The sequence below is a fragment of the Cetorhinus maximus genome, chromosome 12 (assembly GCF_964194155.1).
Source record: "Cetorhinus maximus chromosome 12, sCetMax3.hap1.1, whole genome shotgun sequence".
NCBI lineage: Eukaryota > Metazoa > Chordata > Chondrichthyes > Lamniformes > Cetorhinidae > Cetorhinus > Cetorhinus maximus.
The window spans coordinates 115,343,984-115,488,162 of NC_135890.1; the positions used below are offsets into that span (position 1 = coordinate 115,343,984).

At 42.8% G+C, this 144,179-nt stretch overlaps 2 protein-coding genes across 2 annotated transcripts; one reads left to right on the plus strand and one right to left on the minus strand.

Annotated features, from left to right (window-relative positions):
* Window positions 1-38,158: 38,158 nt before the first annotated feature.
* On the plus strand, window positions 38,159-67,073 carry ydjc (YdjC chitooligosaccharide deacetylase homolog). The gene is made up of 5 exons (XM_078554464.1): window positions 38,159-38,333; window positions 45,033-45,192; window positions 56,245-56,344; window positions 59,209-59,386; window positions 65,673-67,073. Exons 1-5 carry the CDS (start codon window positions 38,170-38,172, stop codon window positions 66,016-66,018), a joined length of 948 nt encoding a protein of 315 aa, XP_078410590.1. The 5' UTR covers window positions 38,159-38,169; the 3' UTR covers window positions 66,019-67,073.
* A 2,611-nt stretch (window positions 67,074-69,684) lies between these two features.
* ube2l3b (ubiquitin-conjugating enzyme E2L 3b) lies at window positions 69,685-112,603 on the minus strand. The gene is made up of 4 exons (XM_078554465.1): window positions 112,499-112,603; window positions 102,327-102,422; window positions 79,372-79,558; window positions 69,685-71,907 (listed from the first exon to the last, which is right to left on the minus strand). The coding sequence occupies exons 1-4, from the start codon at window positions 112,523-112,525 to the stop codon at window positions 71,753-71,755; spliced, it is 465 nt and encodes a 154-aa protein (XP_078410591.1). The 5' UTR covers window positions 112,526-112,603; the 3' UTR covers window positions 69,685-71,752.
* Window positions 112,604-144,179: the final 31,576 nt, after the last annotated feature.

The following is a 144,179-nucleotide window of genomic DNA, read 5'->3' on the forward strand; positions in this document are numbered from 1 at the left end:
CTGTCTTCATTATTTTCACAGCCTCTAGCCTTATCTGCTACCGCACTCTTAAGTTTGTACACTTTGTCCCTTCCTGCCACACTCATTGTGTGTGTAGCCCTTATTGCTACCTTGCTTTCTTGCCTTGCCCTCTCTCTTTATTTTATCACATCTTCCCTCAACACCACTATTTGATTTACTGCCCTCTCTACTGCCCTAGTTATAGGACTCACCAGGACACTGGTCCCAGCACAGTTCAGGTGAAGACCAAAACGACACAGCACCCACTTTCCCCACTGCCAGTGTCCCATGAATCAAAATCCATTTCTCTCACACCAATCTTTGAGCCATGCATTTAACCCTTTAATCCTATTTACCCTACTCCAATTTGCTCATGGGTCAGGTAATAATCCAGAGATTATTGCCTTTGAGATTCTACTTTTCAATTTTGGCCACTAGCTGCTCGTACTCTCTAAGCAGAACCTCTTTCCTAGTCCTGCCTATGTCACTGGTACCTGCATAGACCATGACAGCTGGATCCTCTCCCTCCCATTGCAAGTTCCTCTCCAGCCCAGAGAAGATGTCCCAAATCCTGGCACTGGGCAGGCAACACGACCTTCTGGACTTTCGCTCTTTGCTGCAAAGAACTGTGTCCATCCCCCTCACTATACTGTCCCCTACTACCACTAATTTCCTATTAATTCTCCCCACTTGAATGGCCTCCTGTGCCATGGCAAGTTTGCACATCCACCCTGTGGCACCTGCTTTCGTCCATACAGGCTGGAAGAATCTCAAAACTGTCGGATAGTTGCAAGGGGTGAGGCTCTTCCACTTCTACTTTCTCAATCCCCATAGCTGCCTCACTCGCAGCCACACCCTCCTGTCCCTGACCATAGATCAAATCAGATGACCCTATCCTAAGGAGCATGACCGCCTCCTAGAACAAAGTGCCCAGCTAACTTTCCCCCTTCCTGATGAGTCTGCAGCTCGGCCTCCAGCTCAGTGACTCTGAGCCAAAGTTCCTCCAGCCGCAGACATGTTTGCCTTGGATCACACAGGTGACCACAAGCTCCCACGTTCTGCAGCTGCTCTGACATCGAAATAGTGTTTAATTAATTAATTATTTTACTGACTAAATTTTAATTAATATCTCTAGTCCTGCCTGTGCTTATATTCTTATTATTTCAATAAATGTTCTACTTACCCCGATTGAAATTCCCTGGTTAAGATAATTAGGAAATACTCACCAGCCAAGCTAATAAGCTTTACAGCTACGAGTAAACCTTACTACTACTAATAAAGCTTTACAATTGCTAAAAATTATATGCGTTTTGAAAGATAAATGAGAAAAATACTCAGCAACCAATCAACTGCAACAAAAACAACTGTTTTCCTGTTAGGCCACACTTTGATGTTTTTCAAAACGCTGTCAGTCTGTACTGGAGCCATGGATTGGATAGCTCTTTTAGATGCCGCTGTCTGTCTCCGGGTCCTTCTCTCCTGCTCTTTTAGATGCCGCTGTCTGTCTCAGAGTCTTCCTCTCTCTCGCTCTTTTAGGTGCTGCTTTCCACCCCCCCCCCCCGCAAAATATACTTTATTCTTAAAATATATGAAAAGTACATTACAAAACATTTCAACTTGAAAATTGCAGAAAATGCAGTAAAATTCAATTTGTCTCCACACAGCATGTTCCACTCTTGAGGTGCCTTAGTACAATTGTAATGCTTTTGATATTTACAATATACATTCCTTTTGTCAGGCATACAGCCAAGTGGTTCAACACAGTTCATAGCCCCTCTTGTAGTATGGCTGAAAGGCCTTAGACAGCAAACTTTCCCCAGTGTGCCTCTGCGGCAGCTGCCCCAAAGCTTTAGTGCCTTCCTCAGCATGTAGTCCTGGACCATGGAATGTGCCAGTCTGCGACACTTGGTCGAGGACAACTCTTTGCACTGCAAGTTTCGCTGAGTTGATGGTCCTCTGGCCGCAGTTGATGTTTTTCTTAGTGTGCGTCCCTGGGAACAGCCCGTAGAGCACAGAGTCCTGCCTCACAGAGCAGCTCAGGGTGAACTTGACAAAAGCCACTGCATCTCTCTCCAGACCTTCTTCACAAAGGCACATTCCAGAAGGAGTCTCTTCTCCACCATAGCCGCTGCAAGGGCAAAGTGCGGAGCGGGTGAGGCTCCCCGAGTGTAGGAAGGATCTGACGGGGAATGCCTTTCTCACCACTAGCCAAGCTATGACTTGGTGCTTGTTTGAAAGTTCTGGCAATGAGCCATTCTACCCAATGACTTTGACAGTCTGCTATCCAAGAGGATCCACCATCTCCTTTACCCGCAGGGCCTTTGGGTCATTATGTGCAGACCACTGCCTGATGCATTTATGGTCAAAGGCATTCTTCTGCATAAACTTTTCCACAAAGGGTACGGTATGGTCCAACTGCTTGGAGCATTCCACGGCCACATGGCCAGACCTATTCTTTGGAACCGGTAGAATGTCATAACTTCGTGTTTGCGTTCCAAAGGTCTATGCACAGCTTGATGTAGCCACACATAAAGGTGAGCCATCAGGATGAGGGTGATGTTGGGTACAGTTTTTCCCCTTTATCTAGAGGTTTGTACATCTCGTCCCTGTGAACGCGGTCCATTTTCGACCTCCAGATAACACAGAAGGTGGCTCGAGTGATCACCACGGTGCAGGAATGAGGAATGGACCAGACACATTGGTACAGCAACACCAAGAGCAGCTCACACCTGATGACCAGGTTCTTACCCACAATGGAGAGGGTTCATCACTCCCACATGCCCAATTTTTGTTTTACCATAGCTATATGCTCCTTCCAGTTTTAGCACACACCCCAGCCCCTCTGAACCATATCCCCATTACCTTCAGATAGTCTGACCTAATGAATGATCAGTTAGCCCAGCTCCCAAAGAACATGGCCTCACTCTTGCCATAATTTATCTTGGCTCCCAGGTCCAGTTTGAACTGGTCCCAGATGCTCATCAGTCTGCACACTGACAGCGGATCTGAGCAGAAGACGGCGATGTCGTCCATGTACAGGGAGACGTTGACCTGGACGCTTCAACTGCCTGGGATTGTCACCCCTCTTATGCCCGCATCCTTTGGACTCAGCAAAAGGTTCTATACAACAGACAAACAGGACAGGGGAATGAGGACAGCCCTCCCTGACTCCAGATTTGATTGGAAAGCTTTCCGATTCCCATCCATTGAGTGAAACTGTGCTACTGATGTTTGAGTAGAGCAGTTGGATCCAATTGTGGATTCCCTCCCCAGACCCCAATTTGGAGAGCACACCCACAGGTGCGCAAATTATGTCAAAGGCCTTCTCCTGGTCCAGGCTGATGAGCCAGGTGCCAACCCTGTCCTGCACATGGGCAATCCTATCCCCAAGTAGCAGGAAACTCTCAGATATCTTCCTCCCAGGTATAGTGCAGGTCTGGTCAGCGTGGATCACCAACTCCAGAGCAAACTTGACCCAATTGGCAATGATCTCTGACAGAATTTTGTCATCCACATTCAGCAGTGAGATGGGCTGCCAATTTTAAATTTTTTCCCTTTCCCCCTTCTGCTGGTGGATGAGGGCGATGACGCCTTTCCTCATGGACTCTGACATGCAGCCAGCCAGAAGCATGCTCCATACACTTCCAGCAGCTCTGGGCCGATCCAGTCCCACAGAGCCGATTACAACTCAGCGGGTAAGCCATCGCATCCAGGAGTTTTACTCTTCTCAAAAGACTCAAGGGCCTTAGTCAGCTCATCCAGAGTTAGCAATTTGTCCAGTCTTCTGCGTATTGTCATCTAAGACCTCCGTGATAGAAAGATAGGAAGGATTGGGAGACCATGCTGTCTGTGGGCTTCATGTCATACAATTCAGCATAAAAGGATTTGCTGATCCTCAAAATTTCAGACTGCGATGCCATTACCGAGCCATCTTCTTCCTTCAGGCTGTTGAACTCAGAGCTCTCCCTCTATGTACAGAGCAGACACTGGATTGGAGGATGGTGTTGGAGGCCTCTGAGGCAAAGGGCGAACCTCGCTAGCTAGCTCTTTACCTCTTGGAGATCCTCCTTGACATTGACTCCAGCCACAGCAGATTCTGCATGCTTTTCTGGAGTCAGGACATTTCCCTCTGTTCCTTTCTAGCCTTTGAAGCACCTTTGATATTCGTCTTGTTCACTTCCCACCAGAGCATCAGGGACTCAAAGAGGGGCTTCAAGTTTCTCCAACCTTTGTAATTCCTTTTGAGTTCCTCGATGTTTGCTGGGGTCAGCAAACTCACGTTCAGCTTCCATGTCCCCTGCCAACCCTCTGGTCTTCTTGTAAGTGACAGTTGGCCGGGGAGGGCAGTGGTCAGGAAAGAAGACCGGCTTGACGAATGCTGCAACATTCGTCAAGGTCACATCAAAGTATCCAGCGCTGGGGAAGTCCTGCAGAGAGTAGATATCCGCAGCTTCGAATCTACAGGATTCCAAAAGAAGGATGTGTTTACTTCCTTTGCTGTCTTTACCGCCACCCTAATGGTGTTTCGTACCCCCTGGTTTGGGACTGTACTGGTTGTAGCCATCGCCTCTGTAAGTTCCCTATGTTAGGCAATGAGGCCTTGCCAAAGGAGAACAAACAACCAGAAGAGCTTCCAATATCAAAGGAGGGAAGCGCAGAGCCTTTGCTGAATCCCCCACCGACAATTAAATGAAACTCACAAAAAAACCACAAACGTACACATGTCCACCAGGGACAACCCTGATCACTGTCTCTCCCCTGCCCGGATGACCAGCCTGGATATCACTCGCAGCAGGAGGAGGTGCTGAGGGATGGCCAGTCGCTCGCTGTTCTGAGCTGGGAGGGACGGGTTAATTAACCGGAGTATATGTCACATGTTCCAATGCCTCTAGTTGCAGTTGTATTCTAAATGGTACTTGCATTTTTAAATACAATGTTGCAATGTATTAGCTGAAGCCTTTTCCCGCTAGGAAATTGATGCTCAGTTTAGTTTTCCATTAAGTGTGCTCTGCTCACCATTTTTATGCTGTGCTTTCCGGGCACGTATCATGCATTTGGTTCAGGGACACAATCAGGGTGAATAATTTGCGTTTGCAGCATCTCATTGGACTGCCACAATATTCAGCCTGTGACACATGCATTTAAATCTTTCCACTAAACACTGCACCATTACACTGGTGCAAGTCAGGCAGGACACAAACCTAATGTAATCCATTGTACAGAAAATGCTGCAGTTTGACCTATATACATACAGTTGCTTTAACAGCCACTTTCCCCATGTACAGTTAAAACAAATCTAACTGAAACTTGACAGCTTCCCCATTCACATATCTGTCAGTCACTGCGTTCACAACTCACTGACCACCTGCTTCTGCCTGAAATAACGGTGCATTTAACATGCTGTAAGCAGCAACTTTGTAACCGACAGTGATGGTAATTGTATATTTACACAATTTTCCTCATTTAAACGACTGACCGATTTAAGGATGGACAGTTTAAGTGGTGGGAACTGTATTTACAAATCACTCACAAAATCGGTTTAGGATGCCAGTGATTTTGTTCTTCCTTTCCCTAAACCTCGTATTCCAAACTTTTATATAAGAAAAATTAATCTGCCCTGTCCAGCTAGATGGATTTGTGGGGTATTTGTTTATTCTTCCATTCTTCCACCCCCAAAATCATTTACTTTTAAAGTTAGTTGGATGATTCTTTCTCCTCTTATTTCCAACAGTGGGCTCATCATTTCCTGATTCTGTCGTTGCAACAGGCAGTTCCTATCATTTGTTTTTCAATGACTATCGCTGAAAAATGGATGTGGTCAAAGCTGGCTTGACTGGCTGTACATTTAAAGGTTCTCCCCTCAGCATCAAAGTATGTCATAAACATCCCTCAGGTTCTAAGACAATCATCAATCTCCCTGTAACAAAGAAATGATATTTTCATTTACTTGGTTAAACGCTATGAAAATCTAGAAAAATTTAATCTTTTAATCTATGTAGTTTGTGGGGGGTTTTTTTCCCACTGTTCTCACTTCACCATCGCACCCAGCTCTCACGTGGCTTGGTGGACTGCAATTTTCAGATTATAATACCAGAGGAAACGTGAAACCAGAATACCCCAGAATTTATCAATATGATCTGTAGAATTTTAAATCTACAAAATACAGCAAAAAAAGTTTCCATTTTAAAAATTTTCAGACCAGACCTCCAACCATCTAACTTGTGTGAAGAAAGCAAACAGAACATCAGTGAGCTTTTTTTCTGTTGCATTCGAAATGGCTCCATCAGCTGCATTTCTCAGTTTTATCTCAGAATTCCAACGTAACCAGGAAAATTGAAGATAGAGATAAAGAGTGGCAAGTACCTGCATCATTATTCAAGTTCAGGAGGGAGGCCCTAATGAAAAGAGCTGAACATATAAGCAGAATCTTTCAAAGACACCAACTAGTGTTGAAGTGATCTTTTCTATAGAAGGCCATTCTTTACAGACATTTCTTGGTCTCCAGTATAAAAGTCACAACCACACAAGATGAATGGTAAAGAGCTGCAAGCCCTATATTATACGGGAATATTTATGCAAGGGTATAATGTGCAAACAGTACAAACAGCACCATGTAGATGCAATGTGTAATGTACATGCCGTTTATTTACCGGGAATTAGTCAAAAAGCAAACACCTCTTCTCTGTTGCTGGGCGGGTCTTTTATAAGCTTTCATCCAAATAGAGATATGCATCCTTCCACCATCATCTCAGTACATGATTCACTTAAAAGTAACCCATCCCATATGTTCACACTGTAATATTTATGTTGTCGTTCTTATTAAAAGTAAAGTGAATAGTGGTGCATTGGTTTATCAAGGCATCCACAAGAGTCTTTCAGCATATTTGTTCTGGAATTGGCCACAAAAGAATCATGGAGAAAAGTCAGTGATCCTAGAATCTGGATAAAAATTATTAGTGGCTGAATTAAAACAGAAAATGCTGGAAATACTCAGCAGGCCAGGTAGGCTTGCTGGAGAGAGAAAAATAGAGTTAACATTTCAGGTCAATGACCTTTTCATCAGAATTCAGAGTAGGGGGCCAGAGGGAGGGGTCCAAGTGAAATGAGAATTCTAAGATGAGGAAGTGACTCCTGTGCAGGCTGGGGGGCAGGACTCCTGGCTAAAGAGGTGGCCATGAAGGTGAAGGTGACAGGAGGAGAGCTCAGCCTTATACACAACTTGTAATCGATTGCAGCTTGGGTGTAAGAGGTTAAAGCGGAGGCCTTTGCTGAGGACAGATCAGTCAGGATCAGAGAGGAGAAGGATCAGAAGGTATCGTGAATATACAACGGCAAGGGGTGAGATCGGAAAACAGGATGGAATCAGAGGAAAATGAAGGGGAAGAAGAAGAATCCAGAGGGGCATTGGTGTCCACGAGCTATTGAAGCTCACAGCCCTTGAACTCTCAAAGAAAGAAAATAAGTGTTTTGTTAAAGCACGGCATGAGGCACAGGTTGAAATGCACAGCAAACCAGGACAGCTTTGAGATAGTGAGTCAGTCCTGCTGAAGAGAGAAGAGGTCAAGAACATACATGCGCATCTCAGGGCGCAGAGAGAGCAGTGGTTCCAGGACCACCGGGTGTCTTGGAAATATCCGTGATCATGGGTGAATCCTAAACATGAAGGGTGGAATTTCAATTGGAGACAGGATTGTCAGAGGTGTGGTTGTGAAAGCAAGTTTTGGTAGGCACCTAATCAAACACCAGAAGAGAAATGGAAAGCAATGAAACTCTTTCAAGTTATCAACAGTCACAGATTGCAACTCTGTCGAGTACAATCACAGTTCTTGGTTTTCCAGGAGTGGGACATGAACCCACAACCCTCTGATTCAAAGGTGAGGGTGCTATGAACTGAGCCACAGCTGACACCTCTGGAAAGCAATGAAGGTGAACAAGGTCAAAGGGACAAATGGAAATCCCCTTGGAGAGAAGAGAGGAACTCCTTCACAGCTGGCATCCCGGAAGAGAGGTGACTGTGAATTAAACACCAGTACCAACAAAAAATACTGTCGATGCTGGAAATCTGAAATTAAAAAAACAGAAAATGTTGGAAATGCTCCGCAGGACAGCAGCACTTGTTGAGAGAGGAGCAGAGTTAATGCTTCAGGGCAATGACCTCTCATCGGAACTGGAGGACGCTAGAGATGGAACAGATGCTGGAGGGAGTGATGCACATCTGATAACTTCACCGTGACTGCCTGCACAACGCCAATGTGTGTGTAGAGAGTTTGGCTTCCGTTTCATTGGGTAGGAGTCACCCCTGAAACGTTTAAGAGGGGGCATCAAAAACAAAACAAAAAGCTCAGTTTGAAGACTCTATTGGAAGGAGTACAACTGGCTAAAGCTCCCTGTGCTCATTATTGTGACATGGAGCTTTATGCCCGCGTGTGTGTGTGTGTGGTTTTTTAAAAAAAACCATAAAAGAAAGCGGAAACACGATTTTACGCTTTGACGCAACTTGCGTCTAAATTTCCCTTATCCATTTTTTGCGCCAGTTTTTTTTTTTAACCGATTTTAGCCGAATCGCGCTGATTAAAAAAACCAGGGCAAAAAAAAAACCCCCCAAGCAATAATCAACTCTCAAACCTGGGCATTCATGCAGTTGCCTTATTTCATTCCCTGCTTTAGAGGGCGCAGGTACATGAAAAGCAAGATTGCAGCCTAGCCTAGCCTTGTCTAGCCTTTGCCTTTCCGTTCGGAAGTAGCCTGCCAGGATGGTCAGCCATTGAATCTTCACTATGGGTAAGAGACCTTCTGATACAGGGCTGGGTGCGGCAGCGAGAGGGCGGCCTGTTGGCTGGAAGTGTGACTCCGGCACGGTCTTTAGACCTAAAGCATTGTCCCTGGTACCCAGAGGTTCCCAGAGGTTCGAAAGTGACTCCCGCCGATGATGTTGAAACACATTCTATGAATCATCTTGGGGGGGCTGGGATTGCGGTGGATCGGACTCCTGGACGGGAATCTGACCTGGCGTTATCCCCCAACACGGATGTGGGTGTTTTTATAGTGCAATACGTGTTAATGTGTCTCTAAAGGACGTAACATCGTCCTGAGCGGGCGGCATTTAACTGGCAAGACGTATTTAAAGGAGCAGAGACTGTTCGAGTCTTTTTTTGGCCGATGTAAGTATCAGTCAGGTTCTTGTTTCTTTCCCCCCACCCCCCACCCCACCCAAGTCCGGTCCACAGCAACCCGAGCATCAAGATCAGCATTTTTGGACCCGACCAGGTAACACCAGGATTGTGTTTAAAATGTTACAATGACTTCCCTTTAAGTAAGGTAACTTGAGCAATGTGCAGTGCCGGCGGTAAGTTCGGACTAGAACTGACAATGGGGCAACTAACGGCGTTAAAACTTTCTCAGGACTGAGTCAGCTCCTTGGTGCACCAGCGCAATCCCCTTCGGCTGTTGAAATGTTGTTTCAGAAGGCTTATTAGCTTGTGCGATAGAAAAAAAATGCCCCAGGAAAGCAACGTGGCTATTTTATGTGTGGATTTGTGTGTGTCTGTGTGTGTGTGTGTGTGTGTGGATCTTTATCCCACCGGCTCAAATTCCTTTTTTTTTAAAAAAAAGGACAAATGGGAAAAATGTCCTTTTTTTAAACAAAAAAGCCAAAATGAACAAATGAATTGTGGGCAACCATGGTTTTGAATGAGATGTGATACCATTGGTGGTTTTGTTAATTATCACAGAAATTAACATGATCCTCCCTCTCTTTGACAAGAGGAAGAATCTGCCGGTGCAGGTGTATGGTAAGACTTCAGGAAACCTTAAAACCCATTGCATATACCTGTAATGGTCACATTTTCTAGTCTGCAGTTAACACTGACAACCAGCGAAAATACATCTACTCGAGTTGATTATTTTTTTATGAAGAATAAAGACCTTAAGAATAAAGGCCGTTAATGAGTTTTCATTTCTGTTGGAGTAGGGAGGAAGCAGTGTCCTTGGTTCAAAAAAGAAATTTGGATGCTCCAAACATAGAAACATAGAAAATAGGAGTGGGAGTAGGTCATTCAGCCCTTCGAGCCTGCTCCGCCATTCAATATGATCATGGCTGATCCTCTATCTCAAAGCCGTACTCCAGCGCTCTCCCCATATCTCTTGATGCCTTTAGAGTCCAGAAATCTTATCTATTTCCTTCTTAAATATATTAAGTGACGTGGCCTCCACAGCCTTTGGTGGTAGAGAATTCGGCAGGTTCACCACCCTCTGAGTGAAGAAGTTTCTCCTTATCTCAGTCCTAAATGGTCGACCCCATATCCTGAGACTGTGACCCCTTGTTCTAGACCCCCCCCCCCACCCAGCCAGAGAAGACATCATCCCTGCATCCAGTCTGTCCAGCCCTGCCAGAATTTTATGTGTTTCAATAAGATCTCCTCTCATTCTTCTAAACTCCAGTGAATGCAGGCCTCGTCAGCCCAATCTCTCCTCATACTACAATCCTGCCATTCCAGTAATCAGTCTGGCGAACCTTCCCCTATGGCAAGTGTACCCTTTCTGGTGGGGCGGCAACACAGGAGTTGGCAAGGGTATATAGCTAATTATGGTTTTCTAATGTTGGCTAAAAATAAAATACACTCTATGTCAAATTGAGGACTAAGTTCTGCAATAGGATGTGTACCTTGTGATTGTCCCTTATTACGTCCAAGCTAAATCGATACATATATGTTATTATTTGTCGTGGTTTTTATAAAGGCACCAATCACTCATGAGTGATTGGGTAAACATGTAGGTTCATTTATTGAGACTTCCAAAGAAGTATAACTATTTACAATACATATTTGTGTTTAGTTACCATTATATAAGTGTATCGGACCAGTGAATCTGAGTCTCTAAAGCATAGAGGTAATCAGCTGGTATGCCCAGATCTTGTAATGGTAACTTTTCCTGGAGGTTTCTTTAACTGGTCACAGTGATCTGCGGGATTGTCACTCTAGGATGTTATTAGGGGTTGCATTTGGGAATTGGCCCTCTGCGATAGGACTGTACTTAGGAGCTGGAATGGATCTGAGTCGTCCTCTGTTATGTCTCACCGTTTGATCTTTGTGTGTAATGACTTCATAGGACCTTGTTTCTGAACAAACTCTTGTCACCTCGGCTGGTTGCTACGTACCTTCTGTGGGACCCTAGATGTGACTTGTCCCAACTGTAAACTTGGCAATTCTGTACCTGCATTTTTATCGTGCACGTTGGTCATCTTTTGCAGTCTCAAAAGTTGTTCTCTAGTTTCTGATAGAGTAGAATGGGTGAGAGTAAGTAAATTAGTGTGCACTAGTCTGCCAAAATGAGCTCTGCTGGTGATGGAATAGTTGCACTTAAAGGTGTCGCTTTCAGATGCAACATTGCAATGTGTAGATCTTGCTTGGTCTGTCTACATTTGAGAATTGGGGATTTCACCATGTTGAATCATTCATTCAGCTAGGCCGTTAGATCTAGCATAATGAGGAAAAGTAGTGGTGCGATCTTATTCCACTTCTCTCACATATCCTGAAATGGATCACCAATAAATTGCGAACCGTTATCCATAATGATCTCTCTAGGCACTCCAAATAAACTGAAAAAAGCACTGGAGTGTCTTCAACAGTTGTGCTTGACGTATTGTGCAATTGTCGAACAATGGGATACTTGGTAAAGTAGTCAACAATGAAGTCAGTGTCATGGATATGAAAGAGGTCAGATGCGATTTTGGACCAAGAATGGGTAGGAACTTCATGTGAAATCAGTGGTTCTTTGTGATCACTTGGCACATGCTCTTGACATGCTTTGCACTTCTTGACAATGACTTCAGTGTCATTGATCACACCTGGCCAGTAGACTGTTTCTCTAGTGAGTCTTCTTGTTCAACCTATGCCCATGTGCAAGTGATGACGTTGTTGAAGAATATCAGGTTGCATGGATTCCAGTATGATAACCTGCCTGCCTTTAAAAATGAGAACCCGGGAGATGCCTAATTCATCCTTTTAAAGTCAAAATAGTCTCACGTATTTGTGGACATGCTGAATTGAATCAGGCCATCCTTCAATGATGGTTTTCCACAGTTTTGGCAGTGTGGAATCTTTCGCTGCTTATTACTGTAGTTGTTGAGAGTTTCACAGTAGTAGGTTTCATCATGGCCTTCCTTGTCTGTGGATACATGTCTTTTAGAATTCGCAAGGGTAGTATGTTGGCACTTGCCCCTGTGTCAGGGAGAATGTAAATCTCTAAGGTAAATGAATAGGATTTGGGGTGTGTGGGGGTTCGGAAGTCAGATGGGAGTGCGGAGGGGTTGAACATCGGTGGACAGTGGTGGGGATCCGAGATCGGAGGAGGGTGGGGATTCGGACATTGGGGGGGCTGTTGGACACAGGGTGGGGGGGTTGCAGTGGTGGTGGTGCAGGGTCAGGGGTGGTTGGACAGCGGGGCGGGGGGGCAGCAGAACATCAGCCGGGGGGGGTAGTGTCGGAGGTCGGATGGGAGGGCGGGTCAGGAGGGGTGTAGGGTCTGCGGGGTTGGGGGGGGGAAGAGGTGAGTGTCCGGTTGGGTTGGAGTGGGTCAGGATGGCGGGCTGTGGAGGCATTGGGTTGGGCCTGTGGAGGGTGGGGGTCGAGTTGGGTCGGGGGGAATTCCATGGGGAGTCATGAGGGGGTGGGAAATACCATGTCAGGTGGGCTAGTCGGGGGTGTGGAGGGAGTCCCCTGGAGGGTTCAGGGGTTTGGAGGGAGTCCCGTGGGGGTACTGGTCTTATATTGGCACAGTGGATTGTAAATGCTGAGGTGCTCAAATCCCAGAGGGAAACTTGAGACAGCAGCCACAACTCTTTTTTTTCAGTTTGTATTTTTATCTTGAGATGCGTGCCTTGAACTCAGTAGTAATAAGTCCACCGATTCTTAGAGGTTTTTAAATGTTTAATAAATTAAACATTTATTAATAAAATAAATGATTTAAGCACATAGGTCTACAAATTACTACTATGATAACTCTTATCTCCCCTAATCAGTCTAACCCCCAGTTACACCGCTGTTAAGGCAACAGTAAAACAATAAAGGTTTCAACAGACTCAGGCAAAGCACACAATATCCCGGACAGTGATATAAAATGAATTCTCTTAACTTCAGTTCCTGGAAACAGCAGCTTGGTACATAGAGGCTGGAGGCTTTTCATACTTGTTAGATCTTAGAATGCCTTCCTTCCTTACACATAACCTCATCTCCTCTATAGATGTTTCTCCCTTTTTAATGTAAATCCCATTGTCCCAATACGTCTCTGCAACTTTTCCCATAATATAAATCTTTCATAGCACTCCTATTACCAGTAATCTTTGGGAAAAATAAACACACTGTTTGGCTTAGCCTCTGTTGGCACTGTGTAACACCTTGCCATTTCTTTGAAATTCAGTACTTGGGTTTATCTTAAAAATACAAATGTTCTTCACCCCTTCCATTCTAAAACTTCAGCCATGTTTACGCATATGACATTTCAAACCTAGTTTCCCTTCTGATACATCAAAGCACACAGACTAGGGGCAGAATTTTCTGCCTGCCGGGTGAGCGGGCCCGACCCAATCTCTGGCGGGCGGGGAGCCGATCCCCACTGGAGAAACAGGCCCCGCCGCCATTTTATGTGGGCAGGCCTTAATTGGCGTGTGACGTCCACCGGGAAACGCTATGCGCTCCCTCTGTGGGCGGGGGGAGGGGGGATTCCCCAAAAGCGAGAGTGTGCTCTTAAGCGCATGCACACGAAACAGCGCACATCTCCCTGAGGCTAAGTGCTGCCTCAGGGAGATCGCTTACACTTTGAAAAATATTAAAAATAGAAAAAAAATCCTTAACATGTCCCCCTCATGTGACAATGTTCATAAATTACACTAAAACTTTATTAAACTGTTTAAATCCCTACATGAAACCTCATCCCGCCGGTGGATGAGGTTTCATGTTTTCTCTATTTGCCGCTGGGGCTCCTGGCCTGTCCGCCAGCCTTAAAGTTGGACGGGCAGGTCCTTTAATTGTTACAATGATCCTGTCAACGGCCTCAATTGGCCATTGACAGGTCTGCGGGTGCGCAGCTGATTTTGCTGCGCCCCCGCCTTCCTGAAAATTTAAATGGGGCGGGATGACATCGGGGGTTCCGCCCAACATCATCCCGCATCATTTTACGTGTCGGCGAGCAGGCCCCACCCCCTGCTCACTGACGGCAAAATTCTGCCCTAGTTGTCTGCAATTCTATTAAAACCCACACACACCTATACACAGAAACTCATCTAAATCCTACAATTAACTGATCTTTACAATAATATTATGAAAATTTTTATATTTTCATGACAGGTCTGTAGTTACCCAGAAGTTAGAAGAGGTTTTAATTCTTCTAACTTTTTCTGAGTCCTATTTGTGTCACACAACCAGAAGCATCCGCTCACGTTTTCGGATGGTTCCCAGAGCAGGGCAATTGCCCAGAGCGATTTTGCACTTCTGGGCAAAACCTGTGCAAACGCTTAGCTTTGAAGGTTTGAGAAGGGTTCCCCAGCGCATCTTTGGGTTACCCCCTAAATCCGACGCTGGGGAGCTCAGAAGTTACAGCCCCATATTTTTGGGGATCCTTTAGCTCTTCTGCTGTTAATCCTGACATGTTCAGCCTGTGTATACCTTCATTCTCAATTGCTAGGCAAATTTTAAGGCTTACTTCTCTGGTTCAGACACCATCAGTACGCTGTTTAAACATTTTGAATTTGGATGTTAGGACAGCTGCATCTCAATTTAAACTGAGGAATTTTGTGGACATTCTGAAAATATCCCTTTAATCTTCCTCCTTGTTTTATTCAATTTATCGTTCAGCAATGATCCTGAAGCCACCTATTATAATCACATTATTCTCTGACCTTATTTTTTGTGCGATGGTCGTGTCTATTTTTGGTTGTTTGACTCTTCCTCGCTCGCTATCAACTCAGCCAATATGTTGGTCACTTGCCTTTGCAACTGAGCTAACCCGGTGCTAATCCTCTTGCTGCGCTGTCCCACTCCCTGAACCGACAGGCTATGCACTGCACTCTCCCCACAAGGGATCCATCTGCTTACCAGGTCATTATTTGAGCACTATCTTCAAAGCTTTTCTACGCAGTCAGCATGCTGCATTCTCAACATTCTCTGATGCTCCAACTCCGTTGCGGTCTGACCAAAACGTCGAGAGTCATCTCATGCGATGTAGCACGATCTACATCTGTAAACCATGTTGTACCTGTACTTAATCTTGCTGCCAGGCTGAGTCGTTTACATGGAACTGCTGCTGCACACCATGTCGTGGTTTTATAATGATATAAAGGTGCCAGTCACTCAAGGGATTGGATAAGCATGTTATGGGTTCATTTACTGAGACTAGGCACAGATATACATGGGTATAAAGCTTTGACTAGGAGGGCTGTATGTACCATGTGCTCTGCTCAAAAGCAAAAATGAAGCTAAAACTGGATTTCATGACACACTTCCTTCCTAGTGATGTCATGCTGCAATCCCTTAAAGGCATATTACAACATTATTCGTAAAGAGTTAGGAACTAATGGTTATATGAATGTACATCTGGACTGCCCTGCAGTCAGGTGCTGAGCAACAATGCAGTCACACATGGGGAAATGTAAGAAATACTCAATGAAGCTCCAGAATTTTATGTATGATTATTTCAAACTTCTGAGAACCAGAAGACATAACATAGTGGCAGTGGTTGTCCTGTGAGTAAGATTCAAACATTTTAAATGGACTTAACGCTGAATTGGGTTGAGCAAAAAGTCAACCCAAATTAGTGCCAGCGAGAGATAAAAACGTAGTGAATCATGGGAAAATGAAATGGCAGCTGCTGCAGCAATGAATACACAGCTACAGCGTATAACAAATTGGGAACTCGATGGTGCAGATGCATTCGAGAAGGTTAAACAAAATGGCGGAATGACATTCAATAGCTTTTAAAAGGCACTAGCGAAGAGGAAAAAGTCGGCTACGTCTTTTGTGGGCAGGAGAGAAAGGGTTAAATTTGTTTGATAGCTGGGAGATGAGCGAAGATAAAAAAAAACAGACACAAATTCAGTACACAACTCCAGCCAAAGTCAAATCATTGGGTCCGCTGACATGAATTTCAAAGCCTTAGGTAGGAATCAGGTGAGCTTGCTGATGATTTCTTAACAAGGTTGGAAAATGCAGCCAGAAAATGTAAGTTTAAGGAAACAGATGAAAGGCTGAAGGCCAGCTCATTTGGGGTTCTGCACACCCTGAAGTACAAAAAGACTTGATTGGAAAGGACAAGCTCACAATATCACAGGCTATAGACACTGCCAGAGCACATGAAGCCACGGATGAACATATGAAGACGCTGACTACCCAAACAGCTTGCTTTCAGTTAAGTCAAGAGAAAGGCAGCAAGGTTGATGCAATGAAGTAGCGACACAGGAGGAAATGCCCCACATATGGATCAAACTGCAGAGCTTGTGGCAAGCCCAATCACTGGGGAAAGATGAGCAGAACAAAGAAAGAAAATAGTAAAGGAGTTATCAGAGACAGAGCAGCAGGATGAATGCAAAAAAAAATAAACCAAAACCTCCATTCCCTGGAAGATGACGACAAGTTTGAGAACACAATAAGTATAGGAACCAAGTAAAAACAGAACACTGAAGAAGAGTCATACGGGCTCGAAACATTAACTCTGCTTCTCTCTCCTCAGACGCTGCCAGACCTGCTGAGTTTTCCCACCATTTTCTGTTTTTATTTCAGATTTCCAGCATCTGCAGTGTTTTGCTTTTATCTTTAGGTATAGGAGCCATACTGCATGGATGTGACAGTTCAGAAAAAAAGAAATTCACACAACCGTTCAAATCAGGAACAGGGTGAGGAACAAGCTCACAGCAATAAGTTTGAAGCTGAGGCTCGATACCAGGGCATAGAACAACATCATCCCTGCCCACAACATCTTTCCTGAAAGTTTGAAAAAAAGCAATTGCCCAAGGAAAGATGCTCTGAAATCGAGCAATGTCATGCTAATGGCATAGGGGGAACTGATATGTGACAGTTGGGGAACAGCTCAAATCAAAGGGACACCCAAAGGAAAAGATGTTAACTGTATGTTCTGTACCACTGAAGCAGATGGTCCTGCTATCCTGGGGTTAAACAGTTGTGAAGAGCTGCAGCTTATCTCAACAAAGCATGAGGTGTAGGTCGTGTGACACAAGGTTGAAAAGCGCCTCCGAGCAGAAGCAAGGAAGATCTGATACAAACGTACCCAGAGTGTTTTGATGAGACGATTGGTGCTTTGAAGATTTGAGTATCGCATCGCTATTGATCCAGCGACGAAACCGGTGATTTATCTCCCATGTAAAGTACCAATAGAGCTAAAAGGAAAGCTTGAAAGCAAGTTCCAAGGGTTGGAATAAAAGGAAGTGATTGCCAGGGTCACAGAGCCTACAGATTGGGTAAATTCCATCATTACAAGAGATAACATGCAAAGTCAGACGCAGCCAGATATTGAAATTCTCTGGGCAGATATTCAAAGAACTCTTGACAGAAAAGGAAAGAGAACTAATTCATAAAGTTCAGGCAACTAAAGAAGATAATTTCCAAAAAAATATAGCACTCCAAGATGAAAAGTTAGAACTGGAGAATAAAGTTGGTGATCTAGAAAGACTGAAGGCTGAGCAGAACATAACATGGCAAACTGAAAAGGAGCACGTGGAAGAGAAACTGCAAGCTGTACAGTTAACAGAGGAGGCTGCCAATGTCTTATTAATTGCATTAAGGCCCAATGACAATCACTTTGTTAAATGGCAGAATACATTGTAAAGGTTTTAATGGCAATTACATGTTCAACAATGCCATTGCCTTAATAAGGTGATGGGTATTGGCCCATAATATGTGGGACAGCTGTAACACTGAGGGGAGGAACCAGGAGAGCCTCTTGCTTTATTTTGCTGTCTTGGGAATAAACCTGTTTGAGATACAGGCTAGTTTTGATTCCTTCTTTCTCAGCATATAATTATTGGAATTAGTGGGAGATCCTGGGTCTTGGGTCAAAACTTCAACAGAACATGCTTTAAATAGAAAAACTTGAAAAGGGAAAAAGTGCTGAGTTCAGACAGCAAATTAGTGAACTGCAGATGCAGCTTAACAATGTGTCACAGTTGCCCCATGACAAACTGCAAGGAATGCTGCAGAGTTTAAAAGAGGAAATATGAAATGCAAGGAGCCAAGCTAAGTGGGCACAGCAGGAAGCTGAACATCTGATGGAAGATAGGCACATTGTGGTTGGAAGAGAAACATATGCTACTGAATCATAATGCAGAGCTTGAGGACAAGTACTGCTAGGCCAAAGAATGTCTGTAGCATGCTGCTTTGGCTCAAAAGAGGTACAACATTTACCACCTAAGCGATACGGTGAATAATTTTTTTTTGAGAAACGTAAACAAGTAAAACAGATTCTAAAGATGTTCAGTTTAATTATAAAACCAAATGGTGTTTATCTTTAATGTCTAACTAATGATTGGACCGGTTATGTTGATATGAAGGAATTTTTTTCTTAAAAGAAAGAGGGACGTTATTATTTGTAAAGAGTTAGGAATTAATTGTTACGTGAATGCGGCAACCCCTCTGGATGTACATTTATTGCTGCACTGCGGTCAGGTGCCAAGCGACAATGTATCAGTCCACCAGCCACATGGAGAGCTGTAAGAAATGCACTCAATGATGCGCCAGCATTCTGAATCCAAAAGTGTGATTATTCCTAACTTCTGAAAACCAGAAGACGTAACATTGATCCCGATGATATTGTCAACTCAACTCAGTGGGCAGCGCCTGGTGGGGGCGGTGGTGCAGGGTGCACCTTGGTACAAAACACGAGGAACTGGGGAGGGTGTCCCAGGCTCGGTATTGAGTTTGTCCAGCCTGAGCAGCCAGAGGCAGAGCTTCAGACCTGGAAGACCAGCCTTTTAAAAAAAGAATATGAACTATAAAGCTAACCATTTTATTTATTTTTTTTTGAAAGCCCCGTCTTTAAGGTCATTTTCACTGAGTTGCTGCACTGTCGCTTCCGGCCATCCTTCAGCCAGCTTCGTGGTTCTGATTGACTTTTTTTAAAACCAGTCAACCCCAAAGCTGTCGGACTGTTGGACTGAGAGCGGAACAATGATTGGAGGAGCGGCAAACGTAGGAGAGCTGCTCCTTCAATGGCAAAGATTTCATGGGCTCTTGGATTGTGCAGGGTGGGTTCTGCCAGGACCACCCAGCTCCTGACCTCGCTATAGCCATAGCCTAAACGTGGACAAAAGAGCTGAACTCAAGAAGTGAGGTGAGAGTGACTGACCTTCACGTCAAGGCAGCATTTTGTTTTGACCAGGATGGGAGGAGTGCGCAGTTGATCTAGCCCCACTACTCCACAATAGATTAAAAGTTTACTTTATGCATCAACGTGACCAATTGTTTACTTTCACTACTGGTATTCTGGTACCCAGAATAAAAGAGACTTTAACCAGGCTTCTTTCAATAAACAATAAACTTATTAGTTTATTATAAAACCAGTCTTGCCAAATAGAAAGGCAAAGCTTATCAACATATAGTATGGAATATGAAATTATACTAATTACTCTTTCAAAACACCCCAAGTCTCTCTCTCTCTCTCTCACACTCTCTCACACACACACAAAATAAGCAATGAAATAAAAATAGAAATGGAGGAATTCGTCCAAAGGTTAAAAGTCAATGGTTCAAAGGCAAAGGGTAGATGATGGAGTTATTGAAATGGTGTCCGGGTTATGAAGTTGGTCTCTCGGCACTGATCCATGAAAAAAATCACTGACTCTGGCACTGCTTTCCAAGCGGACTCATGGAATACTCAAAAGCACTCTATTCCAGCATGTAGAGCATCCTCAGGAGCAGCTTATGTTCACATCTGGCTGTGGACTGGTTCTGGACTGCAAAAGGCTGCTGTCTTCCTTCTCAAACAGTTGATCCTTCTCTTAAAGCAAAACCAAAACCCAGCTTTAAAACTCAGTCTTCCAGGCATGGTTTTTTTTCAGAGCCATAAAACCCATGTGACCTCTTTGTACACAGTTCACCAAGGTCAAGAGGTTTACAGTTTTTTTTTCAGCTGCTTAATTACCCTTTAACCCTTTCTATGAATAGCAATCAGAGTCCTGCATTAACAGTTTCAGGGACACCTTTTAAAACACAAATTCTTCCAGAATGTTCTAAGTCCTTGAAGATGAACCATTTTCTGTGATTAAAGTGTTCCTGACAATTTGACCGAGTGTGGCATCAAGGAGCCCTAGCAAAACCAGAGTCAATGGGAATCAGGGGGAAAACTCTCCACTGGTTGGAGCCATACCTAGCACAAAGGAAGGTGGTTGTTGGAGTTTAATCATCTCTGTCCCAGGGCATCGCTGTAAGAGTTCCTCAGGGTAGTGTCCTCGGCCCAACCATCTTCAGCTACTTCATCAATGGCCTTCCCTCCATTGTAAGGTTAGAAGTAGGGATGTTCGCTAATGATTACATAATGTACAGCACTGTTCACAACAACTCAGCCACTGAAGCAGCCTGTGCCCATATGCAGCAAGACTTGGACAACATTCAGGCTTGGGCTGATCTATCAAGTAATATTTGCATCACACAAGTAACAGGCAATGATCATCTCCAGCAAGAGAGAATCCAACCATCTCCCCTTGACATTCAATGGCATTACCATTACTGAATCCCCCACTATCAACATTGAGACTTACTATTGACCAGAAACTGAACTGGAGCAGCCATATAAATACCGTGGCTACAGGAGCAGGTTAGAGGCTGGGAATTGTGTGGAGAGTAAGTCTCCTCCTGACTCACTAAAGCCTGTCCATTATCTACAAGGCACAAGTCAGGAGTGTGATGGAATACTCTGCACTAGTCTGGATGAGAGCAGCCCTCTTGAATGGCACCCCATCCACCACTTTCAATATCCACTCTCTCACCTCCGATACACAATGGCAGCCTTGTGTACCAGTTACAAGATGTACTTCAGCAACTCACAGCCTCCTTTGGCACCTTCCAAACCCATGACCTCTATCATCTAGAGGGCAAGGGAAGCAGGTGCACGGGAACACCACCACCTGCAAGTTCCCTTCCAAGCCATGGAAATATATCGCCGTTCCTTCACTGTCGCTGGGTCAAAATTCTGGAACTCCCTTCCTAACAGCACTGTGGACTGCACACCACATGGACTGCAGCGGTTCAAGAAGGCAGCTCACCACCATCTTCTCAAGGGCAATTAGGAATGGGCAATAAGAAAGCTGGCCCAGCCAGCAATGCCCATGTGCTGTTAAAGAATTTTTCTTTTTTTTAGAAAACAGCTGGAATCAAAACTAGTCTGCTTAAGGTTTCGATGGAAACAGGAAATTGGATAAATAATCTAGTTTTTAACTTAATTTTATTTTAATGTATTTTTAACATTCTTGATTGACCAGCACCAGGGAGATCCACGTTTCTGTTGCTCACCTAATTATAAATCATTAGGGTTTTCAGCAGCATCAAATTCACAGGCCTGAAAAGTTAGAGGTTTTGCTTTGGCTTTTTTTAGCTCAGATTTATGTAACAGAAAGAGAGCACCGTTCATCTGCACACAGTAGATATTTAACAACTGTGTGTGATTCTTAATGGCCTCTGTTTTTAAGTTGCAGAATTCTAATATGGCCATTTGGCAACTCCTAGCATTTACAAAAGCTTCTGCTCTTCCATATTAGAATGTTAATTTATTTGGGAAAGTTAAAATAACAACAACAAAAAGAGAATGTTGCTGTATTAATCATGGTATTCATTGGAAAGCACCAATGCTTTTAACTGTTGTATTTTTAATCCTTTTTGGCTTTTCTGCCAAGCCATTTCTAAAAATATTACACAAGGGATATGCTTGTTTTGTAGAACCTTGAGTCTGTAGAAAACCCACACGTACTGACCTAATAAGAGAAAAGGCTGAAAAACTATGCAGGTCGGGCAGCCTCTGTGGCGAGAGAAACGGATTTGACATTTTGAGTCCATTATGATTCTTTAGAGAGCTGAGGAGTTCTGAAGAAATCGTATTGGACTCGAAACGTTAACTCTGCTCCTCTCCCCACAAAATGTTGCCAGACCTGAGTTTTTCCAGCACTTTGTGTTTCTGTTTCACCCCTTTGCTTCCTGGCCCTCCTCCCTCCCCTGCTTCAAGGTTGAAGATGCTTTTGCTTTAAAGGAGGGGTGGTTCAATCACCAGTTTCAAAAGCTCTGTGTGTGAACAAGTTAAAATGTATGCACAGATTTGCAGGTGTGAGTGTACTGCTGAGGGCTTTCTTTCGAAGCTCTCATGTTACCTTCCCTTGAAGTTGCTGTTGAATGCAATCTATCTGGGAACCCGATGAGTCGAGACAAGACAAGACTGCGCTTTCAGTGCCCAAGTTAGTCGTTGCTCCAGCTCCTCCGGTCATAGTTCCCCTCTCTCCCAATCTTGCCACTCCTCCAGAGACTGAATCTATGATTGGAAGAGCAGCAAGGGTAGGAGAGAGGGAACCTGCGATTGAAGGAGCTGGAGCAGTTTTCTGATCATTCCCACTGGCCACCACGTAGGAGCCTTTCAGCTGCACTTAATGATTCATAACAACATCCTCTGGAGGCCAAGGAGAAAAAAGCAGGAAATGAAAGAACTGGAGGCACTCTCCATTGGTAACTAGGTTGGAGCGGGCCCATGGGAGCTGTCGCCTGGCCTCATGCCAGGCAGGACTTGGCTGCCGTCTGCATCCACAGCACGAACCACTCCCAGGGAACTGGAATTTGGCCTCTAGTGATACCGAGCGAGGCGAGTGAGGGCTGTGGCAGTATGTCCGGAGAGGGAGGAGGGAGCTCGAGCATCGGCAAGTGAAATGGGACTGTTCTTCCCCCTCTTCTTCCTCCTCCTCTTCCTCCTATACAACTCTCCAGGAACAACGCAAGCTTCGGCGTGGAGACTATGTTTCTTTTCTATACAGAACAGGTAGCCGAATATGTAAAACAAAACCTGAGCAATTTTCCTGCAACCTGGTTGCAAGTATTGAATCTTTCCCCCCTAATTTGAATTTACTGTCATCGTGTACATATGGCGCAATGTACAGAACATGTTAATGAGGCAGTCACCGAAATCAGAGCTATCATCTGCACAGTGTTGTAACTAACTAATGGGATATTTTCCTGTCAAATTAACAACATTGCATGGTGCTGTTAAATTAAAATTTGTACTCTCAGCTTTGTTTAATAATCACGATGGGATCACCTATAGGGCCCACACAAATTGACACTGCACATTGCTGCTATTAATATTAATGACCCATGCTGTGTATATATTTATGTATGTGTGTGTGTGTGTGTGTGTGTATGTATATGTGTATGTGTATACGTGGGTATACATATATATGTATATGTGATTGTTTGGTGACTTTGATTGGTGAATCTTGAAAGTGGAAAAAATAACATGCAGATGGAGGGGGTGGGTAAAAGTGTGGGGAGGGGATACAGGGCCCAGAAACAGCAGAAGGACCGGGGCCCATGATTTCCCTCCCTGGCCCTGTCGGCAGGCGAGCAGTTAGAAATGAGCATGTTGCTTGCGTGCTTAGATGCAGACTGTGCTGTTGAACTGCAGGGGTTTTGTAGTGGAACAGTTCACCAGCCTAAAGCAGGCCAGAACCTTCATTGATGTAATTCAAGTCTACTATAAAGGAATGACTTGCGTTTCTATAGCACCTCTCGTGACCTCAGGACACCCCAAAAGCACTTTATGACTAATAAATACTTTTGACTTGTAGTCACTGTTGCAAGTTAGGAAACATCCCAGCCAATTTGTGCACAGCAAACTCCCCAAGCAGCACTGAAGTAAACGATGAGATTTGTTTGTGGTGTTAGTTGAGGGGTCAGTATTAGCCAGGACACGGGGTAGGAACTCCCCTGCACGCGAAATAATGCCAAGGGCTATTTTGCATCCACCTGAGAAAATAGACAGGGGTTCAATTTGACATTTCATCTGAAAGACAGTATCCTTGACTGTGCACAACTCCCTCAGCGCTACACTGGAGTATCAGCCTGGATTACGTGCTAAAGTTTCTACCCACTGAACCACAGCAGACACTGATCATAGGACCCAACTAGGACTGAAGTAAGGGGACGGGGGCCGGATAGTGGGATGCTCTACATTGAAGCAGGTTTGCAGCTGGTGTCTAAACAAAAGAGACTCTATTGATAAAACTAATACTTTCCTTTCATGGGACCAGCAGGGACAGGAGTGCTCCTCTGAGTCCACTTATATTGCCCATTTTGGACATATTACTGAAGGTGTCATCATATATGAGGGAATCTACATTTTTGTCTGTGTTTTTTGGTTGGAGCCATTGTGTGTTAACTCCCGTGGGAGTGACCTTTGGTTGACTGGCAATTGGTACGTTCTATACCTTTTTAAATGTTACAAGGGTTAATACATTAGATCCTATCTAAGAACAGGGGTCTGACCCTGTTGAGAGGTTCAACAGGTCAGTTATGTACAATGAGCAGAGTGAACAGCAGTCCATGGTGAGCAGTGGTTGCACTGATTAGCCTGGAGTGGAGGAGGCAGTAGAAGGTTGCTAGCTTCATGCTACTGGGGTGATTGGAGCTCAGAGAAGCTTGTGGAGCAGTATCAGCTCAATGAAGTTGAAGTGCAGTTGTCTGCTCCATGAAGTTGCCAGTTCGGGCAAAGGAAAGCCCATGCGCAGTTGGGTTCTGCTCGGAGCAACTGGGAAGCTGGGATCATGTGGTGATTAGATGCTAGGCTGCGGCCTTATGAGTCGAGTGGGACGCAGTCTTGGGAGAAGAGATTGAACAGATGAATGATGAGTAGTCGCTGAGGTATTCTAAGTTTGAGTCCTGTTGCCTGACAAATGACTTGCAGGGCAAAGAAGAAGCAGGAAGGCCTTTTGGCTGAATAGGAGCTCCTGTTGAGGGAAATCATCAACCCCTCATGCAGAAAGCAAGCTTTGAAGAATTTTTGTGACTCACTGACATCTGGGTGGATTGCTGGGGAAATTTAGGATCCTGTCTTGGTTGTTTGTTTAAAATTGTGGCATCTTGTGGTTTTATTCTTAGTAAGTAACTGGGGTTTCAAATTTCATCCACTTTTTTAAAAAAAAAGTTACTGGCCCCTAATTGGGTCATATTGGCCTGGCCTGAGATTGTAACGCTGTCTCCAACCTCCCTTCCACCCCATTAGTGGGCCAGATGAGTTTTTTTTTACAATAATCATTTCAAGGTCCACTACTGAAACTAGCTTTTAAATCCAGATTTTAAATGAACTCAAATTCCACTACCAGCTGCTGTGGTGGGATTTGAACACATGTCCCAGAGAACTTGCCTGGTCCTCTGGTTTTACTGGTCCAATGGCATTAACACTACGCCACTGTCTCACAGGTGTGATTTCTTGCTATTAACATTGGCATTTAAAATCTGCCCCTTTGGTTGAAGAAGTACTTGCATTTATATAGCACCTTTCATGGCCACAGGATGTCCCAAAGTGCTTTTGCAGCCAATGAAGTACTTTTGAAGTGTAGTCTCTGTTTGTAATGTAGGGACTGTTAGAATAACGTGTCCACTTCCTGACACTCTTCCTTTGTAAGTATGTACACAGGCCTTTGAAAGCGATTCCAAAAGATGATAGAAGGGTTCAGAGGCTTTAGCTATAGATTTCTATAATCCTAAGGATGCTGCTGCTTGTTCCTAAATGCTGTGTTTTGTTTGCATATAAATAGACTGCTTAAATGTTTGGTTTGTTTGGACTTTGAGAAGGGGAAGTAAAATCTTTACCTGGAAAACACAATTAGACTAATCAGCTTTTGCAAATCTGAAGGTGACTCATTTATGCTCTTTAATTACTGTTGGGCTATTACATCATCATTCCAGGACTAGGGAAAGTAATTGTTAAAGGAAATTCATTCCCTCTGGTGAAACCGTATTTGAACAGAAATTATGTGGAACCATTTCGTGATACTGGATTATTTTATGGTGTGTGCTGAAATTGTGATAATGTGCTGCTAATCTTTAATTGGTTCCCTTGCTGTCACACACACACCTGCAGTGTTCACAATGGAAAATTCCAGTCTGTCAATTATATATTTCCCGTTGTGCAACGTGACACGTACACTCATTTCTACAGCTCCCCCAAAATGTGGAGATTGAAGCACAGGGATTGTGTGAGCCTGTATGGTATTTTGGGAACTTCGTTAGTGTACCACTTTTCCCAGTTCCGCCCTTCTGTGTCAACATTGAGCGTTCCCATTGGAGTTAGTTGAGGTAATTTATACAATAACACTTCTTTTCTCCAGAACCTCAGCTCTAGTCTCCACCTTCTCGAGGGCAATCGGGGATGCCGGCCCTCCCAGTGACACTCACATGCCAACGAAGGGTTGAATGGTCTACTCCTGCTCCTAAGTCCAATGATCCTATGAAAGAATTATATATATATTAAAAAAAAAGGATCAGAATTATCTTTTCCTGGTTAAGATCTGGACACTGTTAGAAATCATATTCAATCCTTTTTAGCCCTTGTAATAATGTGTTGTCTGCAAAAGCTAATTCATGGTTCACTTATATAGAAGAACCACTTCATGAGGTGGCATGACTCAGTGGGTAGCACACTCACCTCTGTGTGTTAAGTCTCACACCAGAGCTTTGAGCACATAATGTAGCCTGACGTCCAGTGCAGTACCGAGCAAGTGCTGCACTTCCGAGAGATTGGATGAAACGTTAAAACGAGGCCTCAGCTCTTTCAAGGCAAGGTATAAGATCCTGCAGCGCTATTGGAAATAGGTATCGAGGGTTCTCTTGCAATCATGGCCAATATTTATCCCTCAAACGCCATCTAAAACTCATTGATTTGATCAATTGTTTCATTAGTTTGCGGGAGCCTGCAGTGCGCACTTGGGTTGTTGTGTTTCCTACTTTGCAACAGTGGCTTTACTTCACATACTTCATTAGCTGTGAAGTGCTTTTGGACCTCCATGAGATCATTTTAAAGGTAATATACAAATAACGCCTTTATGTTTTAAAAAGAGGTTAAGGGTTGAACCCTCAAATTATAAACCCCTGGGATCCATTCCTCGATTGTGGGATGGAACAAGAGATCCTCTGGAAAGAGCAGGTTGGCGGGTGGTGGGTGTAAGGATAGTGATTTTCCACAGATACTTAAGCCACTAAAGAGCCTCCGAGGTGGGATCCTAATGTGGGATAAAAAACTTCAGCATTGACACAAGATGCCATCCTGGTAAAGAATTTGAAGCTTGCACTGGGAATGCCTAGAGAATCATTTTGGATCCGATTGCCACTTAAATTGATTGCTAGCCTTCATTAAGGGGGCTACACAGCGTTTTGATGACTAGCACGTCACCCAATGCCCTCCCCTAACAGCGACCAGCAGATTGGGTGTAAACAAGTTGGAGGCTTTTGAGCACTAATTAAAGGTTGTCCTTGATGTGATTAAGTTAGTCCTGGGTATCCAAAAGTTGCGCTTCAAGCAAACTCCACATAACTCCTGATCTTAATTGTATTATCAGGGAACTAATGAGGTTTGCAATCATACTTGGCGATTGTAACCCAAACCAGTGCTTTGTCCTGAATTTGTTATACAGACATGAGAAGTTTAAAATGCATAAAACTAATCACTGTAGGGACCCTTAGTGGTAATCAGTAGTTACAAAATGGAATGTTAACATGATTAAGACTATAATTCTTTCGAGTTATCAACAGTCACAGATTGCAACTCTTTCGAGTACAATCACAGTTCTTGGTTTCCGGGAGTGGGACATGAACCCACAACCCTCTGATTCAAAGGCGAGGGTGCTATGAACTGAGCCACAGCTGACACCTCATGATTAAGACTGTAGTTGAACAAAATTCCTTTGAATATTAACACAATTAGAACAATTGAATACGAAGCATAATTCCCACCCTGAGGGTGTATTCTCCTTAGTGAATTCTCATTGATTACTTCTTCATCAAGGTAGCCCATTCTAAATGGATGGCTCATTTCTGCAATTTCTTGATCAAGCTTTTCAAATAACAGAGCATAATGACTACCATGAACACTAAAGGTTTGTACATAGATAAGATTCTGAGCCAAGGATGTTGTCCCGCATCATAAACAGTTTCCCACCATTTGTGCTTAGCTAACTGCTCAATTGCCTTCTTTCTTAATCAATTATTCTCTATCACCTTAATCAAATGTATCTGAGGGGTAGATTCTTCTGTGATGGAGAAAGGTGGTATAGGGTGTCCAAGTTGTGTGACAGTTTTAAGGGCTTCATTTCTGCACAGAGTTCTCTCATTAATTCTGTAATGTTGTAACCCTTATCACCTCATCTTAATAACATTCAAACAACAGATCATAGATGGATTTGGAAGATTCTCCAGCTCTCCCTTCACCAGCATTCATCTTGCGGATAGGTCTTGCTCAGAACTAGTTCTCCCTAGCCTTCAACTGTCCTAATCTAAATTCTATATCCTGCTGACAGTGCAGCATTATAGGCATACAAAGCCTTTTTCTGCTGTTTAACCCTTACTTGTTTCAAGGTCAGTTTCTTATTAAAGCATGTGTCAATGCCTTGATGAGTTAAAATGTTGTCTCACCCACCTGGCCACATTACGCACTTTATGCTAACTGAACATGCCTGAGACCCATCCTTTAGTGCAAATTCATCATGCATGTTAATTACTTCACACGTAATAAATCGCATTTGTGCGCACACGCCAGCATCCCAATATCATGCCACATACGTAATCCAATACCAGTCATTCATTGACTTTCAGGTTGACTTTCAAAAGGCTGTGTCTGGAGATCTCCATCTGTAACTCAGATGCTTTGGGTAGTAGCCAGACTAACATTGCAATTTTCTTAGAAGGCTCAAAGACAAGACCACCAATATCTCCAGGAGAACTCTATCAATTGAAAATTCTTATCTGCACATTCTAACTTTCATTAGAATGCACATGGACGCCAGATTTTAAGCTTCCATTGAATTACGCCCAGGTGATTTATTCCAATTCAACTCAGAAAATGACGTTAGAAAAATTCTCAATGGTGGCTATGATTTTTCTGCCCTAATTCTACCCCCAGTGACTTCCTCCTGTTCTATCTTACACATCCCAATCCATTCTATATCGTTCATGAGTCCTGGAGAAATTTTGCTGTGGTAACGCAATACAGAATTCCTTAAACCAGAAATCAAATATCCTCATTTGATTCCTGGCAATCGCCCATTTTGTTTGTCTGTTCTTTGTTTTAGATCTTTAATATCTCAAAAAATTAATTGTGCCTACCATTTTATAATTTCAAAATTATCCCAAATTCAAATAGAAGCATTGATGGGCTGACAGGTTTATCCTCCTCCAAAAGAAGCTTATGTTTATTCCGAAATCACCTAGACTGAATATTCTTTAAAAAAAAAGAATAAACTTCCGGTAAGTTTTCCTTTACTTGAAATAGCAACTCTCATTGATTCATCTTATCAATTCCAATCTCTGAACCAATTATGCCCAGGTTTAAGCTGTTTGAAGTGGTGCTTTTACCTCTGAGACAAATGTGCTTGTGATCATGTACATATTTCCCATTCAAACACTTAGGCCATTTGTTATCTTCCAAGGCTGAGTGGTTAGGACCGAGTCCGCAGAAGGCAAAGCCTTTAGTCCAAATCGTCACCGTTCTGTTCTTTGATTTCTTGCTGCACCGTCAGTACTCGTGAGGGTCTAAACATCATCCAGTCACATCCGTAAATGCCACTTGTTTTCAAACTTGTAGCTGCATTTTTAATGTAACCCAGGTGATTAAACAACTAGAATCACCTTAAATGTCCCAGGTTCCAATTCATACATTAAACATTTCAAAACAGCAAATTAATGTGTGTGTGTGTGTGTGTGTGTGAATTTTATTTACAGAATTAAAAATTCTCACATTTTGCCATAATAACCAGAATGTTCCCTGGCCACCAATGAAACTTTAGGCTTCACAACCCAACAGGTTAGTTAACCTTAACACTCCCCATTTAACTCAAACCAATACTTATTAACTAATCGCAGCACATAATAGCATGTGCTTTCAAAGAAGAAAAGATAAATGACATCAATTTTTCCCTTGTTTCCTTCTTCAGGCTCCTTACAAGATGACTGTAAATAAAACTAAAGATGAAGTTAACTCCCACTGTTACACAAAATCTGTCAACATTTTCAACTCCAGGGCAGAGCATTCCACCGCTTATGTTGCAACTCTGAATCGTTCAGCTTCTTAAAATTGAGATAAACAGACTCGTGTTCACACTTATATGTCAAAAGTGAACTCGTACATACCATACGTGCAGAGGACTTCAAACATCTTTCCCCTTGCAGACAGCAAAAAATCCCACCAATAATATTCACGTAGAACAACCAACTTAAAACAACATTCAGACAAGGACCACAAAGAGTTAAACAACTTTTGCTTCTGTGCACGGAACAGTAAAACGGACTCCCTCTCAAACTGCAAGGAAAAGGAGTCTTTCGTGTACAAATCAGGAAGTTTCTCTCTTTTAATTTTCTTTTCTTCTTTCTGACATACCTTTGGTATATTATTAACCAGATGCTTTCAAAGCTTCATTATCTTTCTCAGCCTTATCTACCTTTTGCTCCTCGTTAAGGGGAGATGGTGGCGTAGTGATAATGTTGCTGGGCTAGTAACCCAGAGACCCTGGGCTAATGCTCTGGGGACACTGGGTCCAAATCCCACCACGGCAGTTGGTGGAATTTAAATTCAGTTAATAAAGCTAGTCTTAGTGATCATGAAACTATCATTGATTGTCATAAAAAACCCATCTGGTTCACTGATGTCCTTTTAGGGAAGGAAATCTGTCACCCTCACCCAGTCTGGCCTATATGTGATTCTAGACCCACAGCAATGTGGTTGAATCTTAAACTGCCTTCTGAAATGACCGAGCAAGGTCAGTTCAAGGGCAATTAGGGATGGGCAACAAATGCTGGCCTTGCCAGCCCACATCCCATGAAAGAATAAAACAAAAAGTCTGCCCTGGAACAATTCATTTTATATGGCTTTCTGTCCTCTTGTGAGGCAGCCAGCCAGTAAATTAGAGGTCTAAATCCTGTACCTCCTTGCTTCAAATATTCTGTCTCCTTTTTTACATTATCAATCTCCTGATCCTTCTGTCTGATGAACACGTCATCTCTTTGAGCATAATAGTACGCTCCAGATACCAGAAGGTTCTTTGCCTTCTCAACCTTTGTCTTCCCGACGTCACCTGTTTCTGAATAAATGCAGCTACTTCTTGGAAGGGTGTACGCTTGCAATTGGTGAAGCATCCCGCTAATGGCTCCTGTATCCCGAGATCAGGTAGCTTATCTGCTTCCCCCCTGTACGCCGTCACTAAGTCATTGGATACCCCTCTACTGTTCTGAGTTTAATAAATTTAACAACTGGCACTGACACTCCCTTAGGGTTTCCCTTCCTGACATGAATGCCGGCCAAAATGACAAAGCCGACATCCTTCGTTACTAGACCAGTGTCGTCCTGCCGCGGTCACCAAATTGTTCTTTTTTTGGACAGGTTTCGCAGATGAAACTAAAAGGAATGGAGAGGTACTTTAGTTCAGTTCAGGAGAATTTATTAAGTGTTAACATGTAACAAAACTTAACAAACCAGGCAGCAGTTTACAGGTTGCTGCAGGCTTTACTGCCTGTTTTGACTGTAGACGAGTCTAGGACTCGTCACGTGGTCGTCTTCTCTTGCTTGTAGCTTTGTGCTGCTGTGAGGCTGTCCTTTGTGATGGTCTCATTCTCCGCTGTGACAAGGGTTTTTGGCTCGCTCCTTTTATACAGCTTCCAGCACCTGGGTCTCCTTGGTGTGATGTGATTTCTACCTGATATGATCAAATTAGTCCTGGCCCCTTCCACAGATGATAAAATGTTTTCCTTGATGTAGTTGGTCCTAGGTATCCAAAGATTACATTTCAAGCAAAGTCCACATAGCTTCTTGATAATACAATTAAGATCAGGAGTTAACGAGGTTTGTAATCATACTTCAGCAATTGTAACTCAAACCGGTGTTTTGTCCTGAATTCGGTGTACAGACATGAGCAGTTTAAAATGCATAGCTAATCACCGTGAGGACTCTTAGTGATCTCAATATTTACAAAATGCAACGTTAACATGATTAAACATTGACTATAATTCAACATAATCCCTTTGAATATTAACACAATTAGTACAATTAAATACCAAGCATAATTCCCTTACAATGCTGTTATATGATGCCTTTCACAAATTCAATGTCCCAGTACCTTTCAGCCAATGAAGTACTTCCTGAAATGTAGTCACTGTTATAATGTAGGAAATATGGCAGCCAATTTGCGCAGAGCAAGCTCCCACAAACAGCAGTGTGATATTGACCTGATATTTTGTTTTTGTGATGTTGATTTGAGGGATAAATATTGGCCAAGACGCAGGCGATAATTCTCCTGCTCTTTAAAACAGTGCCTTGGGACTTTTCGTGTCCAGGTGAGTGGGAAGATGGGACCTCGATTCACCATCTCATTTAAAAGATGGTACTTGCGACAGTGCAACGCTCCCTCAGTATTGGCAGAGTGTTAGCCTGAGTTATGTGCTCGGGTGTCTGGAATGGGACTTAAATCCACAGCCCTCCCACTCAGTGAGAGTGCTACCCGCTGAGCCACACCTGTTGACAGTCAAGAAAGATTCAATAGAATGGTTGCAACACAGCAAACAAAATGTTGGGAAATAAAGCCTGTGATGTGATTTATAAATTAAAGGAAGGAATATTTAAGTTGCTTCTGGCCTTTCAAGGCAACACCAGAAGCACTGTATTGGAGGGAGTGTAGAGGAAGGCTCACCGACTGATTCTTGAATTTCAAGGACTAAATCATGAGATCTCTGTAGGGGAAAAAGGATTTGCTAGAGACTTACTAATGTTCATGAAGAATTAGGACCCAAGAAATCTCGGTGTAATTTTCTTGGTAACTGGGTGAATGAATTATGAAATGTAAGGATGCGTTTTTTAAATGATTGGATAAGTTCCTGTTGGGAAAGGGGACACAACAGTATTCAGTCTAGAACTTAATGGGATTTTTGAGAGGATAGACCAGTTGGACCAGTGGTCTTCACAAAACATTACCATGTTATTGTGTACGTGTTGCTCTGGACTGCTGGAGGCCATACTACTGCTTATGTTATATTACAGTGTTGCGTAACCCTTGGGTCTGTAGTTGTTCAGCAGCCGGATCCAGGATAAGATTTTCATTGCTGCTAGTCGTACACTATCCTCCAGATGATATACTTAAAGTCCTAGAGTTCTGAAGTGAATGATCAGTTTATGGTAGCGTAAGTGGACTTTTTTTCATAAATGACATTTCATACTGAACGAGTGCTGGTTTCTCTATTCCTGAAGTTAGAGCACTGAATGTCCAAAGGAATGAAGGTTGAGTTGCCCCTAATTCAGTATGTTGTGATTATAGTCAACTTGAGACTGAATGAATGTGAGTCTGAACAGTCAGGTTCTCAGGTTGTGCAACAGATATTTCATTTGGCTGCAGTACTCTGAAGCTTTGTGTAACAATGGGAATGTACACTGGCTGCATCAGTTGAGGATATACTGCTTTGTTCTGTGATTTATGATCACCTACCTACTTAAAACAAAATGTTCTCTAACAAATGATAAAACGCGTGTTTCTAAAATATTATAGACTGGAGGTGAATGATGCCGGAGGTGTAATTATGCAATTTTCCCGTCCTGATGTGGCTGAACCGTTTTAACAAGGAAAATTAACCAACCTCTTTGATTTTTTTTAAATTTATGAACACAACCCTGATAACTATGTAGAATCATAGCATGATTACGGCACAGAAGGAGGTCAATCAGTGTCAGCTCTCGGCAGGAGCAATTTAGCTAGTCTTACTCCTCCACCCTTTCCCCGAAGCTAAGATGTATACCAATTTCCTCAGCACAGTACCCAACAAAACAAAGCTTAATTTGTGATTGATGGTGTTCCATTGTTTTTATGTTGTAATCAGTATCTGTTCACATGTAACAGCCTTTTAATGTCAATGAATAACTTCATACCATCCATTCGTTTTAAAAAACAAGTTATTTAAAAAAAGATAATTTTGTTCCAGAGTGACACTTACTTTCTTTAAAATCTTAGGCAGGTAAAATAAATGTCCCGTTGCAGTTAGTGCAGTGCTAATCTGTGACTGATGACTGCAGAGTGTAATTTTAAAACTTATTATTGTTGTGGGCTGTAAATTTTACAGCCAGAAAGAAATAACATGTGTTTATGTGATGCCTTCACATCCCAGAGTGCATCACAGCTAGTGAATTACCTTTTTGAAGCATGTAGCCAAACACAGTTTCCAATTGGCATACAATGGCAGAGAAATTAATTTGCGTAGAGCCACTTCTAAACTTGTATTGATTTCCTTAGGCGCTATAAGCCACTGCTTGTTTAACCTGCCTGTGCGTGAAGAATCAACATAGTCTGCATAGTGTGACTAGAAGCAATGCTACATGTGCAATTCATCCCCCCACTGTGTCCCACAAAAACTGAGATAAATGACAAGTCAATGAGTTTTTGTTTTGGGTTCAGTTAAGAGATTACTATAGGACACTGGGAGAACTCCCTGCACAAATAGTGCCATTGAATCTCTTACCTGCATGAGCAGGCAAACAGGATCTTGATTTAATACCTCATTGAAAGAGGCCACTTCTGACAATGCTGCACCCTCTCAGTGCTGCACTATTGTGTCACCCTGGATTATGTGCCCCCAGTCCTGCTGTGAAACTTCCACGAGCTTCTGACTCAGTTGAGAATGCTACCTAGAGGTAGTTGCTGCAGAAATTCCTCTTTTACTTTAGTCTAAAAGGTTAAAAGGTGAACTTATTGAGGCCTTGAATTTGATTGAGTAGATGCAGAGAAATCTGCAGGGGGGCTATTACCTTAAGATCAAAGCTAAGCCATTTAAGAGTAAAATTACGAAGCACATTATCACACAAAGGATGGTGGAAATCGATGTCTCAAAGCTTTTGAGGCTCAGGATGGGTTGAAAATGTCAAGACTGAGATTGATAGAATGTTGTTACATAAAGCTTTCAACAGTTAAATGAAATTGAGGTGTAAATCAGCCATGATCTAATTAATTGGAGGAACAGACTGAAGGGATTTAATAGTCTATTTCTGTTACTCTGTGCTGATATTTAGAACTCTTATGAAAGTCAAGAATGATATACAGAGTTATGTAGAAAGAAAGACTTGTGTATTTGGCATAATACATTTGATATGGGAATGCTGGACCTCTGATCAGACTTGCAATAAAATTCTATTATATCAGTAATCTTCATTCCTGGTAAAAGTAGCACTTTAAACGTTCACATTATGTTAGGTCTGAAAGGTGTTGCTCAGTGGGAGGACTATCTATTACTGTAATACCGTAGAGCTTAAGTGCTAAAAGTTGGCTTCAGCTTATTGTGCATCATTAAGATCAGAATGTAGTAGCAGTTTAAACAGAAAGGTGGGACAGTAATTAGAATATTATAGGGTAATGGGTTCAAGCCTCAATCCAGTATTTAAGCTTGGCTGACGCATCCCTACAGTACTGAGGAAGTGTGTTATAGGCAGTCATTTGGATGAGGGTCTAAACCAAAGCCTAATCTGCCCATTCTAGTGGCTCAGGTGGGTGTTGAAAGTTGCTTTTATTATTGACCTTTTAAGTCAAACATGGAGATTTGGCATTGAAGCATGTTGATAGTCTTGTTTCACATTATTGGCTGAATTGTAAAGCCAGTTTTACCTGGTTCAACTTCAAAATCAACCAATGTAAAAATGCCCTAAATGGCACTGAAGACTGCTGCAAGTACCTTAGGCAACAAATCCTTTCTCAGCAATACTATCAAATGATATTCAAATTTAACTGTTGAATCATACTATCTATCCTACACTAGGAGGGAGTGCAGCATAGATTTATTAGAATGATACCTCGACACCCAAGGATTAAGCTACGAGGAGAGGTCAAACAAACTAGGGTTGTATTCCCTGGCATTTAGAATGTTTTAAAGGTATGAAGGGGGAACAGATAGGGTAGATAGGCAAAAGCTATTTCTGCTGGTTGAGCATCTAGGACTAGGGGGCATTGAATGAAAATTAGAGCGAGGCATTTTGGGAGTGAAATTAAGAAACACTTCTCCACACGCACAATGGTAGATGTTTGGAATCCTCTCCCATAAATGGCAATTGCTGCTAGATCAATTGCTGATTTTAAAACTGGGATTGATAGATTTTTTGATAGCCAAAAGTATTAAGGGATATGGGGCAAAGATGGGTATGTGGAGTTAGGTGGCAAATCAGCCATGATCTCATTGAATGGTAGAACAGGTCCAAGGGGCTAAATGGCTTCATCCTGTTCCTGTGTTCTTAATGTCAGAGATTTTTACAGTTAAATTACAAGCTTAGGTGTCTGCAGCTGGTCATGCCTTTAATTTCTGAAACCTCGCACTCTTGTATCCTGAAAGGTTGTACTTGTAAAGGCACCTTCTTATCTGCTGGCTAACGTTTACTCCGGAGGAACACTAGAGACCTTTCCTTCTAACTATAAAGAGCATCTTCACTTGCTATTCCGTTCACTACAGACTACAACTAAATAAAGCCAATGGAGGAGACCGATACCAATTCTGAGGGGTTCAGGGACGGAATCTGGTAGTGGAGAAACATATTTTAAAACTGGTAGGAAGAACTGAGGATGCGTGTTGGCAGGAGAAGTGATGATTAGGGATTATATTTGCATGCCCACAGGAACAAAACTGTGCAGAGATTCAAAGATTAAGGTTTTGAAATGGGTGCTCTGAGAGACAGGTTGGCAAGGATGGTGGTGATGGCTGTGCTGGACTTTATGCAGGATTGGGTAGGGGCCATGGAGTTCTGGATGAATTAGAGTTTGTATCGGGTGGAACTGGATAGATTGGTAAGGAGAGAAATCAAACTTTGAGATGGTGAAGACATGAACCGATTGCTTCAGCCTAATGGTGTGGGCAGTCGTTATTCCTAAAATGGAAGTAAGCAATCTTGGCGATAAACCAGGATTGGGGGTTGAATCTCAGCTTAATATCAAGCAGGACACTGAGCCATCTGTTTTAACCTGGGCAGCCAGAAGAATATCATAAAAATACATTAACCATTCAATCACTATCACTACCAGCTGTCAATGCTGTTCTTTTGACCCAGTTTTTAAAAATATATAGTTTTATTGGAAGTAAAGAATCATAATGATTAAAATTCATATTTTAAATAAAGAAATTTGAACAAAATTTGGTTTACAGAATTAGACAAGGGAGCTGGCTGACTGCCTGCTGCCCCCAGTCTGCCATTTTCAATACTCTCGTTGAATCTTTTGATCTTATTCCTCAGCTTTCCCACCAGATGTCGCCTGCTCTAATAGAAATGGTCTTCTCTGGTTACTGCATGGTAACAAATGGATCACCAACCTGAGCAGATAAACAAAGTTTATACAAACTTGCGTTTGTATAGCACCTCATAACATAGTAAAATGTTAGGTGCTTCACAGAAGTGTAAATAGACAAAATGACACCAACAGAACATAACCAGTCTCTATTCGTGCATATTAACTAAAAACTCAACATTCAAATCCAACTAATTTTATTCAAGTGCAGTGAAGGAACCCTCATGTGAAGCCATGAATTCAAACCAGAAAGCATGCTCCTTATCTAGAAAACAGCTGAAAATAAACCTTCACAAAAGGAATAGTCAAACAAGCCCTTGAAAGTCCCTTTAGAGGAAAATTAAAAACTTTGGCAGCTTATTTAATTATATATATATATATTACTTTAAGTACTAAACAAAGGTATATGGTAGCATTCTTGTGCTCATGTATTTGTTATTTTACAACAGATCAAAATCTCTTGCACCTCCAACTATAATTGCTATTGATCTATATTGCGACACTTAAGGTAACATGATTATCCCTAATTAGCACTTAGTGCTGACTTAAAGGACAGTATGGTGACTGCATTACTGCCTTATGTTAAACTCACACTTTGCTTTCTGCACCTTTTCTCTCTTTAGCCCTGACGCTTAAGAATGCCGCAGCCCAGGGTGAGATTAATAGCGACAGGTGATGATTTTGGATACTGTTTAAGGAGGAATCGAGGTATTATGGAGTGCTTCAATGCGAGAGCAATTTCCAATGCTTCCTTGTTGGTAAATGGTACTGCAGCTAAAGAGGCTGCCGCGTTGGCAACAAGGTGGGTTCACTCTTTCAACACTTTTTTTTTCCTGACTTTTTAAAATTAAAATTACTTTTATGTAAATATGCCCTACAATTCAGTCAAGCAGAAGCAAACTATTCTTTAAAAAAAAAATGGTTGGGTGGAAGTTGGTGAAAGCCACAAAAGGAGAAGAAAAAGCTTGCCTTTATGTAGCGTCTTTCACAGTTTCAGGGTGTCCCAAAGTGTTTTACAGCCAATGAAATATTTTCGAAATGTTGATCATTGTTGTATAGGTAAAACCCAGTGGCCAATTTGCAAGGTGACGCAATGAGAAAAAGGACCAGTTAATTGGTTTTAAGTGATGTTTAAGATTTAAAATTTTGACCAAGATATTGGGAGAACAGCCCTGCCCCTCTTCAGTTAATATCATGAGATCTTTTACAAGAGAACAAACGGGGCCTCAATTTCATCTTCAAGACAGCGGCCAGGATTTTCCAGCCCCCATCACCGGGCGGGCGGGATGGGAAAACTTGGAGAGCCGTTGACTTTAGCCATTGGCCGATAGCCACTGGCTTTCTAAATGTTTCATTGTGTGTAAAGTGCTAGAAGCCATATCTGAAAGATGTGGGGAAATGTGTTTTTTTCACATTTCCCATGGGGAACAGTGGGTTCAGATTGTGATCATGCCAAGCCAACCTCCTCAGCTTCTTTAAGGAAGTGATATCCAAGTGGATTGTGACCTTTATGATATGCTATATTTTGATTTATCAAAGGCTCCACACAGGAGGCCACATGTTAAATCCAAAGTTGTGGAAATTCAGGGTAAATCTTGGGTATGGATAAGAAATTGGTTGATGAGCAAGAAGCAATGAGTACTTATTTGAATTGCACGGAAGTTGAGTGGAGTGCCCCTGGTCTCAGTGTCATTTTTCGATTCAGAAACGCCATACAATGTGATCAGATTTTCAGATGGCCCAAAACTAAGAGCATAATCAGAAGTAGCTCAGAAATGGCTAAGTATGGAGGATGGCAGAACAATGGTAAATGATATTCAAGGCAGACAAGCATAAATTGCTACACAGGAGGGAAAATGGGTGACAGATTTTCACCATCGAGGCTAGAAACTCTGAGTTGGGAAATCTCAACCTGGCAGTCTCCATGGTTTGACCTCCACGTATACAATGTTTGCTGCGGTGGGGTGTGGAGTGACGATTGGTTAGGCCTGCTGTCTCCGGAGGCCGTTCAAAGGCGGTTGCCGAGGCAGGTGAGTGCCGAGGCAGGTGAGTGCCGAGGCAGGTGAGTGCCGAGGCAGGCTAGTTAGAAGGTCCGCCAAGGTTCTGAGTCTAGCCCAATGTTTAAAAGGCTGTTAGGCCCTCTAGCTCTCATCCCGACCCCCTCCACATCTCCATGCCTATATGCACTATGGGTGGACCTCAGGAGCCACGTGGAGATGAAAAAGAATTACATTTCTAACAGTCTGAGAGCTCTCACTCATACATGCTTGATAGAGAAGAAACTCATCCATGAAACCCATTCAAAAATTTTTTAATCCCCTTAAGTGGTCAATCTGTTGTAAAATTAACTTCTATTCACTAACCATATCAAAGACAGCTAATCCTTTAATAGTGTATTAAAAATGTCAATTGGAATGTGAACTCAGCCTTGCCTTGCTGAAATAAAGTGGTTTTTGAGCTTTTGAAATTCAGCCAAGCATTAATAATGGGTTCAGCTGTAATATCAGCCCTTGGGAAATGTTAACAATGAAGTCTATTGAAACTGCATGAACTGATGGCTTTTTTCCCCCTAAACTACGCCAGATGATCTGTCGATCAATGCTCTCTAGCATTGGGTGTCTACTTTTTTACTCTGACAGCTGCAGCCTGGTTTTCTTCATTTTTAAAGGGTTGGGGATTTAAATAACTACAAATAATTACACTTAATAGTCCTTATCCGTCCATCAAGAACATTTACTCCTTCCTGAATTTGTGATTCCGACACTGTGGGTTAAGGCCCTTGGAAAAGCAAAAGTGGGATCTGTTTCAACTCTGCACTAATTTCAAATGGTACTGCTGAATTTGGGTTTCCCGCTTATGTGATTCATGCCCCGCCCCCTGCAGAATAATGGAAGCTACCAGAAATGGGGGTGGGTCTTCAACATCCAGGTCCCGCCCATCATTTTAAAGGCCTCTGGAGGCGGTCCAACACCGCAAAAACCCAGCCCATAGTACATGAATGGCGTTGAAATAACTGTGGGTGAAACTACAAGAAACCTAGGTGTCTTCAGACTTAATAGTCTGCAAATGCAACCTAGGAAAATACAACCAATACAGGTCAGCAATCAATGAAACCAGTGCTAATTTAATCATAGATAAAAACAAAATGCTGGAAACGCTCCACAGGTCAGGCAGCATCTGTGGATAGAGAAACAGAGTTAACATTTCAGCTGGTTGACCTTTCATCAGTCGACCTGAACCGTTAAGGTTCAGCATCTGTTTCTCTCCACAGATGCTGCCTGATCTGCTGAGTGTTTTCCAGCATTTTATGTTCTTATTTCAGATTTCCAGCATCTGCAGTATTTTTGCTTTTATACCATTTTGATCAGCAAGGCTGTTTTTCTGATCTTTATTTTTGCATCTCATGTTGTTCACCTTCAGCTATCAATGCTTTAAGTTAACGTTCATCACTAATAAATTAAACCTTGGAACTGAAAAGGTGATTTCACTCTCTGCCCTGCCCCCATCTTGACCTCAGGATTTGCACTTGACTAAAAATTGTAATTCTTACACTGGAATGTCATTTAATCACAGTGTGTAAAAAAAAAAAAGGCTGATGAGACACTTCAGGGTTTGACTAAACTGTTTCTAAGCTGATCATCTTTACATTTAAAAATGGACATCTAAGAATAATCATGGGATAACTATGAATGAGGAAGGCCAATCTACTCATCTCAGTTCATCTATCCAGAAGATCTCAACGCCAACACAATGTTGAACTACATAGTCAAAACAGTGGAATATAAAGTGGAGCTCCTGATCCAACCTTAAATTGTTCCGGTCAGACTGTGTCCATTTAGGTTGCCAAGGCTTGGATGAGGCATTCTAGCACTAGAGGTAGTGAAGAGAAGAGCTGCAAGTCTGAGTTATGAAGCATGGGTTTACGCTAGTAAAAGGTAAATTTAGGGCTGGTGCCAGGAACAACTGCAATATGCCTCATCCATTTTCCTCCGTGTGGCAGGCTACATTTGTTCTGCCTTGAATTTAATCTGCTATTGTTTTGCCTTCCTGAATATTTTGCCATTCCTGAGCTCCTTCTGATTATGCCCTCCCTCCTAGTTTGGCGTCATTTGCAAATCTGATCACTTTGTATCGTTTTTTTGAATCCAAGTGTGGTCCTGACACTGAGACCTGGGGCACTTCACTCAACTTCCCCTCACTCTGACATAACAATTCTAATCAGTACTCACCCTCCTGTCCATCAACCAATTTCTTATCCAAACCCAAGATTTAGCCTGAAGTGGGCAACATGTGGTACAGATGACGTGAACTGGGATGAGTAGATTGGCCTTCCTCATCCAGTTACCCATGTGATTATAGTTAGAAGTCCATTTTTAACTTCAAAAATGATCAAATTAGAAACATTTTTTTGGTCCAAGCCTAAAGTGTATGTAATCAGTGCTGTATAAGCACTTGTGATTAAACAATATTGTAATGTAAGGATTATCACCTTTCAGTCCTGTACAAATCCAAAAAGAAGTCAGGATGGGGGCAGGGCATTTGACTTATAAAATTTAGTTTAGTCAATGATGAATTTTAGTTTGAAGCCTTAACTGATTTTATTTTTGTCTCCTGTCGTACAGAAAAATAGCCTTGCTGATCAAAATGATTTTAAATAAAATTTGACTATCATGAAAATTGACAACTATTATAGTGCAAGCAAGTTTATTTAGTTAGTTTCTTTATTTGCTTAGCAGAATAATATCCAAGGTCAAAAAAATTGCGTTTTTAAAAGTAAAGACAAATTATAATAGCTTCTCTGAGGACCATCGTCAGGGAAAAACTACTTGACCTTGTCCTCAACAATCTACCTGTTGCATCCACTCAGAACAGTATTGGTAGGATTGACCAATGCCCAGTCCTTGTTGAAAACAAAGTCTTGTCTTCACGATGAGCGTACCATCTACTGTGTTGTGTGGCACTACCACTATGCCAAAGGGGATAAATTTTGAACAGATCTCACAACTCAACATGGGCGTCCATGATGTGCTGCGGGCCATCAGCAGCAGCAGAATTGCTTTCAATCACAATCTGTAACCTTATGGCCCGGCATATTCTTCACTCTGTCATTACTATCAAGCCAGAGGGCCTACCCTTATATGAGGCATGAAGGAGGTCTTACCTGGAGGAGCAGCACCAGGCAGCTTTAAAAATGAGGTGCCAATCTGGTAATACTACAGCACAGAATGACATGCATGCTAAACAGTGGAAGCAGCATGCGTTGGACAGGGCTAAGCGAACCTACGACCAGCAGGTCAGATCAAAGCTCTGCTGTCATGAATGGCGGTGGACAATTAAACAAGTAATAATATAATCAAGCAGAGTCAACATGGCTTTGTGAAAGGGGAATCATGCCTGACAAATTTATTAGAATTCTTTTGAGGAGGTAACAAGCAGGATAGATAAAGGGGAACCAGCAGATGTAATATATTTGGATTTCCAAAAGGTGCTCAATAAGGTACTGCACATAAGGCTACTTAATAAGATAAGAGCCCATGGTGCTGGGGGTATTATATTAGCATGGATAGAGGATTGGCTAACTAATAGAGAGTTGGGATACGGGGGACATTTTCAGGATGGCAACCTGTAACTCGTGGAGTGCCACAGGGATCAGTGCTGGGGCCACAATTATTCACAATAAATATTAATGACTTGAATGAGGGAAATGAATGTATTATCGCCAAGTTTGTGGATGACACAAAAATAGGTGGGAAGGCACAAGGAGTTTACAGAGGGATATAGACAGGTTAAGTGAGTGGACAAAAACTTGGCAGATGCAATATAATGTGGGAAAATGTGAGGTTATGCACTTTGGCAGGAAGAATAGAGGAGCTGAATATTACTTAAATGGAGAAAGACTGGAGAAAGCTACAACACAGAGGGATTTGGGGTCCTCATGCATGAATCACAAAAAGCTAACATACAAGTTCAGCAGATAATAGGAAAGGCAAATGGAATGTTGGCCTTTATTTCAAAGGAAATGGAGTATAAAAATAAGGAAGTCTTGCCAAAACTATACAAGATACTAGTTAGACCACACCTAGAATACTGTGAACAGTTTTGGCCCCCTTATCTAAGGAAAGATGTACTGACATTGGAGGCAGTCCAGAGAAGGTTCACTAGGTTGATCCCGGGTATGGAGGGGTTTTCCTATGAGGAGAGGTTGAGTAAGTTGGGCCTGTACTCATTGGAGTTTAGAAGAATGAGAAGTGACCTTATTGAAACATTAAAGATTCTTAGGGGGCTTGACAGGGTAGATGCTGAGAGGTTGTTTCCCCTTGTAAGAGTCTAGGACCAGAGGGCATAATCTCAGAGTGAGGGGTCACCCATTTAAGACCAAGATGAGGAGGAATTTCTTCTGAGGGTTGTTTGTCTGTGGAATTCTTTACCACAGAGGGCTGTAGAGGCTGAGTCATTCAGCATATTCAAGGCTGAGATAGACAGACAGATTTTTAATCAGTAAGGGAATTGAGTGTTATGGGGAAAAGGCAGGAAAGTGGATTGAGGATTATCAGATCAGCCATGATCTCATTGAATGGCGGAGCAGATTCGATGGGCCAAATGGCCTACTTCTGCTCCTATGTCTTAAGGTCTTAAGTAACGGAAATGGGGGTTCCATGAACATCCCCATCGTCAATGATGGTGGAGCCCAGCAAGTGAGAGTAAGTGACAAGGCTGAAGTGTGCATATCCAGTATCAACTGGATGATCCATCTCAGCCTCTTGCTAAGGTCTTTTAATCACAATTGCTAGTCTGCAGCCAATTCAATTCACTCTGCATCATATCCAATGCCTTTGGCCATTTATTGATATGGTTAAGGCTATAGGCCCTGACAACATTAAATAAAACATACCACCTACTAATCAATGAAAATAATGTGCATTGTTGAAGTTAATCCATTTTTATAATGGAAATAATAAAATGAAAATGCACATGACTGCCTATAATGTACAACCAGAATACCCTGATTCTGGGAATTACAGGACTGACCTGTAATTTTTGTTAAAGCAATGGTGTGGATTGCGTACCAATGTGACAGGAAGACACAAAAACAAATACCTGATAAAATTTGGCATGATATTTGAAATTGGAATAAAGGGCCTCACATTGATTAGTGCACTGAACCAAAATGAATGTGAATGAGCTTAAAATTAAGTGTTGAAGGCAATTTTATTATTTTGAGAGAATGGCCTTAATTTTATGCCCTTCCTGGGAGCAGATAGCAGGAGGGGGGTGGATGGTGGGGGAGGTGGTAAATTTGGATGTCCTGGCGAGGTGGGGATGTTGTGCTCGTCCCCTACCTGCCACCGCTGGAATTTTACCAATGGTGGGTTAGGTGGCGGACCACTCGCCCATCCGTGGACCAATTGAGGCCCTTTAAGTGGCCAATTATTGGCAACTCATGTAATGAAATTGTGCAAGGTTTTCTTAATCTTTAAATATTTCTCCTTCTCTCAAACAGAAACAAAGTTCCTCTTGGTCTTCATGCAAACCTTTCTGAAGGTCTGCCTGTCTGTGAGCAACTCCGAATGGGTTCTTCCCTTGTCAACAAGGATGGCTTTTTCCACGGAAAGATGGGAATTAGGGAAGCACTGAAGAGTGGCCATATCAACCTGTCTGAGGTACACCTTGATAGTGGAAATCTGTTGCGACTACTGGTAGTACTGAGCTTTCATAACTGGGTAACTTAATATATGAACTCAGTGCAGAATGCCACAGTAATTAAACGTATAATCATTTCTCTAAACCTTCAGGAGTGATGACACAACCAGAAACATGGAATGCAATGACGATAAGACATTAGACTTGTCCATAAGAAGCATTCTCAAAGTAAAAGCGCTAATATTGTAAATATCAAATGAGAAAGTGATTACTAGGCTTTTTAACAGCTGTGATGTAAGCCAGGGTTACAAAATACAAGTATAAAAATGTGATTCTTGCAGTTTATGGTTCTATTTTAATCCCTAGACTTGTGTTGTTCCTGACATCTATTATATTTTCTGTCTTTGGGTAAAATTATTTTTCATTGTCCCATTTATTGTTTTCCTTTCCTTGCCATATATGTTCTTGCACTTTGGTGTTCAGGTTCTTAATAATCCAATGTCAAATGATATAGAAGCATGTTAGGAAAATGTAATAATTTTCATAATGTTATTGGAATTTTTTGTAAGGTAGGAATAGTGTGTGTATGGGACTTAATTGAATTAAAGACAGCTGGTCTGAAGGCTTTGATGTATCAGAAGTTAAGCTAAGTTTAAAATGTTAAATAGGTAAATTTTATGTCTTGGGTAAATGAGTTCATTGGCCAACTGAACTCTAACTGCATGCCTTCCTATATTCTCATCAATTGCTGGTTGCAATCAATAACAGGGAGAGACTGATATAAGAATAAACAGCGATGGTTTACTGAGACATAGAGCAGAGCACCAGGTCATGCGTGCTCACTCAGAAACCTCCAGAACTAGACTTACAGTTCCCAGTTGCCCGCGCTGTACAGTGATTCGCCAGTGCTGTCGCATGATCAGTACACTTGCATTCTCTTAAAGAGACAGACTTTACCACAGTAAACATGACTGAAGTTTTACAATGTGAGGTGTAAAGGTAAAATTTGCATTTTTAGATAAACCAGAGTAATTTGAATTTCAAAAGAGGTGGTGAAAGGTTACATTTAGCCAGAAAAAGCCAAACAGTGTGTTTATTTTTCCCAGAGCTTACTGATAAAATTGGCACTATGAAGGATTTTTATTATTAGAGAAGAAGAGTTGAAAAGACATATTGGGACAATGGGATTTACATTAAAAAGGGAGAAATCTGTATAAAGGAGGTGAGGTTATGTGTAAGAGAAGGAATTCTAAGATCTAACAAGTGTGAAAAGCCTCCAGCCTCTAAGCCTCAAGTTGCTGTCTGGAAGAATTGAAGTGAAGAAAACTCACTTTGAGTTTGACTATTCGGGTATACTGTTACTTTGCCTGGGTCTTTTAAAATCTGTGTGTTTTACTGTTGCCTTAATGGAAGTGTAACTGGGAGTTTGATTAACTAGGGGAGCTAGGAGTTATCATAGTAGTAATTTGTTAAATTCATTTTTTTTAATTAATAAAGGTTTCATTTAGTTTTGTAAGAAACCTATAAGACTTGGTGGTCTTATTACTAAAAAATTCAAGGCACGCGGCTCGAAATAAATACAAATTATAAAATAGTTGCCAACAAACTCACTCTTATGCATACTCTCAAAACCAGCTCCAGTTTTGATTACTTTATTCTTCCATGTATGTACAGGAAAGAACTTGCCTGATAGCTCTGTTGGTAAAGGAAGCCTATAGCTGTGGCATACAGACCAGTTACAGCTTTGAAAGCCAACTTCTGCTTAGCCTACCAAAACATACTGACTCTACTCTCGCATGAAGTATGTGCACTTGGCAAAGTTCCAGAGTGTGATCAATGCCCATGGAAACCAGGCCAGGCGCAACGTTTAGAGGACGAATCACGTGAATTTCTGGAAGTTGTCTTGAGTGCCGAGATTAAATTACAGCCACCACTTTAAATAAGTTGGCAATTTTCTACCCACTCCCTCTCCATGTTTGGGTGGTGGAATCCCTCTGGTACCTCACCCAAATTGCCATCCCTAGTATCTAAGCCTAGACAGGGCCGTAAGCATGTTATTTACTGCTGGGGCATCACCGTGGAATCTAATCTTGTTCTTGTTCTTGTTCATGTTATGGCACAGCAGATGGTAAATGCTGAGCTGTTCAAATCCCAGAGGGAAACTTGAAACAACTGCCACAACTACTTTACAATTTGTATTTATTTTGAGATGCGCGCCTTGAATTCATTAGTAATAAGACCACCGAGTCTCATCATACAGATGCTTGTTGTGTTTGGCTCTTCAACCACTTCACATCTAACCACATAATGGGTTTCAAAACAATTCTGCAGCAATGTCATGGATGTGGTATTAATAGCTGGAGCATTACCTAGGATGATTGGCATTAGCATTGTGCTCTACACTTAGGACTAATGATTCTGGGGACTTCAAATCACACTGCTAAACAATGATACAACGGTTACATTATGGTTATTAGATTGAGGATACATCCAGAATGTTTTATATTCCTCTGTCTGATGGAAGACTGGTGATTACAAGTTTATGCCAAATGAATGTTGTCATAAGAAGGAAACCATTACTATTGGTCTTCCTAACGTCATTGGGAAAAATGTAAATGATGGTGAAGTGGATATAATACTGGAGTAGTAACCCAGGGCTTTTCAGTTCAAATCGCACTACAGTAGGTTGTAAAACTGAATTCAATAGATCTGGTAATTTGTTGTTCACTACCTGATTTGTTAATGCCACCTCAGGTAGCCAAGCATGTCATTCAGTTGTACAAGTGATCACTGTGAATCACCACTCATGAGAAGCTCTTCCTGGGACAACTAAAAAAAGTCAAAAATTGTAGAGTTGCAAATATTTCACAAATAAAAATACGCTATCCCAGGTAGCATTGAAGTCTCCTGTGAGAATTGATTTTGTCCATTGATGGTGATATGGTGATACCATAGCTCTAGGGACTCCCTGTTTGCCATTGTTGGTGGACAGTGCTTCTGGACATGGGGACCAAATGTAATATTTCCAAGTTTGCTTATGACACAAAACTAGGTGGGAATGTGAGGAGGATGCAAAGAGGTTTCAAGGGAATTCTGACGGGCTAAGTGAGCGGACAAGAACATGGCAGATGGAATATAATGTGAACAAAATATGAAGTCATTCACTTTGGTAGGAAAAAGCAGAAATGCAAGGTATTTTTTTAAAGGGTGAGAGTTGGGAAATGTTGATGTCCAAAGGAACTTGGGTGTCCTTGTTCATGAGTCATGAGGGGGGTTCTAGAACCAGGGGACATAGCCTCGGAATAAAAGGTAGGTCATTTAGGACTAAGATGAGGAATTTCATCACTCAGACGGTGGTAAATCTTTGGAATTCTCTACCCCAGACGCCTGTGGAGGCTCAATCATTGAATATGTTCAAGAGAGAGATCAATTTCTAAATAGTAAAAATATCAAGGGATATGGAGACAGTGCGGTAAAATGCCATTAGAGTAGATCAGCCATGATCTAATTGAACGGCAGAGCAGGCTTGAGGGGCCACTGGCCTACTCCGGCTCCTAATTCCTATGGCAGATGTTCATTGATCACTCTTGGAAGGACTATTCAAGTTTTGCAGTAATCTCATTTAGATTCCTGCCGTAGAATTTGCAACGTGGAGAACCTCACTGTCAAAAGGAAGCGTAGCCAGCAGCATATTCCAATCGCCACTCCTCAGTCCGGTCAAGGTAGTTTGTATTAAGTCAGAGGTACCCAAACTGGAGCAGGGGGGGCACAATGAGATTATTGGTGAAAGTTGGAAGGTGGGGGGCGGGTTGGGGGGGGGTGTATTGAAGAGGACAGGCTGGCTTACGGCTTTGAGAAGAATCACATTGGAGCCCGTGGTGCTGGAGGAGGGGAAGCCAGTGAGCTTTGGTGCTTTGCTGTTACTGCAAAAGGAAATACAGAGGGGAAAAAGCAACAATACAAGGGGAGAATGCAGCGGTAATATATAGATTACTACAGTGAATGTCTGATTTTATATTGTAGGGGACCCAGGGAGTGCAAACTTTATAGCAGCTATTATTGTCAATGTTTGTTTTGCTCACAGATCATTTTGATGGGTCAAATGGGTCCCTTCTGTGTGATAATTGACTCTATCACCACATCATGTACCATTGAATATAGCTTAATTCTGGAATCGGGGAATAGTCAGGGAATATAAGTATGACAGTGACTGGCCCTGAAATCCAACACCTGCATTGTGTGTTTTCATTCCATACAATATGTAGAATACTGCACATTCGGTGAAATATGCTTTCTCCCACTCTTAATGGGCTTTGTGAATGTTATGTCGGCATCCCAGAAAGGTGGTGATTTCAGGAGTAGCCGGACTCAAATTGGGGTTGTCACTTCAAGCAAGTGTGTTGCTAAGTTACTACAGGGCATATAACTATGATAAAAGTATGATTCTAAGAAGTTAATTTTTTTATATATAGCTTTACCACACCACTTCCTCTCTCAGCCCCTTCACTGTTTCTAAATTATCATCTCCTTAACCAACATCCAGGATGAGCAGAAATTTCCTCCAATTAAATATTGGGAAGATTGAGCCATTGCCTTTAGTCCCTGCTACAATCACTGTTCCCTCGCTACTGACTCCATCCCTTTCCATGGCAACTGAGGCTGACCCAGACTCTGTTCATAACCTTGGTGTCCAATTAGACTGTTGAGATCAGCTTCCAACCATATATCTGCTGCGTCATTAAAGCCACCTATTTCCACCTGGGTAACATCGCCCATCTCCATCCCAGTCTGCTCTTCTGCTGCTGAAGCCCTCATCTATGTCTTTATTACCTCTTAGACTTGACTTATTCTCACGTACTCCTGGCCCACCACTCACATACCTGGTGTAAACTTGAAGTCACCCGAAACTCTGCTGCCCGTGTCCTAACTCACACCAAGTCGCATTCAACCATCATCCCTGTGCTCGCTGGCTTATGTGTCTCCTTTAAGCAGCATCTTGATTTTTAAATTCTCATCCTTGTTCTCAAGTTCCACCCCATCCCACCACCCCCCATGGCCTTGCCCATTTCTGTAATCTCCTCCAGCCCTAGAACCCTCTGGGATTTCTGCACTCTTCGAATTCCAGCCTCTTGAGCATTCCTGATCTCAGTTGCTTCACCATTGGTAGCCTTTCCTGCAGTTTCCTTGGTCCTTAGCTCTGGAAATCTCCACCCCACCCCTCCAAATCTCCACCCCTCCCCCCCAAATCTCCACCCCTCCCCTCCAAATCTCCACCCCTCCACGTTGCTTTCCTCCTTTAAGACACTCCTTAGAATCATCTCTTTGACCAAGCTTTTGGTCATCTGACCTAATATCTCCTTAAGTGGCTCTGTTCAGTGCCTTGGAATGTAAAGGCACGCTAGAAGTACAAGCTGTTGTGTAAAGTTTTTAAAATGTGAAGGGTATTTTTGTTACTAGATGGAAAGATTGGCCAGAATTTTACATCCTGCGGGCGGGCGGACACGCGCCCCAACCCATCCAGTCGCGAAATAGCCCGAGATGACGTCTGGCGAGCCTCCCAACGTCATCACGCACTCATGCAATATCTCGCTTGGCCGCTGCGCGCGGCAGTCGGAAGCTCACCCAACGACAATTAAGTGGGCAATGGAGCCCATTAAGGAGGCAATTTTAAAGAGATTTTTCGTGGCCCGTCCACTCCTATGTTTGGCGGATGGGGCCAATCTGCCAGGCGGCCTTTACCTCAATGCACAGGACGGGATGAAATCTCCGTGGGGGAAGTAAAATGAAGAGAGATATCTGGGTACTATTATTCTGAGGTAATGCTTTCAGGTGCTTGACAGGCTGCATTGGACATATCTTGCGGCATTTTTGTGCTGTTTATTCTGTGGAGGTCCGCAGCTCCTTGAGGCAGCTGTCTGCCGTCAGGGAGCTCGCTGGGAAGCGCTCACCAGAACCCGCGGTGACGTCGGCGCCCGCCCTCACCGGCAGTGCTGAGCCTATCTCAGCACACGTTTCACACTGGCTGGCCGTTAATTGTCCACCCAGCGTGAAATTGCAGTCGGGGGCCCGTCAGTCGCACGCGCCCAACGAAAAAGTCAAGCCATTGCTTTTATTTGAAAATGTTAGCTGCTGGAGGTTGTTTCCTGCCCATGCTTCCATTTCCTACAGTCCCTGATTCCATTTAGTCCCCAACTCCATTCTAATTGGTCTAGCTGTTTATCCAGCGATAGAGGAAAATACACACCGTCCCAACACATTTTTCTCAACGCATAGAGATGACATACAGTAAATTAGATATAATCCCTTTAATTTAACAGCTAAAATACCTTGGGGAGGGAGCGAGGTTGGATGCATATTTGCAATATGTGCTCCCCATTGGATGAGATTTCACCGAAGAAAAAAATTTGCCCCTTTTTTAATCTTTAGAAAGATGCAGCAACCATTGGACATGAAGTTCCAAAGGGAGGGGCGTTGGTATATCAGGGGAAAAAAGAACCTCCTGCACTAAACCATTACCACCTTCTGGCCTCTCTTTGTGCTTTAATGACAGACTGAGACTATTGTACATAGACAGTGCAAGCAGCCCATTACTGTATTGCAGCTCTGTTTCTGCCATCTAGTGGACTAGGTTCAGAAACTCAAACCAGAAGAAAGAGTCCGTCCACGTGGATATCTAATTAACTTGAAATTTAAAAGAAGTTTTTTTTTGAATCCTGGAAATCTCTCGCATTTTCAGGAGAAAAAGTATCACGTTTATCAGAAAGGGTTAATTGTCTCAGACCAAAGTGGTTCAGAAACGAAGTGCTGCGCGGTAAATAAATAACCCTCATTCTCGGTAACAATAAATGCGCTTTATCTGACTTTCAATAATTTATGTTCTCCATTTTCCCACATGGGAAGCTGTAATCCCCTCCCCACACTTTTTTCTTTTAATTAAAGCACTGAATAATGCGCATATTTACATATACCGCCACCATCTTTTCGAGGGTAGTTTGGGATGGGCAATAAATACTGACACTGCCAGTAATGTTCACATTCCATGAATGAATATCTAAAAAAAAGTGTGTTGAGACCCTGAATGACATCCAACTTCTGTCAGATTATTCCACAGAGCTGATTTCATTTAGCTGAAGTGTACATGAATAATATAGAGCTCTAGATATTGATTAACTTCAAAGTATATATATATATATATATATACATTTTCAATATTCAAGAGCAGTTACTTAATGACATCTCTCTATACAATGGCCTGTTCTTTTAACCTGAAATCTCATTAGGGAGAGGGAGAAATTGAAGTGAGTATCGCAGAGTTGTAGTTGACTGCAGCCAAAGGATTTGGAAAAATAAATAGTATAATTTTGCTTTTCTAAGGAGATATGCACATTTAGAATTTTACACCTTCCATAACTAATTAGTGGCAAAATGAACAGAACACAAGAGCAACTTAATCACAGCTTTTGAGAACTGATGTGATAATTCACGTCATTGGAGCTGTTTCAAATCGCTGAGATTGATCGATTAATTGGAAATAAATAAATTGCTATAAAACCTTCGATGAAGTTTTATAATCATTGAGAGCACCAAATGAGGGAACCAAATGTAATCTTCCCAAGTCTTGCTAATGACAGGAAGCTCGGTGGGAATATGAGCAATGAGGTGGGTGTTAAGAGGCTTCAAGGCAATTTAGACAGGTTGAGTGAGTGGACAAATTGATGTCAGATGCAGTACAACATGGGTAAGTGTGAAGTTATCCACTTCGGTAGGAAAAACAGAAAGGCAGAGTATTATTTAAATGGTAATAGATTGGGAAATGTTGATGTACAAAGGGACCTGGGTGTCCTTGTATACCAGTCACTGAAAGTAAACATGCAGGTGCAGCAAGTAGTTAAGATGGCAAATGGTATGTTGGCCTTCATTGCGAGAGGACTTGAACACAGGAGCAAGGATGTCTTACTGCAGCTGTACAGGGCCTTGGTGAGACCACACCTCGAGTATTATGTGCAATTTTGGTGTCCTTACCTAAGAAAGGATATACTTGCCATAGAGGGAGTGCCATGAAGGTTCACCAGACTGATTCCTGGGATGGCAGGATTGTCGTATGAAGATAGATTGGGTCGACTGGGCCTGTATTCACTGGAGTTTAGAAGAATGAGAAGGGATCTCATTGAAATGTATAAAGTTATGTCAGGGGTGGGCAGACTGGATGCAGGAATGATGTTTCCTCTGGCTGGGGGGCGTCTAGAACAGGGGATCACAGTCTCAGGATATGGGGTAGGTCATCCAGGACTGAGATGTGAAGAAATTTCTTCACTCAGGGTGGTGAACCTATGGAATTCTCAACCACAGAAGGTTGTGAAAGCCAAGTCACTGAATATATTTAAAAAGGAAACAGATTTCTAGACTCTAAAGGTGACAAAGGGTATGGGGAGAGAGCGGGAGTATGGTGTTGAGATACAGGATCAGCCATGATCATATTGAATGGCGGAGCAGGCTCGAAGGGCCGAATGACCTATTTTCTATGTTTCAGGCTCCAGGTCAAGAGGAATCCATCTTGAATACCTACTTACCTACAATTTGTTTAAAAAGTGTTTTGCATCTGTAAAGGGTTTTGAGTACATAACTAAGAACTGTTTCCTCTGGCAGCTGGGTTAAGAATCGTTGCCACTGGCACAACGGTCAGCAGCTAGAGGACACAAATTTAAGGTTAATTGACAAATAAAATCAGAGGGGATACAAGGTTCTTTTTTCTAACTACTCACTCTGTTAAGATCTGGAACCCGCTGCCTGATTAAGCAGTGGAAGCAGATTCAACAGTCACTCTCAAAGGGAATTGGATGTATACTTGAAAAGGAAATATTAGCGGGAGGCTGGAGAAAAAAGCAGAAGAGTGGAACTAATTGAGCAGCTCTTCAAAAAGCTGGCATTGGCACAATGAGCTGAGCAGGCTCCATACGATTTTATAACAGTGTAAAGACTGGAGTGTAAATGATACAAGCTGGACATGAGACTTGTTTTTACAGTAAGTTTAGATGATGCCCTATTTTATAAGGACAGGAGCAGTATAGTAAAAAAACAAATAACTACATTATTCCACTGGTAAGGTGAAACGGTGTTCCTCTAAACCCACCCACAAACTGCTCCTATATAGAGTTACTAATAAACTGCAGGCATTGCACCTCAGGTATTTCTGTTGCTGGAGAGTTTGTCTGTATATTTCAAAAAGCTGCCTTTGTTTGTTCATACTACTTTAAATCACAGGTGACTTGCTATGTGGTCTTATGAGAACCAGTAGATAATGACAGGTAGAGTTCTGCAAAAGGAGTGAAACTATGTCCTTTAAGACTATAAATTCTAGTTGCTATTAACACAGAATAAGGTAAATTATTGCTGGATGAGAGACATTGCAGAGTAGATGTACCTTGTAATCTTTCTTAGGTCAATGATTTTTTTCATCAATTCTGATGAAAGATCGTTGACCTGAAACGTTAACTCTATTTCTCGCGCCACAGAGGCTGCCTGACCTGCTGAGTACGTCCAGCATTTTGTCTTTATTTCAGATTTCCAGCGTCCCTGGTATTTTCCATTCGTAAAGTTTTCTGCTCAGCCTCCAGCATGAAATACCTGACTTAATCATTCTCTTTTTTTTAAATTGCTTTGCATATCTAACAAATGTGTCTTTTTGAAATGCGACATCTGGATTTCGGCAAACCTGCACTAACTTGTGGAAAAAAAAAATTCTTTGGAATAGATAAATGGGATTCATTACACATTAACATAGTAAACCATTGAAATCGACAGCTAAACTCTCCCCAATGTATGACAGAAACTTTAGGGGCTGTGGAATATGATCTGTATCCTACTTCGTGCTAATGCTCATTCACATGAGAGTTCTCGTAGGGTAAGAACAGACTAGTGTTTATATAGTGGTCCAGATTTTTGTGATCAACGGTGAAGTGAAAGCACTCGCTGATGTCTAAGAAAACTGTCCACAAAGACCCAGTGAGCTCTATAGCTTGGATTTCACTTTTCCTGGTGTTAATTTCATTCTGGAGACACCTATAGGGCATCTTTGTCACCAAACAAGATAAGCAGCCAATCACAATGAAGAATTCTCCCAGACAGCAAAACAAGAAGTAATGAGTATGTTTTATCATTCATTTTTAAAAATTTCACAGGAAGAAAAATAAAGATTGGGACAGACACATGGGATAAAGGTAGAAGCTGAAATATCATAAACACGTGTGGATGCCAGAGGTAGCTGTCAGTTTCACTGTCATTACAATTGTTTGCCATTGAAATGTTTCAGAGAGACAAAGTACTTTATCAGCTGTTACTTTGAAGAGCAGTGACTATTATGTGGTCAGATGTTTGTTTTAATTTATTCATTCAAGGAATGTGGCCAGGCTAGCATTTATTGTTTTTGAGGTTGTTGTGAGCCACCTTCTTGAACCACTGCAATCCATGTAGTGAAGGTACTCCCAGTGCTGTTGGGTAGGGAGTTCCAGGGTTTTAACCCAGTGACAGTGAAGGAATAGTGATAGTCAGAATGCTGCATGACTTGGAGGGGAACTTACAGCTGGTGGTGTTCCCATGCGCCTGCTGTCCCCATCCTGGACTGTCGAGGTCTCAGATTTGAGGGTTGCTATTGGAGAAGCCTTGGTGAGTTGCTGCAATGCATCTTGTAGGTGGTACAACAATGTTGCCTGTGGTGGAAGAAGTGAGTGTTTAAGTTGGTGGATGGGTCGCTGCTCAAGCATGCCAAGTTTTACATACAGTCAGATCCTACAACCAAAGATAAGACGAAAGGTGGTTTTTTTTTGCTAGTATAGGTTGTATAGAGAGAATAGGGGGAATGTTAACCTGGAGAAGGCCTTGCTGTGGTGGAGTAGGATCTTTAACATCCACTTGAATCACTAGACAGGGCTTTTTCTCAAAGTAGTCCACTTGCACATCCCAAGTTGCTGCATCATGTGCCCAATGTTTTCTATTACTAAAGTATTTAAACTACCCTGTCTTTTACCAGAGTAATCAGATTTATTCTTATCTGCTTTCTCAATTTTACCTTTCAGGTAGATCAAGAGCTAAGGGGGCAAGTAGATCTGTTTTGTGAACTGACAGGACATTTACCTCAACATATGGATGGACATCAGCATGTTCATGTCTTACCAGGTAAGAACTAATGGAAAGTATGTAATTATTCACCTCCAACTAAAGGTGTTAAAGGGGCACAGCCAAGAAACATTTACCTTTAAAAATATTTTAAATGGGAATTTCTGAATTGCAGAGAAGAAAACTGCTGTGGACCCGTATATTAGTTTCACCTCCCTGTACTAAGTGCTTACTAACACCAGTTTAGCGATGACCCTTTAACAACTCAGTGTAAGCTTTGAAATATTCGGAAAATGCCACAGGTGTCTCAACAAGATAAGTTACGGCACTGTTTCTCAGATTTCCCCAACAAGCAAAATGCTGATGAAGGTAAACCAGAATCGGAGGGTGGCAACCCCATAGGGCCGATGTAACAAAACTGCACCATCAGTGGGAAGCCTCACCTTGGCATGTGCTCACTCCCCACATGATTTTCATTCATTAAAGTGGACAGAAAATCGCAGGTACAGAGCCTGAAATTATGCATTCGCACGTTTATAAAATCTGTTCCTCACGTCAGTTAGCTATACATGGGCAGGTCCTGATTCTAATGGACAGCTACGAATCTCTTCAAATAACACACTGATCAACCGGAGGCATATTTTGCAGGAATCTATATAGTTCTAGGTAGGGACAATTAGAAAACCGGTGTTGATATCAGTGATGGTAAAGCAGTTGATGCCAATATGATAGTGGGAGAGCGATGCGGGTAACATCTTAAAATAAAAACCGCTTGCAGAAATGCAGTTGTGTCCTAATTGTGGTGAAATCCCAGTGCAGTATGTGCTGCGTGCACCCAATATGTCAATGACAGGACCGTGGACCCCCAACCACAGTAATAGTGCTGAGTGCGCCCAGTTATGGGGCATGAATTCATCAGCCTCGAGCATTGACCAGAGAACCTAGGTGAGTTCTGTAGTTTGTAGCGGACAGCAGCTCAGACCCCTGATTTTTTTTTTTTAAAACTTACCTTTTTTGGGTGATTACCTTCAGTGGTTCCTTTAAGAACTGTTAGTAAGGCCACGTGCAGATTGTGCGCAGGCCTGGTAACCTTGAACAAAGCAGAGCTGATTCGGGTTTTGGTCCTAAAGGTGCAGTCCAGCACAGAAGGTTGACCCCCTAAACTGGACTTCTTTGTAGTCTTTTACCTCTTTTTAGAAAAATGCAGAGGCCCAATTTCACAGGAAGGGAGTTGTCCAACCCAGCTTTGAAGGTCCCCCTACTGATTCTCCTGTGTCCAGCTGTGCAATATGAGGGGGTACTGACCCGTGCCTCAAATTCTCATTGTGTTGATGGCTGTTGGAAATCAGCATGTGGGGGAAATGTTTCTAACCCCTAAAATAATTGAGTATTGTACAACAGCTACTGGTTTCCTCTTCCGATATGACGCTGTCGGTGTATCGTGCCACTGATCTGACATGCTTGGATGTGCACTGAGCTCCACTTCCTGGGCAGCTGATTTTAAAAAATGATGTTACAACAGTGGGAAGCAGCAGCTCCTCTCCTGACATTAGGCAGAGTCAGAGGTAAGCTAATGAAGAAAAGGGCTCTCATTTCTCTAACGTCTTTCAATTCGGGGTGTCCCAAAGTGCTGCGCAGCTAAATAATTTTGAAATGTAGCCAACATTATAAAGTTGGAACTGAGATAACCAAGCTGAGATAATTGATCAAACAGTTTGTTTTCAGTGAAGTTGTTTGAGAGATAAATGTTGGCCAACGAGAAGCCTCTGTTGATCAAGTAATAGTTTCAGATCTTTTGCATCCACCTGCGACATCAGACAGGGCCTCAGTTTAACATCACATCCAAAATACAGCACCTCAGACAGTGTAGTACTGCACTGGGGTGTCAGCATTATGTACTCACGTCTCTGTAGTGGGAATTGAACCAAAGACCTTCGGACTTGCACCTAAGCGACAGCCAATTTTGCCAGTAAGGATAAAATCCTGCAATTAAGGACAGCAACCCTTCCCAAGAGCCATGGATCCAATGAGAGGGTTGGGAGCTCAGCAGTGCTGGCAGTGGCCATTGCTGACACTGCAGCTCCAAGAAGAGGGCACCTCTGTGGCCAGGTGTCCTCAGGGTGGAGGTAGGTAGGTTGGGGGTAGCTGGGACCAGGCAGCCAGGTCCTGACAAGTGGGGGTGGGGAGGAGGTGGCCATGATTTGCTGGCAGCAACATTTGCTGAAGGTGACAGAGGCCCCGTCTGAGTGAGCCAGGGTATGACCACAAAGGAGGCTGCCTACCCCTAACCCTCCCCGGAGCCTGCAAGACCAGGGTTCACTGGATAGTCTCCCAATGCAGCAACAGCCCTTCCCCCTGCACCATCCCGACACAGACGAATGCTCAGAGGCAGAAATTGGCCCTTTACCCACTTAAGTGGCTCAATTGGGTTTCCAACAGCCACCATCTTTCCCACTGCTGGCAATATGACATGGCAGCAGGAAGATATCAGGCTCACTACCCCCATCCCAAACACCTCCCCCCCACCATTTTATTTAAATTATTTGTTCACAGGATGTGGGTGCTGCTGGCTAGACCAGCATTTATTGCCCATCCCCTAAGGGCCCAGAAAATTCTGGCCTAAATCACACTGCTTCACACCAAGCTGTACAAGACTTCCTTCTAAAGCTCTTGGTTGACTGCGCTCAGACATCGTATCATGAACACAAAATTGGGATAACTGCGATGTTAAATGAATGTCCTTTTTGAAAGGACTTAGTATCGAACTCATAACTTAAAATGCCAAACTAGATCAAATTAGAAGTACCAAATATGTCAAAGTCTAATTATGAATCTTGTGGAGATGCTTGATGCATCAAAATAAGATGCTGGATGAAAACTAACAGAGCTATTGTATTCATGTATTTCTATTTTCTGGTACACAGGTATTAGAGATATATTTGCACAAGTGCTTTCAGATTATGGGATCAAGTATACCCGCGTTCCAATAGAACCAGGCCTACATGACTGTGATTGGATAGGACAGCAGCTAATGGACTTCTACCTACAGGTGGAAAAAGATGCATTCAATTCTATAGATGTATTTCGAAGACATGGAATCAGGTAAATGGCAACAGAGCTCCTACTTTGCAAATAACAAACTGCTCTGGAAGCAGGTATAAGGCAATTAAGTTTAATTTGTGAATAATATGAGTTTATTTTAAGCCTATATTACTGCCACCTTCATCACTTTCCTTCCCCCAAATACACATCATCTCCCACCTCTGCAGTCAACTGACAGATATGGTCATGCTCATTCACCACCTCCCACCCCCAGCCGATGTAGAATTATCCTTGTTTTTTACCCCTCCACATAGTTTATCTGATACAAATGAAGAGAGAAAAAAATTCCGACATTTTCCCAAAATCAAATGAAAATTGTGTGGTCTTCTCCCAAAGGCTGGTGGAAGATTTTTTAAAATCCTCCTGTTGACTGTTTCCTGTGCATGAGGGACCAGTTTTCAACTTGTGAATCTCCTGCATCAGTTTTGCTTTGCCTTGGAAATAGGGGCAGTAGCCTCTCCACCATTCAACATGATCGTGGCTGATCTTCAGATTCAACTCATTCCCACCCTCTCCCCATATCCTTTGATTCCCTGAGACACTAAATATTTGTCGATCTCAACCTTAAATATTCAATGATGGTGCATCCACAACCCTCCGAGTAGACAATTCCAAAGATTCACAAACCTTTGAGTGAAGAAATTCCACCTTAGCCTCAGGGTAAGGGGCCAGTCGTTCAGGACAGAGCTACGCCCCCATGATCTAGATTCCACAGCCAGGGAAAACAACCTCCGTGTCTACCCTGTCAAGCCCCTTCGGAATCATCTAAATGCCAGAGCGCACAGACCCAATTAACTCAGCCTCTCATCATTGGAGAACCCTCATCCCAGGGACCAATCTAGTGAACACAGCAGGAATAGGCCAGTCAGTATCTGAGCTCCATCTACCTGCCTTGGTTGGTAACCCTTAACACACTTGTCTAACAAAATCTAAATGTTAAAATTTTCAATTGACAAGTAATAATTTGGCTCTCTGCATTCAACACTACAACACTTTTGTTTTTGAAAATTGCACACCAACCAGCATCAGAATTCAATCTATTTCTGGATTTTTAGCGTGGATACTGGAGGCATTTATCCAAAAGCTCTCAACGCATTAAGACTTAAAATCTGCATCTCAAGCGACTTCTGAGTCTCTGAACTAGCATTTCAAGAGCACTGGTTTAAGTAAGCCTATTAGTTTGTTACAGGGAAGATTAGGCTCATGACATGTCAGACTTTGACAGCCTAAAACCCTCAAATCAAAAGATATATTCTCTGCAGGACAGTTGCTGACGTCATTTGAAAGATTTAATAAGTGTAATTATTACACTTATCAAGAAGGAACATTTGAACTACAGCTAACAAGCCTGTGCTTAACACCTCTGCTTTGTAGCTGCAGAAATGGGCTAGAAGTACCATGAAAGATGGTACTTACTCACATCCTGTTGTACTAATGAGTCAACCGAAGCTAGTTCCAAGAAGGACAATGCCCCACCCCAACCTCCCCATAAACAAATCCTGTGTCTTGGAAGGATTGACCAGTTACAATGAATCAAGTATCTCATTCACAATAAAAACAGGATTACCTGGAAAAACTCAGCAGGTTCTGGCAGCATCGGTGGAGGAGAAAAGAGTTGACGTTTTGAGTCCTCGTGACCCTTCAGCAGAACTGAGTAAAGTTAGGAGAGGAGTGAAATATAAGCTGGTTTAAAGAGGGGGGGGGGGGGGTTGTAGGGACAAGCAAGCAGTGATAGGAGCAGATAATCAAAAGATGTCACAGACAAAAGGAACAAAGAGGTGTTGAAGGTGGTGATATTATCTAAGAAAATGTGCTAATTAAGAATGGATGGCAGGATACTCAAGGTACAGCTCTAGTGGGGGTGGGGTGGAAAGACTGACAGGGCATTACAGATTTAAAAATAATGGAAATAGGTGGGAAAAGAAAAATCTATATAAATTATTGGAAAAAACAAAAGGGAGGGGGAAGAAACGGGGGAGGGAGTTTAAGATCTAAAGTTGTTGAATTCAATATTCAGTCCGGAAGGCTGTAAAGTGCCTAGTCGGAAGATGAGGTGCTGTTCCTCCAGTTTGCGTTGGGCTTCACTGGAACAATGCAGCAAGCCAAGGACAGACATGTGGGCAAGAGAGCAGGGTGGAATGTTAAAATGGCAAGCGACAGGGAGGTTTGGGTCTTTAGGGGAAATACAAGTGAAATGCTGTTTCACTTGAAAGGACTGTTTGGGCCCTTGGACGGTGACGAGAGAGGAAGTGAAGGGGCAGGTGTTGCATCTTCTGCGTGGGCATGGGGAGGTGCCATAGGTGGGGGTTGAGGACCAGGGTGTCCCGGAGGGAACGATCCCTACGGAATGCCACCAGTATCTCATTGTTGTGCCATATCCAGCACAAGCCTTAGTTCTGTCCTCTACCTCAGAAGGATCATTACTACTAGAATTGCAGCATAAACCTTTGGCTTGCTAATTTACTCAGATAACCTCTTGGAAATGTTCCCAGGAAGAGGAAGGCATACAGCTTTCTTATTCTTGAAATTTAACGCTTCCTGGGCAGTAAAATGCAGGCTGAGCTGCCATTCTGCGATTTCCATACTCAATTCTGAAAGTGCCTTCTACGTCTTTGGGAAATCCTGGATTGATGCTTTGTTTTGATTGAGACACAGATGTCTGATTTGCTGATGCCTGTCAGTTCAGCAAAACTTTGTAGCCACAGTATCCATGGAAGAAAGTTCTGATAGTCATCGGCCTGAAACGTTAACTCCCTTTCTCTCCACAGATGCTGCCTGACCTGAGTATTTCCAGCATTTCCCATTTTTGTTAATCATGAAAGAAGCCTTTTCTTTCTATGTCATGGAGTTCCCAGTGGGTGTGGTAGGGCAACTCTGCATCCTTTGATAAATCTAAGATTGGAGTTCTAATACATCCAATGCTAGATTTAAAATACCAAGTATAAGCGTCTGTAGGACACTCGACAATAAAGGTGACTGAATATCAGATTTATGTTTAACTTGCATTCATATAGCACCTTTCACAACTTAGCTAGTCCCAAAACACTTTATAGCCAATCAAGTATTTTTGAAGCGTAGTACCTTTTGCAACATCAGGGAAACATGGCAACCAATTTGCGTACGGCAGTATGATACACTAAGTCCTCACAAAGTTTTAATTGCGTTCCTGAAAATTGGGGCTAAGTAAATCATTGATCCTATGGGAACCCATGTTAAAGCTGGATTTGGGTTCCTTTGGACATTTCTCACCCGGAAAAATCAAAGTGCAACTTGAAATACATGTACCGTACAAGTGGAGCCTGTGCATTCCGAGCCAAAATAGCTCGCAAAGTAAAATAAATCACTGCATAATTTATACAGTATTTCTTTTATATTTAATGGCAAGCTCAACCCTGTAAGTTTGCTTTGGTGAGGCTGATTAAGGGGTAAATAGTAACCAGGGCTCTTCAAAATAGTACCATGGGATCTTTTATGTCCGCTTGACAGATAGCACCTCGGCACTGCCCTCAAAAGTTTAACCAGCTCAGATCTTCAAACATAATATAGTCCAAACTAACACTTCCACAAAGCTGCCTCGATGAGTATGCAGCCTAGAATGTACTGCACAAACCTTATTCTGTCAATTTAACATTTATTTTGCAGCTGCACAAGTGTTAAGATGTCACACGTTAAAAAAATGAAATGAAGGCAAAACATTGGTCCAAATCCTTGTAATACATTTCTACTGGTGTATAATATGTAAACTAGGATTTTTTTTTTTTACAGTCAGTTTATATAACTCTAACCTGGATCTATTTGCCAAGCTTTGACCTGATCCTTTTATCCTTGGATTAATCTAAGATTTGTCAAAACTAACACCCAATATCTTTAACTCCTTCTCACAGGAATGCTGGGCTATTCTGTTCAAACCTAACCGATCATAGGGGCCCACCACACCTTTACAAAATGTTGTCATTTGGATCAATTAGTTAAAGATTGTTGCTTTCAAAAGGAGACTTCAATATCAGATTACTTTTGTTTTGGCACTATTTTCTTTCATGGGATGTGGTTAGGCCAGCATTTGTTGCCCATCTCTATTTGCCTGTGAACCATTGCTGTGGGTACTCTGTTGTTAGAAAAGGCCAGGACTTTAATCCCATGACAGTGAAGGAATGGCAATTTAGTTCCAAGTCAGGATGGTGTGTCACTTGAAGGCAGTGGTATTCCCATGTGTCTGTGGCCCTGACCTGTAATTTTTAAGTTATTTTTAAAATGCTAGAAACACTCAAAAGGTCTGGCAGCAATCAAAGGTTATCAAACTAAATCATCAACTCCAGTACTTGATTTTGTTTTTAGTTCAGATTTTTGTTAACTGTCATTCTTTGAAAGTATTTATAATCCACAAACCTTACTCCAAACTTTCTTCCTTACAACTACCTCTAATTCAGAGCAGCGGGTCTTTACTTTTGACACTTGCTGCCTTTATTGTGTACCCCAAGTCTGATGCAGGATACCTTAATTTTGTAATCATAGTATATTATTCAAAATAGTATGGAAGTGAGCAAAACAGTTCCAACATTTCACAGCATACAAACTGGTTTTCATCTGGAGGATGTAAGAAGGATAAACTACAATAGAGGGAACTAAAATTGCATTGTTATTGCAAACTAATTAATACAAATGTAAAATGTTATTCAGAATGCATTCATTGACACTTAAGTAGATTTTGTTCAGACTAGTCCTGATGCTCAGTTCCATGCTGTTTTGGATCAGCTCGATGGACCAAGCTGGTCTTTTACTGTCTGTATTTCCAAACGTAGTTATAATTGCTTTGCAACATATTCCTTTTAAGGTTCATTTAGCAGTTAACTACAACGGAGCAAACATTTAAACCTCCTAAATTGTGAGTAAAGGTTTTAAGTTAGCCATGAATCCTCCTTCTAAACCATGTTTAGCTGTTACCATTCAAGCTGTCTTGCACGTTTGATACCTTATAGGAATTACTGTTATACTGAAGTACAAGCGTAGTGTGTTTGAAACATGACAACTTATGTTTTCAGCTTAACTGTTGCATTCTTAATAGAGTAAAAATCCCAACTACCAACTTGACCAGTGATATAGATTAATAAAGCCATTAAAAAAGCACTGGTGTTCATTTTTAATAGAAAAAGCAGAGGAATCACATTAAACACAGATTCTTGGTCAGAGCACACTTAGAGCTGCGTACAGTTTTGGTCTCAAGAACATGGAGGCAGTGGAGAAGGTGCAAATAAAAGACTAACCAGACTTATACCAGAACTGACAAGGTTTATACCCATCAGGGAAAATTGAACAGGCTAGGGCTCTTCTCTAGAGAAGGGAATACCATGGGATGACTTGATAGAATTCTTTAATGAAAGGGTTTGATAGGGTACATGTAGAAAAGATGTTCCCACTGGTGGTGATAAATATATGATAATCTCTAATAAATCCAAAAGCGAATTTAGGAGAAACCCCTCCACCCAGAACACGTGGTTAGAATGTGGAATTCCCTACCACAAAGTAGTTATGGCAAATAGCATAGATGCATATAAGGGGAAGCTATATAAGCACTTGTAAGAGAAAGGAATACAAGGATATGGTGAGATTATAGGAAGGCAGCTAATGGAATGCTGGTCTTTATATCTGGAGGAATAGAGTAGTAAGGGCTGGAAGTCATGTTTCAACTATTAGGGAGGATATATTGGCCTTGCAGGAACTGCAACATGGATTTTTGGAACAATACTTGAACTTCAAGGGTTAAGCTACAGGGAGAGATTAAACAAAGGGTTGTGTTCCCCGCAATTTAAGGCTAAGGAGTGATTTGGTTGAAGTTTAAGATATCGAGGTAACAGGGTAAAAACTATTTCTGTTGTTTGGAGTCCAAGACTGGGGGACATTGTCTAAAGATTAGAGCCAAACCTTTAGGAGCAAAATTAGGAAACGTCTTCACCCAATGGGTGGTAGACGTCTGGAACAAAAACAAAGTGCTGGAAAACCTCAGATGTGGCAGTCTCTGAGAAGAGAGAAGCAGAGTTAATGTTTTGAGTGCAATAGGACTTCTTTGAAAGATGTTTGGAACTATCTTCTGCAATGTAATACCGTGCACAAGTGCCTGGGGTGGCCAATTGAGGGAGCAGTTTGCGAAATACTTGTTTGGCTGTGAGCGCCACCCACCTCACTGGCTGACAGTGCTATCAATAGATGCTATTCCATTTGTAAACATGGCAAGTTTTAAATTTCATTTCATCTTAATGATGGCTACTTTAAATTTTATTACTCCCAACAGGTGGACTGATATCTACATTGGCCTAACAACAATGGGAAAAAATATGTCAGTTTCAAACATCCAGAGAGTCATCGAGAATGCCATAGCTACAAGGAAAGTAAAGCAACATTTGGACATCTGTGGGAAAAAATTCCGACCGCTCCAAGATGATACAATATTGACAATAGAACTAATGGTGCATCCTGGTTATTCCAGCTTTCCTGAAGAGGGGGGATGTGGCGAAGGACCCGATGAGTTTTCAATGTCTGCAGACCGATTTCATGAACTGCAAATCCTCAAGGAGTCAAAGCTATTAAAATATTATGAGGACAAAAATATACAGCTATGTGCTTTTAAAGACTTATAAAAGAAATAGGAGCTGACATGGCAAATTAGTGCTTCAGAGGGAGGGGGAAGAAAAATATAGCTTGAGGTTTTCAGGGGTATAAGGTGGTAGGTGTCTGCCAGAAATTCTTGCAAATTAATTGACATGGAAAATACACAAAAAGACAAGATCATTAGAGAAGGGGAGTTAAAAATAATCCAATATTTCATTCATCAGACAGAAAAATGCATGACCCTTTAACAGAATTAGAACTTAACCACTGTGATGAAACCCCTTTGATTACTTCGAGGCCCAATCAGGGCAGATGGCAGGGCCAGTTCTGAAAAAAACTTTAGATGGTCATTGATGGATTTATTTATTCTGCATAATCTTTCTAGGAAACAGAAATTAGGTTCACAGTGCTGTGTTCCAAGTATTTTGAAGCATTCTACCCACAGAATCAAGTAACAAGGTAGCCAAAAGTTGGTAAAACCAATGCCTCAGAGAAGCTGCTTATATTTAGAAAGCACTAAATATCAACACATTTAAACAGGAACTATGCAGAGAGAAAATTATGAAACAGAATTGTGCAATAACTTGAAATTCAATATGAAGACATGGTATAATCATTGATCAATGATTATCAGTATTTGGTCATTATTAGGTTATAAATTAAAAACTGATGACAGAAATTACTCAACTGAATGTTTACAGTATGCACTTGCGTGAACTGGAGTACGTCTTTCAAAGTTTGTTGATGCAAAGTACTGTATTTTCCCATCCTAGAAGTTATTGGTAAGGTTTATGGGTGGAATCATAACTTTCTGAAACACTACACTTAATGCTGACCATGTGGTTATTTCACAACAATGAAGTGAACTGCAAAATAATCTTGGGTCTACAAGGCTGCTGATTTACCTTTTTTTTATATAAAAGTGAATGGTTATACTCCGATATATTGCTTTTAAAAAAGATGCTGATTTGTATGAGTTTTGGCTTAAAAACTAGACTGTGATTCTGTGTGTTGTATAGTGTTACAAAACATTCAAATGAAACTTAATAGAATTGGCAAATAAAATGATTTTGTTCATAATAAACACTGCATCTAATCCATGGCATTAATACTTGGAAACTAGAAAGGTTTGTATTATGAACAGCATTACTCGGATTGTGCACTTGTTTTCATGTTCGCAGTTTCCTCAAATGCATTTACACCCCTTTCTGCCAATAAGTGAACCCCTCCAGAAACAGTTTTGCCTCCGCTACAAACAATTGTTGTAAGAAAAACAGAAAACGGAGAAACTCAGCAGGTCTGGCAGCATCTGTGGGGAGAGAAACAGAGTTAACGTTGAGTCCAATATGAATGAGTTCTGAAGAGTCATACTGGACTCAATGTTAACTGTTAAATGTTAACTCTGCACAGATGCTGCCAGGCCTGCTGAGCTTTTCCAGCATCTTCTGTTCTTCTTGCAGATTTCCAGCACCCGCAGTATTTTGCTTTTACATACCTGTCTCTGGCAACACTCAGTGCACATCAGGTTGCAGAGATAATTACATTTTTAGAACAGAACTTCAAAATAAACAAAACTACATTCAGCGCAAGTACCAAATAAATGTACAACATCCATTGCCCTAGTAAGTGCCAAGATAACATGGCAGAACCATTTTTTTTACAGATTAAAATCTTACTAATTGTGCAAATTTGCAAGTTAAATGACATTTCAGATACTGTCATCTTTAATGAAGCATACAATGTCTTTGCTCTTATAACATGTTCTGGTTTTAGTTTAGATCACCAGTGCAAATTTGCTTGATTTTTAGTTTATTGGAAAGGTGCTATTGAGTGGTGCTGTAAGATAGTGCAACTAAATCACAAGTACTTTCAAAACCATGTGGTAAGTTAATACTTTTCAGAATTTCAAAATGCTGCACATACAAGTCAAACAGTGCAAGGCTACATAAAAGTTACACTGTCTAAAGTAATATTTACAGGTTTAGCAACAATTACTAATAAGCATACTATCCACAGAATCATTGCGAAGTGTAGTTTCTAATCAGCCATGCACACAAAAGAACCTCACTGGAGTCTGACAGATAAAGTTGGGTTTGTGTATTTTTTCTGTTTCTCCTGATTTACTGGGCCCTGAGTCCACAATCACCAACTGCTCTCTGGTGCTTTACATGTGCAGACACCAAATGTTTCACCACAGCATTTTTGTGAAAGGGATCACAGCCAAGCTCAGGATTCTCACCAAACATCCACACATCTGCAGCTTTCTAACAGGTGTCACTGGCTGGCAACCATGGCCCAGAGGCTGAGGACTTACCTACTCTTTAGCCAAGGGGCACTGAGACCTGTTTTAACATCACGGGGGGACCCCCAAGAGGTTCTCAGCACACACCAGGAATTGAACTGGGTCTGTATGATTCAGTGCTTCACCAAGATGGTGGCTGGCCAATTAGGGAAGTCAAATCCAATTAACATAGATAGCATCATTTATAGAAGGAGAACAGTGATGACAATGGTGAGAGGCTTTCATCAGAAAAAGGAAACCTACACCATTTGAAACATGAAACAAATCATGTTTTTTTAAAAATCTTATTAAAATGCATCATGCTGGAAATCAATTAAAATTCAGTTGCAAGATATAACCTACACCTTGTTTTAGAGATTTCATGACTCGTCACTCTGAATAATGCCTTAGCTCTGATACTAGTACTCTTGGGCTGTATTCACATCCAAGCTACTGAACAGAGATTGGCAGCTGCAGAGCAAGTTTCAGCCAGGGAATATCCCTTAGTTTGGTTCCTGCAGTTCTACTGTCCAAGGAGACACTTCTGTGAAGATATGGATTTACACAGAGATAGAACTCTCCTCCAACGTTTGAAAACATTTTTTGTTTTGAGAAAGGTGGGGAGAAAAACAAATTTAAATTCAAATCAGACAGGCTTCTGAAGTGTCCAGAAGGTACAATATAGTACCCCCATCAGTCTATAAAGCAGTTTTGACTCTGCACTGTATTAACAACACTCTTAAGGTATGAGACTTGCTCCTCCATTTCCTTCTAGAACCAGGCCATGGATGAACATTGCATTTCACTACAAGTTTAGAGTCAGTGCAAAATAAGAATGTTGCCACTTAAAGCCACACCAGTTAATTGCAGTTGGCATAAATCTCATTTTTCTAATTAGTTACTTATGGTAGTCCCAAAAGAAAACATCCAAAATGTATGCATTTTGTCTATTTAATAGATGGATAGTGGCATTTTCATTTCATCTAGAGTAGAACAGAAAAGGTTGAAATCAGACTCAAATTCAGATTAAAAATCCTATCCTTTTAAAAACGCTATTTCAATACGCTCCCACACTGAAAGAAATTGCTACTAGGCTCTTTTGCCACTTGTTTACTTTAGATGTCTTGATGTCAGTGCACATTATCTGGATCATAATGTTTTGCAGGAGACACAAGCAGACCTGGTTCAGAAGCACATTATATAAGTTTTTGCGCAAATTGAAACTTCAGACAATCCTATGCACATAGAATCACTTGTTTTCTCTTTAACCAGGTCATCTTAAACATGATCCAGATAGGATTACCTGAATGACATTGCTTCCTTATAAGAATGATGAACCTATAAAACAAGGAGTAATAAACTGCAGGGTTGGGCAAGGGAAAAAGTGAGAAATGAGAGAAAGAGTGCTCAGATGTCCAGTAATACACTGCATGAAGTTTTATTTGAATCCCAAAGTGCCTGGAAGTTTGTCAAATCCAGCATCATTCACAATTTTCTTTACAAACCCAATTGAGACAATTAAGCTTTATCCAGACTAATTTTAATGTTGACTGCTTAAAAAATGATTTTGGGTACTTAAGTTTAAAGAAAGGGTAGTTGTTCCCATTTTACAGACAGTACTGTGAATTAACAGTGGTAAAATGTACACGAGTCAAAATAGGATACAATTTCAGAGCTAATAATCCGCTTAAATGGTTAAAATATAGCCCAAATATGTATTTTGACTAACCTCAATCAACTGACATTTCAGCAGTGTAAATACTCTTCCAAATACCTTTATCTTAATGCTCAAATTCCATTCTATTTTTTATTCCTTCCTATATTAAAACATGGAAATATAGATAAGAAAAAGCATCCAGGATAATTAGCATGTGAACACTTTCTTTGGGCAACACTGCTCTAATTAGACATTATACCAGCAGTAGTTTCGCCAGTAGTCAGGTTATTGTCTAAGGCTGGACAGACAGACATTTCCAACTCATTCTGTTTCCTAATTTAAAGGTGATTGACTACGCTTAGGTGTGACAATGCCCTGAAATTAAACATCCCAGATCTTTACTCGTATAACAAAGCTCTGATGTCAATAACTTTTTATTTGGCTGTCTATTGAATGAGCTAAACATGAACACTTTTCAGAAGCTGAATTAGCCAATGTAAATTTGCATAAAAGCAGCATGTTGGTTTGGCTCAAAATCTTTCAAAATTAGCCAAGCTGGATGCAAGATTAAGAAAAGAAAATCCAATCTACAAATGCTACTGTGAGGTAACCATCATATCTAAGCCAGTGAAGCAGAATGCGCAGGATCTATTCCACAGGAGTGCAAGTTTCTGAATCTCGTTAAATTAAATTAGTAAAATAAATCATAAAGGAAGTGTAGAAAGAACAAATGTCAGAGTTACAGCACAAAGCTCTGAACAGTAGCCCGAAGGAGAATAAAGGTGTATCGATCTGCTCATGCAATCACTTCATTAATCTTAAATTCCTATTGCTAATTCAATTCCTGTACGATTAAACCAGACCACCTAACCCATAAACAGCTCCAAACAAACTTGATACTGGTTTGAAATGTGACCATCGATTCCCATTTTCAATTTCCTTGCTTTATGTTTAATTTAGGGTTTTCCATGGGCATGGGACTCTGGGCCTGTGAAAAGTGTTGCAATAACATTAGCACTTAGGGTCACACAGCCTGACAAACAATGCAATTGGTATGTATCCTCTACAAATCAGTTAATTCAAAGGTAACCAAGGGAAGGGAGTACAAGAAAAATTTTTTGGAAAAAATCAATCCCCGTTTGTAACATTTAATCGCATGCAAAATCATGGGCTTCCTATTTTGTCAACATCACCGTATAGTAACACGAGCTAAATTACATGGGAACAAGCTGCTTTTTTCTCCTCCAGCAACATTAGCATCTTTCCCCTTCCAATGTTCTAAGCACACTGTAGGCCAGGTCTACTTGCAACCAGTTTTCCCACAAAACAGTGCAACATTAAGAGAAAAGTATAACAAATCGCTTCAATATTCACCAATCTCCTTCAGGATTTTGTCGTTCTTCACTAAGACACAGTTTGGAAAAATAATTTCACAAAAATGAGAAAATAAAAGAGACTGGAGTTGAGGGGGGTGGGGGGGGGTAGCTGAAAACAAAAAAAAAAGCAACCTACTTGTTGAGCTCAAGGGTAGAATACCATCTGTTAAAAGAACTCATGGAATTGTGAGAGAAAAGTTGTTTGCTAAAGCAGTGATTTTCTTTTTAAACTAGAAAGCAGAACTAGACTGTCTTATTTAGCTTTAATCCCATCTGAACAGTCATTATCTAACCCATTTCTGATTATATGAAAACTGTAGAAAGTTAGTAACAGCCACAAGTAAACACCAAAGGTGACACTTGTATGTGTTCATCAGAGTCCTGCTGGATGGTGTGTTTCAAATGTACTGCCCAGAATCTGGAATCAGAAAGGCAGCATGACAGAAGTCTTAGTCCACTGGTCGCTTTTCTCCATATTTCTTTGTAAACTCTTCAGCATTCTTAAAGAATTTTTTACGGTCCTTAGAGTATTCTTCAGCTAGGTCAGCTCTTAGAGGATGCTCGGGCTGTGGGTCATTCACAAGTGCAATGAGTGACTGGATAACTGAAAACAAAGCAAAGTAAAATCAAGTTTAGTATTAAAACTAATTACAAAGCATGGTGGATTTGAAAACAGCAACAGTGCTTCAAATTGCAGGCACAAGAAAAAAAAAAGTGAATGGGGAGAACTATTGACACATATCTTCTATTTAAGATCCAGGCCCTGGTATTCACCACTGCATTGGTTCAGGCTGCAGCACACCACCACCTTCTCAAGGGCAATTAGGGATTGGCAATAAATATGGCCTTGCCAGTGATGTTCACATCCCATGAATGAATAGAAAAAGCTCCCTTTGCCTGGACAGCCCTGAAATAAGTTGTTACATTTATTAAAAATTCAGCTTCCCAGTTTGTGTGTCAATACACAGCATAACTCCAGAATTAAGGGAGGCTTCCCATAAGGCTGCTATTGATGTAGCTTTTTCATTGAGGTACAGTACTTACCTGCCTTCCAAACTTTTAGGGACCGACAAAATTGTGCAAAGATTAGCCTCGTCAAATTACGTGCTATAAACCCTGGCCAAGTATCCAAATAAAACATGATTCAGGACAGGTTTCCAATTTCTGAGCTCATTTGTCTCATGTTAAGTCCATGAACAAAATTCTGTGGCCTGTATCCCATTCCAGGCCTAGATTACAGCTACTGGAAGTCTATACCAATTAATTAACGTCTTTGTCATTTACGAGACTTATTTCTGAAATACAAAACCAGGGACCACACAGACCTAAAAATGGACAGTGTGAACTTTGTTAGCCTGTCCCGAGCCAACTTATTTGTTTTAATTCAGCCAGCTGACACGCTTGACATTGCACAAGTGCAGTTAAGTGCTCCCCCTAGTGTTGCAGCACAAATAAACACAACATTCTTTATACTACCTCAATCCCTTCTCTTTCCAGAAAGACCAAGGTGCATCTGGAACCCACTTAACACTCTACTTCAGTGGCCTTTTCTAGTGACTTGTTTACACTTTGTAAAATATGATGCACACAACTTCTTCCTCATTCTTAAAAGCCAACTTCTAATTTGTGCCTCCTGGTATTTGAAGTTGACCACAATTTGTCTAGATAAAGTTGCGTCAGTCCCCTTTCATCATACTGAAAACTTCCAATTAGGTCACCACAAGCTCTCTTTCCCAAAGACAACACTACCAACTTGCACAACTTTCTTCACAACTTAAGATTGCAGATATCTAGAATCATCTTGGTTGCTTGCCTCTATTCCTCTCAAAAGACAGTACTATCCATATTATGCCCAGGTAACCAGACCACATGGCACTAAAGCAGGATCGGCCCAACACCAACATCTTAAAATCACTAATCCCTCTGCCAATCCAAAACAAAAATGTCTGACTTAAATTGTCTCCCAGCACTTAGCTACAACTTTGCAGTCAGATAAAAGCTGATATTGGGCAGTGATAGGTGCGAGTGAACAAGTGGAACATTTATAGACCAGCGATCATAACATTAGCTTTACAGTAAAAAAAAAACGAGTTAGAAACAAAACTTTTGCCAATGTAATTCCTGAAAGGATTCTATGCTGTTGGCTCTCCAAGGAATCAAATTGCTCTCTGACAAGTATTTATTTTATCCCAAGTTCTGTTAAGAAATTTTCAAAGGATCCGATCTGACTCGTTTATCTCCAACATTGCGAACTTTCTCCAGACTACGACAATTGAATAGATTCAAGTTCCATCTTATCCAGCTGCTTCTATCCACACTTCTATCTGTTTAGCGTTTTAGTCTGCTTCAATGCATCTGCCGCGGTGAATATGATCCATCTTCTGAAGTGACATGAAATTTAGAATTCCTATGAGCTATCTGCTAACAAGAACAATGAACGTTCATCCAGAGCATGCTCTCAGAGATGAATTTCATTATAGGTAAGTGTGAGATGGTTCATTTTGGGAGGAGGTGGCTACATAGTCTTTGGGAAATGTGCCTAAATGGGGCAGAGGAGTTGTCAGCATACAGACAAAAACATTGAAAATAGCAATGTAAATTAACATGATGATAAAAATACAAATGGGGTTTATTTCTTAAGGAATAGAATAGGAATCCTGGTCTCCACATTACAAAAAAGATATAGAGGCACCAGGGAAGGTGCAAAAAGATTTACCAAGATGTCAGAGCTATTAAGTTATAATTATTTAGGAAAGAGAAGACAGAAGGGTAACCTGATCGAGGTCTTTAAAATTATGAAGGGGTTTGATAGGTAAACATAGGGATGTTTTCATTTGAGGGAGTCCGAAACTATGAAGAAATAAATACAAGATAGTCAGTAATAGACCCAAGGAAAGATTCAGGAGAAATTTCTTTACCCAGAGCAGTGAGAACATGGAGCCTGCTGCCACATGGCATAGACAAGGCAAATAGCAGAGATCCCTTTAAGGAGAAGCTCAATAAAGACATGAGGGAGAAAAGAAGGATATTCTGATAGGGTTAGATGAGAGAGTGGTAGGAGGCTCGTGCGGAGCATAAACACTAGCATAGGCCAGTTGGGCTGAATGGCCTGTTTTGTGCTGTCAATTCTATGCAAGATTTCAATTTATGAGCTTATCTATGGAAACGGCCTGCATTAGACAAAAATATCTGATTGAACCCGAATTCACAATGGTGCAATGCAAGAGAATTTTTGCAATTTACCATCAAGTAGGAAGTGATATTAAAGCAATGCAAAAAGCTTTAGAACAATTTACAGTGGTATTGAAACAAGTGAAGCAAAATAAAGGTAAACATTAAAGGCTAAAGGATATATTTTACAAATGCAAGCTCCCTGTGGAAAGCCTTGCCCACCTAGATACGTGCGCACTACAATGGGGTAATCAACTTTAATAGATGGGAATAGAGGGTGAGCTCGCTGTTTCTCAATGTGCTCTCCCAATGAGCAAGCATCTAGGCTAGAAACACAGAATTAGCTCCCATCTATTAATCTTGGAGTTCATGTTGCAAAGGTTTCTATCAAGGGAATGAATTACTAAATGTTTAATGCAAGGTGCTTTATATACAGTTGCCAAGTTAGGTTTGACTTCAATATTTATATATAAAATTTCCTTTATAAAAAAAGTAACAGAATCAGGAAAGTTCTTGTAAGCCTAGCCTTTTCTCCTGGCCTGGTTTTTTCTTTTTGCTATCACACTAATCTTGAATGTAAGCAAGGCACCAAATTCGAGCAACATTCTGCACATCCTTGGGTTTAAATATCCAGTACAGTTGTAAATGGTTTCTGGTTTCTAACGCTCCTCCAGCTGTTTCAAACAATAACCCCACTCCTCCTCTTCCAATTTTTCTTCATCTCACTAATGCTGTAAGGGAATTTTATGATTTACTTCAGCTAATTTTAAAACGATAAAGTGGAGCTTATTACTATTCTTCAATGCTGTAGTTTCATCAGGAGTACTGAATAATGTCAACATATAATTTTAATCTGACTTCAAGGGAGCAGATGCAGTTCTCTGAAGGACCAAGTAGAGGAAAACATGTAAACAGTTGAGCCAAATTCACAAATGCTACTGGTTTAATATAACTATATAGAAATGTCTGTTTGCAAGATGAACAGGTGAAAAGAGAAGTCACTTCAAGCTTTCCAAGTGAACAAACTAAAGCAGAACTAGCACAAGCAATGCTTCAACGAATCAGTATGGACAAGGATTAAAGGGGAACTTTAGAGATGGGCAAAATGCTGTTGCTGAAATAATGTACAGCAGGATCATCAGTTTAATGTCCATGCCTTCAGATTTGTTGAATGAATTGTCAGTTGAATTGCAGTTTGAATCTTATCAACTAGCCTAACACTATTAGGCATGTAACCACTCGGTGGTGTTGGAATTCGAAAGGAGTGACGTCAGGACAAGGGAGAGAGCTGATTGGTAGGTAGTGGGTATGTGTTCTTCTACTTTAAAGTGACATTACAGAAGGCAACAGTCTCAGCATTTTTTAAGAAAAACTAAGTAGTTTTCTACTTGGCTTAAATTTAAGGAAATAGTTTTCTAATTAAAACAAACAAAAAGTATGACAAGGGAGCTGAGTCCCATGTGCTGTATGGCCTGCAGCATGTGGGAATTCTTAGACACTCCTTGCAGTCCGGATGACCACATGTGCAGGAAGTGCCACCGGCTTGACCATCATCTGGAGACACAGTGGTGCATCCGCGAGGCTGAGGGTTACATGGATAGCACATTTTTAGATGTGGTCACTCCGCAGTTTCAGGAAGTGCAGTCAGAGAGGGAATGGGTGACCACCAGTCAGAAGAAGGGAGGCAGGCAGGTAGTCAGGAAAGCCCCAGAGTGCATCTCCCTCAAGAACCGTTTTTCTATGTTGGAAATCAATGAGGGTGAAGGTTCCTCTGGAGAGTGCAGCCAGAGCCAGGTTCACAGCACTGTGGGTGGCTCAGCTACACAAGGGGGGAGGAGTAAGAGCACAAGAGCAATAGTGGTAGGAGGCTCAATAGTGAGGGGTGCAGACAGGCACTTCTGCGGCTGTAGACGTGACTCCATAATGGTGTGTTGCCTCCTGGTGCCAGGGTTAAGGATGTCACAGTACAGCTGCAGGGCATTCTGAAGGGGGAGGGCGAAGAGTCAGAGATCGTGGTTCACATTGGTACCAACAACATAGCTAGAAAGAGGGATGAGGTCCTGCAACAAGAATTTAGGGAGCTAGGTAGCACAGTAAAAAGCAGGACCTCAAAGGTTCTAATCTCTGGATTACTCCCTTTGCCACGCGCTAGCAAGTTTAAGAATAGGAGGATGGAGAGGATGAATGCATCACTGAAGAGATGGTGCAGGAGGGGGGGCTTTAGTTTCCTCGATCACTGGGTCTGTTTCTGGCAAACAGAAAGAACAGTGTGAAAGACTTAGAGAGGGCGGAATTCTTAAAGTGCACCCCGGAGAGGTTTTTGAGCCAGCACGTAGAAAGTCCTACAAGAGAAGGGGCGGTATTGGACCTAATCTTAGGGAATGAAGCCAGGCAAGTGGTAGAAATGTCAGTAGGGGAGCATTTTGGGGATAGTGACCATAACTCTAAGATTTAAGGTAGTTTTGGTAAAGGACAAAGATGAACCGGAAATAAAGCTCCTGAATTGGGGGATGGCCGATTTCAATATAAGACAGGATCTGGCTAAAGTGGACTGTGAGCAGCTACTTGTAGGAAAGTCTACTTCAGACAAGTGGGAGTCATTCAAAAAGGAAATAGTGAGAGTTCAGAGCCAACATGTTCCCGTAAAGGTGAAGGGCAGGACCAATAAGTCCGGGGAACCCTGGATGTCAAGGGATATAGAGGATTGGATAAGGGAAAAAAAGGAGGCTTATGGCAGATACAAAGGGCTGAAAACAGCGGAAGCCCTAGAGGAGTATAGAACATGTAGGGAGGGTGCTTAAAAAAAGTAATTAGGAGAGCGAAGAGGGGGCATGAAAAAACACTGGCCGACAAGATAAAGGAATATTCCAAGACATTTTATAAATATTTTAAGGGCAAGTGGGTAACCAGGGAAAGAGTAGGGCCAATTAGGGACCAAAGTGGCAATTTGTGCGTGGAGCAGGAGGACGTAGTTGAGGTTCTAAATGATTACTTTTCATCTGTGTTCACTATGAAGGAGGGACGATGTAGGTTTAGAAATCAGGGAGGGGGACTGTGATATACTTGAACAAATTAGCATTGAAAGGGGGGAGTTATTAGAAGTTTTAGCGGGCTCAAAAGTGGATAAATCCCCAGGCCCAGATGAGATGTTTTCCAGGCTGCTTTGTGAGGCAAGGGAGGAGATTGCAGGGGTTCTGACACTAGTTTTCAAATCCTCTCTGGATTTGTGAGGAGTGGTGTCAGAGGACTGAAGGACAACAACTGTGGTACCATTATTCAAGAAGGTTAGTAGGAATAAACCAGGTAATTACAGGCCAATGAGTCTAACATCAGTGGTAGGGAAACTATTGGAAAAAGTTCTGAGGGGCAGGATTAATCTCCATTTGGAGGGGCAGGGATTAATCAGGGATAGTTGTCATGGCGTTGTCAGGGGGAGATCATGTCTAACAAATTTGATTGAATTTTTGGAGGAGATGACTAATTGTGTAGATGAGGGTAGTGCAGTTAATGAAGTCTACATGGACTTCAGTAAGGGTTTTGACAAGGTCCTGCATGGGAGAATGGTCAAGATGATAAGTGCCCATGGGATCCAGGGCAGTGTAACAAATTGGATCCAAAATTGGCTTAGTAGCAGGAGGCAGAGGGTGATGGTTTAAGGTTGTTTTTGCGATTGGAAGCCTGTGACAACTGGTGTACCACAGGGATCGGTGCTGGGACCCTTGCTGTTTGTAGTGTACATTAATGATTTAGACATGAATATAGGAGGTATGATCAGTTAGTTCACAGATGACACAAAAATTGGTGGCGTCGTAAATAGTGAGGAGGAAAGCCTTAGACAGGATGATATAGGTAGGTTGGTAAGATGGGCAGAGCAGTGGCAAATGGAATTTAATCCTTAGAAGTGTATGGTGATGCATTTTGGGAGGACTAACACAGCAAGGGAATACACAATGAATGGCAGGACCCTAGGAAGTACAAAGGATCAGAGTGACCTCGGTGTACATGTCTATAGATCCCTGAAGGCAGCAGCACAGGTAGGTAAGGTGGTTAAGAAGGCATATGGGATACTTGCCTTTATTAGCCGAGGCATAGAATACAAGAGCAGGGAGGTTATGTTGGAGCTTTAGAAAATGCTAGTTAGGCCACAGCTGGAGTACTGGTGTGCAGTTCTGGTCACCACACTATAGGAAGGATGTGATTGCACTAGAGAGGGTGCAGAGGAGATTCACCAGGTGTTGCCTGGGCTGAAGCGTTTCAGCTATGAAGAGAGACTGGATAGGCTAGAGTTGCTTTCCTTAGAGCAGAGAAGGCTGAGGGGGGGGACCTGATAGAGGTTTACAAAATTATGAGGGGCATAGATAAGGTAGATAGGAAGGAACTTTTCCCCTTAGCGGTGGTGTCAATAACCAGGAGGCATAGATTTAAGGTAAGGGGCGGAAGGTTTAGAGGGGATTTTGAGAAAAAGTTTTTTCACCCAGAGAGTTGTTGGAATCTGGGAAACACTGCCTGAGGTGGTGGTAGAGGCAGGAACCCTCACAACATTGAAGTATTTAGATGAGCACTTGAAACGCCATAGCATACAGGGTTATGGGCCAAGTGCTGGAAAATGGAATTAGAATAGATAGGTGCTTGATGGCCGGCATGGGCCGAAGGGCCTGTTTCTGTGCTGTGTAACTCTATGACTCAATGACTAATTGTAAACAGAGCAGTATAGGTGTGGAAGGCATCCTTTATACCTTTGCATACAACTCCGTCAAAAGTAACTAAGAAAAAAGATAGTAGCATACTCTACGGCACTACCAAATACAATGTTGCTACAACTAAAGCTTTACCAAAGTTAAGAAAAAGTTGTGCATGGCTTTGAAACTGGATTGATTTTCCCTGCTAAACCTCTCACCTTGGTCAGTTTTGGTTGCTGGTTTCCAGTTTTCAGCACTAATGACCGGGAGACAAACTTGTCCTTTTTCATCAATGTTGGGATGATAGATCTTTGTCTTGAATGTAATTTTAGGTGGTTTGAAAGGATATTCTGATGGAAAGCTTATTTCAATCCTGAAAGCCCCTTTGTCATATGGAGGGTTATCCTAAAACAGGAGAAAACGATTTTAATATGCTTAGCAAAATCATTGAAAAATGACACTTAGGCATAACATCCTCAATACATATCTAGCTTTTACAAACAGATCCAAATTAATAGACCTAATTTAAGCTTTACAGTACAAAGCAAGATTGTTCTACAAATGTCTGCAGCATTTCTTGTTGCCACCATATTTATGATTTATTCTAACAGATATAACAATTTTTAAATGGTTAAAATGTGACCACTCTAAGAACAACGGGTTGCCAATTAACTTATTTCATTGCATCGTTATAGTAGGGCTGAAGGAATTGAGTTTTATTTCCTCATAGGACTGGAGGATTCTGTAGATAAGTTCCTTCTCACCCTCACTGCAAAATTCATACCATGTAGAGGATGAGGAAATTCGTCAGGTGAAAAGATTAAAATGAAGAGATAAGCATGCATGCTAATTCACTACTTCCAACAATCTTCATACAGCACCGTGTAGGTTCAAGCTAGTGAAATACCACTGCTCCAATCTGAGCATGCTCCAGATAATTACTTCCTGCACCCTTGCAACCCCACCTCTCTAAATGAAACATTACTCAACACAGAAAGTAATCCAAGATAGAGCTGCAGAGCAACGAGTGAACCCTTGAAGCCAGTGAAATTTAAATCTCTCCAAATGATGCATACGTAAAATTTTATCAAACAGAACAAGGACATAAGAAATAGGAGGTGCAGGCTATACAGCCTCAAGCCTGCCCCACCATAATCAGGGCTGATCTTCCACCTCAACTCCATTTTCCCAGCCCATCCACAGATCCCTTGATCCACTTAGAAAGTGTGTCTAAAAATCTAGTCAGTCTTGAATATACTCATCAACTAAGAATCCACAATCCTCTGGAGTAGAGAATGACAAAGAGTGAAGAAATTTCTCATCTGTCCCAAATTGCCAAACCCTTACTCTGAGACCATGACCTCTACTTCCAGACATTCTGGCCTAGGGAAACAGCCTCTCAGCATCTACCTTCAGGCTGTCTAAAATATCTCAGCCTGAAACAAATTTAGAAAATAAAACAAGAGATTGGACCCTTAACAAACTTCGTGCAAACAGGTCTCGATTCCAAGATCAAATTTAATGAACGGGTTTTATGCAAGTTGAGGTTCCCACAGAACAATCAAACAACTCATTCACTACCTTATGGATGGAAGCGGTGGCAAAGTAGTATCGTCACTGGACTAGAGTTCCAAAGACCCAGGTTCGAAACCCAGCACAACAGATGAAATTTGAATTCAATAAAAATCTGGAATTAAAAGTCTGATGGTGACCATGAAACCACTGCTGATTGTTGTAAAAACCCATCGAGCTCACTAATGTCCTTTAGGAAAGGAAATCTGCCGTCCTTACCTGGTCTGGCATACATGACTCCAGACCCACCAGCAATGTGGTTGGCTCTTAAATGCCTCTGAACAAGAGCAATTGGGGATGAACAATAAATGCACGAATGAAAAAAATGTACAAATAAAAAAACTATACTGAACAATTACCAGCCGCAGATATGCATCTCCTTCACTTTGTAGTCTTCACTGGAACAAAGCAAAATCAAAAAGACTTCACAACTGCACAGATTTCAAAGGTACACCCAGCTGAGCACTCCACCCCTCTTCAAAACATGAGCTAGCCAGTGAAAGTCTTGCTCACATGAAGCAAGAACATATGTAAACAATTAAAGCCCAGATAATCCATCCTAAATGAATGTCTCCCATCTGGGTAAATTTACCCAGTTTTACTGTTTACTTAACTGTATATGTTGAGTAGTAATTGCCCTGTAAACTGAAGAACATATGATACATAGAAAGACAATACAAACTAGGAGTAGGCCACACTCGGCCCTTCAAGCCTGCTCCACCATTAAAGATGATCATGGCTGATTGATTGTAACCTCCCACCAACCCCCAATAACCTTTCACCCCCTTATTAATCAAGACACAAATCTAGCTCCGCCTTAAATATTCAAAGACCCTGCTTCCACTGCCTTTTCAGGATAAAGTTCCAAAGTCTCACGACCCTCAGAAAAGAATTCTCATCTTTCTTAAATGAGCAACCCCTAGTTCTAGATCTTCCCACAAGAGGAAACATCCTCTCTACATCCACTCTGTCAAGACCCCTGAGGATCTTAAAAGATTTTGATCAAATCACCTCTTAATCTTCTAAACTCAAAGTGGATACAAGCCTAACCTGTCCAACTTTTTCCTCATAAAAGAACCCACCCATTCCTGATATTAGCCTGGTAAACCTCCTCTGAACTGCTTCTAACGCATTTACATCTTTCCTTAAATAAGGAGACCAGTACTGTACACAGTACTCCAGATGTGGTCTCACCAGTGCCCTGGACAGCTGAAGCATAAGCTCCCTACTTTTGTTATCAGTTTCCCTCACAATAAATGATAACTTTCTATTAATCTTTCTAATTGCTGGCTGTACCCACGTACTAGCCTTTTGTGATTCATGCACTAGGACATCCAGATACCCCTGCATCTCAGAGCTCTGCAATCTCTCACCATTTAGATAACAAGCTTCTGTTTTATTCTTCCTGCCAGATGGACAATTTCACATTTGCCCACATTATGCTCCATTTGCCAGGCCTTGGACAGCAATTAATCTCTATCAGCAAGCAATAAGCAATTTAAACTGGCTACAACATGACAGGCTCTAAATTCTCAAAGAAATACTAAAACATAGAAGAGAAGTTTTTATTGCTGCTCATGGGTAGACTAGGCAATGGTGTGCACTAGCAGGCATTGGGGAGGAGGGGCTGCATGAATAGGAGTATAATTTTAATTACTCAATATCCTGGGGCATATTATCACCGTACTGGTGGGAGGGGAGGGGAGAAAGAGGTGGTGGGGGGAGCTGTATTAACTCACTTGCATGTGAATAACGTGACACACCAAGCATTTGTGTGCATGGAGACTTTACTCTGAGTTAAAACAGTTAAAAAGGCCCAGGACCACTCTGCATATGAGTTAGCAGCACAAGTTACTTGGTAGAAAATGGTATTGTTAGTGCACAGAGCAACAACCAGAGGAAAGGCCTACAAGACAGAAAATAAAAAGCTTGGAGACCCTATCTGGTCAGCCAAGCAAGGACTGCTCACCACTTTTATATGAAGTAGGGCCTCCACCCCGCACACTAACCTGCAATACTTCAAGTTGTTACACCAGTCCAGTGTCTTCATTTATTTTTAATTCATTCATGGTATGTGAGCACACTGATCAGGCCAGCATTTATTGTCTGTCCCTAATTCCCTTGAGACCGTGGTGGGGAGCCACTGCCTTGAATTGCTGCAGTCCACATGGTTTAGGTACACCCCCAGTGCTGTTGGGAGGGGAATGCCAGGGTTTTAACCCCGTAGTGAAGGAAGAACGATGCAGCTCCAAGTCAAGATGGAACTTGCAAGCTGTGGTGTTTCCATGCATCTGCTGCTCTTGCCCTTCACCAGTTTGGAAGGTGCTGTCGAAGGAGATTTGCCAAGTTGCACAGTGCATCCTGTAGATGGTACACACTGCTGCCACTGCGCTCCAGTAGTGGTGGAGCGAGCTTAAGCTACTGGATGGGTGCCAATCACGCGGGCTTTGTCCTGGATGGTGTCAAGCTTCTTGAATGTTGTTGGAGCTACACTCTTCAAGGCAAGTGGGGAGTATTCCATCACATTCCTGACTTGTGCCTTGTAGATGGTGGGCAGGCTTTGGGAGTCAGGTAGTGAGTTACCCGCAGAATTCCCAGCCCCTAACCTGCTCGTGACCACAGCTGGTCTTGTTCAGTTTCTGGTCAATGGTAACCGCCAGGATGTTGACAGTGGGGAATTCAGCAATGGTAATGTCTTTGAATGCCATGGGAAGATGATTAGATTCCCTTGTTGGAGATGGCCATTGCCTGCCACAAATATTACTTGCCATTTATCAGTCCAAGTCTGAATGTTGCCCAGGTCTTGATGCATGCGGACACTGACTGGCTTCATTATTCAAGGAACTGCAAATGCTATTGAACAGTGCAATCATCCCCACTTCTGACCTTAGGTTGGTGGATTGATAATTGATGAAACAGCTGAAGATGGCTGGGCCTAGGATGCAACACTACTCTTTAAACATGGGGATACATGCAGAAAAGGATATTTAAAAAGGAAATGGAATTCTAGAATCTATACACAAGATATTTAATATGAAAGCAAAGTAATGTTGAATTTGTACAAGGTAAGAATATTGCATGCAATTCCAAATACCCCATTGCAGTGAAGATAGCAGGACCATGCAAAGAGTTTAGCAAAGATTCAACAGAATGAGATCAGAATTAAAAGATAAGCTACGAAGAAAGGTGTGAAAAGTTGATTCCTCCCCAAGAGGGCAACTCTGGTAAACAGGTGGTGTAGTACTGGGGCGAGGTGATGAGTAGTTGTTGGTGGCCGATTATGAGGAGGAATATTGTCATTATCAGGAAGGATTCAGTACTTTGGGTAATATAGCCATGGTTTGCTCCTGGTACATGTGAACAGCAAAGGAGATGGAAGATTCAGCAAATCTGAAGTGAAGCCTAAGTATCTTTCTTCAAATATCAGTGGCCAACACGTTGGCAGATAATCCCTGATAGACTAGAAGGCGGGCAAAAAAGCTTACTTGCACCTGTAACCTTAGCAGTCATGAACAGTGCTACTCCTGTGGTACAGATGCAGCAAAACCACTTGTGGCTTCAGGCTGACCCAAACCAGTTCCCCACAATCCTGTCGGGTAGAAAGGTCAATGTAAACAAATATGGTTGATAGAATAATAGCAAGCACAGGCCATCTGGCACTGGTGCCTGTTAAGCGCATCACATGCCTTCTATCAATTAGTCTCCTTTGCAGCTATTCTGCTTTCAAAGCAAACCCTAACATTAAGGCAACAGTGGCTTCCCAAGGGTAGTACACCTGGTATAGTTAGGCACAATGGTACAGAGCAAGACACATTTAGTATTGTGGGAAGCATTTGACAGATCCCTACTTTGGTGTTCCTGTTTAACAAAAATCTTAAATAATTTCTGCATGATCAGTTTCAATGTGATATTGGCAAAGATTCTACTTTGATCAATCCCACCATGATCTAGAAGGCTATACAAAAAATACATGAATCGAAAAGCAGAATACTCCAGATGGTGGGAACAAATAAAAACAGAAAATGCTGAAAGTACTCAGCAGGTCAGGCAGCATCTGTGGAGAGAGACAGAGTTAATGTTTCAGTTTGATCACCTTTCATATCAGCATTTTCTGTTCTTATTTTAAAAAACTATGAAATCTTAGGGGCAAAAACCATGAAATTTCTGCATGTTACATTTCCAACATAAATCCAAATAATAAACTAATACACGTCAAATCACAATTCATTACACATTAATCCTCTTTATACAGGCTAAGATGATATTTTACATACAAACACACCAAGTCCCACTCCAGTGACTTGAGCACAATAAAATCTAGGTGGACACTCCAGTGTTGTACTGAGGGAATGCTGCACAATTTAGAGGATGCTATCTGCTTTCTTGGGTGGACGTAAAAGATCCCACAACACAATTTCAAAATATTTATTCCTCAATTAACACTACTAAAAACAGATTATCTGGCCATTATCTCATTACTGTTTGTGGGGGCTTGCAGTGTGCAAATTTGCTGCTGCGTTCCCTGCATTATAAAAGTGATTCCACATAAAAGTACTTTAAATTGGCTGTATAAATGCTTTGAGGTGTCCTGTGGTCATGAGAGGAGCTATGTAAATGTAAGCCCTTTTTTTCTCCAAAAATGGGTTGCTTCTAGCCTGTTAAACAGGGATTTTAAGTTCATTTGTTTATATGTCTGCTTTTCATTGATAGAAGTTACTTCCAGCAGAACTTCTAATTGAACATCAAGAAAATGGATAGGCCCACTAAGGACCACGTGCTGTGTATTTAAACAGGTTCCCGCTTAGCGGGGGTGAGTTACACAGATCTAGATAGAATACCAGCGGACACGTCTTCAGCAGTGACTGGCCAGAATTGCAAGCCATCTAATTTGTCCATACCCACAGAAAATTAATTCTGTTAAATGAACCAGTCTGCAAACCTCTGCAGAATGAAACCAGACAAGCCTTCAGTCTGTCATAGCCACATCTGCTTTATTATGAACCCCATGTGAATATCTACTCCAACTGGCACCAGAAGCAACTGCAAGGAACTGGAAGTCAGCCAAAACTATTTTTAGCATGATTTCAAGGGAGGCAAACTTAATGGTGCTATCACCTAGGCCCAACTTTATATATAGTACATCCTCTTTTAATTTGTCACAATGAACGGTTTAAGTTGAAAGAGTACTTAGTCTTATGAGGCTGAACTTTCTGGTACACTTCAGAAATTAATAAAATTACATATGGATGTATTTGGACAATCTGTATTATTTACTTATTATATTACTCATTGGTGCAGATTTCACAGTTTTAATGACAGTAAAACTGTCAGTATTCACTGTCATTACTCTGAGAAATGGACAGTAACTTCCGGTTTAACCACACACCCGTGGTTAAACACAGAAATCCAGAAGTTGCCTTCAAGAGGCTGGGGGTCAGACATCTAGCATGGGGACTGAAGTACTGACCCCTTTCATTGCTTTCTACTGCTGCCCTGGTCAGGTCCTGACCACCCATAATCCTCCTCACCCATTCCTTGCTTGCAGTGGCTGCAACTCTGCTCAAACCCATCCCCCACAATGTGAAATTGCCCCTGTGGCCATAGGTGGATTCCTCCCTCATATCTGCCACAGGTCTCACCTTCCAGTCTTACCACCTCAAAGCAAGTATGAAGCCCAAGTTGGATTTTTACCCCCAGGCATGTGAAGGGAGAACACAGCAAAAAATTCACACAAAGATGGCGTTAATATGAACACAATAGGAGATCCACCAACAATATATTAAAGGTCATGTATGTATTCCTGTTAAGTGCCAACATATTATTTTCCCATCATGTTTGCTTGAAAGCTACAGTGAGCAACGCAAGTTGTAACCAGTAATAGTTTAAATGTTTTACCTATGCAGCCCCTGCCAGTTCAGCATCCTAATTACTTCCTCCTGCCATGCTCCTTCCCCCTCTCCTGCTCGTCATGCATGAACTGTATCAATCTGGTGCTGTGTTACTTTTGTTGGAGAACATTTGCAACATGTTTGACTGTATTCTGCAGCTCCATATACCTGAGCCTTCCTGGCCTTAGACCTATCACGTCTCCCTCCAGAATCTGCTCAACCCCTAGTTTTTTTTAGCTTTCGAATACACTATTTTCTCTCCCTCATCATTTTAGTTTTCACAAAAAGCCAAAGAGGAGATTTTTTTCATCAGCCCTGATAACAGAACTTGACTTGTTCAGTCAGCATAAATCAATGGTCCTGATAATATAGTGTCACTTGGTATTACAGGCTTATATAACACACACTTCAACTCACTGAAACACAATAGATGGAATGCAAATGTCATAAAACTGGCAGGATAGCTTGCACCTCTGGTTTGTTTCATTCTTCTTGCATACAAGACTACCCATCGCCTTCTTCTCATTACTCAACTCTTGTCACTTTCCATTAAAACAAACCAGAACTTGGCCAATCAAATCATTTGATTTTTTTTCCCCCCAAAATCTCTTTAGTCACAACCAATGCCTGGAGTAATAGGACTGGTCAGTTGGGTATTGGGTTATGGTAGCAGTGAATGTGTGGTGCCAAAGTATAAGGAGTTTTGAGAGGGCCCACATCAGCATGCATATAGTGGAGGATGGTGCTAGCAGGAGAGAGAGATGCTGGGGCACCAATAATGAGAGTAGGTGTGGGGTTTGGCAGAGTACATGCTGGGGTCAGAAACACCGCAAGGTGTTCAGGATTTGGGAGACAGGGGTAGCACAGTCTCGTACAGAGATTCTAGATCCATCAGTGCTCCATCTCTTATTGAGCTTTTTACACAGTAAGAGAGGAGTCCCACACACATTGTAAAAACACCTTTCCCAGTACCTTATGGGTTTCATCATTGATGGAATTTTATGGCTTTGTACAATTTGGGGAGCATAGTGGCACAGTGGTACGTGTCACTGCACTAGTAATTCAGAGGCCGTGGATAATGCTCAGGGGGCATGGGTTAAAATCCCACCACAGCAGCTGGTACTGGATAGACAATTGCTCAAAACTCATTGTGACCAATGCCTTACACTTAGGTGTGTATAAATGCAAGTTGTTTTGTTCACCCTGTCATTTTGACAATTATGAAGCAATTTTACTGAAGAATTCCCTCACTATTATGCATCACCTCTTCATATTCTTTCAACAGTACTTGGAGTAACGTGTTTAAAATCACAAGGGGTCCAGGCAGTAGATAGAGAAACTGCTCCCATTGGCAGCTGGATAAGAACCAGTGGACACCGATTTAAGGTGAATGGTAAAAGAAGCAATGGCAACATGAGGTAAAGCTTTTTTAAAAATATACACAATAGTCAGGGTCTAGAATGCACTGCCTGCAAGTGTGGTGAAGGCAGATTCAATTTGGGCTTTCAAAAGCAAATTGGATAGGTGGCTAATTACTTTTCTCTCTTTTTGGCCAGCACAGGCAAGATGGGTTGAACAGCCTGTTTCTGCATCATCATTTTTCTATGGTTCATGGCTGTGGAGAAGGGCAGGGGTTTAGGAATAACTGCGCTGCTCTTGCAGAGAGCCAGTACAAAGACAAAAAGGCCAAATGGTCTCTGTGCTGCAACTACTCTATGATTCTATGCAGGCTTCTGGTTAGCTATCTGTGGGATTTATCAATCCTTCCTTGCATGGCAAAACTGAACCTTACGGGCATTTAACAGTAAACAGTACAGCATATGTAATAAATGCTGCACTAAGTTTGAAGATACCTGGTCCATGTTATTCAATATTTTAAAACCCATATTTACCATGTCACTATTAAAAAGGGCCAGAAATGTAAACTAACAGCCAGAATGAGGATCTGTCCCTCTGACCTTTGAAATAAGGTCATTCAAAGTCAGACAAACAAAATGACAACAATCTTCACACTTTGATACTGAAATAATGATTTTAACAAAAATACAAATACAAATACCTGGTATTTACCTGGCAGGTCTGACAGCATCTGCGGAGAGGAACACAGTTATGTTTAGAGTCTGTATGACTCTTCAACAGAACTAAGGAAAAATAGAAAAGAGGTGAAATATAAGCTAGTTTAAGAGGGGGTGGGACAGGTAGAGCTGGATAGAGGGCCAGTGATAGGTGGAGATAACCAAAAGATGTCAGACAAAAGGAAAGAGGTGTTGAAGGTGGTGATATTATCTAAGGAATGTGCTAATAGGTGACATTAAGGGTAGAAAGCAGGACAAGCAAGATACAGACTGGGTGACCGCTTTGCGGAACACCTTTGGTCTGTCCGCAAGCATGACCCAGGCCTCCCTGTCGCTTGCCATTTTAACACTCCACCCTGCTCTCATGCCCACATGTCTGTCCTTGGCCTGCTGCATTGTTCCAGTGAAGCTCAACGCAAACTGGAGGGACAGCACCTCATCTTCCGACTGGGCACTTTACAGCCTTCCGGACTGAAAATTGAGTTCAACAATTTTAGATCATGAACTCTCTCCTCCATCCCCATCCCCTTTCTTCCAATAATTTATATAGATTTTTCTTTTCCCACCTATTTCCATTATTTTTAAATGTATTTCCATCCATTGTTTTATCTCTACCTTTTAGCCTATTTCGATCCCTTCCCCCCACCTCACCCCCACTAGGGCTATCTGTACCTTGCTCATCCTGCTTTCTACCCTTAATGTCACCTATTAGCACATTCCTTAGATAATATCACCACCTTCAACACCTTTGTCCATCTCCACCTATCACTGGCCCTCTATCCAGCTCTCCCAGCACCCCCCTTAAACCAGCTTATATTTCACCTCTCTTCTATTTTTCCTTAGTTCTGTTGAAGAGTCATACGGACTCGAAACGTTAACTGTGTTCCTCTCCACAGATGCTGTCAGACCTGCTGAGTTTTTCCAGGTATTTGTATTTTTATTTTTGTTTTGGATTTCCAGCATCTGCAGTTTTTTTGCTTTTATCTTAATGATTTTAACAGTTGACTTAATCTGCATTTCAACCACACCAAGTTGGCACAGGACCACAGTTGGAAGCCACACATCCATTGAAGCTACATATATTAATTCAAATCACTCTGCCTCCCCCAAAGGGAATCATCTCCATTTGCTAATTAAGCAACATACCTGTTCCAGAGATGCAACATCCACTGTCCACCATTTTGTATTTGGGAAAAGGACACCCCCATTTTTAACATTACACAGAATCTTAGTGGCACAGAAGGAGGCCATTTGGCCCATCATGTCTACACCGACTCTCTAAATGAGCATTATAACCTGCTTTTTCCCCATACTCTTGCACATTGTTTCTATTCAAATAATCATCTAATGCCTCGACTGAACCTGCCTCCATCACACTTTCAGGCAGTGCATTCCAAACCTGAACCACTCGTTGTGTGAAAGTTTTTTCCCTCACATTGCATTTGCTTCTTTTGCGAATCACCTTAAATCTGAGCCCTCTTGTTCTTGATCCTTTTATGAGTGGGAACAGCTTCTCCATATCTACTCTGCCCAGCCCCTTCATGATTTTGAATATCTCTATCAAATCTCCTCTCAGCCTTCTTCTCTCCAAGGATAACAGTCCCAACCTCTCCAATCCATCCTCATTGCTGAAGTTTCTCATCCCTGGAACCATTCTTGTAAACCTCTTCTGCACTCTCTCCAATGTGTTCACATCCTTCCTATAATATGGTGCCCAGACTGTACACAATATTCCAGCTGAGGTCTAATGAGTGTTTTATATAAATTCAGCATAACCTCCCTGCTCTTGTACACTATGCCCCTATTAATAAAGTCCAGCATACTATATGCATTATTAACTGCTCTCTCCACCTGTCCTGCCACCTTCAACGATCTAAGCACATATTCACCCAAGTCTTTCTGCTCCTGCACCCCTTCAAAATTTCACCCCTTATTTTATATTGTCTGTCCATGTTCTTCCTACCAAAATGCATCACCTCACACTCTGCATGATCTTCATCTGCCACCTATCTGCCCACTCCACCAACTTGTCTATGTCCTCATGAAGCTCCACACCGTCCTCCTCGCAGTTCACAACACTCCCAAGCTTGGTATCATCCGCAAACTTTGAAATTGTCCCCTGCACACCAAGATCTGGATCATTAATATATATCAGGAAAAGCAAGGGTCCCAATAGCAACACCGGGGAACTCCACTACAAACCTTCCTCCAGCCCGAAAAATATCCATCTACCATTACTCTCTGCTTCCTATTTTTCAGCCAATTTTGTATACATGTTACTACTGCCTCTTTTATTCCATGAGCAATAACTTTTGTCACAAGTCTGTTGTGTGGCACTGTGCCAAATGCCTTTTCAGAGTCCATGTACACATCGATATTACCCTCATCGATCTTTTCTGTTACCTCTTCAAAAAATTCCAGCAAGTTAATTAAACACAATTTCCCCTTTAGAAATCCACACTGGCTCTTCCTTATCAGCCTATATTTTTCCATGGGCCTACTAATTCTATCCTGAATAATTGTTTCTAGAATCTTGCCCACCACTGAAGTTAAACGGACTGCTCTGTAATTTCTGGGCTGATCCTTACAACCTTTTTTTGAACAAGAGTGTAATGTTTGCAATTCTCCAGTCCTCTGGCACCACCCGAGTCTAGGGAAGACTGAAAGATTAAGGCCAGTGCTCCTGCAATTTCTACTCTCACTTCTTTCAATATCTTTGGATGCATCTCATCTGGTCCCGGTGCCTTGTCAACTTTAAGTACCGACAGTCTATTCAACACTTCATCAATTTTGAACTCTTCTAGTGACAGCGTTTCTTCGTCTGTCACCATGGCCTGAATAGCATCTACCTCCTTGGTAAAAACAGATGCAAAATGTTCATTTAATACATCAACCATGGCCCCATCGCCCATGTGTAAATTCCCTTTACGGTCCCTAATCGGCCCTACTCCTCCTTTTACCAGCCTTTTACTATTTATATGCCTATAGAAGACTTTGGGATTCCCCTTTATGTTGGCTGCCAGTCTTTTCTCAATGTCTCTTCGCTTCTCTAATATGCTTTTTCACCTTCCCTCTGAACCTTTTGTATTTATCTTGGTTCTCAATTGTATTTTCTACCTGACACCTGTCATAAGTGCACTTTTCTTCTTTATCTTAACTTCAATCTCCTTGTTCATCCAGGGAGGTCTGGATTTGTTTGTCCTACCTTTCCCTTTCGATGGAATATAGCTTGACTGTGCCCAATTTGAGAAATTGAAACTAATTTCAATAGAACAGAAGTTTAAGAGGAGAAGCGAGAGAGGTGCTCTATTATAGGAGATTTAAGGAATGATTTGACGGGAGTGTTGAAAAATTTGAAGAGGTGGGACTGAGAAACAAACAAACAGTCTGTTTTTATTGTTTCAAGTGTGGGGAATAAGGGCACATAATATTAAAAGCAAGAGATTTAGGGCAAAGAGCAGGAGAAACTCTTTCACTGAAAATTGTGGAGCTGTGGAATGCACTACCAGAGTTAGTGCCTGATGCAAAGACCAAGTCGGCAATTGAAGAATAGACAATGTGGCTAGACGAAGGAATGGGAAATAATGGGATATAGGAACAGAGTGGGCACATGGGATTAGAAGTGGCGTCACGTAGGCAATAAAGACAGTCAGCTAGACTTGCGTTTATAAAGGTTAGGCTTAAAGGTCTGTGTTCCCATGTTGTAAATTTCAATGTAATGTTATGATGGTCAAGTAAATTGGGGCAAACTATTTCATATCAGCAAGTCAGTTAAAAGCATGAAGTTAGAATCATCACCAAAAGATCAAAGCAAAGCGTTAGGAAATCTTTTCCTCCTAAACAAACTCGATTAGAAGCAAGTTCAAAGAAAATACGAAGTTAAAGAAAATACGAAGTTAAAGAAAATAAATATCACAAATCAAACAATGAAATCTAAAAAGAACGCTGCAGATTTAGGGTTCACGGATGAAACTAAAGAATAAATCCGCTTAAATTTTGAATTTTTACGGCAGAGCTAGATGGATTCTTGATTAACAAGGGGTGAAAGGTTATCAGGCATAGGTGGGAGGTTACGATGAGATCAGTCATGATCTTACCGAATGGCAGAGCAAGCTTGAAGGGCCAAGTCCTGCTCTATGTTCATAAATTTAGTCAGATAAAAACGAACAATTGAAAGCATTCCCTTTGGACTAGCTTCTTTCAAACCTAGGGACTTTCCAGTTCTAGCTTGAGAGCCACAATAACTCAACTTAGGGCAAAAACCGCAAAGTAACCTATCGCAGAACACTCACTGATTTAACAAACTGAAATGCAAAGGTTGTTTCCTACAATCATAATTGCACAACTGAAATATTACAGACGTGTGTTTTGAAGCATGCAGTTCCTTTTTGGTTTAATCTCGTGGCTTGGAAATTGGCATTTCCATAAACTGATCAACCCTATTACAACAGGGCAAGACAGGCTATATAGCACCTTTCACAACCTCAGTATGTCCCAAGGCATTTAAGCCAACATACTTTTGAAGTACAGTCACTTGTAAGAAACACAGGACACGGTTTGTGCACAGCAAGCTCCCAGTGATAATGATCTGATAATGTTGCTGATCAAGGGATAAATATTGGCCAGAAGACTGGAATTGGGTTTATTGCTCCTCTGAAATAATGCCACAGAATCTTTTATGCCCACCTGAGAGAGATGGGGCCTCAGATTAACACCTCATCCCTAAAGGGAGCATGTCCAACAGAGCAGCACTCCCCCAATACAGCAATGGAGTATCCATTTAGACATATGAGCTCAAGTCTCTGGAGAAGGACTCCATTCACAACCTTGATTTAATTTGTGGGGTGGGGATGCTGTGCAGGGCAAACAAAATCACAGGATATACAGGTAATAGGGACACTTCCCTTCCATATATACAAGTTCCATCCAGCCTCCCTTTTGATGGTACAATTTTAATAATTTACTTTAAAATTTCAGTAACCAGCCTGGCCTCATCCACTTATTAGTAAAATAAATTTCCAATTGGTGCAGTAACTACAGCCAACACTCTACTCATTAGCACTGTGCTAAATTTGAAAAGTATCTGAAGTGCTTGCGAACAGTACAAAGCTGAAGACATGTTCAGGACATAAGACCGATTGGTTACTGAAGCTGGTCTAAGCACTTGGACATAAAAGAGGTACTTCATAAATGATAGTACTGTAATATTATACAAGTCACCATTGATCTGCAAGCTCTCAAAAATATTTGCTATCAGTGATTTATATTTCAAAATCTGAGATAGGTTTCTCCCATTCTGACAAATACAGCTTATCTTTCCAATCAAAGTAAAGTATTTTATACTACAAATATTTTAGTTTATGTGTACACAAAAGTATTGATCAGATAACAAAATGTGTGTAACAGTAACATGCAAGTCTGAAGCACACTTCCACACCTCAAATGGAACTTTTTGCTTGCACCATTCATCTTGAATGTCTACATTTATTTGGTGGTACATCAGTGATTTTGCAGATAATCAGGCTACTAATCATGTCAGAAGCATACATCTTATTGCAAGCTCCAACTTGAAAGCACTAAAAGCTGGACACAATTAAAATACATGGTTACAAAAACCTCATGAGCTAGCTCAAACTTAGAAATGGCTGCCTGATAATTCTGCCGATGTGAGATTCCCTACATGAAAAGTTGAAGGATCTCATTTTGAGTGTGGTGTATAGGAATGCAAATATCACAGTCTGAAAAAAAAAATCAACTGGGTCAGTCACAGCAAAAATGTCTAAAGGTTTGAATGCGCGAACAGCCACAGATTTTTTTTTATAGTTTTCTTAAAACTTTATTTGTACTTAGTAAAGGCAATTACAAGGGTATGAAGGCACAGTTGCCTGCAGTGGACTGGGAAAATAAGTTAAAATGCAAGATGGTAGAGAAACAGCAGCAGACATTTAAGGAGATATTTCACAACTCAAAAATATATTCCATTAAGACAGACTGTACGAGGATGATGCACCACAAGGATGGTATCAAATTGGAAGAGATGTACAATGTTGAAAAGATTATTGGTACGCCAGAAGACTGGGAAAACTTTTAGAAACCAACAAAGGGTGGCTAAAAGAAGAGAAATTGGAGTATGAGAGAAAACCAGCAAATACAAAAAAGTTAAAACTTTCAACAAACATATGGAAAAGAGTAGACAGTGAACGTTGGTCTCCTCGAGGGTGACACTGGGGACTTAACATGGTAATGAAAGAAATGGCAGAGATTTCGAACAACATTGTGTATCTATCTTCACAGAAGACGACACAAAAAGCATCCCAAGAATAGTAGAAAAGCAGGAGCAAAAGGGAGAGAGGAGCTTAAAACAATCACGATCATTAGAGAAAAAAAATACTAAGAAAACTAACGAGGCTGAAGGCTACTAAGTCCACCTGCAGCTGGTGGCCTGCATCCTAGGGTCTTAAAGGAAGTGGCTGCTGAGATAATGGTGATAATCTTCCAAAATCCCCTAGATTCTGGAAGGTGTAACCCCACTGGTCAAGCGAGGGAGACAAAAAAAAACAGACCAGTTAGTCTAACATCTGTCATCGGAAAAAATGCTAGAATCCATTATTGAGGAGGTAGTAGAAGGACATTTAGAAAATCATAATACAATCAGGCAGGGTCAGCAGGGTTTTGCGAAAGGGAAACTTACTGGAGTTCTTTGAGGATGTTCTTTAAGACTGTTTTGAGAAGGAATTTCTTCTCTCAGAAGACCGTTACCCCAGCGAGGCTGGGTCACTGAATATATTCAAGGCTGAGTTAGATAGATTTTTGATCAACAAGAAAGTCCAGGGTTATGGGGGCAAGCAAGCGTCTAAAGTCCTTTAGGGAAGGAAGTCTGCCGTCCTTACCTGGTCTGGCCTACATGTGACTCCAGACCCACAGCAATGTGGTTGACTCAAATGCCCCCTGAACAAGGCCAATTAGGGATGGGGCAATAAATGCTGGCTTAGCCAGCGACACCCACATCCTATGAATGAATTAAAAAAAGTTAGGGCCACAATCAGATCAGATATGATCTTATTGAATGCAGAGCAGGCTCAAGGTGTCAAATTGCCTACTTCTGATCTTGCTCAGAAGTGTTTGTTATATATTGGGAATGGGGAAAGCAGGAGAACAGTGTGATGTAAAGGTTTCCAAGTTGGTAGTTCTCTGTGCCTATCTTCACCATAAAAGACACAAATAACATTCCAGAAATACTTATAAATCAAGAACTGAAAGGGAGAGGAACTTCAATAACAATCACCAGGAAAAGGGTTCTGAGAAAACTATCAGAGTTAAAGCCTGGCAAGTCCTCAGGACCTGATGGTCTGCATCCTACAATCTTAAAAGAAGTGGCTGCTTCAATAGATGCATTGCTTTTAATTTTGCAAAACTACTTAGATTCTGGAAAAGCGCCATCAGATTGGAAAAGAGCAAATGTAACTCTTCTATTCAAGAAAGGAGGGAGACAGAAAGCAAGAAACTACAGGCCAATTAGCTTAACCATCTGTCATAGAGAAAATGCTAGAATCTATTATTGAGGAGGTTATAGCAAGGCACAAAATTCTTAATGGAATCAGAGTCAAGGTGGTTTTGTGAAAGGGAAATTGTGTTTGACTAGAGTTCTTTGAGAAAGTAATAAGCAAGGTGGATAAAAGGGAACTTGTAGATGTGGTGTACTTCAGTTTCCAACAGGCATTTGACAAGGTGCCACATCAAAGGTTACTGCACGTTAGAGGTCATGGTGTAAGGGATAACATATTAGTATGGATAGATTGGTTAGTGAACAGAAAACAGTCAGGGTAAATCAGTCATTTTCAGGTTAGCAAGCTGTAGCTAGTGGAGTGCCAAAGGGGTCACTGCTGAGGCCTCAACTATTTACAATCTATACTGACAACTTGGATGATTGACACAAAGACAGATAGGAAACTAAATGTGAAGAGGGCATAAGGAGTCTGCAAATGGATATAGACAGGTTAGGTGAGCGGGGAAAATATTGACATGGATGTGGTAAAATGTGAGCTTGCCCACTTTGGCAAGAAAAACAGAAAAGCAGCGTATTATTTACATGGAGAGAGACTGCAGATCTCTGTTGTACAGAGGGATCTAGGTGTCGAGGTGAATCACAAAGTTTGTATGCAGGTTCAGCAAGTGATTAGGAAGGCAAATGGAATTTTATTGATTATTGCAAGGGAATAGAGTATAAAAATAGGAAAGCTTTGCTTCAGTTGTACTGGGCATTGGTGAGACCACATCTGGAGTACTGTGTACAACTTTAGTCTCCTTACTTAAAAATATAATTGCATTAGTTCAGAGAAGGTTCACTCAACTGATTCCTGGGATGAAAGGGTTATCTTATGAGGAAAGGTTGGACAGGTTGGGCCTGTACCATCGCAGTTTAGAAGAATGAGAGATGATCTTATTGAAACATAAAAAATCCCGAGGTGATTTGACAGGGTGAATGCTTCCCCTTATGGGAGAGACCAGAACTAGGGGGCACGGTTTAAAAGTAAGGGGTCTCCCATTTATGATGATGATGATGAGGAATGTTTTCTCCGAGGGCTGTTAGCCTGTGGAATTCCCTTCACTAGAGAGCAGTGGAGACAGGGTCATTGAATATTTTTCAGGGTGAGTTAGATTCTTGATTCAAGGGAGTCCAAGGTTATACCAGCTAAACTGAAAAGTATAGTTGAGGTCACAATCAGCCATGATCTTATCAAACGGTAGAGCATGCTCAAGGGGCCAAATAGCCTTCTCCTGCTTCTATTTCATATGTTTCATAGAAGCAGGGGGCATATGTACCTTCATAAACTAACAGTCAGTTGCAAAGAAAGTCAAAATCAACATTGCTACAGATTCCTGAAGCAGAACAGACTGGCCGGAGCTGCTGGAAGCAGGAGATGAGTTGAAGTCATGTACACTCCAGTTGAGTGTGACCATGTTACTGTGTTATTTTGCTCCAAGTCAACTGATTCAGTTGGTTTTGTAGAACTGGGCGTTTTCTGCCAATATTCCTCACCTTGCATATATGTGGCTTATGCTGGGAATGGAAGGAGCACCATTAAAGTTTTACTGGGATGCAGTGGAGTGCAGCAAGGACTCAACAGCAAAACCCAAGAGCTCTATCACAATCTATCAATGTTTAATCAACTGGCACAAGTGCCCAAGAACTAATAATACTTACCTCATACTTCCACAAATCATGAGGCACTGGAGAACAGGGAACCCAGATGGGAACTTAAGCATTATTGTGAATGAGACTATAAAGATTTAGTGAGAACTGCAGCAGGGAACTGTGTCACCCAGGCGGTTAACATTCTAAGTACCAAAAAGATTAAACAGGTTTGTTTAACTTTTTAAAAAAAGATTGCCAGACTTAACACCCCAGGTAGTTATTGCTGGACTAAGTCTTAAGCACAAAATCTTAAATTTTCTTATACAACGAATATTTGCTTGAGAAAACTCATGGAATCATAAAGCGGTTACAGCGTAGGAGGCTGCCATTCAGCTCAACGCACTTCCGTTGCTTTCTGCAAGGGCAGCTCACCAGTCCCACTCCCCAGCCTTTTCCTGTAGCCCTGCAAATCTCCTCGCCAGATAATTATCCAATTCTCTTTTGAAGGCCTCGATTGGCTCAAGGCTGAAAATTCCAGTTCTGTGGTTGACAGTGAAGTAAACCAACTAAGCAGGTTTTTTATCTACATTGCTTCACAAGTATTAAATGTACTAAAGCAAACTACGTGCTCTCTGGTAAGCTGTTTAGAGAAATTCTAGGGACCGAACGGTCCTGGTGGGTTTTAGTGAAACTGAAAATCCAAAAGGTATTTTAGAGAACAGTGCTTTCTATCTGATTCATGGTTTATTTGGTCTCATTTTAGATTTCAATAGTGCTATCCAGCCCTTAAACAGAAACCTAAGTACCTGCACATTTACTTGACAAAATAATTTAAAAAGCTGAAAACACCCAGTTTGACAAATACCTTGATAAAAACAAAAAACTGCAGATGCTGGAAATCCAAAACAAAAAATAAAAAATACCTGGAACAACTCAGCAGCTCTGGCTGCATCGGCGGAGAAGAGTACTGTTGACATTTCGAGTCCTCATGACCCTTCAACAGTTGAAGGGTCATGAGGACTCAAAACGTCAACTGTGCTCTTCTCCGCCGATGCTGCCAGACCTGCTGAGTTTTTCCAGCTATTTTTTATTTTTGACAATTACCTTAAAGGCTTTGAATCACCCACGTTTGCTGCATGAATAATAGTTATTTATGCAACTAAATATTAGGATACATTGATGCTTATTAACAAAATTGTTATGGAATAGTTATTGTAGAGGAAATGGATAGTTTGGGAAAAACATATGTTCTTCAGCTCTAGTCAGCCTAGGCAATCATAGCCAAGTTTTGATTGTTGAGGTAAAATCTAGCAGGATCCCTAAAAGCTTGTGAACAATTTCTTCATGGTTCATAAGACACTCCAGGGTGGCACTGAATAGCCCTTGTTTAGACCAAGACACTGCATACGTAAGAGGAGTCAGAAAGACTCGAAACATTAACTCTGTCTTTCTCTCCACAGATGCTGTTAGACCTGCTGAGTTTTTCCAGCATTTTTTGTTTTTGTTTCAGATTTCCAGCATCTGCTGTATTTTGCCTTTAGAATACTGCCTATGTAATACCTGGTTATGAAAATCTGATTAAACTCAAGGCTGAAACTCATTTGTCAACTATGGAAAGCTGATCTGCTTGCTTTTTTTTTCTAACAAAGGCTTTCCAACAGAGGTCTTGTTTGTATACTTTCAGAAACCAAGGCTACACTGTACCATGAAGCCAGAGGTGTAAAGCCAATTTCCTAATTCAAGTTAAACTTCTTTTAAAATACATTATAGAGATTCTGATTTATCAATGCAGTTCCATTTGCATAGCCAAGAGGGTTTAAGGCTATTAGAGTCCAGTATGTTCAGAACAACTAAGCAAATCTTTCCTGAAGTTCTACAATATCACTATGAACAGCTCCATTTCTCATATCACTGACAAGTTTCATCAATTCAAGAGAATCATCAAAACCAAAGGAGGGATAGCCTGCATACACAAAACTGCAGCCTTGATACAACCCATGATGATTTTTCCCCATTTTTCACATGCCATCTTGAGCAAGATTGACAATGTGTGTCCATTTGAAAGTAGTGTGGTGCTTTGGTTACACACACACTGTGGACTATATGCAGATTGCCATAGAATCATTCGGCAAGAATCTTACAGACAGGAAACTTGTTTCCAGCAGGTACAACCAGAACTGAAATGCTAATTGAAAAAGTGAAAGAACAGCAATTAAAGCACCAAAATTCAGAGCGGGTGGAAGAGGAACCAAGAAATTAAGTCAAAGCCAGTTTCATGTCTGACTTGGATGAGGGCACAGAGTGCAATGTATCCAAGTTCCTAGGTGGGAAAGTATTGTAAGCAGTGAAGGCAGCCCAGAGACTGCAGGTGGATATTGGTAGGTTAAGTGAGTGGACAAGGTGGCAGATTGAGTTCCATTTGGGAAGTGTGAAATGATCCACTTTGATAGGGAGAATAGAAAAGCAGAATTTCTTTTAAAAAGGAGACTAAGAAATGCTGGTATGCAGAGGCATTTGGTGGTTCCTTTGCATGAATCATAAAAAATTACCATGTAGGTCCATCATGCAATTAGAAAAGCAAATGGTACGTTAGCTCCTAATGCAAGGGGATTGGCGAGGTCACAGTAAGGAGGTCTTGCAACAATTATACAGGGCTTTGATGAGACCACACCTCGAGTAGTGTGCAGTTTTGGTCTCCTTACCCAAGGAAGGATATACTTGCCTTAGGAGGGAATGCAACAGAGATTCACTAGATTGGACAGCGCTCTTTTCCCTGGAAACAGTGAAGAGAGGTTGAGCAGAAAAGAATGAGGGGTGATCTCAATGAAACATAGAAAAATCTTAGAAGGCTTAACAAGGTGGATGTTGAGAGGCTGTTTCCCCTGCCTGCGGAGTCTAGATTAGGGATCATAGTGTAGATAAGGGATCAGCCACTTCAGACTTGGAAGAAATTTCTAAATTTCTCATCCAAGTGAATCATTGGAATTCTCTACCCCAGAAGCCTCTTGAATATATTCAAGATTGAGATTGATAGATTTTTGGTCACCAAGGGAATTAATCAAGCATAATAGGGTCAAGGTAGAAAAATTGAAGTAAAAGATCAGCCAAGATCTTACTGAATGGTTGACATGGCTTGAGGGACCAAATGCATTACTCCTGCTCCTTTTTTTTTAGGTGATATTCCCCAAAGTAGGGGTGAGTGGAGGGGAAGAGAAAGCAAGAAAGCAGAGAGTATTACCTGCTGGCACTCTTGCATTTAGGTCAAAGGGTTAGGATTTTGAGCAAACAGCAGAAGCCTGACCTTGTAAACTAACCTGACACTCCCTTTGATTGGGACATTAAACAGATGCCCAACCCACCAGTTCAGTAGTTTAGATTAATAAAGCCCACATCACTATTCAAAGTCAGTATTAGCCAACATTAAGATTCTAACTAAGAGCAGCCACAGGCCACAGCGATTCCAACTCAACAACACACACTTGGGCGCTGGATAAGAAGAACGGGCCTACAGTTGAACAGTCTGCCAACATTTATTGGCTGAGCTCACACAAAGTGGGACCACTTGAGTTTGACTGTACCATGAAATCACAACATCATATAAATTATCACAATCAGGACAGAAGTGAGAAAAAAAGGGAGAAACTTGGAAGAGGTTGGGTATCTAAAACTAAGCAATTCCTGACATTGCAATGGTCAGCTGGTATATCAAAATAGGATGCCCAACATATTTTCCAAAAATATGATAAATAATTCACACTTTGTGAAACCAAACAAGACAGATGATCAGTAAATACTTAGAATCACTGAAAATTACTACTCTATACAACAATCTCATTTACGTAGATTCTTCAAATGCAGTTTATTATAAGCCCACCGTATCTAAACACATTAACCATGGTTTCCTCTAAAACACAAGGCCCCATGGATTTTTGAGGCCTCAACAGCATATCTGCCAAGCTAAACAACTTACACATTTTCAAACTTGTGACATATAGGTAATTGAAGCTGGAGCATTATTTCCATCTCTGCAACATTATAAAACTAACCTCGGAATGCATAACCCATGTGCAACAAACGGTGGAGCTAAGTTGGTCAACTGCAGTCGCTTTGTGAAGTTCAGAAATAGGAACAAGTTGCTCTACTTGGGTAGGTTTCAGACTAGTAATTGAAGTGCGACGCAGGGCCAGCTCACATCTCTTGGCATTACATTGCCTTGACATACAGGCAGTCATAGAATGATCCCATTATTTAGCTCAAATGCAGTAAACAAAATTACAAAAAGATTTTTTTTTTTTAAATTCCAGCAAACCCACTTTTTAAGGAAAAAAATGGCAACATCAACCAGTTACTAGTGGGTGTTTAATTTCTGAAAGCTGGCAAGTCATTCTTTGCATTTCAACATTGACTTCAAATTAATAGTGGACAGAGATTTGAAAACAAAGAAAGAACTGAATAATTATCAATTATAAAACTGTATTATTGGAGAACAACAGCCTACTCACAGGAACAATAAGTCCTTGCCAATAGAATACATTTGTTTCATCCACTAGGATATTACGGAAATTCTTCATTCCAGACGAGCGGATTTCCTCAAGTTCCTGCAAAAAACAAACAGGTAGAATACTGAGAATGGTGCTACAGCAGAATCTGGTCGCTGTTAATCCCTTTCCCTCTGACAATCACTATGTAGTCCAGGAGCCAACTTAGCGAGTAGAGTTGTAACAAAAAGTAACTTTTCATTAAATTGAATACGAGTATCTAAAATCTACAATAATCACTGCCTACCATTGTTGCCATCAGGAATACAGTCATATTCTCATTAGAACTGCAACAAAAATATACTTGAATTCTACAAGGTATGGAATTTAAGAGTGACTAACAGGCCTTTTCTCAACTTTTTTACATCTTGTTTGTATACATGAACACAGCAGTGAAATTAGAATAATGAAAAAAGATTTAAAAGTTCTAAAAATCCTAAAATATCGAAGAAATTATACTCTCACACACGGAAAAATTTACAGGGTCACCCGATCGAGGTCTTCAAGCTTACAAGAGCTATGTAAGGTACTGATAAGATGGTTTCTACTGGTTGGCAAGACAGTAACAAAGAGACAAAAGCCGATTAGAAAAATTCCCTTTCGGAGTGGTTAGAAACGTAGAACTCTGACATAGATGCTATCGAAATAAAGTTCATTAATTTGTTGAAAAGGGAATTACCGATGCTTGAAAAAAATAATTATTAGGATAGTGAGCATGAAAATGTGATCAATTAGGTGGTTCATGGAGAAAAGCACTAGCATAAACTTCTCAGATCAAATGGTGTTTTCATATTATATGATTCTTTAACAAATGAATCATATACAAGGCAAAACTAAAAGCAAGATTTTTTTTTATAGGATTGTGGGGTACACCTGAGACCTAGGATCAATCCACTGTTTGCTGCTCCTCAATGCTTTTCATCTCCTTGGCAAGGTCAGTGATATCTGCTGTTCACCACTTAGTAAAATGGTCTAAGGCCCTGAACTCCTTGTCCCACTCAGAGAAAATGTCACTTCCTGTTCCCTGAGCACAGTACTATACCTGCAGCTGCCCAGAAAGCTAAACGATAAAATCAAAGGCAAAGGATGAAGAATCATATACAGGCCACCACTGATTTGGCAAGTCCATCAATACGCAGTAGAAAACAATAAAACTAACATACTGAACTGCACTGTACAGCACAGTGCAGGTTCTAAGTAGCTGTGATTAAGTGGTACACCGCTCTAGTCAGGCCGCATCTTGAATAGCGTTCAGTTCTAAGGCACAAAAAATCTGTTCACGTCCAGGAAACAGTGCAGAGAAAGACAAAGCTGTTCCCTAGCATCAGGACATTTAGTTACAAGGAAATGTTAGAAAAATTCAGACTCCTCAATCTTAAAAGGTAGCTTACAGGAGATATGTGTTACAAAGTGGGATATGAAAGGTAAATACATGGCACTATTTCAAATTAAATGATAACAACAAAACAAATAAAAAGGCAAGGTGAGGGCTGATATCAGAAAATATTTCTATGCGGATTAATAATCAGAATGATCACTAGATACTGTATGGTAATGGAGATAAAAACAGAAATCAATCAAGAGGCAGTTCAATGCTAGATGGATTGCATCCAATAGGCTATGAAAGGATGAGTTAAGATGGACAAACTACTCCACTGTAACCTAAATTTGTGACAAGAATACCTTTCATCAATATAACATAACTGTTAAAATCTTTATTCCTTTAACCCTGTTTTTGCAAGAGTGGTATATTATAAAGATGGTCAGCCCACAAGGGTGGAACAGTACTTTATTACTTTTCCACATGAACATTCTTTATAAGTGAGGTTGAAAAAACAAGCAGTTGCAGTCTATGCAACTCCAGATGTATCACTGCTGAGTCTAACTTTGGCCCCTACCCAATGTCCAAAAGATATATATTTAATAATGAAGTGGGTTTCATTTTTTCTCTATATTCGCAAAAATCCAATAGGCCAGCCATTGGCTGTCTTTTGTCTTGAGAGTGATGTATTTTATCCATTAAGGCCCCTCATGAACATTTTGCTTCAACTATCTTTGCTGAGTTTCTTAGTCATCTTGTTATCAATGTTGCTCAACAATTGTAACGCAGCTTTGAAGTTGCTGTGAAGGAACAATGTTAAAATCTAAGATAAATGCAAAAAACTGCAGATGCTGTAAATCCAAAACAAAAATAAAAATACCTGGAAAAACTCAGCAGGTCTGACAGCATCTGCGGAGAGGAACACAGTTAACGTTTCGAGTCCGTATGACTCTTCAACAGAACTAAGGAAAAATAGGTGACATATAAGCTGGTTTGGGGGGGGGGGGGGGACAGGTAGAGCTGGATAGAGGGCCAGTGATAGGTGGAGATAACCAAAAGATGTCATAGACAAAAGGACAAAGAGGTGTTGAAGGTGATGGTATTATCTAAGGAATGTGCTAATTAAGGATAGAAAGCAGGACAAGCAAGGTACAGATAGTCCTAGTGGGGGTGGGGTGAAGGGAAGGGATCGAAATAGGCTAAAAGATAGAGATAAAACAATGGATGGAAATACATTTAAAAATAATGGAAATAGGTGGGAAAAGAAAAATCTATATAAATTATTGGAAAAAAGGGGGGTCGGAAAGGGGGTGGGGATGGAGGAGAGTTCATGATCTAAAATTGTTGAACTCAACATTCAGTCCGGAAGGCTGTAAAGTGCCTAGTCGGAAGATGAGGTGCTGTTCCTCCAGTTTGCGTTGAGATTCACTGGAACAATGCAGCAGGCCAAGGATGGACATGTGGGCATGAGAGCAGGGTGGAGTGTTGAAATGGCAAGCGACAGGGAAGTTTGGGTCATGCTTGCAGACAGACCGAAGGTGTTCCGCAAAGCGGTCACCCAGTCTGTGTTTGGTCTCTCCAATGTAGAGGAAACCGCATTAGGAGCAATGAATGCAGTAGACTAAATTGAGGGAAGTGCAAGTGAAACGCTGCTTCATTTGAAAGGAGTGTTTGGGCCCTTGGACGGTGAGGAGAGAGGAAGTGAAGGGCAGGTGTTGCACCTTCTGCGGTTGCATGGGAAGGTGCCGTGGGAGGGGGTTGAGGTGTAGGGGGTGATGGAGGAGTGGACCAGGGTGTCCCGGAGGGAATGATCCCTGCGGAATGCCGCCGGGGGGTGAAGGGAAGATGTGTTTAGTGATGGCATCATGCTGGAGTTGGCGGAAATGGCGGAGGATAATCCGTTGAATGCGGAGGCTGGTGGGGTGATAAGTGAGGACAAGGGGGACCCTATCATGGTTCTGGGAGGGAGAGGAAGGTGTGAGGGCAGATGCGCGGGAGATGGGCCGGACACGGTTGAGGGCCCTGTCAACCAACGTGGGTGGAAAACCTCAGTTAAGGAAGAAGGAGGACATGTCAGAGGAACTGTTTTCGAAGGTAGCATCATCAGAACAGATGCGACGGAGGCGAAGGAACTGAGAGAATGGGATGGAGTCCTTACAGGAAGCGGGGTATGAGGAGCTGTAGTCGAGGTAGCTGTGGGAGTCAGTAGGCTTGCAATGAATATTGGTGGACAGTATCACCAGAAATTAAGACAGAGGTCAAGGAAGGGAAGTGTCAGAGATGGACTATGTGAAAATGATGGAGGGGTGGAAATTGGAAACAAAATTAATAAATTTTTCCAGGTCCAGACGAGAGCATGAAGCAGCACCGAAGTAATCATCGATGTACCGTAGAAAGAGTTGTGGGAGGGGGCCGGAGTAGGACTGGAACAAGGAATGTTCCACATACCCCATAAAGAGACAGGCATAACTGGGGCCCATGCGGGTACCCATAGCCACACCTTTTATTTGGAGGAAGTGAGAGGAGTTTAAGGAGAAATTGTTCAGTGAGAGAACAAGTTCAGCCAGACGGTGGAGAGTAGTGGTGGATGGGGATTGTTCGGGCCTCTGTTCGAGGAAGAAGTGGAGAGCCATCAGACCATCCCGGTGGGGGATGGAGATGTAGAGGGATTGGACATCCATGGTAAAATCTATTTGGATACACATACCACTTAAGTAATTTTCACCTCCCCACTGCTTATTTGTTATCTTGGGGAAGGTGGACTTTAACTTATATAGAGTGATCAGTTTACTTAGCTTCTCTGGTGTGCCAAATGCAAGAACTTTGAACCTCATCAAATATGTAAATAAACTGAAAGTCCTGCACTGGGAGGTAGAGGCAAGGGAGGTGCACACTCAACTATTTCTATTTTATTGGTAGAGCAGCCCTTCACTACCTGATTGTCACTACAACTCAATGCTGGATCAGCAGTGAAAGTATATTTCAGCAAACACTATTTGAGTTCTTTGCCACTCAGTAGCTAAAATATATGGAGAACCAGAATTGCCCATTTTTTTTATTTTCAGATTTCATAAAAGATGTTTTCCAATCATTAAAATATGCAGGACTGTACTATGCACAAGTATGACTGAATACACCAGCAAGGTTTTGGGGAGGGGCCTGGGTGGGGCAGCCAGAAGGGAGAGGCTGTTGGTGAAAATAAATTTAGTAATTATGGAGGAAGGACACAAAGATCCTCAAGAGAGTGCACAATTAATTTGTCAGAATGGTTTCAAGGATGAGGGAGTCCAGTTACAAGAAGCTGAGGCTGTTCTCCATGGCTTAAAAGGAGATTGAGGGGTGATTTGATAGAGGTCTACAAGATTCAGATAGACAAAGAAAAGCTGCTCCCATTAGCTGATCATACCAGGACTAGGAAACACAAATTTAAGGTTTTGAGCGAGAGATGCAGGTGGAATACGAGAACTTTTTTTTGTACAAAGGGGCTGGTAATGATCTGGAATTCGCTGCCCATAAGGATGGTTGGAGAAGCACTAAGCAATTTCAAAAGGAAACTGAGGGACATTCGAGAGAAATAAACTTGCATGGCTATGGGGATACAGCAAGGGAATAGGCTCGACTGGATTCCTCTGCAGAGAACTGATATGGAATTGATGGGCCAAATGGCTTCCTTCTGTGCTGTAATGTCTCTATGGCTGGATACCCATAACAGTTCCCTAGCAAATTTCATCTAACATCTCTCATGTGAGAATACAAACCTCTGCAATATTCACTTCTGGAATTTGACAAAATTATTTAAAATATAGTCAGACCAGAGATACAAACGACAGATAGTCTATGGGACTAAACTTCTAATCAAACAACTGATCTTAACTAATAACTCAGTGATGTCACAAGTGCACAATGGCCAGCATGAGTTACAATTCAGGATCTAAAGTCATGTATTCTGTTTACAACACACTTTGGCCAAGTAAAATTCACATGTAAATGGGACCTAAATTGGTGCACAAATGCAGAGAGTCTGCAAATGTCATGATAAGTTTAAATGTCATCCCTCTCAATGTCGACTGTCAAATATAGAACTTACATTGCGCGTGTCATCTGTTTAAAGTAAATTAGAACTGCACACTAAAACCTGAATTTTTCATTTTGTTAGCACTATAAAGGCACAAAAAAAATTGCTTAAATACAGGGTCAAATCTCCACTTGGCCATTGCCATTCCAAGGCAGACTTTTTAAAAAAATGTATCCTCTTCCACAAAGAGTGGACTCAATGATTCACGTAATTGCTTGCCTACAAATAGTGGAATGAAAGGACCCAAGGCAATGAATAGAAGGAAAGAACTAGAAGAGTGGAGCTTTCAGGAAGGCTTAAAATACTGGGGGAGCTGCAGAATTCAGGTGCAGCAACACCAGAGTGATTTGAAGTTTGATGAATTAATAGAGAATCAATCAATGAAGGTTAGTGAGGAGAGGATGAAAGACAAACAAAGCTTAATGCAGAGGTTTGGACAAGTGTGAATTTATGAAATGAGGGTGGGCGACCAGCAAGAAGGGCATTGGAATAGTCAAGTCTGGGAATGACAAAGGATGTATAAGAATTTTGGCAGCGACAACTAAGTAGAAGCTTGACCCTGGTGACAGACAGGAAGGGGGATTTCAAATTCAGATCAAGATCAAGTATAAGGCCACAAGAGGGCCAGATAAAATGACAGTATCAAGGGAACAATGATTGTAGTGGAGAGCAAAGATAATGGCTTTGGTCTTCTCAACACTGAATTGGAATAATGGTACATTCAGGATCTGATTCCAGACAAGCAGAGAATGAAAACAATCGAGAGGTCAAGGAAAGTAGGAGGTAGAGTTGGACATCATCAGCATACAAGCTGAAGAGAACACTGCTTGTAAATCAGGAAAGAGCCTGGGAGTCTACAGAGGTAACGATGTAGGGGTGGGAAGAGGGGCTGAGATGCACCAACTGCATTCGGACAGGCAGAAATAAGTCAATGCCATGGAGGTGGACAAGACAGGAAAGGAAGTGGGAGTGTGGCACCAAGAATTAGGCCCAATAATCCATGCATTTTTCACTTCACTCAGAACTTTATATAGCTAAAATTGGAAACGAGTTGTAGCATCATTAGCACGTATTTGATGAAGGTGACAAAATTGGGTGTCAACCACCAAACAACACTGCATGAACTCTGATGATTTAGCAAATTTCTGGTAGTAATTCACAACGTTATTGTCGTGTATCCTTGCACAAAGCATAATCATCACTAGCACAGCCACTGTAGAATTTATGATAATATTCTGACAAGGTTTAATTAAGGTGATTTTGCTAAATACAGCAATATTTCTCGGTTCCATTGATAAAACTAGCAAGAGATTCTCCCCCAACCACCCCCAGCAGGTACCTGCTTTGATTCTCAGTCGATGCTGATTTAGATGGATTCAGCTGTGCCATGATTGGTACTACAATTAATCTCAATGCATTTAGGTTGATATGAACAATTAGTCTGGTCCTCACAGGAGTGTATACACTTGTAGACATCAAGCAAAAAAGGGGCTCATCTGTGATTCACTTCCCTCCTACTACCATCAACCTCCACAATATTCTCCATTTGGGTTCATGTGTAGAATGGCCACAAAGACAAGATTCCAGAAAACTTAACAGTTGCAGCACAGGAGGCGGCCATTTGGTCAGTCATGTTCGTGCTGGCCCTTTGCGAGAACAAACATTCAGCATTCTTAAAACCATACGGGGGATGGATCGATACTTACATAAAGAGGTGGCAGTTCAGAAAGTGACAAACTGCTTTATGTAAAAGTAAACTCTTGAAATGATAGCAGATCCTAATTTTATTACTATGCCAAACAAATAAGTACTTTGTGACTTTTTAAATTCCAGTTGTGAAGTATTTTTTAGGCCTCATTTCCAAAATTCTCAAATTTGATTCAAAACACTTAGATAAATATATAACTTTAATTAGAACTCCTATCTTGAATATTAAATATTTCAGTATCAGCAGACTTCATTCCCCACAGACAACATTCTGCTTTCCATTCTAAGAGTGGTTAAAATAGCATATTTATAGAAACTATTCCAATCCAAGTCCACAGAATGCTTTGGTAGAATTTACTAAGCTATCAGCTGATGCTAAACGGATAGCAGTATGTGCTCTTCTAATGACATCCATTTTGAAAGCGTTATCAATGGTAATCTGTATCACACCAAGGCAAAACAAACTGTACTTTAGATCACATCTCATCTGCAATTTCATTTCTTAAACTTGTAGTTATGAAAAGGTTTGGCTTATTATAAATTTTGTTTTTGGATTAGAAATATATAGAGCAAAGTTTTTTTTTTAAAAACAGCAAGATGGGAGATTAAAACCTGCCCACAAGCTTCAGAATATTTCTAATCTATAATTATTCACTATGTAGAAGCATAGGCCCAAAATCTCTTCCTTATCATGAGATACTGAATCAAACAATTGTGCTTTTAGGTGGGGTAAACCGTTGAGGAGCATGCCAAGTCGCCATTAACTTTCTTTAAAATGAGATTATTCAACAAAATCTGAATGTGGAACAAATCAGTTTAAAAACATATGAGTTCAGTTTATTAAATGAAAGATAAAAAGCTTTGTTTGGAAATCAATGCTTAGGTGATATATTACATTTTAACCTGCCTACTATAAAAATTCATTTTGTTACAAACAGGATTCAAGACAGATTAAAATGTTGCAGCACCATTTTACTTACGTTTGAGGAAATTATTCTGAATAAATGAATTGCGCATGTGAATGCGGATCTCTTCCGGCACACATGCATGTAGGATACAAGAAGCATGTTTATTATCGATAGAAAATGGGAAAATTCGCAAACATAAAACTGGAGCTATGCATTGGTTAATTACATGGAATAAGTAAAGACCAGAAAATACACTGGAGCGATTTTAAGTATTATAATGGGTTAGGCCATGGCAAATAAGATTCAAAATTCAATTTTTTTTAAAATTCTGGAAATAAAATGCTTGTGTCAGCAGAAGTGGCTATGAAGCCACAAGGCTAACGTGATTTCAGGAAAGAAAGCTGCCATCCTTTCGTGGTCTGGCCCATGCAATTCTAGCCCCAGACCAACATGGCTGTCACTTAACTGCCCTCTAAAGTGATGCGGCCTGACCCAGGGGAGCCTTACAAGTAATTACTGACTTTCAGCTGAGAAAAGTATTCTGTTCTTTGCCCTTTGAAGTGGCCTAGCATGTGGGTTACATCAAAACCCCTCCAAAACAGCAGCCCAAGGCCAACAACCAGTTCAGGCAACTGGGGATGGGCAATAAAAATGTAAAGCCATGCCTGTGAAACACATCTTCAGAATGAATATACAGATTTCATATCACAGAAATGCAGCTTTAGTTTGATTGTGTTTTTAAGGATCCAACACTCTGCACTTCCTTCCATCCCTACAAATGTTTACATTTTTAAACACTCTCTCGGGCAATAATGGAGAATGTTAAATTTTCACACGGCCCACTGTACTGCAAAGCAACTGCACTGTCAACCAACTACACAAAAAAGTGCAGCACCCTCTACAGAGCGCCTGGGGAGCCCCCCCCACCCCCCCACCCCAGAGGGGGGATCAGGACAAGCATCCATGGACCTCTAACCAGACTGAAAATGTGTTGCAGATGTGCAGCTACAACCAGAAAAAGTGGCAAGTTAGAACCGAGAAGTCAATGTCAAATCAAGTACAGAAAGCAGAAATAAAAATCAGCAAGAGGAAGCCTGGATTGAGGAGAAACCTGAAGGAATTCCATTTTGAACTGGCGTGCACCAGTACCCTTGAGGAAGCTATTAACATTTACAGATTAATACATTTTGTGCAACAAAAAATAAAATTGACCCAAAATCTTAATGGTTCAACAGGAGGAGGAGGAGGGGGGGGGGGGGGGGGGGGGGTGGTGGGGTGGGGGAGAGGGGGGTTAAAGGGGGAAGGAGAGGCGCAAGGGATGTTGTAAAGAGAGAAAAAAAAGACATCTTGTCGCCTGGGTGCAGCGAGACAGGAAATTGCTGAGTCAAAGCAGAGCACGTTTCAACCTCATTCCCAACCAGCCAACAGCTTCCCACTGGGGAGGGGAATTTCCCAATTTGAGTTTGACTGCGGGGGAGGGAGGGAGGGGGGAAAGAATAGAAATGTTGTGGTGTTTTTGTTTGAGGGGGGGTGGGGGGAAATCCAGCCCCTGGGGAACAGGGGAAGGAGGGAGGGAGGGGCTGGAAACGAAGCGGCGGCATCAGGCTCAGGCCCAGGGCCCCCGTCGCCTCCTCAACACGGAGAGAAAATAAAAACTCGTCGAATGATAAATATAAAATATTCCCCTCAACCCCCTCCCCCCTAAAAACACCCCCAGGGCGGTCATATGAACATAAACAGGCGGCGGCTTCACTGGGCGAAGGAGGGGCGGGAGGCGGTGATTCCCCCACCCCCGGGCTCAGGGTCATCGGCGCCATTTGGGCGCATTAGTTTTTGCCCCTGTTCCTACCTAATGCCCCCCCTCCTCAGACTCCCCTCCCCCCCCTCCCTCATCATCACCCCCTCCCCCCACCTCCCCTCACACTCCAGTCCCGTTATTTTTTCCCTTCCCCCTCCCCGCCCGCGTAATTCCCCCCCACCCCCGGGTTTCGAACCGGTTTACTTCCCCCCCCCACCCCCCCCGGAGTTTCGAGCCGCTCCCCTACCCCGTTCCCTACCCCCGTACCCGGCTCCCTGCTCCCTCGCTCGGCGGTGACTCGGAGCCGCGTTTTTTTTTTCTCTCTACCTTCATCAGCCGCTTGCTGCCCGCCATCTTGATTATCCGCACTTCCCACCAGGACCGGCGAGCACCGCGCTTCCTGTCGGCGGCGGCCGGCGGCCAGTCAGAGGCGGCGGGCCGATCAAAGGGAGGGGGGAGAGCCAATCAGAGGCGACGGCCCCCGCGGCCGCCGGCGGCCAATCAGAGGCGGCGGGCCGATCAAGGTGGGGGTGGGCGGGCCAATCAGAGGCGGCGGGCTGATCAAGGGGGGGGCGGGCCAATCAGTGGGGGCGGGCCAATCAGAGGCGGCGGGCCGATCAAGGGGGGGGAGGGCCAATCAGAGGCGGCGGGCTGGATCCAGGGAGGGGCGGGCCAGTCACGGGGCGACGGCCCGCGGCCGCTGGCGGCCAATCAGAGGCGGAGGCCTATCGGGGTGGGTTGGGGGGGGGTGGTGGGGGGGGAGCGCCACTTGATCAGGGGTGCTGGCCGGTCGGAGGCGGCCAATCAGACAGAGGCGGCGGCCGCAGCAGGGCGTGTCGCGGCAGGGGGCGCAGTGAGAGAGAGAGAGACGGTGAGGGAGTAACATAAAGGGGCAGAGTGAGGGGTAACTTAAAGGGGCAGAGTGAGGGGGTAACATAAAGGGGCAGAGTCAGGGGTGACATAAAGGGGCAGAGTGAGGGAGTAACATAAAGGGGCAGAGTCAGGGGGTAACAAAGGGGCAGAGTGAGGGGGTAACATAAAGGGGTAGAGTGAGGGGGTAACATAAAGGGGCAGAGTGAGGGGGTAACATAAAGGGGCAGAGTCAGGGGTAACAAAGGGGAGAGTGAGGGGGTAACATAAAGGGGCAGAGTGAGGGAGTAACATAAAGGGGCAGAGTCAGGGGGTAACATAAAGGGGTAGAGTGAGGGGGTAACATAAAGGGGTAGAGTGAGGGAGTAACATAAAGGGGCAGAGTCAGGGGGTAACATAAAGGGGCAGAGTCAGGGGTAACAAAGGGGAGAGTGAGGGGGTAACATAAAGGGGCAGAGTGAGGGGTAACTTAAAGGGGCAGAGTCAGGGGTAACATAAAGGGGCAGAGTCAGGGGGTAACATAAAGGGGCAGAGTCAGGGGGTAACAAAGGGGCAGAGTGAGGGGGTAACATAAAGGGGCAGAGTCAGGGGGTAACATAAAGGGGCAGAGTCAGGGGCTAACAAGGGCAGAGTGAGGGGGTAACATAAAGGGGCAGAGTCAGGGCTAACATAAAGGGGAGAGTGAGGGGTAACAAAGGGGCAGAGTGAGGGGGTAACAAAGGGGCAGAGTGAGGGGCAGCGTAAAGGGGGCAACATAAGGGGACAGCAAGCAGGCAACATGGGAGACAGTGAGGGGGCAGGATGGGGGATTATTAGGCAGAAGATTGGGAGCAATATGGGAGAGAGTGAGTGAACAGATGGCAAGAGGCAGAGTGAAGGGGCAACAGTGAGGGGTCAGATCAAGGGGTGCAATGTAGAAGTAGAATGTTTGGGTAAGACAGGGCACAAAGACAGGGGGCAGTACAGGGTCGCAATTAAGGGGAAATGTGGGCAGGGAGAGGAGGGTAATATATGGGCACTTCCAGGGGGGAAACACGGTGGGGAAAAGCACAGCAAGGGAAACAACAGTGGAGCGAGTGAGAGGGACAATGCAGGGGCACAGGAGTGAGAAGCACAGTGGCACAAACAAGGGCAACACAGGAGGACAGCTCAGCAAGGAGAGAAGCATAGCAGCAAATGAGGTGAGGGGCAGGGTGGTGCCAAAGCACAACATAGGAGGCAGCACAGGGGCCCAGCATAGATACACAGCAATGGACACAGCAAGGAGAAAATTGCAGCATTGCATCTGCACTTACCCATAGAGGGGATGTTTTATATACCTATACATGGTAGATTTTATTTTGCGTGTTTTATACATATGTGTGTGTGTGTGTGTGTGTGTATAATGGGCCGTAACTTCCAAGTTCCCCAGCTTCGGATTGGTGGGGTACCCCAAAGATGCGCTGGGGAATACCTCTTGGAACTTCACACGTAAACATTTGCCCAGAAGTGCACACTTCCTCTGGGCAATTGCGCTGCACTGGGAACCATCCGAAAATGCAATTTGAAATGCAAACTGCGGATGGTTCCATCAGGGTTACAGCAATAGTTACCCAGAAAAAGTTAGGAGAATTAAAACCTCTTCCAATTCCGGGTGAAAATTGTAAAGACCCAGTCCAATCCCCCCCACAGGACTCCCCAATACACCTGAGCCCCGCCCCCCCCAGGGGATTCCCTCACCCCTGACTAACCAGTCCCTCGCGGTATTCTCAACCCCCTCCCCCACCCGCTCCCCCATGGGATTCCCACCACCCGCACGGAACTCCTCACCCAACTAAACCCCCCCCCCACCGCCCGTGGGCCCACCTCTCACCCTTTGACCCGATTGCACTCCCCCACCCCCAAGGTCTGACCAGACCCCCACCACCCCCAGATGTCCAACGCTCCCAGCCCCCCAAAATTCCAATTCCCCACCCTCTCCTGATGCCCAATCCCAGCATGCCTGACCCCACACACTCCCAAATGTCCAACCCCCCCTCAACTCCCGAATGTCCAACCCCCCCCCCACACCTCCCGAGTGTCCAACTACCCCCCCCGCCAACCCTATCCCGATGTCCGAAACCCTTCCCCCATTCCCACCTGACTTCCAAACACCCCCACCCCACCAAATCCGATCCACTTCCCTCCTCCCTGGCCTGTCAATTTCAATCGGACCTTTAAACTCACCTGCTTTACGGCAGCTAGTGCCATAATAAAGGGGGCATGTGCTCCTTCAATTCGATGGTGCTGGACTGCGAGCGACGCAGAGCTTCGGAGACAGCTGTGGCTGCCTGGACCTCGCCCGCCCTGAGTCGGAAGGTCGGGCGAGGCAGGCACGGAAGAAATGTGACGTAGGTAAGTGGGCAGAGAGTGGCAATCCGACGCTGATCGCCACTTCAAGGAAGTTACAGCCCAACATGTGTATGCATGTGTAGGATATGATTTATGTATGTATATAATATATTTATATGTTTATGTATGTATAAATAACATTTACGTGTGCATGCGTGTATTTATATGTACATAATATGTACACCTCTGTGTAGGAACAAGAGGGCCCTTGAGGCTGTTCTACCATTCAAAGAGATAATTGCTGATCTGTACCCTAAACCCATCCACGCACCTTGGCACCATCTTCTTTAAAACTCATGTTCAGTGGGGTAATGACAGCGAAAACTGACAGTTTCACCATCATTGCTACTGCAAAATCTGGGCATGTTGTTAGGATCCTTGCAGAGACCAATAACTTTTAAAAAGAGATTTGAGTTCCCAGTCATCGACTGAAAGGATCACAGGAAAATATTTCAGATTTTAAGACTTTTACTGTAACAAACGAGCTTAAATCAACCTAACTAAACATTACTTAGCCAGCAACTAATACACTAAACAACAGAAGACATATCCCCCACCCACCCCCGTAACTTCCTGTAATTAGCCATAGTCCACAAAAGACCAAAGACATCTCTCTCTCTATTAGAGAGACAATTGGTTATATATAGCTTCAGGGGCACCGCTCTGTAAGCGTGGGGCAAGGTGAGGAGACAGGCCTCTATGAACTGCCATAGGCGGTACGGAGATTAAACCCACACCATTAGCATCATTTTGCATCATACTCTAGCCATCTAGCCAACTAAGCTAACCAACCCCCAGGTTATGAACCCAGAATTTCCTGTTTACTAAATAATTCTTTCAACCAACTAAGCCACAGGACCAAATCACACTACTTAATCTGACCAAAAATCCCATGCTACATTTTTACACATGGGCACTCTCTGCAGAATTGTAGTCTTTACAGGAAACAGTCCAAAGTTACTCCCAGCTACTCTAATTGGCTCATTTCTCTCCATTTCACTGAACTGTAATGTCCAGTGTCCAAGGTGATGGTGGAGTTGCGCTGAGTGTCGTTGGCACACGTGGAGCGTGATGTTATACTTTTGACTGAGGACGCCCAGGGGCAGCATGTAGGTAAGAAATAGAAGGGATCCAAGAATAGATCATTAAGGGACTCCAGAGGTAACGGTGTGGGAGTGGGAAGAGAAGCCATTGCAAGTAATTCCCTGGCTATGATTGAATAGATACGAATGGAGCCAGGCAAGCACAGACCCACCCATCTGGATGACAGAGGAGAGGCATTGGAGGACAATCAAGTGGTCAACTGTGTCAAAGGCCACAGACAGGTCAAGAAGAACAGTGACATTGGATGTAATTTCTGAATTTGATGAGGGTCATTTCAGTTCTGTAGCTGGGCTGGAAACACGATTGATTCCGACATGGAATTATGAGAAAGATGAGCATGGATTTGGGAAGTGACAACATGGTCAAGGACTTCGGAGAGGAAAGGGAAGTTGGAAATGGGGCGGTAGTTTGCAGGTGCAGAAGAGTCAGAACTAGCTTTTGTGAGGAGAGGAGTTATGACAGCAGAGTTGAAGGGAGTGAGTACAGTAAAAATTAGGTTAGAGTAAACAAATGAATGAAAAATGAATTAAAGACGAAACATTAATCCAACAGATCACTATGGGAGAAAAATGAAGGTATTCACTAGAATAAATATTTTAAAAAGTTAATCACTAAGATTAGGCCGGTTGAAACCCATGAATCACCAGAAGTTTGGGAAAATCATGCTGATCTCTGAACCCTCAGTGTCTACATCTACACTGCTTCCAGTGGAGGTAGAGTCAGCAGCCAGAAAACAAGATTTGAGGTAAGTAGAACTGGCGGTGACATGAGGAAAATTAATCTTACACAGCAAATTGTTGCTTGAAAGAGCACTGGAAGCAGATTCAATAGTAACTTTCAAAAAGGAATTGGATAAACATTTGGAGAGCTTTTGTTTATTCTTTCACGGGATGTGGGCTTCGCTGGCTGGGCCAGCATTTATTGCCCATCCCTAATCGCCCCTTGAGAAGGTGGTGGTGAGTCACCTTCTTGAGCCACTGCAGACCATATGGTGTATGCACACCAAGAGTACTGTTAGGAAGGGAGTTCCAGGATTTTGACCCAGCGACAGTGAAGGAACAGCGATATAGTTCCAAGTCAGGATGGTGTGGGCCTTGGAGGTGGTGGCCTGTGTCTTCTGCCCTTCTCCTTCTCAGTGGCTGAGGCCGTGGGTTTGGAAGGTGCTGTCAAAGAGGCCTTGGTGAGTTGCTGCAGCGCATTTTGTATATGGTGCACGCGGCTGCCACGGTGTCGATGGTGCAGGGAGTGGATGTTGAAGGCGGTGGATGGGGTGCCAATTAAGTGGGCTGCTTTGTCCTGGATAGTGTTTAGCTTCTTGAGTGTTATTGGAGCTGCACTCATCTGGGCAAGTGAAGAGTATTCCATTGCACTCCTGACTTGTGCCTTGTAGATGGCAGACAGGTTTGGGGAGTCAGCAGGTGGAGTTACTCACTGCAGAATTCCCAGCCTCTAACCTGCTTTTGTAGCCACAATGTTTAAATGGCTGGTCGAGTTGAGTTTCTGGTCAATGGCAGCCTCCAGGATGTTTATAGTGGGGGATTCAGCAATGGTAATGCCATTGCATCAAGGGGAAATGGTTGGATTCACTTTTGCTGGAGATGGTTGTTGCCTGACATTTGTCTGGCATGAATGTTACTTGCCACTTTTCAGCCCAGGCCTGAATGTTGTCCAGGTCATGCTGCATATGGACATGGACTGCTTCAGTATCTGAGGAGTTGCAAATGGAGCTGAAAATTGTGCAATTATCAGCAAACATCCCCACTTCTGACCATAGATGAAGGGTAGGTCATTGATGAAGAAGCTGAAGATGGTTGCCCCTAGGACATTGCACTGAGGAACACCTGCAGCAATATCTCCAACAACCACAACAATCTTCCTTTGTGCTAGGTATGACTCCAAACTGTGGAGAGTTTTCCCCCTGATTCCCATTGACTCCAGTGTTTCACAGGCTCTTTGATACCATACTTGGTCAAATGCTGCCTTGATGTCAAGAGCGGTCACTCTCACCTCACCTCACCTCTTGAGTTTAGCTCCTTTCTCCATGTTTGAACCAAGGCTGTAATGAGGTCAGGAGCTGAGTGGCCCTGGAGAAACTCAAACTAAGCTTCTGTGAGCAAATTATTGCTGTGTAAGTGCGGCTTTGACAACATTGTCGATGACACCTTCCATCACCGTGCTGATGATCGAGAGTAGACTGACGCGGCAGAAATTGGCGCGGTTGGATTTGTTCTGTTTTTCGTGGACAGGACATACCTGGGCTGTTTTCCACATTGTCGAGTAGGTGCTAATGTTGTAACTATACCGGAACAGCTTGGCCAGTTCTGGAGCAAAAGTCTTCAATACTATTACTAGAATGTTGTTAGGGCCCATAGCCTTTGCATAGCCAGTGCCTTCAGCAGTTTCTTGATATCATGTGGAGTGAATTGAATTGGCTGAAGGCTGGCATCTGTGATGCTGGGAACCTCAGGAGGTGGCTGACATGGCTCATCCACTCGGCACCTCTGGCTGAAGATGTTTGCAAATGCTTCAGCCTTATCTTTTGCACTGATGTGCTGGTCTCCCCCATCATAGAGGATGGGGATACTTGTGGACCCTCCTCTTCCAGTTAGCTGTTTAATTGTCCATCACCGTTTACAACTGGATGTGGCAAGACGGCAGAGCTTAGATCTGATCCATTAGTTGTGGGATGCTTAGCTCTGTTTATCACATGCTGCTTACGTTGTTTGGCATGCAAATAGTCCTGTGTTGTAGCTTCACTAGTTTGACACTTCGTTTTTAGGTATGCCCAGTGCTGCTCCTGGCATGCCCTCCCGCACTCTTCATTGAACCAGGGTTATTCCCCCAGCTTATTGGTAATGCAAACATACATTCGAACATACAAAATAAGAGCAGAAGTCGGCCATTCAGCCCCTCGAGCCTGCTCTGCCATTCATTCAGATCATGGCTGATCAGCTTGTGTTTCAAATTCCACATTCCCATCTACCCCCGATAACCTTTGATCCCCTTGCCTAACAAGAATCTATCTACCTCTGCCTTAAAAATATTCAATGACCCCGCCTCCACTGCCTTTGGAGGAGTAGAGTTCCAAAGTCGCACAATCATCAGAAAAAAAAATTCTCCTCATCCCTGTCTTAAAAGGGCGACCCCTAATTTTCAAACAGTGCCCCCTAGTTCTGGACTCACCCACAAGAGGAAACATCCTTTCCACATCCACCTTGTCGACACGGTTCAGGATCTTGTATACTTCAATCAAATCACCCCTCACTCTTCTATACTCCAGTGAAAACAAGCCCAGTCTGTTTAACCTTCCCTCATAAGACAACCTGCTCATTCCAGGTATCAATCTAGTAAACCTCCTTTGAACTGCCTCCAACCCATTTACATCCTTCCTTAAATAATTAGACCAAAAATGCACACAATATTCGAGATGTCGTCTCACCAATGGCCTGTATAACTGAAGCATAACATCCTTACTTTTATGTTCAATTCCTTTCACAAAAAAGGATCGCATTCCATTAGCCTTTTTAGTTACTTGCTGCACCTGCAAACTAACCTTTTGTGATTCATGCACTAGAACACCTAGATCCCTCTGCTGCTTGGAATTTTGCAGAAGTTCTCTGTTTAAGTAATTACTCTACTTTTTTATTCTTCCTGCCAAAGCAAACAACTTCACATTTTTCCACATTATACTCCATCTGCCAGATGTTTTCCCACTCATCCAACCTATCTATCCATCTGCAACCTCCTTATGTCCTCTTCACAACATACTTTCCTACCTATCTTTGTGTCATCTGCAAATTTAGCTCCTATGTCTTCACTCCCCTCATCTAAGTCATTGATATGAATTATAAAAAGTTGAAGTCCCAGCACAGACCCCTGCAGGACTCCACTCGATGCATCCTGCCAATCAGAAAAAAACCCATTTATGCATAGTCCCTGTTCTCTGCCATCCAGCCAATCTTCTAACTATGCTAATACGTTACACCCTACACCATGAGCTTTTGTTTTCTGCATTATCCTTTGTGTGGCAACTTATCAAATGCTTTCTGGAAATCCAGGTACGTGTTGTCTACATGCTCCCCTTTATCCACTCCTTCAAAGAACTCCAATAAATTGGTTAAACATGATTTCCCTTTCACAAAGCCATGCTGACTCTTCCTGGTTACCTTGAGTTTCTGAGTGCCCAGCTATAATCTCCTTAATAACTGATTCTAACACCTTCCCCACAACAGGCGTCAACTAACTGGCCTAAAAACTTCCTGTTTTCTGCCTCCTTTCTTGAATAGAGGGGCTATATTTGCTACTTTCCAGTCTGATGGAATCTTCCAGAATCTACAGAATTTTGGAAAATTAACACCAATACATCTTTTATCTCATTAGCCACCTCTTTTGAGACCCTAGGATGAAGTCCATCAGGAGTTGTCAGTCCACGACTCCATCAGTTTGCTCAGTGCCACTTCCCTAGTGATTGTAATTTCACCAAGTTCCCCTCTCCCTTCCACCTCATGATTTACAGGTATCCTGGAATGTCTTTTTATATCCGCTATAGTGAAGACAGAAACAAAATATTTGTCCATTTCATCTGCCATTTCCCTATTATCTACTATTAACTCCCCATTGTCACTCTCTGGAGGACTAACACTCTTTCTGATGAAGAGTCATACGGACTCGAAACGTCAACTGTATCCCTCTCCGCAGATGCTGTCAGACCTGCTGAGTTTTTCCAGGTATTTTTGTTTTTGTACTCGATTTACTTACTCTTTTCCTTTTCAAATACCTGTAGAAACTCTTGCCATCCATTTTTACATCTCTAGCTAGCTTCCTCTCATACTCTCATTCCTTTCTGCTGATTAAACTTTTAGTCATTCTCTGCTGTTATTTATATTCTGACCAATCATCTGACCTGCCAATCATCTTTACGCAGTTATGTGCTTTTTCCTTAAGTTTGATGCTTTTCTGAACTTCTTTAGTTAACCATGGGTAGTGGGCCCTCCCTTTAGGAATTTTGTTTATGGTATGAATATTCTTACTCTGAGTATCCTGAAATATCCCCTTAAATGTCTGCCACTACTTCTCTATTGATCTATCCCCTAGCCTAGTATCCCAGTTCACTTCAGCTAGCTCAGCTTTCACGGCCACATAGTTGCTCTTATTTAAGTTTAAAATACTAGTGTTAGACCCACTCTTCTCCCTTTCAAACAGGATGTAAAATCAATCATATTATGGTCACTGTTACCTAGGGATACCTCCACCCTGAGGTCATTAATTAATCTTGTCACATTACACAATACCTGCTCTCCGGTTGGTTCCAGAACATGCTGCTCGAAGAAACTATCTTGAAAACATTCAATGAACTCCTCATCCAGATTACGACTGCCAATCTGATTTTTCCAGTTATATGTAGGTTAAAATCACCCATGATTATTGCTGTCCCTTTATCACAAGCACCCAATATTTCTTCTTATATACTTTGTCCTACATTGTAGTTACTGTTAGGGGGCCTGTAGACCAATCCCAGCCATGACTTCTTTCCCCTACTGATCCTCATCTCCACCCAAACCGATTCTACATTCTGATCCCCTGAACCAAGGTCATCTCTAACTATTGCACCAATGCCATCTTTGATCAACAGTGCTACCCCTCCACCTTTCCTCAGCTGTCTATTCTTCTAGTATGTCACAGACCCCTTAATATTCAGGACCCAATCCTTGTCATCCTGCAGCCATGTCTCTGTAATGGCTATCAGATCATATTTATTTACTTCAATGTACGCTATCAATTTGTTTACTTTGTTATGAATGCTACGCACATTCAGATACGGAGCCTTTAGTTTTGTCTTTTTGTTATCTTCATGACATCTAGTCTTGTCTACTGGTGTATTCTTAGGTTTTATCTCTCTACCCCTTCCTGCTATTTTATGACCCCCATTTCTCACATTACTATCATGGTCTCCTGCCTTGAACTCTTGATTTGCCACATCTACCCAAGCTTGATCCCTCATCACCCTGTTCCCCCACCCTCATTTCATTTAAAGCCCTCTGCACTTCCCTAGTTAAGTGATTCACAAGAACTCTCTTCCCAGCATGATTCAGGTATAGAACGTCCCAACGGTACAGCCCCCACTTCCCCCAGTTCTGGTGCCAGTGCCCCACAAACTGGAACCCACTTCTCCCACGCCAGTCTTTGGGCCACGCATTCATCTCTTTAATCTTATTTTCCCTATGCCAATTTGCATAGAGATTATTAACTTTGAGGTTCTACTTCTTAATTTGGTACCCAGCTTCTCATGTTGACTATGCAGAACCTCTTTCCTTGTCCTGCCTATGTCGTTGGTACCTACATGAACCAGGGCAACTGGACCCTCCCCCTCCTACTGCAAGTTCCTCTCCAGCCCTGAGCAGATGTCCCAAACCCTGGCACTGGGCAGGCAACATGACCTTCTGGATTTTCGCTCTTTGCTGCAAAGGACAGTGTCAATCCCCCTCACTATACTGTCCCCTATACTACCACTACATTCCTGTTTTCTCCCCATACTTAAACAGTTTCCTGTACCATGGTGCCTTGGCCAGTCTGCTCATCCACGTCCTCCATAATGGTAGGGTCGGGGATATGCCCAGCCATGAGGTTACAGTTTGTGATTGAATACAATTCTACTGCTGCTGGTGACTTACCGTGTTTCATGGAAGCCCAGTCTTGAATTGCTAGATCTGTTCGAAACCTATTCCATTTAGCACGGTGATAGTGCCACACAACGCGATGGAGGGTATCATCAATGTGATGATGGGACCACGTCTCTAGAAGGACTATGCAGTGCTCGCTCCTACTGATACTGTATTCGACAAATGCATCCACGACAGATAGATTTGTGAGGACGAGGTCAAATAGGTTTTTCCTTCTTGTTGTTTCCCTCACCACCTGCCGCAGGCCCAATCTAGCTGCTATGTCCTTTAGGATTCATTCAGCTTGGTCAATAGTGGTGCTACCAAGCCACTCTTGATGTTGGGCATTGAAGTCCCCACCCAGAGTACATTCTGTTCCTTTGCCACCCTCAGTGCTTTCTCCAAGTGGTGTTCAACATGGAGGGGCACATTCATCAGCCTCACAGCTGTATGCCACTGTCCCACCACCTCTGGTGGGTCTTTCTGCTGGTGGGACAGGACATACCCAGAGATGGTAATGGTGGTGTCTGGGACATTGTAAGATGTGACTCCATAAGTATGACTATATCAGGCTGTTGCTTGACTAGTTTGTAGGACAGCTCTTCCAATTTTGGCACAAAGGCCCCAGTTGTTGGTAAGGAGAACGTTACAGGCTTGACAGGGCTGGGTTTGTTGTTGTTGTTTCCAAAGCCTAGGTGAATGCTGGGTGGTCCACCCAGACTCATTCCTTGTTGACTTCTGTAGCGATTTAATACAACTGAATGGCATGTTAGGCCAATTCACAGTCAACAATATTGCTGTGGGCCTGAAGCCACATGTTGGCCGGACTGGGTAAGGATGCCAGATTTCCTTCCCTGAAGGGCATGAATGAACCAGATGGGTTTTTATGAAAATCAATTCATGGCCACCAATTACTGAGACTAGCTTTCAATTCCAGGCTTGTTGATTGAATTTAAATCCCGCCAGCTACCATTTGCGCCTGTGTCCGCAGAAGATTAGCCCGGGCCTCTGGATTACTAGTCCAGTGGCATTACCACAACACCATCAGCTCCCCTTGATGGAGAGCATGGGAGTGGGACTAATTGGTTAGCTCTTTCAAGGGGCCAACACAGGGACGAGGGGCTGAACCTTCTGTTGTTCATTATGTGATCTTGAAAATTCCCAACTCTTGCCCAGCGTCCCATTGTGTCGCAATTGATAAAAATGATTCTTTGCAGATTTCCTTTTCCTTTTCTCCTCTCCTCTTCCAATGTGAATGACTGCTGTTGGAATGCGAGGGTTGATTCAGTGATGCTCCACACTGTCAGCACACCCATGCATTTAAAGAGTGTGCCTTGCTAAAACTAGGCAGTAGGCTGAGTGCCAGTTTCATGAAGCATAGTTTTCACTAGGAAAATACATGTCTCTACTTTTTGCAGAAACAGGCAACAATCTCATTATAACTCACAAATATTAAATTGATCAATAATCAAAATCAGCTTATAGTATCCATAATTGCTCCAATTGTCTCCCAAAGATATACTTTATTCATAAAATTTGTAAAAATACTTTACATAATAGTTCAAATTTGACATGCATAAAATGCAATGCAGTTCAATTTCGTTCCATACAGTATGTGATACAGAAATTGGTGCTGGGATTTACTGTTCTAGCCTTAGGAAACTTCCTCCTTAAAGGTGTAGCTGACTTGGTTTTGCACATGTAATACCCATTAAACTGACTGCATAAAGTTAGAGCTGGAATTTACAAAGTACCTTCTAATGACATGATAATTGTTAAAGCAATGCTAATCAATCATGCTGGCCCAGAAAGGGAACAATTTAAACTGTTCAATTTCATTCCTGTAACTGTTAGAGATTGTAAAATTGTCAAATTTTAAATGTTAAAATGTTTTTCTTACTTTTCCTTCCTGTCTCTTTTTTTCCTCTCTCTCTTAATCCAGCCTTGCTTTCCTTTTCCTTAGTTCTCTTTCAGTGCCTGATTTGACTTTAATTCACCCTTCTTCTTTCTCTGTTATGCCTCTCCATTTTGTTGCAATCCTTCAATCTCATTGGTTAAGGAGATAGAACTGCCATTCTCGCCCTGTTGCCCCACATCAGTGAGTTGCACAGCAAGTGCCCTGGAAGCACTTTACTCATATGGACTCGCTTAAGCACCCCTGTCCTCATAAAACAATATATTCTCCAAACCTCCTGCAAACAAATCCATGGGACATCTGCCTGTTTGATTAGTAACAGTTCTGGGATGATTCATCAGAGCTGGATTAAGAATTCTTGGAGTCCTAGGCACACATGGGGCCTCCACTCAACCCACTCTGACTCATTACAACATTACAAAAGTTGACTACACTCCAGAAGCACGTCATTGGCTGTAAAGTGTTTTGGCACGTCCTGAGGTCATGAAAGGGGCTACATAAATGCATGTCTTTCTTTCATTATTAACTGAGTTTTAAAATGCTCCAAGAACTATAACTGTAAAAAGCTTACAGGCTGCATTCTCCCTTCTGACAGTATTCTGAATGCTGGCCTATTTCTATCTAACGGCTTTATCTTCTGCCTTGTAGTGAATTTTACCAGGAACCCTATGAATTTGCACCTATGATTCACTGGGCTGCATGTGCCAATTTCTGAACAGATATGAGCAACATGTCCTCTTTAAGCCACTGATAATTGTGCTGTCATACCCGTGGTATGTACTGTTTAGACACCATTAAGTAGTGTTGTAGAAGTTACCAAGAAATCTTTACTAATATCACTGAACTATGTACGTATTTACAGTAGAGGGTGCAGTATGGAGAGGACTCCAAAGCACGTCCTTACATGTTGCTACCTAGCTCTACACTGCTGACCTAAGCTCCAGGTCAGGTGCCTTCTCGCATCACTCGGTGGGCGGGCGCTGTACTCAGACCCGGGTTAACCCTTAATGTATCGGATCCTTCTGCTACATGCTCCTTTGTGGATCTCCCCACACTTCATACCTTCCCCAAATGAAGGAATGGGGGAAGAGAGGAATTGGTTCCCACTGTATCCAGTTTCTGGGGCATCGCAGACCGATTCTGGAGTGCAATGCCCCTGGCGTACAAGCACCACCGGGTTGTAGAAGACAGCTTCCCAGTATGGGTACCAGCCACCTGAAATGTGTGCAGATCAGAGGCTCCACACCTGCTTTAGCCCTCCTCCTGGAAATTGGTTAAAAACTAGGCAGAGCAAGTTCTGTGGATTTTTTTTCCCCAGTTCTGTAGTGGCCTGGACTCCTGGAGCTCGCCAAGGGAAATGAAAAAGGAGGAGTTGCATTCATAAAGTGCCTTTTGCAACCACAGGGCACCCCAAAGCACTTTACAGCAACATTTTAAGTGTAGTCACTGTTGCAATGTAGGAAATGCCGCTTCCAATTGTGCGTATCAAGCTCCGACAACAGCAATGTGACAATGATCAAATCACCCGGTTTTTTGCAATGTTGGTGTGTAAATATGGGCTGCTCCTTCTGGTTTCACAATGTTACATTGGGCTTCTGGTGGCCTGTTCCTGCACCCCCCCCCCACCCCCCAACTTAGTCTACCCTTCCCCCACTTCACCACCGGAGCTACCTGAGGGCCGCACTGGCGAGGTGGAAGTGTGGCTGCATCCCGCCACCATTACAATGAGGGCGCGTTCCTGTCTGGCCTCGGTCCACCCAGTTTGGGCTCAAGGTGAGCCGTCAGTTACGCCAGCCTGAAAATGGGCCACAATGAACGTCTAGCCCGACTTGCTGAAAATTTACATCTGACCAGAATGAGTTGTGGTTCATTTAATGCCATACAGCGTCACTGTGCAGTGTCAGGGCGCAGTCGGGACTAACTTACATCAAAGTCTCAGCAAAGGTCGTTCAGACTCTTGGCACGAGGAAAGATTCCATGAGAAGCATTTTGGAATGCTGGCTGCCTGAGAAATTCCAGGCCTTGGCCAGCGAACGGGTAGTGGCTGGTGCCAACTGGCCTGGTTGCACGAGCTTGCAAACTGCTGCTGCTGTCCAAATCAGGAGTCACCATCCCAGACTGTTAACACAGGGACCAGATGAAGCTTTTCAGTCCCTCAAGCCTGCTCCACCATTCAATGAGATCATGGCAGACCTGCGCCTCAACTCCGTTGACTCTCCTTAACCCCTTGGTACCCTTACAGAAGTAAAAATCTTATTGACTGGAGAACTCCGTTGGCCCCCAGCACCCATAGCCTTTTGAGGCAGCGAGTTCCAGATTTCTACTGAGCTTTGAGTGAAAAAGCGTGCCCTGATCTCCCAATTGAGTAGCTGAGTTCTAATTTTAAGATTATGCCTTCTTATTCTTGATTTCCCCAACAGAGGAAATGGCTTCTCTCTACCCATCCAATCAAATCCTTCCCAACGTATTAAACATCTTGATCAGATAACCTGCTAAACTTGAGGGAATGTAATAAAATGGAAGATGCTGGAAATGCTCAGCAGGTCAGGCAGCATCTGTGGCGAGAGAAACAGAGTTAATATTTTAGGCCAATAACCTTTCATCAGAACTGGGAAATGTAATAGCTTTTATGCAAGTGCTGGGAGGAGAGTAGGAAAAGAACACAAGGGAAGGTGTATGATAGGGTAGAAGGCAGGAGACATTAAGGCAGGACGACAAAAGAGTTGGTGGTGCAAGACCAAAGAGAATAGTAATGGGACAAGGAAAGACACAAAAGATGTGTCTGGAGGAGGTGTGAATGGCAAAATAATGAACAACTGCCATCCAAACTCAAAAACAAGAGAAAAACTGAAACACCATAAAGGAAAAGGAATCAAAATGGGAGCAGAGGTTATGGTCTGAAATTGTTGAACTCAGCGTTGACCCCGGAGGTCGAGTGCCCGATGGGAAATTGAGGGGCTGTTCCTCAAGCGCTTCGTTGAAACGCTGCAGGAGGCTGAGGACAGAGAGCTCAAAGTTCTCAAGGGCGATGAAGGCTGGGCGATAAATGCTGGCCTAGCCAGTGACGCCCACATCCCGTAAATTAATTTCTATAAATGTGAGAGCAAGGTGAAGAATTAAAATGACAGGCGACTGGAAGCCTGGGGTTATGCTCAGGGACTGAATAGTGATGTTCCGCAAAGCGGTCATCCAATCGGCATTTGGTCTCCCCACTGTAGAGCAGCCCTCATTGTAAGCAGTGCATACGGTATAGTATATTGAACGAGGTGCACGTAAATGTATACGTACGCATCCAAGGGAATGTAACCTGTTTTCAGAGTGTAGCTCTCATAGCCCTGACATCACTCTGCTGATTTTGGGTTGTGGTCCCTGTAAGGCCAATATATCCTTCCAGAGGTACGGTGCCCAGAACTAAATGCAATGCTTTAGATGGAGGGCAAACAAGGCTCTGTACAACTGAAGCATCACCTCCTTCCTTTTGTAACCTAGTCTCCTTGAGATATACATTCCATTACGCCTTTTAAATTACTTTTTGTCCTTCTGAAATTTCCCTAATACTGATGAGCTGTAATTTGTATCAGCCTCCTGCAGTGACCATTAGGCGCAGGAGCAGAAGTAGGCCATTCGGCCCATTGAGTCTGCTCCGCCATTCAATGAGATCATGGCTAATTTTGATAATCCTCAACTCCACTTTCCTGCCTTTCTCCCATAACCCTTGATTCCCTTACTGATTAAAAATCTGTCTATCTCCGCCTTGAATATACTTAACAACCCAGTTTCTACAGCCCTTTGTGGTAAAGAATTCCTCAGATTAACTATCCTCTGAGAAAAGAAATTCCTCCTCATCTCTGTCTTAAATTGGTGACCCTTTTCTCTGAGATTATGCCCTCTGGCCCTAGACTCTCCCACAAGGGGAAACAACCTCTCAGCATCTACCCTGTCAAGCCCCCTAAGAATCTTATATGTTTTAATAAGGTCGCCTCTCATTCTTCTAAACTCCAATGAGTACAGGCCCAACCTACTCAACCTCCCCTCATAAGAAAATCCCTCCATACCCGGGATCAACCTAATGAATTTTCTCTGGGCTGCCTCCAATGCCAGTATATCTTTCCTTAGATAAGAGGACCAAAACTGTTCACGGTATTCTAGGTATGGTTAACTAGTGCCTTGTACAGTTTTACCAAGACTACCCTATTTTTATACTCCATTCCCTTTGAAATAAAGGCCAACATTCCATTTGCCTTCCCTATTACCTGCGAACTTATATGTTAGCTTTTTGGGATTTACGCACAAGGACCTGCAAATCCCTATGTGCTGCAGCCTTCTGCAGTCTTTCTCCATTTAAATAATATTCAGCTCCTCTATTCTTCCTGTCAAAAGTGCATAACCTCACATTTTCCCACATTACATTCCATCTGCCACTTTTTTGCCCACTCACTTAACCTGTCTATATCCTCTCTGTAGACTCCTTGTGTCATCCTCACCACTTGCCTTCCCACCTAATTTTGTATCATCCACAAATTTAGCAAAAGTACATTCGTTTCCCTCATCTAAGTCATTAATATTTATTGTAAATAATTGAGGCCCCAGCACTGATCCCTGTGGCACTCCACTAGTTACAGGTTGCCATCCTGAAAATGCTCCCGTTATCCCAAATCTCTGTCCTCTATTAGTTAGCCAATTCTCTATCCATGCTAACATACTAGCCCCAACACCACGGGATCTTACCTTATTAAGAAGCCTTACATACTGTACCTTATCAAACGCCTTTTGGAAATCCAAATATATTACATCTACTGGTTCCCTTTATCCTTCCTGCTAGTTAACTCCTCAAAGAATTCTAATAAATTTGTCAGGCATGATTTCCCCTTCAAGAAGCCATGCTGACTCTGCTTGATTAGATTATGTATTTCTAAATGCTCTGCTATTATATCCTTTATAATGGACTCTAACATTTTTCAAATGACAGGTGTTAAGCTAACTGGCCTATAGTTGCCTCTTTTTTGTCTCCCTCCATGTTTGAATAAGGGTATTACATTAGCAGTTTTCCAAACCTCTGGAACTCTTCCAGAACTAAGGATTCTTGGAAGATTACTACAAGTGCATCCACTACCTCTGAAGCTACTTCCTTTAATATCCTAGAATGCAACCCATTGGGTCCAGGGGACTCATCGGCCTTTAGCCCTTAGTACTTTTTCTCTAGTGATAGTTATTGTCTTTATTTCCTCCCCCTCTTTTGCCTCTTGTTTATTTAGTACTGGAATGCTATTAGTGTCTTCTACTGTGAAGACTGAAGCAAAGTATTTATTCAACTCCTCTGCCATTTCCTGGTTCCCCATTATTATTTCCCCAGCCTCATTCTGTTCATTTTGGTCTCTCCTTTTTATATATTTAAAGAAGCTCTCACTATCAGTTTTTATATTACTTGCTAGTTTCCCCTCAAAGTTTATTTTCTCCCTCTTCATTATTTTTTTGGTCATCTTTTGTTGGATATTAAAACTTTCCAAATCCTCTGGTTACCACTAATCTTTGCCATGCTGTATGTGTTTTCCTTTAATCTGATACTATCCCTAACTTCGTTGGTTAACCATGGTTGGTTTGCCTGAATCCTTCTTCCCCACTGGGATATATCCTTGTTGTAAGTCATTAACTATTTTCTTGAATGTCTGCCATTATTCATCAATTGTTTTCTCTGCTAAAATCCTATCCTAGTCCACTCCAGCCAACTCTGCCCTCATTCCTTTGTAATTACCCTTATTTAAGTTTAGCACAGTTGTTTTCAACCCAAGTTTCTCACTCTCAAACTGAATGCTAAATTCTACCATATTATGGTCACTATTTCCCAGGGTATCTTTTACTCTGAGATCATTTATTAAACCTGCCTCATTATACATTACCAGATCCAAAATAGCCTGATCCCTGGTTGGATCCACAACATATTGTTCTAGGAAACTGTCCCGAATACATTCCATGAATTCTTGCTCGTGGCTACCTCTGCCAATTTGGATTTCCCAATCTACATGAAGATTAAAATCACCCATGATTAATGTACTGCCTATTTTACATGCCCTCATGATCTCCTGATTTATTCTCTGTCCTACAGTATAGCTACTGTTTGGGGGCCTTTAGACTACTCCCACCAGTGTCGTCTCCCTCTTGTTATTTCTTACCTCCACCCATATGGATTCTTCATCTTTCGATCCAAGATCCTTCCTTGCTACCATCTCGTACTAACAAAGCTACCCCACCACCCTTTCCTTCCTGCCTGTCCTTTCGAAAAGTCACATACTCCTGAATATTTAGTTCCCAGCTTTGATCTCCTTATAACCGTGTCTCCATAATGGCTATGAGATCATACCCATTAACCTCTAGTTGTGCCATTGATTCATTTATTTTGTTCCGAATACAATGTGCATTTAAGTAAAGAGCCATTAATTTTGCCTTTTTACCATTTTTTCCCCCTTGACCCTATTTGCTGCTTTTTTTAATGTTTGTACACTCTGTCCCTTTCTGTCACACTCTGGGTATCATTACCTAAATAGCTGCCCTGCAAGGCTGCCCTAACCTTTTGCTTTGTAAGCTTAAGTGTTTCAATGGGGCTTAACATAAGCTTGAGAAACAGCATCTCATCTTTTGATTAGCGTCCAAGGTCATCGCCAATCGGGTCAAGTCCACTCTGGAATTGGTGATCCACCCTGACCAGACCTGCACTGTGCCGGGCAGGAAGATCTCTGACAGCCTCGCGCTGCTCAGGGATACGATTGCCTATGTGCAGGACAGGGGTGTGGACACCTGCCTCATCAGCTTGGATCAGGAGAAGGCCTTTGACAGAATATCGCACACCTACATGGTGGATGTGCTCTCCAAAATGGGGTTTGGGGAGGGAATTCGCAACTGGATCCAACTGCTCTACACTAACATCAGTAGCACCATCTCAATCAATGGGTGGGAATCAGAAAGCTTTCCTATTAAACCTGGAGTCAGGCAGGGCTGCCCTCTCTCCCCTGTCCTGTTTATGTGTTGCGTAGAACCCTTTGCTGAGTCCATCAGGGAGGATCCGGGCATAAGAGGAGTGACAATCCCAGGCAGTGGAGGCACTCAGGTCAAAGCCTCCCTGTACATGGACAATGTCGCCGTCTTCTGCTCGGATCCGCTGTCGGTGCGCAGACTGATCCACATCTGCGACAGTTTGAACTGGCCTCGGGAGCCAAGGTAAATCGTGGCAAGAGCGAGGCCATGTTCTTTGGGAACTGGGCTGACCGATCCTTTGTCCCCTTCACCGTCAGGGCTGACGGCCTGAAGGTGCTGGGGATATGGTTTGGAGGGACCGGTGCATGCGTTAGAAAATGGAAGGAGCGAGTGTCTATGGTGAAGAGAAAACTGGGCATGTGGGAGCAACGCTCCCTCTCCATTGCGGGTAAGAACCTGGTCATCAGGTGTGAGGCACTCTCGCTGTTCCTGTACGTGGCGCAGGTCTGGCCCATTCCGGACTCCTGCGCAATGGCGATCACCCGGGCCATCTTTTGCTTTATCTGGAGGTTGAAAATGAATCGTGTCCGCAGGGACGCAATGTACAAGCCTCTAGATAAAGGGGGAAAAAACGTGCCCAACATTGCCCTCATCCTGATGGCCACCTTTGTGTGTGGCTGCATCAAGCTGTGCGTAGACCCTCGGTACGCAAACACCAAGTGTCACTACATGCTGAGGTTCTACCTGTCCCCGGTGTTGCGAAGGATGGGTCTGGCCACGCTGCCGCGGAACGCTCCAAGTAGTTGGACCGTGCCGTACCTCCTGTCCCTCGTGGAAAAATTTATGCAGAGAAACACCTTTGACCACAAGTCCATCAGGCAGTGGTCGGCATGTAATGTTTTAGAGGCCCTGCGGGAAAAGGAGAGGGTGGACCCTGTGGGATGGTTCCCCGAGCAGACTGTCAAAGTCATTTGGCAGAATGCTTCATCACCAGAACTTTCCAACAAACACCAAGATGTAGCTTGGCTGGTGGTGAGAAAGGCCCTCCCCGTCAGATCCTTCCTACACGCCAGGAGTCTCACCCCCTCGGCACGTTGCCCTCGAGGCGGCTGTGGTGGGGACGAGACCGTTGTTCACCTCCTTGTGGATTGTGCCTTTGCAAAGAAGGTCTAGCGAGAGATGCAGCGGTTTTTGTCGAGGTTCATCCCGAGCAGTTCTGTGACACAGGACTCTGTGCTCTACGGGCTGTTCCCAGGGACACACACCGAGACAAACATCAACTGCAGCTGGAGGATCATCAACTCGGTGAAAGACGCGCTTTGGTCCGTCCGAAACTTGTTGGTCTTCCAGCGCAAAGAGTTGTCCCCGACCGAGTGTTGCAGACTGGCACATTCCAAGGTCCAGGACTACGTGCTGAGGGACGCACTAAAGCTTGGGGCAGCCGTACCAAAGGCACAATCAGGAAAGGTCGCTGTCTAAGACCTTTCTGCCATAGTGCACCGAGGGGCTGGGAACTGTTGAGAGCCCCTCGGGCTGTACAGCTCAAAATGAATGTATACATTGAATGCTAATTGTATTATAATTGTATTGAAGCACCTCAGAGTGCAACGTGATGTATGTTGATAACTTTGTCAGATTGTCTGCATTGACCAGATTGAAATGATTGTAATATTCATTGATTGTATTGATGCACCTTGTAATACGTGTGTAAAAGTTGAATCTGATTGCACTATTGTGATGGAGATTTTGAAATAGTTTGGAATGTTCTTCCAGATATTTTATGAACAAAGTATATTTTTCAAAAAAAAAACAATCTCATTTTTTGATTAACCTTCCAGAGTCATAAGAACATAAGAATTAAGAGCAGGAGTAGGCCATTCAGCCCATCAATACTGCTCTGCCATTCAATAAGATCATCACTGATCTGACTGTGGCCTTAACTACCCTTTCCAACTGCCCCCCCCCATAACCCTTTGATCCCTTGTCAGTCAAAAAGCTGCCTAACACAGCCTTGACTATATTCAATGATCCAGCCTCCACAGCTCACTGGGCAAGAGAATTCCAAAGAGTCGCAACTCTCTGAGAGAAGAAATTCCTCCTCATCTGTCTTAAATGGAAGACCCCTCAATTTTAAACAGTGCCCCCTTGTTCTATATTGACCCATGAGAGAAAACATCGCCTCAGCATCCACTCTGTCAAGTCCCTTCAGAATCTTATGTTTCAACAAGATCACCTCTCATTCTTCTAAACTCCAATGAGTATAGGCCCAACCTACTCAACCTCTCCTCACAAGACAACCCCTTCATCCCAGGAATCAGCCCAATGGACCTTCTCTGAACTGCTTCCAATGTAAGAACATCCCTCCTTAAGGTGACCAAAACTGTACATAGTACTCCAGGTGTGGTTTTCCCAATGCCATGTACATTTGTAGTAAGATTTCCCTAATTTTGTATTCCATTTCCCTTGGAAAATAGGTCAACATTCAATTTGCCTTCCCATGTATCTGCATGCTAACCCCTTGTGATTCATGTACAAGGACACCAAGGTCCCTCTGGGATCTCTCTCCATTTAAACAATATTCTGTTTTTCTATTTTTCCTGCCAAGGGTGGACAAGCTCATATTTTTCCTCGTTATACCTCGTCTGCCAATTTTTTGCCCACTCACATAACTTATCGATCTCCCTTTGCAGACTCTTTGCATCCTCCTCACAATTGAGTTTTGCAAACTCAGCAGCTTTGGCTACAATAGGGGTCGATCCCTTCATCCAAGTCATTAATATAGATCGTAAATTGTTGAGGCCCCTGCACTGATCCCTGCGGCACTCTACTGGTTACAGATTACCATCCTGAAAATTACCCATTTATCCCAACTCTCTGTTTCTGTTAGATAGCCAGTCTTCTACCCATGCTAATAAACCATCCCCAAAAACATGAGACCTCCTGGAGTACATTGAGCTCACCAATTTCAGCCCATGATCTCGGCCCCTGTTTTATTTTATTTTTCTTTATGGCCAGGATTTTCTGACCGTCCACCGGGTGTGTTTGAAAATGGTGGGGGAATGGGGGCACGTAAAATATGTTGGAGCCCCAGCCAACCACCCTCCAGTCCATCCCTGACCCAGTCCCCATATTACACAGGACATCCGCGAGGGGGCCCACCAAAGGCCTATTGAGGCCCTTAAATGACCAGTTATTGGGCACTTGAGGGTCTAAGTCCGTCTTTGCCGCAATAACATCCTGGCCAGCAGAAGGCGGGCCAGAGTGGGCAGGCCCTCTTCTCACCAAACTTGGCGAAATGGTGGAAAGGAAGGGGGTTACCCCCTTTTTTGTGCCTGGCCTCCAGAACCCGACACCTACCCCACCTCGTCTCCATCCCTAGGTGCACCAATTCTTTTTTGTCCAAAAAGCCCAGACTTACCTGAGTCCGATTTGGCCACCTTGCTTGATTTAAAATCGCTTTAGTCTGCCTCAAAGAAAATTTACCTTTGTAAAAGTCCGATATTTGACATAAGCACACCTTCACAACACTAGCGCCATGGAGTTAGACAGCTCATGGGATGGCCACTAGGCTCATTGTGCCTGTAGTGGCTCTTTGACAGCAGATCTTTCCCCACAGTCCTGCTTTTTCTTCCCTACTCAAGTGCTTATCCAATTCCCTCTTGAAAGTTACTGTTAAATCTGCTTCCATCGCACTTCTAGGCAGCAGATCCCAGGTCACAGGAACTTGCAGCATGAAGAAAGTAACTTGGTCGATTGCTATCCACACCTGTTATATTGCTGAACGAAATTTCAAATAGCCAAAGACCTTTGGCTTATGAGACCTGATGGTGTGCTTGAAACAGTTAAGCAGGAATTAAATAAACGGAATTCCTTTGCCCTCCCGGCTAACCATACAATGGGAAAAGTGAGAGTTGTCAGCCAGGGTGACCAGGATTTTCTGGGGCTGTCGCAGAATTTGGCTTTTTGTCCCACACACCAGGTCATGCCTTCCCGGGACATGTTTTTCCCGGGAATTTATCTGCTATGGCCTGATCTTTGCCCGTGCATGATTCGGCCAGTCATCGATGTGCACATGTTCTCCAGTGTCTTATTTGTGCATGCGTTGAGCAGGTTTTTTTGTGTATGCGTTGACCCCAAAAGTGCCATGATGTGCGCTTGGGGGAGTAATCAATGCCTGTCCAGGGGGATCTTGACCAACCCGCTCTTATACATTTAGCAGAAACACTATCCCTCAAACTGCCCTTCACCTCCCCAATGTCCCCATGTTCTTACAGTTTAGATAGCACTCCCTCCCCCACTCTCACTGCTCCGACATCACCCCCACTCTCACCGCTCCGACACCTCCCCCACTCTCACCGCTCCGACATCACCCCCACTCTCACCGCTCCGACACCACCCCCACTCTCACCGCTCCGACACCACCCCCACTCTCATCGCTCCGACACCTCCCCCACTCTCACCGCTCCGACATCACCCCCACTCTCACCGCTCCGGCACCACCCACACTCTCACCGCTCCGACATCACCCCCGCTCTCACCGCTCCGACAACACCCCCACTCTCACCGCTCTGACATCACCCCCACTCTCACCGCTCCGACACCTCCCCCACTCTCACCGCTCCGACATCACCCCCACTCTCACCGCTCCGACACCACCCCCACTCTCACCGCTCCAGCCGGACCCCCACTCTCACCACTCCGACACCACCCCCACTCTCACCGCTCCAGCCGCAACCCCACTCTCACCGCCCCGACACCTCCCCCAATCTCACCGCTCCAGCCGGACCCCCACTCTCACCGCTCCGACACCACCCCAACTCTCATCGCTCCGGCATCACCACCGCTCTCACCGCTCTGACACCACCCCCACTCTCACCGCTCCGACACCACCGCCACTCTCTCTGCTCCGACACCACCCCCACTCTCACCGCTCCGACACAAACCCCACTCTCACCGCTCCAACACCTCCCCCACTCTCACCGCTCCGATACCGCCCCCACTCTCACCACTCTGACACCACCCCCACTCTCACCGCTCCGACACCACCCCCACTCTCACCGCTCCGGCCGCAACACCACCCCCGCAGTTTCAGATTCCCACCGATGCCAAAGCGCCCTTTAAATTTTTTGCCAGGAGCCAGTCTCCCCGGTATCAGCTGTGGATCAGTGGGTAATGTCACAACTCACTGGTGATAGTGTGCCGCAATTTCAAGCCCCACTGCTCCCCGAGACACGGCAAATGTGAAAAAGTTTGATCAACCCACCTCATTGTTTAATTTAGGTTAACAGAAGACGAGCACCAGGTTTGTAAACTTAATAAGTAAATAACTGTTTATTGGACAAATTGTCTTTAACCAGGGGCAAAAGAAAGAAATATTAACTGCTAATTTCTAACTCTATAACCTAAACTCTATCCCTTCTTAAATCCCCATACACACACGTACAAGACACACAAAAACATAAATTTTAAGACTGGGATAAAACTGTTCAGTAGCATCAATTCTATAGAACAGGATTCAATGGGTTGATTTTGAACGATGTCTTCCAAATTTCTTTCAGCTCCCTGTTGATGACACGAGGTGGTCTTCCAGCACTTTCAGTCTTTAGTTCACTGGTTGAACACTTGCCTTTCGATTTCTCTCACAGTGATTTTCCCCCTTTCCCCTTGACAGGGGTTTTCAGAGAAGAAACAGGTTATAGAGATATGAGGGGAAAAAAGCTAGCTAGCTATTATTGTAGAATTATTGGAATCTTCCACACACAGGAGAGAGAGGTTTTAGGTCTTGTTCCTTTCAGGTTTGAAGCTATTCTGCCGCTCTCACACCAACCCTGGTCACCTGGTCAGGAGCCAATTAAAGCGTTGTTGCCAGGCAGTTCCCCATTAGACTGGACTCCTCCTCGGCACCATCCTGTCTTTCATGGCACACTCTGTTCCCAGACAGTAACATTGTATACATCCCTCACACTGTTCTGGTGGACATGTCTTTCCAACTGCAATCTTCAGCATTTAACTTATTTTAGCATTTTACACCAAGGACAATGCATCTGCGATCACATTATCTTTTGCTGGCAATGTGAACAATCTTTACATTGAATAGTTGAAACAATAGACTCCATCTAAGCAGTCTCACATTTCGAGTTTTAAACTTTTCAATGGACGCCAGTGATCTATCCCTGTTTTCTTAACAAATAGGTGAGAGGTTCAGCTATTGTGCTGATGTTAGGCACAAACTTCCAATAAAACCCACACATTCCCAAAAACCTCATGATTTCTATCCGAGCGTTCACATTTGCTGTTCTTGCCAACACTTGTCCTTGTCCTACAATCTGACATGGGTGAGTTACCCTTGCATTTGCCAATTAAGTTACCCTCGCCTTTGGCCAGATTTATGACTAAGCCAGCCAACTGTAATTGCTTAAGCGGGTCCTCCGCCTAATTGCTTTACATGTTTTCCCCATGTGTTACTATTCATTACCACATTGTCTAGATAAACCGCACAGTTGTGTACTTCAGCTATGACTTGATTCATGAGTCTCTGGAATGTAGCTGAAGTGTTTTTAAACCCAAACAGCATGACTCAACATTGATACAACCCACTGGGTGTAACCAAGGCGGATGTTTCTTTAGCCCTTGATGTTAATGGCACTTGCCAGTGTCCCTTCAATAGATCAATTTTAGGAAGATGTGACCCTACTGATGCAACCTTCTAACCGAGGAATTGGGTATGAATCTGTCCTCGTTACCGCATTCACTTTCCGGTAGCCTATACAAAATCTCGTTGCTCCATCCGGCTTAGGAACCAGCACTACCGGTGAACTCCAGCTGCTTCAGCTGGGCTCAATCAATTGATTTTCTAACATATATTGCATCTCTGTTTCTACCTGAGCTTGTTTCTCTGAGCTCAGCCGATAAGGATGCTGTTTTTTTGGCACTGAGTCTCCTACGTTCACCTCATGTTTAGCTAACGTAGTACATCCAGGTGTATCCCTACAAATTCCCTTATGCTTCCTAAGTAACCTTACTAGATCTTCCCGTGGTCCCATCTCTAAATATGAGAGCACAGAGTCTAACTGTCCCAGTATTGACGTATTGGCTAGTCGAAGTGTAGGGTTACTTCTCCCTCTACATTACTCTTATTGTTTCTGTCATCCTCCATTACTCCTGCCACCTGGCACACTTGCTCTTTCCTATAATCTTCTCTACGATGATATTGCTTCAACCTGTTTATGTAACATAACCATTTCTTCTTCCTATGCTCAGGAGTGTCTATCAGATAAGTCACTGCACTAACTCTCCTAACTACCCTGTAGGGGCCACTGAGTTTCACTTTCAGGGGTTCACCCTGCAAAGGTAATAACACCAATACTTCATCTCCTGCTTGGAATGCTTTAGTTGTAGCATGTTTCTCTGCCCATTCTTTCATTTTGGTTTGGAAAATTTTTCAATGCTCTCGTGCTACTTTACAGCTCCTGTGAGTCTTTCTAGAAACATGGACACGTAACCCAACATGGTGCATTCATCTTTCTGCTCTAGGAACTTTTCCTTAATCACTTTGAATGGATCTCTTATTTCATGACCATAGATCAATTCGAATGGACTAAATCCAGTAGATTCATTGGGAGGATCTCTGGTAGCAAATAGTAAGAAATCTAATCCTTTGTCCCAATCCTTTGGGTATTCATGGTAACAGGTCTTAATCATGGTTTTGAGAGTCTAAAGCTCCCTGTGTCTGTGGTGATAGGTGGTAGACTTTATTTGTTTGATACCCAAACTGCTGATTATGTCCTGGAAAATTTTAGGCATGAAGTTAGAACCTTGGTCAGATTGTATTTCAACTGGCAGGCCACAACAAGTGAAATACTGAGTTAACTTTTCCACTACCACCTTAGCTGTACTTGTCCTTAAAAGAATAGCTTCTGGAAATTGGGTTGTTGTATCCATGATTGTAAGGATATACTGATGTCCTGCTTTCGTTTTGGGTAATGGCCGTACACAATCTACTAACACCCGACTGAATAGTTCTTTAAAAACTGGTATGGGTATTAAAGGTGCTGGTTTGATCACATATTGAGGTTTACCTACTACCTGACATGTATGACACATTTTACAAAATTGCACTATGCCCTCATGAAGTCTTGGCCAGGTAAAATGCCTGTTTATCGATGCCCGGGATTTCCATATTCCTACATGTCCTGTCATAGGGATTTCATGTGCTACTCACAATATCTCCTTACAATATTTGGGTGGTACCAGTATCTGATGGACAACTGTCCATTCCTCATCCACAGGTCTGTGAGGGTGTCTCCACTTCCTCATCAGAACTCCGTTTTTAATGTAATAGCGCTCTGGAGCTCCCTCTGCCTCAGCTTCGGTGTGATCTGACTGTGCTAACTCTGGATCTGCTTTCTGAGCCTCAACTAATGAAGACCTGCTAAACACTTCCTTTGAATTATCCTCATCCTTAAAGAAAGTTTCAGCTACTTAAACATCTACTCGTGGTATTACTTTGACCTCTGGTGGTGGACTTTGTTTAAGCATTGCTGTGGTCACCACACAATACCAGGAACTTGTCCTTGTAACTGTTCCATCTCTTTAGCCTCTCTCAGACTTTCCATAATTATGGGCAAAGCTATAACCTTCACTCCTGCCAAATCATTCCCCAGGAGTGAATCAACTTCATCCACGGGTAATTTCTTAACCACTCCTACAACCACAATCCAGACAACAAATCACATATGAGTATGCATGAAAGTGAGCAAGAGCTTATAGGTTTCAGTCCCTACATTCTTCGCCATTGCTTCTCTGATTCACCCACAGTGGCCGATGGACTAATCACATCACCACTGAACAGTTGGGATATAACAGGATAAAATAACAATCCTATATCAGCATGTTTTAATCCAGGCATGGCAATGAGTTAGTAATAGATTAGCAGGGAACTGTCCTGTGCCAGTATACAAACGTGTGTTAAAGTTGGCAAACTGCATTGTCTCAAATTTCCCAGTTCCCTGGCAGAGGGCACGGACCAGGAAACGATGCCTCTGAGCTTTGGCATTGCTGCATTCACACCACCTTCCTGATGGCCAGGAGGGTAAGACCATGACCCCAGTTCAGAAATCTGAAAGTATCCTATGACTGTGTCCTAACTGGCACAAAGTCCCTATCGCCCATCACCCCTGCATTTGCTGATCTACATTAGTCCCTGGTCCAGCAACACCTTAACTCTAAACTTCTCGCCCTTCCTTTCAAATTCCTTTGTCACCTCGCCGTCTCACTATCTTTGTAACCACCTCCGGCCCTACAACCCACTGAGATCTTGGCACTCCTCCAATTCTGGCCTCTCGAGCATTGCAAATTTTAATCGCTTCACCATTGAGGCCTGTGCCTTCCTCAGGATCAGCTCTGATGAAAAGTCATCGGTCTGAAACGTTAACTCAGTTCCTCTATACAAATGCAAGTTCTCTCTTTTGAATTTTATTTACTCCACCTTGCGTCACTTTTCAGAAGCGACATGAGGAGACATTGTTTTACCTGGGGAGTTGTGATCTGGAAGGCACTGCCTAAAAGGTGGAAGTAGATTCAAAAATAATTTTCAAAAGGCTATTGAATAAATATTTGAAAAAGAAACTATTTGCAGGGCTGTAAGGATAGAGTAGGAGAATAGGATTAATTGGCTAGTTCTTTTAAAGAGGCCAAATGGCCTCCTTCTGTGCCATATGTTTCTACGATACTGTAAATCGCGTTTGGTGTAATGCGTCCGTGGGTGAACATGCTGATGTTCATAATATGCATGTGTTAAGTTATAGTGTCACATGGAAGCAGTACTGAAGTATTAAACTATTCGGCACACGGAGCTTTGAAAGCGCTGCTCCAATGTGTTCTTCACAGAATAAAGTTTCAAAAATGTAAGAATTTAATGCAAAAATCCTGTAAAAGCAACAAGAGTAACAACAGAAGCCGCTGAAAATATTTCTCCTTTCAAAGTTTCTGGATAACTATCTTAACCAAATCCTCGCATTTCCCTTCCCCATGGGTGTGCCTACACCGCGTGGACGGCAGTGGTTCAAGAAGGCAGCTCACCACCACCTACTCAAAGGCAATAAGGGATGGACAATAAATGCCGGCCCAGAATAAAAAATCTACCGTTTTTACAGTTACATTTGAAGGTTCCGGTTTTCTACCAGTTCAAATGGATTTAGTTGGCTTCGTAAGTATGCGTTTTAAGGAACTTGTCATTTGGGGTTCAGCCTAAGCGGTGGGGTTTTGGAAATTATGACGAGATTGAAATGTGCCGTTCAGAAGTCAAACTCTTTCGCCAAGATTTGGCCCCAAAACCTTGAAGTCTGGCCACAAGGTGGCGCATTGCTACCATGCATGATTAATAGATGGGGACAAGCTCTGAGGAAGAGCAAAGTGTTGGAGAACCGGGTGAGGACCAGACCTCTGCTGCCCCCAATCAGCTACAACTGGATAAGTACCAGACAATATAGTCCACTATACGCTTGATTATAAGGGTGGACACTGTTCTCTGCAGCCTAGAGCACGAGTCCCGGATGCTGTGCTGCCTGCCCGGCGCTAGCGCAATTCAGGTGAAGGCTGTCCCAGCAGTATAGCTCCAGCTTTCCCCAGTACTGGTGCTGATGCCCCATGAATCGAAACCCCATTTCGCCCACACCAATCTTTGGCTTTAAACTAACAGAGGGGGGAGGAGGGTGTGGGTGAAGGGAGGTTTTGAAATCCAAAGGTAAAGTTGAGGCAATAGAAAAGTATATCGGTGTGAGTGAAGACAGGCGGAGTAGGGCAGGGGAGGGACAGAAGGTTTAACGGTAATACCGCATTCGTGAGTAAGGTCCATGCAGGGAATAGTGGTTAAAAAAAAATTGAAGCCACCTTATCTGAATGCGTGAAGCGTCTGCAATAAGATAGAGGAACTAATGGCGCAAATGAAGATAAATGTTTTAGGTTTAATCACCATTACGGAGACGTGGGGCTGAATTTTAACCGCCCCCCTGCCCCCCAACCCCTCCCCAGGTGTGTTTAAGTTGGGTGGTGGGCACAAAAAAAATGTTGGATGCCCAGTCCACCTCTTTCCTGCCCACACCCCATAATACAGGGGCTAGGTAAGGCGCTCACTAGGCCGCCCACTGTTAGGTCTATTAATGCCCCAATTTCCTAATCAAGTGGCAGCGAAGGGCCTCGTTTATCTTCCACTGCCACAAAACACTGGGCAGCGACAGCTCGGCCGGAGTGCAAAGGCCACTTTTAAATCTGCTCTTTGAAAGGGTGGGAAGGAAGTGGGGGGATCATCAATCCGGGGGGGCGCTCTGTGCACATTGGGAACTCTCCCCTACCCAAAAGATGTACCCCACCCCCTCCCCTTTTGTTCTTCCCTACCTGGCCTCCAAAACCCACCCTCCCACCAACTCCCACGCACCCTTTGACCTCCCCCCACTCACCCCCCACCCCTGCCCCCCCCCCCCCCCCCCCCCCCCCCCTCACATTTACCTGGCTCTGGTGGCAACCAATCTTCTATGTGGAGATGCTTGCAGTCCCAGCAGTGCCCACCACTGAGTCCGGGCATTGCTGGGACAATCAGCTTGGCTGGCAGCTCTCGAAGGGTGGAAGTCCACCCCTCAGCCTATTTATGCCTCCCCCCCACCCCACCCCCCCAACCCCGCCAGCGTGTTATTGCGGCGGGACAGTCTTTTAAATATCAGACCATCCGGGACTGACTTCTCTTCTGTGGGAGGGAGCAGAACGCAACCTCCCCCATCCCACTGTAAAATCGTTACAGGATGACCCAAGGTTAGAAAATAAATATTCCAGGGTCCACAACATTTGTGATAAGACAGGCAGAATAGACAAGCCTTAATGATGGGGAATGAAATAAGGACATTAGTGAGAAAGGATCTTGGCTCAGACAGTCAGGAAGTAGGATCGGTATGGGCGGAGAGTAAGAATAGGAAGGGTCAGAAAACACTGGTGGGAGTAATTTATAGGTCCCCCAACAGTAGTTATACCGCTGGACAGAGCATTAGACAAGAAATAATTGGAGCTTGTCATAAAAGGCAATGTAATAATTATGGGGACTTTAATCTTTATATAGGCTGGGCCAATCAAT

What these genes read in the sequence shown, in the direction of transcription:
- ube2l3b (XM_078554465.1), bottom strand. Translation starts at nt 112,525, where the DNA reads ATGGCGGGCAGCAAGCGGCTGATGAAG. An exon ending in GGCAAGGACTTATTGTTCCT is followed by an intron (nt 79,559 to 102,326) that starts GTGAGTAGGCTG and finishes CTCCTGTTTTAG; the next exon opens with GATAACCCTCCATATGACAA. An exon ending in AGCAACCAAAACTGACCAAG is followed by an intron (nt 71,908 to 79,371) that starts GTGAGAGGTTTA and finishes CTTTGTTTTCAG; the next exon opens with TTATCCAGTCACTCATTGCA.
- ydjc (XM_078554464.1), top strand. Translation starts at nt 38,170, where the DNA reads ATGCCGCAGCCCAGGGTGAGATTAATAGCGACAGGTGATGATTTTGGA. An exon ending in GCCATATCAACCTGTCTGAG is followed by an intron (nt 45,193 to 56,244) that starts GTACACCTTGAT and finishes TTTACCTTTCAG; the next exon opens with GTAGATCAAGAGCTAAGGGG. An exon ending in GCATGTTCATGTCTTACCAG is followed by an intron (nt 56,345 to 59,208) that starts GTAAGAACTAAT and finishes TCTGGTACACAG; the next exon opens with GTATTAGAGATATATTTGCA.